This window comes from Panthera leo, chromosome E3 (assembly GCF_018350215.1).
Source record: "Panthera leo isolate Ple1 chromosome E3, P.leo_Ple1_pat1.1, whole genome shotgun sequence".
NCBI lineage: Eukaryota > Metazoa > Chordata > Mammalia > Carnivora > Felidae > Panthera > Panthera leo.
Window position 1 is genome coordinate 26,101,585 of NC_056694.1, and position 144,179 is coordinate 26,245,763.

Here is a 144,179-nt window from a genome sequence, read left to right on the forward strand (position 1 = left end):
CGCCCCGGTGACCTTTTCACCGCCTGCAAAGTACAGTTTGTGCAAAACTCGGATGCTGGACGAAGCACTGGTATAGGTTACACCCTAAATGGTGGGATATACCTTTCGTGGGGCTTTTAATGATTAAAAAAAAGATCATGTTACGGATTGTTTTGGCCAGATACTTTTCAGCAGCCATCAACGGTCCTTCCATTGGTAAATAAAGAAGATCAAACTACATTTCTTTTAAGATGACAAGTTTATTTTGCCTTCTGCCTAGAAGCAAAACTAGTGAAAATTAAAGTATAAAAATAAATACAATTTACATTAATGGGCATTCCACTCAAAGTAAAAGTAACAAAAATAATGTATATAAATTAAAAATCCATCAAAAGCACAAAACGATGTCTGGCACTTTTATGAGGAAAAGCTGTGAACATTAAAATATGTGTAAAACACACAGGCTTTTATCTTTAAAAAAAACAACACTCAAGTTTGTCAACCTTAATCTAAAGCTAGTTTTAACTTTCTTCAAAACAAACTATTTTTTTTTTAGCTAATTTGCATTAGTGTACACAAAATTTGGAAATATCTGTCTTTCTGGAAAGACCCACAATGATATGAGTAAGCTGTATCCTGAGTTTTCAGAATGATAAAGCACAATTTATCATATTAAGATATTTTGCTATACTTTATAAAGAATATATCAGTAACTCAGACATTTTTGACCGCCTTCTGATTTCCTGGCTCACTCACTCAACAAATGATACATCTCAATAAAGAAAATCAAGTTTACACCCTGGGTAGGTTATTACGGTCTACAGCTGGATGTAATAGCCAACTTTTAAATAGGGCCGAAAACTGGAGAAAACAATCTTTATCTCCACCTTCTTCAAAGGATATTAAGAATATATACAGTCTGCACTTTCAAAATACCGGTATCATTTTAAAATTCAAGTTAGAAAGAGTAAATGTACACAGTCCCGATTTTATGTGAGAAGCACAAAGCCCTTTTTGGAAATGGTATGATAAATTAACAGTGGCATTCACTTTCATCAAATCATGTTCCCTTGGTAACATTTTTTGGTTTATATTTTAAATGAATATGTCAGTGATGAAAACCTTAAAAACGACAGTGCCTCCTCAGTAATGCGTAACTTCAGCTTGACAATATTCCTGTTCCATCTGCAAATCTGAACTTGTTGTTATATAGCCCTTTAGTCTCTCCTAAATCAAGCAAGCTACAAAGAGCAGACCATGAAGAAAGACAAGACGCAGACACCAAGAAAACAGAAGCGCATGCAGCGTTACTCTATTTTACAGAAATGGATGCACTGATTCACCCCTAGGTGCTACTACATTCCAGAAGATTGTGCTATCTCCCCTAATTTTTTACCCTCCATAGAAAGATTTTATGATTTAGGAGAAGTGTTTCCAAGAGTACTGGGGTAACATACATTAAACCTAACATATCTGCACAAGACAACTAGCTGTTAAGAGGAATGTACTTTTGATCAAAGCAGTGGCCCCCAACCACTTCTATGGTAAATTTGGGGGGGACCACAATCAGCAGGCGAGTGTTTTCTCCTATGTGGTTATCCCGTAAATCCAAGAATATGAAGACTGAGAGATTAATCAGTTTTTAAAGTTACATAAACCAGGAGAAAAACATCCTTCTGCAGTAATTTCCCCTCAAATACAACAGTATCTAACTTATCAAATTTAGCAATCAGTATGCAGAGATGAATGAAATTTATATTTGAGAACTTAATTTGTAATTTATCACACCTTTTTGACATTTTATAGAAATAAATCCAAATGCCCTTTAAGTTTACAAAAACGTTCTCTGCAGACATCTGGCTACAGAAAACAAACTTAGGTTTGTACAGGTTAAGCAAAGAGATGGTCAATTACTAAATACTAATGTGCCTTCACCCAAACCTAACATTAAGAGGAAAATGACGGTGTAGGGAAGGAATTAACCAGACTGATCAAGTTGCCCAGATAATTGCTCAGCCCTTTGATGTCACTTTGCCTGTGTAAACAGTCCAGGCTTAAATAAAAAGTCCTGGGCAGGGAAAACCGTATGCATGAACCCTCCCATCCACCCCTTGGTTATCCTAACGAATGTTGTCTTCTTAAATTGTCGCAACATTTGGCCGCTTTCTTTGGGTTTTTCCTGCATATGCTCCTAAAAATAGAGCAAAACTAATATTATTTCTCAATGTCAGTTTTTTATAATATCGTTTAATGAGTGTTTACTATATAATGCCAAGCACTGAGCTAGGCAATGTACATTATTATATTTAATCCTTACATAACATAATCCCAAGGTAGAAACTTACTATTTTAATAATAATACAGCCTAGACATGGGAGAGGAAGTCACTTGCCTAAGTAACAGATACTCTGAGAACCCAGTTACACCTGATTTGCTGTTTGACCCAATAACCACTGTGCCATACTGCTTCCGACTCTGCTTTAATTAGTGGTTTCTGAATTTCACTATAAACTCCTGAGTCAAGCACCAGACATCAAATGAGCCAAACAGGTCTTAAAACATACGATCAGTGATTGCAATTGAGTTTGTAAGAACTATAAACTTTAAGTGCTCTGCAGCAAGCTGTAAGCCCTTGGCATTCTACTCCAATCTTAGAGTATGAAAGTCTGTCATCACAAAAAAAACTAGCTTTCTATCAATTGCTTAATAAACATTCATTCTCCATGCGGATCAAACTAAAGCATAAGTTTCAAGTTTGTTTGTAACACAATCCAAGCCACTAAGAATCTAAGCAGGAAAGAAAAATCTTTTCAACTGCAACTATGGGTCCCTGGGTTGAGATTCATACTTAGAATCTTAATCAGTCATACCGTAATTTTTCAATTACATACAATGATAAAATCGTTAGTCTTTTTCAATTGTCTAGGCACTCAGGTATAAATAAATCTTTAGAAAAATAGGAAAGAAATTTTGTACTTTTTTGGATACATAGTAATTGTACATGTTCATTTAAGAGTTAAGTTCATTTGTATTTATAATTATGTTGCAATGCAATTAAACCACAATAGTTCTAAACATTGAACTTGAGGACATGACTAACTGCACTACTCCGTTCCTAATGTGACTTCCTATTCATCCTTCATACTGTTGAGTATTACTTGGCTCTTTTTCTTACAAATTCACAAGGGACAAACAGTGGAGATGAAATGCATGAGACAAGAACATGGAGAGTAGTCACTGTGGCAATAAATAATATCACACAAAACAGTACTAACTCCTCGATCAATTGCCAGCTGGCCAGAATTTATCACAATATGTGACTCTAATATGGGAAAAAATTGAAAATGTCTTGAAATCCCACATAACTTCACAAGCAGCAGATCTGGTGTTTGCTTGGAGTTCTCCTAGTTACCTTTCAAACCAGGTGATTCTGACCACCTCTGGAGGAAGCAGAATCCTCAACTACATAACCCCCTTTAAAACACCTCCATTGACTGTCACTCACAGTGGCTTCCAAAAGATGACCTTTTACATTATCCTCTACAAGTGCAACATTATAAATTAAATTCACTACATACATGCAAAAAGTCAGCAATCATTTCAAAGCTATGTTCAGTATCTTGTTCCCTCTTTGAACTTATGTGAACAAATGGCAATAACAAAAAAATTTCTTATGTTGTTCATTCCCTCCTAATTTGGAGGAAATCAGTTAGTAATAAAAGCTCTAAATATGCCTAATTGTATATTAATGGGAAGATTAGAATTGATTAAATAACTCATTGCCTAGTAATTAATTGTATATTAATGGGAAGATTAAAATGATTAACTCATTGCCTAGTGATTAATTTTTGGTTTCTTTTAAATGTTTAGAAAGAAGTGTAGTTAAAGCAAAGCATTTTGAAAGTATGTTTAATGGATCACATAATTTTTGGTGAGCTTATCAAAGTATCTTAACAAAGACCCCTACCAAATATTAAAACATTAGCTTAAAAGTTTGGCATGAGTTTCATATTAAATTTGTCTTCTTGCCACCATAAACAGAATTTAAAATCCACAAAATAACAGAAACAAAACTTACCCCCTCCCGCCTGGCATATTCACATGTGATCTTGTGGCCAGAGGGAGAAATTTTTCATCACTTTATGTGCAGATACAAATATTCCTGGGTGATACACTTCCCCAAAGCTCAACAAACATGCACAGATTTAGGCATCAGATTATTATACTTTACTCATTTATAAAAAGGTTTTCTCAATTAGGCACATACAATTCTACAGATTTTTCAGATTAAAAAAATGTATAGCGTTTCCACGGGATTATTACAGAAGCCAAGATTGGACGCACAGTTTTACCAAGGTCTCCTGACCGCCACAAAATACTAACACGGTGGTCATTAGCAGGAATGACTGTGAATATGCCCAAATTATGGTGGCAAGGAAAGACAAGACATTGCACTCGTATGGCCTGCATCGTGGGGCAGCTCGTGCACGTCCTTCTATTGAATGGGCTTGAAGAACTCATTTGCTACACACCTGAAACAGGCGCTCTGTTAGGCACTCTGCTCTGTGAAGACTTCTGTCTATTTTGCACAACCCCCTTCACTGATGTCTTAGGGGTTCTAATTGAATATAAAAGAATTAATAAGTCACTCGCATCAAGATCTAAATGTTCAACATTCAAAGAAAGCAACCATACTGCAACAGTTCAAAGTGCAAATATGCTTGGAAAGAACTTAAGTCTCACGAATGCGCACAGCAAGGAAGCTACGCTTTCCTTCATCGGGAGACTAGAACCAAGGCTTATACTTTGTTGGAAGGATCACTTTGGTGATGCTGAACTTACTATATGGATGCTTACAATACTTAATGAGCAAAATGGTATGAAATGAAAAGTAAAAGCATGCCAACATAAGATGGTAATTAAGATATAATACACAACAGTACACCAAAGGATTATCTTGGAGCACAAAACTTAAAAGATCTTTGCAATGCTATAAAACAAATCACACTTGTAAAATAGATATCCTTTATGTAAAGATACTAAATTATTTTTCCCTCTCAAAGCTCATCTTGCTTTAGATGTTTTTAAATACCCACGGGTGGCATTCTTACCCTTGTCTACTAAGTAGCCTATGAACTGGTGCATTCTGTCCTTGGTTTGGCTGAAGGACTCTGTTAACAAAGTAAGTAAAAAATTAATTCAGAAGAGACTGACATAAATTCAGTTATCCCCCCCCCCCCCATTTTTTAAATAGGTGAAAGATGATTAACAGTGAGGTGACACTGGTCATCTATGCAGATATACCAATGTAATACCACGGAGCAAATCACAATGACTGAAGCATATTAATAGGGTACTTATATTTTTTTCACCAAGAGCCCAAATCTTAGGTTTTTGTCTGGATGTCTCAAGTGTTTAATTCTTGTGTGTTAGATAGTTTATTTATATGCTTCACAAAAACCAACTTTTCCTTTCAAACATCCAAGAGAAGTAACATCACTCTTGTAAAAGTAGAAAACAGGTCTGAAATATTAAGCTAGATTTCTAAGGTTTTTAAGTAATTATCCTAAATAAGTCCTAGACTGTGAGCTGAACTCAGGACATCGGGGGCTCAAATTTCTACCCAAGACAGCATGTCCTATAGAAAGCTCCTGAGACATGTGGTCTGTCATATAGTCAGCTACATGACCTAGGGTTAATATGGATCTTGGCCATTCTTCAGTCCTCCAATCAGCTGGGAGTGTTCTGCTGATGTCAAGTTAGAAATAACTCAACAAAGAGCAAGCTTGGCATTTACAAAGAAAATCTTTTTTTTTAAATAAATAAATAGCTTCTCACGGAGATGAAGTAATTTTTCTCACCTTGTTTCAGAAAGATTTTGTTTAACCAGAAATTTCTTATTTGGCATTCCCATTTCAGCAGCTCTAACACAACATAAAAATAAGGACACACAATGTATTTAGAAAGGGAGAGAAAACCCTTACAGATGTGATACATGATGACAGAAACAAATCATTTACAAGTTTTGTACTACTCAGCTGTACTAAGCACACCAGAGACTACTTTCCAGAAAGAAGCAGCTTGCAACGATAGTCACTTTGCATTAGGTTTCCCTCCCGTGAAGTCTTTCGCATATTAGAAAAAGACTACAGGGTTGCCTGGGTGGCTCAGTCAGTTGAGCATCCGACTTGGGCTCAGGTCACGATCTCACAATTTGTGAGTTCAAGACCCGCATCAGGCTCACTGCTGTCAGCATGAAGCCTGCTTGGGATCCTGCTTCAGATCCTCTGTCCCCCTCTCTCTCTGCCCCTCCTCTGCTGGCACTATCTCAAAAATAAATATTAAAAAAAAAAAAAAGAATATATCCAAAAGAAGTAAAATTGACAGTGAATATAAAGATTAACTATTTTTAAGGCTGAATGGCTATCGATTACACAAGTTGAACACTGTCAAATTTAGTAGTTTATATGTTTTACCTAAAGATGAAATCAGATTTTATCACCTGAGTAATAAAACTATTTATATAAAAAGAGATTTCTGAGCTCAGCTGTCAAAACGTGAACTGTTCTTTTTTCTAATTTGAATACACAAAGAGACCAATAGATGACTAAAATTAATTGGTTTGGTAATAACTGGATTAATGTGATGTGACAGGAAGTACACTTACTTCATGTACTTCTTCCTATCGAGAGACTTCTGTGTTGCAGCTGACAGGGCCACTCGTGGGCTTTTCATTCTGTCCTTTAAAATACAAAACAAAAAGCTTTAATGGTCCCAGTAATACCACTAAAATAATATAAGATGATCTCAAACTGCACAGAAAATCTTCTCCTACTAGCATTCTGAATTTTAGTCTGTCTTTAGAACTGAAACAGTCCAATTTGTTAATAATTACAATGATTTTTCCCAATGAAGTAATAAACTTGGCTTTTCTTTTGGCTACCACATGAAGACCAATGACTCAAACCACACTCCTCCAACACCCTGATATATTTCAAATAACTCTGGTTTCCAAAAAAGGCAAAATCTACATGATAGTTTCAAGGAAACTCAATGCGGAGCCAGTGATAGTTTATAAGCCATCCAAACAACAGTCAAAGCTTCAACTCCAAAATCCAATCACAAAACAATATGCAATTCTTTTAAATCTGTCATCAGAGTTGCATGTTGCTGGTAATCCTGGGGATTATCTGTGCTTAAGAATTGCAGGGAAGCTGCTGAAGTCAAAATAGGGAATGAGGGGCACCTGGGTGGCTCAGTCAGGTTAAGTGTCAGACTCTGGATTTCGGCTCAGGTCACGATATCATGGTTCGTGGAATTGAGGCCTGCGTAGGGCACTGCACTGACAGCCCAGAGCCTACTTGGGATTCTCTCTCTCTCCTTCTCTCTCTGCCCCTCCCCACTCTCTGTCTCTCAAAATAAACTTAAAAAAAAAAAAAAAAAAGAGAGAGAATGAGATTTAGTATCAGTTACCCCAAACCCAGAAGAACCTCATTGTGAAATAAGAAATATATTGGTCTCTGCCCCTAGTTCCTGCTAATATTTGATCTTTGACACCTGTTCCTAACACAGAGCTCCCAAAACCCTTGCAAATCTGAGAGTGAAAGAGTAGAAACATTTTTTTTTTTTTAAATAAGTTTACTTATTTATTTTGGGAGAGAAAGAGGAGAAAGAAAGAGTCCCAAGGAGGCTACACTCTGTCAGTGCAGAGCCCAATGCAGGGCTCAATCCCATGAACCTTGAGATCAAGGCCAGAGCTGAAATCAACAGTCAGACAGTCAGTTAACTGACTGAGCCACCCAGGTGCCCTGGTAGAAGCATCTTTTGTTCTAATATTTGGTTTTTTACCTCAGTTCCTGACACACAGCTCCAATCCCTTGTCATTTTCTGGGTGACAGGAGGATCTTTTGTTCTAATGGAACAACTTTTTGGGGGGCCCCCAGGTGCAGACTATTCATCAGAAAGACCAAGCCTGAGTAGAAGCTTGGAACATTCAGCCTTAGCTTCTTATCTTGCAGAGACAAGAGAAGGGCTGGAGATTGAGTTAATCACTGATCATGCCTGTATGAGAAAGCCTCCATAAAAACACCTAAAATACGGAGTTCAGAGAGCTTCCAGGCAGTGAACACATCCATGTGCCAGGAAGATGTCCTCTATGCAGACAGAAGCTCATGCCCTCAAGACCCTTCCAGTCCTTGCCCTATCTATCTCTTCATCTGGTGGTTCATCTATATCCTTAATTATGCCCTTTATTATATAATAAACCAGTAAATTCCCTGAGTATTGTAGGCCACTCTAGAAAATTATCAAACCCAAAGACAGGGTTGTGGGAACCCTGTTTTAAAGCTGGTCGGTCAGAAGTATAAGTGACAACCTGAGACTTTGGATGGGGGAATCTTAACTGCCTCCTTACCTTGTAGTATATCTAACTCTTAACTCCAAGTAGAGAGAATCAGAATTGAATTGTAGGACACCCTGCTGGAGTGGGGGAAAACCTCACACATTTGGTATCAGAAGTGTCTTGCGAGCATAGAAGAAATAGAGTTTTTCTTTTTCACTCATTCATTAAAAAATCAGGTAACATACCATTTGCCTGAGCATTTTCTCTTTGCGAACTTCTCGGTCATGATGGAGAATAGACATTCTCTCAGCTGCATCCATTACAAAGAATATGTCATGAATACCATACAGGGCAGCTCGCAACTAGGTTCAAAAGAAGAAAATATTGTGCCCATTTAAAAAGATGAGATTAGAATTTAGTAATATTCTATGCACTTTCACTTAGAGAAAAAGGTTAAAGTTTTAATGGAAACCTATTTTCAGTGGTGAAATAAAGGGAGAGATATAAATGTCCATTCCCTAAAAGCCTACAGGATGTGGGCATTTACCTGAGCTAACACTCTTTCCTGAAGAGAAGCATCTTGTGCTGAGACAACTCCTCTCTTTAATGGTGCCTCTGACTGAAAGCTTCTTATGAATTCCATAGTGTCCTGGAAGAAGAAATGCTCCTTCAAAAACCACTCTTCTAGAAAGATTGATGATCACTGGAATTTTCTTTTGATTTTTTCTCAGCCAATTCAAAATCAGTGAGAACATAAAACTATTACTTATTAGAAGGCAAACAGCACTCTCTAAAGCAAGACAAAAATACCCAAACTACTTCATTTAAATATTTAAAAAAATTATCAGACTGAGATTAGTCAGATTTCTGTAACTGCCTCTATTGCAGTGACTAAAAAAATGTTGGATCTGCATAAGTTCTGAACGAATTGGTCAACTCCAGCTAGTGACTAGCTATCACTGAACTGGGAGACTGAGACAGAAGTGAAATACAAACAATGGACAAGCTTCTTACTTTTACGGTTTGGCGAAGTTGTTTTAGCTTATCTGTCTGCATAAGCCTACGAGTTAGAAATCCTTTTGCCACTGCAGTTACTTTGTTAAATTTTGTTTGTACTTCTGGACTGAAAACCTGGAAGAAATAAGACAGATACAATTATTTGAGGATCTGAGCATTATACTCAAGATGTTTTCCCAATCTATTACAATAAGCTAAATTCTTCTACATATGTGTGCTCTGTGTAGTTTCATCTCTGACAAAAGCTAAGCTATTTGATGTATGGCAAAAATATCTGTCCCCATTTGTACAACCTAAGATAATGTACCTCTTTAAAAAATATAGCTAGACAGACAGATACACAAATATCATGAAGTATGCCCACCTGAGACCATTTAGTTTTGGCCCTTCCAAAAGCCCTTGTTACTGAGAGTTTGGTGAAGCCACTAGTTGATGATCCCCAGAGGTAGAAGGGTGCTTCATTTGCAGAACCAAAGCTATGCTGTAGGGCAGAGTTCGTGAAACCTGGAAAAATAAATATACATAGAGTATTATACTTGATATTATATAATCAGAATATGCAGAATGTCCAAATAAACACTTATGACTCACTAAGAAGAACAACCGCCCCTGAAACTAATCCATGTGCAGACTTAAAATATTTATGGACTTTAAGCTTATGCACCAGATGGAGCTTCTCAACACAAACAGCATCTCTGGATAATTGAAGATGTGAAGATATGCTCTTGCTGGGTCTGAAGAATTAGATGTAATTCAAGATCACTCAGGAGATGGCAAACTGTGTTTTCAGTTAAAGCACATCACCTGCTGCATGAATAAACAAAGCCTGGGCTCTGAGTCAAATTTCCTGGTATTTTCCTCGCTGAGGTGGCTTTTCTCATGAACACCTGCTCACTAGTCTTTGATCTGCCATCATTTCATTTTTCACTAGTTACTGGTAAATAGAATTACTTGAAGACCTACAGTTTGGGGGCACCTGGGTGCCTCAGTCAGTTAAGTGTCTGACTTTGGCTCAAGTCACGATTTCATGGTTCAGGAGTTTGAGCCCCACATCAGGCTCTCTGCTGTCAGCTCAAAGCTGGCGTCAGCTACTCTGTCTCCTCTGTCTGCCCCTCCCCTGCGTGCATATGCGTGCATTCTCTCTCTCTCAAAAATGAACATTAAAAAAAAAAAAAGAACAGAGCTATAAAGTGTGCCAAATAAAATACCTTGCTGTGGGATAACTTTCCCAAATGGAAGAGAATTTTAAAAACATTTACCAGAACTATTTGAATTTGAAGTATGGAATGAGTCCACTTGAGACAGCATTGTTTCCAGCAAACCAGAGTCACTCACTTTTCTCCATTCTAAGTCCACTGCACTGTGAATGCCCAATTCAGAGGCTTCAGCTGCCTTCTTCTCTTTTAACATTTTCTCCTGTTCTTCTATTTCCTGTAGATTAACCATGTATTATAACCTGCTATATCTTTTAATTATATCCCAAAATACCACCATTTTAGGCTTAGCTAAAAGTAATGGGGAATTATCAGCAAATGATTAATTTCAAGTTTTCCTACCTCAAGTGAAATCTTAAAACAAGTATTCTTCCCCTTCAATACACTCATGCAGAATGCATATTTCAGCATCTATGTATAAAATACCTTTGAAAAATATTAAACGTTTTGAGTCAAGGAATCAGAAGTCTCCTTTGATAAATTATGCATTTATTTTTAGATAAGCTAAATATCAAACCTCACAATTCGGCAATATCCATGTATCAAAATCAATCACCCCCTTAGATTAAGATATACAGGGGAAAAAACTACAAGTATCCTATACATAACGTGTGACCAAAACTCACACATATCCTGGGCTAACTTCCACTTACCAGCCCCATGTCCTTACATTTTAATTCCTCACCTTTTGCAATCTTTCCTGTTCCCTTTCCTGCTCAGCTATGAGTAGTGATAACTGCTGGGCATGCTGTTCTTCTAGTCTCTTCCGCATTTCTTCAAAAGCTAACATCTTGCTTTTTAATATCTCCTCGCCTTCTGAAAAGAAACACATACCCTCAAATTTAGAAAATTTACTAATATCTGATACACAATTTAAATTATGCTTCTGACCAAAGAGCATTCCGACATTCTGACATGACACAATCAAGGCACAGCCAGGTCCCCACTGTGAACCACATCCTCGGCCCCTCCCCTCACTGCATGCTACCAAATAAAGGCCTGTGTGTCACCACCATCCACGCTCAACATATCGCATCACGATCTGAACTGATGGAGCCAAGACCATGTGTTCAGTCTGGATTCTCCTCACTCAAATTAACCTCAAGATGTGATTCTCAGCTGTTTACTCTTCTGACTCTCGTTCTTCCCCAGGATCTCTGGTATTGTGGCTTGTAGTTTTGTTTTGGTTTGGTTTTTTAAATAAATGTTCCTTTGATAGTGCAAAGCTTCTCAGCTTCAGGTTCCAAAACACATCGGAAATTAAAATTACATATATCACAATTACTAACTAAAAAATGTATTAAATCATTACAACTATACAACTTACTGAATAGAAAGGGGTAAGCCACTCTGAAATGTTGAAATACCAAGTATTACACAGACATAGCACATATTCATGGATCCATCACGATTCAACAAAATTCAAAGAATTATTCTTTCCGAATATACAGTCAATGATTTTCACTGAAGATAAGCATACTGTCTATCTTCTATGGTACCCCCATAATTTGTTCCTAAATACATTGTATTCATTTACAACAGTTTGCATTTGTTCATGTGCAATTTTTCATAGGCAAAAGGGACTAGAAAAGCAGGGCTAGAATTACAACTTTTAGCAAAAAAGGAAAAAGCTCCTTAGCCCAATCACACAACCAATAGCGAGAGATCATTCAGCTCTACCTTAAGAATTTCATCAATGAGCACTGTCCGGGGGCTCATCTGACAGCAAGCCGGCTACCTCCATGACTGGCCTCGCTCCTATTAAAGCACTGCCAGAACTGCCCCATGGTTGGCTTTGTGGGTGTCTGCTACTCATGGGGACAGCCTCCAGCCATGCTGTACTGTCAGTCTGGATTATCCAGGTTGGCTCCCCAGGTATCGACTGATGTTTATTTATTAAAGTTCTTATAAAGTTACACAGGCCTTAAAACTCTATTTGTCCTATAAACCCTGTCATAGTGTGCAACTTTACAGAATGTGAGGTTTTTTTAGGAAGATATTTATCACATTAGAACTGAAATGTTTATGTCCAAGAACTTCATTTACTTGACTCGGATCTTCTGTATCAGTAATGAAGAATGATGAACCATGACAACAAAATAAGGATTAATGAAGAAGGCATGTTTTAACAAGTTGCTGTTAATATAACACTAGATGAGAAAGAAATTTGAAATATTTTTTATCAATAAAGATGCCATTCTTGAAACGCTACTCACAGAGACTTATTTGTGATTTTTCTCTAATAATTTGATGTTCAGGTGTTCCCTGAAGGACCAATTACATGAGGAGCTCATTACAAATGAAAGGACTGATGGAAATATTAGAAACCACAGTCCAAAAGGAAAATATCATAGTAATACACTAGATTAAAACTGTGAGTGATGTTTCATGCAAGAACTTTTTCCTCCAGTCATTAACAATATTCTCTGTGATACAAAGTGAACTGTGAAAGATTCACATTTTAAATAAGAAAATCCTTGAAGAGGGGTGCCTGCGTGGCTCAGTCCATTAAGCTTCTGACTCTTGATTTCAGCTCAGGTCATGATCTCAGTCATGGGATCGAGCCCTGTGTCAGCCAGAGCTGGGTATGGAGGCTGCTTAAGATTCTCTCTCCCTCCTCTGACCCTCCCCTGCTTGTGTGCTTGCTTGCTCTCTCTCTCTCTCTCAAAAAAAGAAAATCCTTTAAGAAAGCCTATCAAATGGCAATAAACTATAGCTAACGATATGTTCTCTGACAAGAGAAATGAAATTAAATATCCCGATGAACAAATGAAGACAATTATTGTTTTTCAAAATGTCAATTAAAAGTATTAAATACAGGGGCCATCTGCTGGGAGGGTATCAAACACTTCAGAGTTTCCTTACCTTTGGAACTACTTTCTAACATTTTATTCTTGTTGATGTAGACAGATCCCTTAGGGTATCTTTTTTCTGGCAAATGTTGCCTTTCCTGTTCAGTTATTCCGGTTGTTAAGACAAAAGGGCAGTTTTCTTTTTGCAAACTATCAATATCTAAATCAAGTCTGCGTTTCACTTTCTCAAAACTGTTATCCAAAAATTGTTCATTTCCACAGGACACTGTAGGGGTGTCCATCTGCTGTCTGGTATTCTGGTTTTGCATCAGTAAAGGAGATGGGTTTTTTACATCATAAGACTTATTCAGTTCCATCTGTAAATTGCAGTTTTTCTCTAACACATTGGCTGACTTGAGTGCACTCATGGGTCCAAAGTTTTGACTCACTACACACTGACCGGTGGCATACGGCTCATGCGATCTTGGCATCGCAGTACACGTACTATCCATTTTGTGTGGTCCTCTCCCATCACATGTTAAGTGACCTTCCATGACATCAAGTCCATGAATAACCTTATTTTCTAGGTGATTTCCTGAAGACTGACATACCTGATTTGATTTACCTAAAACCACTTCCTGTATGGCTTCAGATGTATTTTTGGTGACATAAACCTTGCTTGAACAAACTCCTAAATCAACTGGTAACTTTGGCACAGTTTCAGGTATTTGTGTTTTTTCCTCAGTATCTTGAACAACTAAGTCTATCGTCTGTTCTTTTCCTTTAGGACTTAACTCACAGGCGTTTATTGGGTTATTTATAAGTATATGACATGCTGATGATGGTCTAGAATGCCTTCGATGCATTTTAGGACTCAGGCTTGGCTCTGGAGTAGGTAATTTGGCATATGAACCAGTAAGACTTTTGATAACATTATTTTCGGTAACAAAAGTGGGAATGACTTTAAAATCAGAATCAGGATCTAAAATAGTGTGATGGCCAGTTCGTACAGGTATGTCCACTTTAGAAAAGCTACCTAAAACTGATGTATTCATGCTGCTTGCTTGAGCGGAAGCACCTTGGAGAAGAACATTTGATTTATTAAGGCTTGGTTTGTCAGGAATAACTGAACCACAGTGTTTGCCAGTCAACTGTGCCTTTTCCTTTCCATAGTCAGTCACTTTACCAGCATCATTCTCTTTATCTGAATGACTCTCGTTAACACTCCTCTTTGCACTACTTCTCAGACTGCGTCTAGACTGTTCTCTTTCTATATATTCCTTTGACTTTTTCATCAGGTTCTGAAGACTCATTATGTAGGGATCTGGAGTAACTTCCGAAAGTGATGGATCCGGTTCTTCATGTGTTGGCAAGAGACCATCAGACGTAAGAGTCTCCTGTGGGGTTGCTGAGGGGGTTTTTACAGAAGCTTCGTTCTCCGCAGGGCTAATATCTGAAATATCACACTGCTTCAGAGAATTAAATTCTTCTGAGTCCCTAGCTAAGTCTATCCCATTAAATTTAAATCGGTCCTCATTATTCAGTGGCAAAATTCCAGTTATCTTTTCAGACTTTCCTGAAGTAGAGTGTTCAGTAGGGCTTGGCAAGATATTTGGAAACATAGCAGGGACATTCAGGTTTCTCTCTTCTGAATTAGAGTAAACGGTTTCAGTCTCCCATGGATCAAAATCACCGGCATTAGGTGCTTTTCTAACCTGAAAAAGGAAATTTAAAAATTAATATTCCCTTACTATACAAAAAAAGCCTTTGATTTGTTTTCTAAAATAAAATTGAAATAGAAAATTCAGAGTTCTAATATTTGAAAACACAAACAAACAAAAACTAAGATAACCTTTTTCTATTGTGTCCTATATCACAGGGAGCACAAATTACTATAAAAAATATCCATTGGTCATTCTGGCCTGTTTATTTAAAGATTAAAAGAAAAAAAAGGAGATTATCTAATCTGATACAATATGTATGTATGTGTATGGGTATACACGTATATTCATATATCCATGTGCAATTTAATCTTGGAATAGAAGGAGTCTCATTAACTTTCTTTTGGTTTACATGTTATTAATGTCACCAGTTGTTCCTCCTATGAAAGCTGTCATCGAAGCATACCAAGGTATGAGTTAAAATAGCAAATAAATTTCTTACATAGATGACTCCTTCTTTAACAAAGACTAACATATTTTGTAGTAACTAAAACTAAACATTGTAACTAAAATCCTTCTATATGATGAGGCAAATTTGTAGTAAATGAAAGCTCAGCCATGTAGCTTAAGTTACTTAGAAATAAAATTTTCAACTTAAAATCCAAATCATCAAAGCAAACTTCAATTTGATTCACCGATGGCCATTTTTAATTTTTTTTTTTTTTCAACGTTTTTTATTTATTTTTGGGACAGAGAGAGACAGAGCATGAACGGGGGAGGGGCAGAGAGAGAGGGAGACACAGAATCGGAAACAGGCTCCAGGCTCCGAGCCGTCAGCCCAGAGCCCGATGCGGGGCTCGAACCCACGGACCGTGAGATCGTGACCTGGCTGAAGTCGGACGCTTAACCGACTGCGCCACCCAGGCGCCCCCGGATGGCCATTTTTAAACAGCAACCTGTTAATGAGTTTTGCAACAAGCAAAAGTAAAAAAAATTCTGAATTAAGGGGCACCTGGGTGGCTCAGTCAGTTAAGTGTCCAACTTGAGCTCAGGTCATGATCTTGCAGTTTGTGAGTTCAAGCCCCACATCGGGCTCTCTGGTGTCAGATGGGAGCCTTGCTTTGGATCCTCTACCTTCCCCCGCCCCTCCCCTGCTCACACGCACTCTCTCTCTCTCTCTCTCAAAAATAAATAAACATTTAAAATTTTTTTCCAGGGGCACCTGGGTGGCTCAGTTGGTTAAGTGTCTGACTTCAGCTCAGGTCATGATCTCATGGTTCGTGGGTTTGAGCCCCGGGTTGGGCTCTGTGCTGACAGAGCCTGCAGCCTGTTTCAGATTCTGTCTCTGGCTCTCACTGCCCCTCCCCCACTTGTGCTCTGTCTCCAAAATAAATAAACATTAAAAAAAAAAAAATCCAAATTAAGAGAACAATTGATACACAAGAGATCCAACAGAAAAAATTAAAATTACACTTTCTATCTAAATCATTTGACTTTGCAAAAGAATAAAAAGTGAACTAGGGGGTGCCTGGGTGGCTTGTCGGTTAAGTGCCCAACTCTGGATTTCAGCTCAGGTCATAATCTCACAATTTGTGAGTTTGAACCCTGCATCAGGTTCTGCACTGAAAGTGCAAAGCCTGCTTGGGATTCTCTATCTCTGTCCCTCTCTCTCTATCCCTTCCCCATGCACACAGCTCACCACCCCCCAAAATAAATAAATAAACGTTAAAAAAAAGAATAAAAAGTGAACTAGGATGGTTTTTAAAGATTATACAAGTATATGTTAAGCTGACAGAAATTATCATATTATCAATACAGACTCCAGAATCCTGAATATTAAAAGATTTTTAGGGGCGCCTGGGTGGCTCAGTCGGTTAAGCGTCCGACTTCGGCTCAGGTCATGATCTCATGGTCCGTGAGTTCGAGCCCCGCATCAGGCTCTGTGCTGACACCTCAGAGCCTGGAGCCTGCTTTGGATTCTGTGTTTCCCTCTCTCTCTGACTCTCCCCCGTTTATGCTCTGTCTCTGTCTCAAAAATAAATAAACATTAAAAAAAAAATTTTTTTTTAAGATTTTTAGGTCGTTGTGTATGTGTTTTTTCCCTAGACCATATGGCACTCCTGTTTTACCTTACAAATCCCAAGACATATAATGGTTTCCAGGTACTATGCAATAAACAGTACAACAAAGTATACTTAGTCACAACCTCAGGATCAAAATAAAACAAAAGTGATACATACTCACCAAACCCAGGAACATATTCATAGGTTTAAGTAAAATAAAATGTTTTCTTAAAATACCTCACGTTTCACATTTGTGTATACAGCAACTATGATTTTGTACACTACTAAAATGAGCCTTGAACTTAATATGGACAGTAATTATAATCTGCAAATTAAATTATTACCCACGGAGAAATGAAGGTAGCAGTTGGTGGGAAATAGTCTCAGGTTCATTATACATGTGTCATCTAGTATGAATTATACAGACTGCAAACCCTTAAGATTATGAAGAAAATTTTAAATGTAGCCTGCAGAACAGTGCTATGTATGGTAGACATAATTTGTTCAACATAATTCATTTGGGTTTGTTTTAGTACGATCCAGACCTTAAATTGTTTATACAAATTTAAATTCAGCTAAATAAAAATAATTGCAAACGGCATGAATGTATTGTTTAAATGGTTTCTATTTGGATCTAAGATGAATGTAGACAATTCTACTTATCTAATCTAAATTGCATTTGTGTATTTAAGAGGGTAATTTTCACCAAAAAAAATTGGGGGCAGTTATTTACTTTAGCAGAGAATGAGAATAAGGTCATTGAGTCAATAGTCTGATTAGTTCAGAGGTAAACCACAATGGTCGATTCTATCATTTTGTCACTGAGAATTCCATGTTTTTAGAGTCATAAGACACAGACAATAAGCAATTATATTCAGGGTAGGGCTCCATTGTCTAAGTACCCTCTGATTCAAGTACTAGGCATCACTAACAAGCAAGTGAGTGTTCTTTGGAGTAACTGAAATGGAATATTACAAACTACAAAGCTTCTCAAACATTATAGTGAAATATATTGGTAACTAACTAGTAAGTGCAAACATATTTCTGAAAAATTATCATCAATGCTTACCTCATGATTTCTTAATTATAATTTTTAAAAGCCTACATTACACACCTGAACATTTTCAAGAATCTCCTGGACACGAGCCAGTAAATCTTTCTTCTTATTTACATGCTTTCTTGTTTCTACATCAAGTGCTTTCTGCTTTTCTTGTTGCATTTCCTTCCTTCTCTCAATGGTAAGCTGCAAAACATCATAAATACATAATTATTTCTCATAAATATAAAAATATCATAAAATCAGAAAGCTCTGAATCAGAATGATTAAAACATGGAACAGATAAAACCACAGGGAAAGGTATCTGAGCAGTAGTGAGGGGTAATGAGGAGGATGGGGCATGGGAGATCTTTCTGTGGGTACAAGAATGTTCTGTGTAGGTGTGAGTTACACAGACATACGCCATATATGAAAACTCATGGAACATTAGAACTTGAGATCTGTGCATTCTACTGCATGTAAATTATTCTCAACTGAATAAAAAAGTTAAAAAGAAAGAAAAAAACCTGTTCACTTACCCAATGCTCTAAAATGAGAAATAAAATAAGCCCTTTTGGGGGCTCCTGGGTAACTCAGTTAAGGGTCTGACTCTTGATTTTGGCTCAGGTCATGATCTCACAATTCATGAGATTGAGCCCCACGTCGGGCTCTGTGATGACAGTGCAGAGCCTGCTTGGGATTCTCTCTCTCTCTCCTCTCTCTCACTCTCTCAAAATAAATAAATCAACTTAAAAAAAAAAAAAAAAAAAAAAACACAATAAGCAAATGGTATTTTTGAACTCTGACTGGACCCAGATTAGGAAAAAAAATAGTATAACAGACATTTTGAACACAAATGGAGAAATCTAAATATGAATAGAATATTAGATGCTATTAAAATTATTACTAATCTTCTTAGGATGTGATGATGGTATTGGGGATTTTATGTAGGAGGATATCTTATTTTTAGAATATTTATACCAAAACATTTAAGAGAAAATTGTTATACAGCTTCAATTTTCAAATGGCTCCGCAAAAAAAAAAAAAAAAAAAAAAAAAAAAAAAAAAAAAAAAAAAAAAAAAAAAAAAAAAAAAAAAAAAAAAAAAAAAAGCACGTATGTGTATATACACATCTACATATATATAAAATCACAAACACCATAAAGCAAAGATGGCAAAAGTGTTAAAAATTATTAAATCTAGATGGCATACATGTGGGGAGTCACTGCACTACCCTTTCTATTTTTCTGTATGTTTGAAAATGTCATTACAAAAAGTTGGCAGAAAATATTGATCTTTTACCTCCTGTTATATAAAAAAAAAATTTCATGCAACTTCTTTCAATTATATTAATTTTCTGGTTTGAAATAAAGTCACACACATTTTAAAAACATTCAATCAGTATGAAAGAGTTTACAATGAAAAGTGTGTCTTCCTTCTCATCCTGTATTCCTTTATCATTCCTAAGAAAAAGAATCTTATATAAAAACCCAAATAGTTGACATATATTGAGTACCTCCTATGATCCAAGTAGTGTTCTAAGCATTTTACATGTATTAGATCATTTAATTCTCCAAAGAGTCCTATTAAAGTAGACACTATTTTTATTCTCATTTCAAAAATAAAGAAAATGCGGGTGGCCTGAGTGGTTCAGTCAGTTAAGAATCTGACTCTTGATTTAGGCTCAGGTCATGATCTCATGGTTTGTGAGTTCAAGTCCTATATGGGGCTCCGCACTAACATTGCAGAGCGTGCTTGGGATTATCTCTCTCTTCTGCTCTCTCTGCCCTCCCATGCTCATGCTCTCTCTTTCAAAATAACTAAACAAACAGGGAAGGGGAGGGCAGAGAGAGAGGGAGAGAGGGAGGGGGAGAGAGAGGGAGAGAGAGGGAGAGAGAGGGAGAGAGGGGGAGAGAGGGGGAGAGAGGGGGAGAGAGGGGGAGAGAGACAGAGAGACAGAGAGAAAGAGAGCAAGGGAGCGAGAGAAAGAGAGAGAGGGAGAAAGAAAGAAAAAAGGAAAGAAGTACAAGAAAAGAAAATGGACCTGCAAGTTCACACAGCAGGTAGGTGGCAGAGCAGTGATTTAAACCAAGGACAGCAGGCTCCAGAGCCAGGCTTGTAAGCACTATTTTACCCTGCTCCAGAGAGCACGATGTGTGCAGTGATTTACAATAGACTGTGGAGATCCTTCCATGCCTGCACATGTGGGTCTATTGTACTCATTTCAATGGCATGTATGAGATTTCTATAAAATGGACCACAGTCTTTAAACTAGTCCACTACTGGACATTTACGTTGTTTGTTAATCTTTTGATATTTCAAACAATGCTACCATAACCTGTACGTATTTCTTCGGGCACAAAGAGCAGTATAAGTGTAAGATATTCCCAAAAATGGAATTGCTAAATCAAAGGTTACATATACTTTCAAATTCTGATACACACTACCAAAATGATCTCCAAAAAATAAAATCAGCTGATTCTCTCAGAAAAAAATGTAGGATAAGTGCTTTTTCCCCACAACCTAAGGAACGGTAGGTCTTAGCAGATTTTTGCCAATCTAGTAGATGAAAAAACGCTAACTCTTTTATATTTAATTATGAATACGAAGCATTTTTTCAATGTTTATAACCCTTTTTTGCTTTTCTGTAAACTTACCTTAGTGACTCACTATAGAAAAAAAGATTTTTTAAAAATCATAGAATGTTTACCAGTGGAGAAAGCACAGCCACTCCATGGAAGCGGATAAGTGAGATGCTTTCAGATGGGACAGGTAGAAAGCTCTCCGTGGCCAGTGATGCCTGCTGGACTCTGGCAAGACTATTCTCACAGAACTTCTCATACTCCTCCATCTTCCCACAATTACACTGTCAGAGAGAAAAATGTCACTTGCAATGTGCTGAGAAAAACAGATCTTCATGATTTGGCAAATTTTATAGAGCACTTAAATATTTCTAGCATTGACAATTCCTAGAACTGGCCCCCAGAATTTTTTTTTTCACTGATGAACAGCGAATTCTTAAGTAGAGGTAAGCACCTCAAGATCCTACCCAGTGAAGCCTTGCTTCCTATATTAAATATTTCCAAGCATATGTATATACATCAATCTTTAAATATGATTTGTTTAGAAAAGTACTAAGAACTCACCAGGGAAAAATTCTTAAAGGAACAAAAGTTCTACACCACTTTACTCACTTCAGATTATAAACTAGAATATTGTATTTTCCTTAGCAGGACTTATCTACACAAGAAAAACTAAATCATACAAAGGTAAAAATGCCAAAAGAAAAAAAAAGACAAAAAGGCTATTTACATAAAAGAGGATATTTACCTTTTAAAATTCTTCTGTTATCATGAAGTTCAAAGTCTATTAGTACTTTCACATCTTGAAAATATATCTGGTCTCCACAGTCACCAGACAAATCAGTCACAGGTGGAAACCAGAGTATCTACTGGCTCTCTTAATAATACCATCTTATTGTTGAAAATTCTAAGCACCACCAAACTACTTAAAACAATCTGCCCAGTAATTTCACAACTTCTGGAAAAGTGTGATGATGGCTATGAAAATGCAAGGTAATCAGGAAGCATTAGCCAGCATGTTCATTCATTTAGCTAATGTTAAATATTTGATTGCCTGTTTCCATAGCTTTATGTCTGGCATCGTTTCCTTTAAATAAGAGAAAATGAAAAGAGAGACATCAGACTCATAACCAGCAAGGGTATGAACTGTGAAAACAGAAAAATACAATAATGTTCCCTTAGGTGTTCATTTTAAAACAATTAACCAAAAAAGGCGGGGGGTGGAAAATTTAATTGATGATATGGGATACGCAGCAATGAAATAAGATAGAATATGATACTGTCTTAAGCATTAAGGTACTTAAAAATGTAGTACACTAAAAAGTCAGGGACACATTATAGCATAATTAGAAATGAAGAAAAAGCATATTATGATTTGATTATGAAAAATAAGATATATTGCTAATTTTGACCAACTGGTAGTCTTCTTATTAATAAAACTTCTTCCTACCATCCCATCAATTCTAATTATTTCTATATTCAACTTATGAAAAGTGTGAGTTTAATTTCAAAGAAAATTATACTGGAGTGTGAATGAGATTATTTTTCAAGCTTGTATTCATAAAACAAGCAAAAGTAAAAAAACAAAACAACAACAACAAAAAAACCACAACACCTTTCTGCATGACATACCAAGGCCTCATTTTTTAGTCTGGATTTCAATCCCCATTATGTTATCTTAACAACCAAAATATGCAGAAGCTAAAATGTAAGAGAAATTCAAACAACTCCATTTCTACTAAAATACTTAAAAATATTTTTTAACACAACCCACGCATTCAGCATTATAGGGCATGTAAATAGATGACTATACAATTATAAGAAATATTTACTTTCTATGTATACACAAGTATGAAATTCTATTTTAAAGTTCTGGGAAATGTAAAGAATGAATAAAATGTTTTTATGGCAAGTTTTATTTTTCTTTCAACAACCTCATACAGATATGCCAATTGCTTTGGAAAGTTAAATTCAAATCTCTTAAACAGCACACGTTTGTCATGCATATTGCAGATGTACCGTGTTAGATTTTTTATTACAGCATAACTAGGGCATATGATAGGGCTTTTAATACCCAAATACAAGTGCTAAATATGGTTGATTATGGAAATTACCAAACGATCCTAGAGCATGAAAGAATTTTTCCTATCCTTCAGCCTCAATGTGAATTTCCCTGACCTCAAAGAGGCCATCCCTGATTATCCCATCTAAATTAATCCTGCGTTTACTCACTATCACATTACCCTGCTATTTCCCAATTTTCATAGCACTTACCACTATCTGAAATTATCTTGTTTATCTCCTTGGGTTTTGTCTGTCTTCCTCCACCAAAATGTAAGCTCCATAAGCACAGGTACCTTTTCAGTCTTGCTCACCACTGAATCCCCATTACATAGAACAGTGTCAGCACACAGTAGGCACTTGATAAAAGTAATGAATAAATGAATTAGGGTAATTGGCTCAAACAATAACGCAAACCAGGAGAGAAGAAAAAAAGGAGAGAGTGGACTAGATAAAAAAAGAAGCTAGCGAGGAAGAATGGAATGTAAAGACTGGTAGTTTCATGGATGATCCTATTCTCCAAAGGCACTGGTAACCCTCAACTGCAAAGGCAATCATTTAAAAAATGAGCATTGTATCCTATATGATTAGCAAGAAGGCACTTCATTTCTCACACAATTACCTGTCAGCAAAGTTTTTTTTGAACAGAGCCTTGACTACAATGCCACTCCAACCACAAGTCTACCGACCCACAGTTTACCAGCAGGCATTACCAGTCCACTTGAATTAACAATTTTCAGCTGCATCAAGTTCAGACATGCCTTGTCTTCTCCGTTTATACCATGACCCTTCTCCAAATGAGTCTCTTTGCAAACCCCATAGACGGGTGCTCCTCACCAGTGTTCTACCAGCAATGTCACTAAAGGGGATAGTGCAAGTAACAGAACAGATCTTGCTGTGTTTTCGGAAGCTAGCTGCTCGTTTACCCCCTAGTCCTCCCAAAGACCAACTTTTTGTATAGGCAATAAAGAGGAAAGTTTCTTATTCAGGGACACATTAGCTGTGTGTTCTTGGCAATTTACTTACCATCTCTATGCCTCAATTTCCTCATCTGTAATGCAGGGATAATCAGAGTATCTGTCTCAATAATTCAATGAACTAAAACGTGTGTGGCAATTAGCATAATGCAGGACACGCTGAAAGGACCAGTATAGGGGACTGCTTTTATTATTAAGAGGATGATGATTATGATGGTTTTTGTCACTAGGTTATGAATATCGGGAGGGTAGCGACGGTGCTTTGTTCCTCGTAGGATTCACATGTAACTTTAAAACACAGAAAGGGGGACAACACCGTCCTCATTTCGTTGTTTCCAGACCCCTGTCCATCAAATCAATCTCTGGGAGCCTGTCACTTGCCTAAACTGGGGGGTAGGGAACCGGGATTATAACCCTGCAGAATAGGAATCACCTAGCAGTATCAGGGGCAATCAAGAGAAGTTGCTTTATTAGCCTCAAGCTTATTCCCCGGGGTCGCAAAGGCAGAGTAAACAGCACTCCTAGGGCCTTTGGTTGTGGTAACCGGCTTTCAGAATGTCCAGTGCACACCCTGAGGACGCTCCCTCGCCAGTATCTTGGGAGAAGAAAAACGGTCCAGTTTTATCAACGTGAGGCGATTTCTGGCTCTGTCTCGAGTTTATTTGCTAGGGACCCTCTGCCTTGACCCCAGCGCCCCACGCCCACCTCCCCCAGCTCCTTTGATGGGGCTCCATCCCGAGGGCCCAGGCAGCACCAGCATCCGAGCATCACCTCCGCGCCGAGTGTCGCTGGTCCCCGGGCACCTGTCTCCTCACATTCGGCGCTTTTCTAAAAACTCGAAGCTCAGGGGTCCACCACCTGCATGCGGGTTCGGCACAGAGTTCACCCGCAGCTCTCAGGGCGCCAATTCCGCCTCCCCCGGTGACCTAAAAGCCGGGACCCGCTGAGGATCTAGTTCCCTCCTTAAGCACACACCTGATCTCCCACGGCCTCGTCAGCTTTTTTTTTTCCCCTCGCCACGGGCCTTGTCAGGAAGCAAACGGCTCAATTGGTACTGACAGAGCGCAGCTCGGTCCGCCGCCGCCTTCTCCTTCTCCTCCCCGCCATATTACTGGTCTCAGGCGGCAACGCGGGATCCTGGCAACCGCCACTGCCGCCGCCACCGCCCGGACTCCACCTCTTTGGGCCGGCACTTCCGGGGGCTGCTTCCGGGGCCGTTGGAACGGTTGGGCCGGCAAAAAACTACAATCCCCAAGGTGCATTGCGCTCCGCGGTACGCGCCCTGTCCTAGTGATGGAAGGCGTAGTACTTGCGGGCGGCGCAGTGCACGCTGGGAAACGTAGTCTTCACTGCAAGCTAGGGCCTGTAAAATTTTAATGTATTACTATAAGAACGCCCCTCAGGTCTGAACCCCCTGAAGCGTTCCTTGTAATTGCTACTTTTTACTTATCTGTAAAGAGATAACCTCTTTATTTGTGGTCGTTGGAAAACATACAACACTTACCAAATTTTTTTTCCCATAAATAAAAAATTGCTGAATCCCAGATATCAACTCTAAGCCTCAAGACATCCCTACACTTTTGCAAATCAGTGGGAAAACACGTCCAAGAACAAAAAGTAACAGGTTCAAGATGGCCCAAAAAGCCCTGAATGTTTTACCAAAATCTTCTATCTAAACATATTACCAGCTTTCCCCAAAATATGAGGTAGTTAGTTGCCCCTTTCCATTTCCTAACTCTGTTTTACCTTCTGCCTTTCTTGCTGAAAATTCTTCCCGTGCCTATTTTTGCACATGTAAAATGAGTTTTAAGAGTGCCTATCACACACACACACACACACACACACACACACACACCGCCTATCACAAGGGTAGTTGTGAAGAACAAATGAGATCCATTTCTTACGCAGTGCCTGGTACAAAATTCTCACTATTAGCCCTCAGTAGAAGAAGTAAGATCAGGAGGAGGAGGAGTGGAAGGGCCACAGGATTAAAACTGGGATGGCTTGATGTCAGTCTTGACTGTCATTAATTGCGCAATTCATTTCACCGCTCCTGGCCTCGATTTCTTTATCTCTAAAATGGAAGAATCATTAAAATCCCCTCCACCTTTATAATTCGATTGTGCGTCTTCTGCTATGCTCTTTCATTCCCTCAGAATCTGAAAAATCCTTCTAAAGTCGATTGAATTCAATCTCTTGAGATAATACTTATCGACGAAGATTTATTGTGAGAATAAATGAGATAATGCATAAGACAAACGTTTGCTGGCACAGAACCTGGAACATGGTAAGCGCTCTACAAATGTGAGCTGTACTCCCTAAGCACTATTATCCACCCCCGCCCGTCCCCCAACGAGAATGTAAACCCCAGGAGAGCAGAGACCCTGTTGGTCCTGTTCACTCTTGTATCCTGGGCGCCTGGACTGTTGTTTGCACATCCTGAATTGAATAAATAAATAGTCTAAGTGTCCTGCCCCTGCAAGGCTCCCTGGGCAGTTTCCTCAAGGGCAGAATGAAGAGTCACTAAGATCCCTTCCAGCTGTACAACCATGAGACCGCTTTTGTGTCCCACCCGCTTCTGGAGTCTGAAAACCTTGGTTGAGGTCTCAACCCCAGAATAATCCAAAGCTATTTTGGAACGTGAGCCTAGCGCCTGGGTCCACCTTCGTTGCCATGGCAGCGGTTCCGCCCCCCCGAGCTCTGCAGATCCCCCACCCTGATTGGCTGAACAGCTGCCTCCCTCTCCGGATGGGGCCGCCGCCGCCATTGTGCGGCGCTGGTCCCCTAAGAGGGTTCCCTCTGCGGCGAGTGTCTTGGGCTTTCGGCCTCGCTTCTCGCTTTTATCCGGGAGCCCGGCGGGTCCGGGACTCCTGTCCGTGCCGGTGCGGGCGCCGGCATGTGGCTGTGGGAGGAACAGGGGGGCCTCCTGGGCCCCTTCTCCTTCCTGCTACTGCTGCTCCTGCTGGTAACGCGTAGTCCCTTCAATGCCTGCCTCTTCACCGGCAGCCTCTACCTCTTGCTGTGCCTGTTCAGCTTTGAGCCTGTGCCCTCCCGCAGAGCCCTGCAGGTGCTCAAGCCGCGGGACCGCGTTTCCGCCATCGCTCACCGCGGCGGCAGCCACGACGCGCCCGAGAACACGCTGGCGGCCATTCGGCTGGTGAGTCCCCCACGCCTCGCGCCCCCCACCACCGCCCCTCCTGGGAGGTTGTACTTCTGCTTGACCTTCCGAAGGTTCTCCAGTATTCTCATGATACCCTTCGTACACAGGGAATATATCCCAGTGGCCGTCTATTCCTCTGAAGTCAGAAATCTCCCAACTTATTTATATAACACAGCAAATACCTACATATTTGCTATATGCCAGGCACTGAGGACACACTCCTAAACAAGACAGAAAGGGCCTCGGCTTTCACAGAGCTTGCGCTGGGATGGGGGAAATCCGCCTTAAACAATACACAAGTGAGATACTTTAAGAGAGTGAAAAGTGTAATAAAGAAATAGGGTAGCGGGATAAGGAATGACTGGGAAGAGGACTTGGGCTATTTTGGATAGAGTAATCAGAAAAATCCTCTCAGAAGACATGTCTTGAGCTGAAACTGGGATTGTGAAAGGAGCCAGTCTTAGATCTGGGAGAAATGTGTTCCAGGAAAGGAGAAGAGCGAGTTGAAAAGCCGGGAGGTGGGGATGATGTTGGAACGTTCAGGTAAGAGACTATACACTATGTGATCTGACTTCAAGGAACAAGAACAAAGACTGGCAAATGAAGCAGGAAATGTGGCCAGATTAAGTACAGTCTCTGGCAGTAGTTGAGTTTATTCTAAATGGATCACATTCACAGGAGCTGTGTTTGCTTGTGCTCCAAATTATCTCTCTCCTTATCACCTTCTTCTCCAAACACACAGTTTATGCCAGACAGCCCCAGCAGCTGGACTCCTGATCCAATTTCTGCCTCTTGTTCACAAGCTCTCCTGAGACTCTTGCTCCCTCCAAGCTCCTGGCAGTCCCCCTCCTGACTTCATAATGATAGTTTGAGTAGTAAGAGAGATTTACATTTATACAGGCGCTTTTGCATCTGTGGAAGTACATCTCTTCCTCACATTTCTTTGAGAGATTATTTTAACACTGAATGGGTAGGAAAACTGACTCAAATACATGCAGCTCCTTCTAGAATTCAGCCTTCTGGTTCCAAGCCCCAGTGCTTTTCTTTGTCAGAGATTAGACCGTGTTCCGGGATGTAAAAACTTAGACTCGCTATCTAGCTAGGGACAGACAGTATTACATAACGAGCAAGTTAAAGCTTTTGTGTCCCAATAGGGTCTCCAGTAGGGTGTGGAAACAAGACACCATCAGGGCACCTTTCTTCACTCTACCCTCCCCCCCTGACTTCAGTTTCCCTATCTGTAAAATGGGAGTGATATTGGTATCCACCTAATAGGCTATATAATTCAGTGAGGTAGTCCGCAGAAAGTGCTTGGCCCATGATAACCTCCACAAATGTAAGCTTTTTAGGCCAATAATCTAAAGATGGCCTTCATTTTCAAAATCAGCTCAGTGGGGCGCCTGGGTGGCTCAGTCGGTTAAGTGTCCGACTTCAGCTCAGGTCATGATCTCGCAGTCCTGAGTTCGAGCCCCGCATTGGGCTCTGTGCTGACAGCTCAGAGCCTGGAGCCTGCTTCAGATTCTGTGTCTCCCTCTCTCTCTGACCCTCCCCCATTCATGCTCTGTCTCTCTCTGTCTCAAAAATAAATAAACATTAAAAAAAATTTAAAAAAAAATCAGCTCAGTGTAAATGTAAAAAATTTAAAGTTTGAAGAAGGAAGGGGGTCAGGAAGGCAGCTTTTAATTTAGTGGAGGACACCTGACTCTATGTTAGTAAACCAAGTTAGACTTCTCTTATGCTTCTTTCCCCTTGGTTCTTTGTGGGGCTTTTCTTTGTTTTTGTTTTTTTTAGTAATCTCTACACCCAACGTGGGGCTCAAGCTCACAACCCCGAGATCAAGTAGCATGCTCTACCGACAGAGTCATCCAGGCGATTTAATATCTTTCTATTTATTTTTAAATAGAAAGCTAGAAAAGGTGCTCTGTCTCCCTTCCATCACAAAGAACCAAGGGAAGGGGCGCTTAGCTGGCTCATTTGGAAGAGCATGTGACTCTTGATCTCAAGGTTGTGAGTTCCAGCCCCGTGCTGGGTGTAGAGATTACTTAAAAATAAAATACTGGGATGCCTGGGTGGCTCAGTTAGTTAAGCGTCCGACTTTGGCTCAGGTCATGATCTCACAGTTGGTGAGTTTGAGCCCCGCATCGGGCTCTGTGCTGACACCTCAGAGTCTAGAGCCTGGAGCCTACTTCAAATTCTGTGTCTCCCTCTCTCTTTGCCCCTCCCCTTCTCATGCTCTTTCTCTCTCCCTCAAATATAAATAAACATTAAAATAAATAAATAAAATCCTTAAAAATAAATAAATATAAAGATATTGAAGAATGTATTTTACGTTCTGTCTTACACTGAAATAGGTCAGGTGAAGTAACATAGCTATACAGGAGAATTGTCATGAAAAGAAAGATAATTATAAGGAAAAAAGTACATAATTGCCATTGGCTTCCATTTCAACTAACCTTTATGTAAGTTGCCTTAAAGTGTAACTCAGTGTTAATTGAACACAGAAGGCATTCCTAAGTATTTATCAATGATGTAGTGGTTTGGCCAGGAACACATTTGAATATTAATCATATTAAACGAGGAAGTATGTATGTGAAATACACATACACATATAGTGTTTCATATCCTGTTGTGTTCTAAGGGAATTATAGTAATTTCCATTCATGTTTGGGTTGTGCATATCTTTAATATGTGTAATAAACATTGTGCCAAGTTGATTCCTGGTCTTAAGAGGAAATGAATTGTGTTAGTTCAACTTGTTTGAATATCGATGAACTTTTTATCTATAACAAAATTTAGCTGCTGAATACAGACTGCAGAAGATAAAGTCGAATCCTCTCTCAGCTTCGAAAGGCACATGTAGTTTATTTCCATCAAAGTTTGTTTTTTGTCCCGTTCTTCCTCCCTTTGTATGTTTGCAGCTCATAATTTATATTCTAAAGCATCTTACTATGTAAAACATCAGGAAAGACATTCTGAGAATGGTAGAATTTCTGGTAGATTATAAAATTGATATAGAAGGAAAAACTTGAGAGAAGTTAAATAAGTGTATTCCAAAAACAGATACATGATTATAAACAGTGACTGAGGAATTTAATTATACCCACAGTCCATTCTCTGCACAGGAGCCAGAGTGCAGCTTTAAAAGTATAAATCAGATTATGCCCAGCTCTTATTTACAATCCTCCAGTGGTTCTCTACTGGGATTAAATAAAATTTGAACACCTTCTATCTTATATCTTTTTCAAAGCCCCTGTTCTCTGTTCCAGCCACCCTGGGTGCTTATTAGGATGCTTTTGGCTTCATGTAATAGAGACTCTAACTTCAAACACCTCAAACAATAAGAGGACTTAGTATCTCACATAACAAGAATATGTGGGAGAGGGGACTTCTAGGATGGTTTGTTCAGCTGTTCAATTTATGTTTTTTGAAAAAACTTTTTAATGTTTATTTATTTTGAGAGAGACAGAGTGAGAGTGGTGGAGGGGCAGAAAGAGGAGACACAGAATCTGAAGCAGCTGTCAGCACAGCAGCGGGGCTCAAACTCACAAACTGCTAGATCATGACCTGAACCGAAGTCAGACACTCAACCAACTGAGCCACCCAGATGCCCCTCAGCTATTCAATTTGTAATCATGGGACTCAGGTTGTGTCGATCTGTCTGCTCTGCCATCTGCAGCATATTTACTAGTCTTCCTCATTGCAGCCCCATTCTTACACATTACACCATCCACTCTCAATCCCTCTTTCCCAGAAGCCTCCATCCTACACACACACACACACACACACACACACACACACACACACACACACACACACAGAGGGTTTGGAATTAGTTCACTTACTCCAAACACAAGAGAAAGCTGAAAAATGGGGCAAGAATAGGTCTCTACGAGCAGGGAAGAAGGGGAATAGATTTGGGTACACAGTCAACACTTTGTGACTCCATCCTACATTGTGGTCTTTCTATTATACTTGCTATTTCTTTTACTTGGAAACTCTTTGTATGGTTTTTCTCCCTTTGATCATTAAGGCCTCAGCTCAGATGTCATATATATTTTTTTTTTTTTAATGTTTATTTTTGACAGAGAGACAGCACGAGTAGGGGAGGGGGCGAAAGAGAGGGAGACACAGAATCCAAAGCAGGCTCCAGGCTCTGAGCTGTCAGCACAGAGCCCGATGCGGGGCTCGAACTCACAGACCGTGAGATCATGATCCTAAGCTGAAGTCGGACGCTCAACCGACTGAGCCACCCAGGCGCCCCTCAGATGTCATATTCTTAGGCCTTCCTTGGCGGCCTTGTCTAGTGACCCTCACCTGCCTTAACCTTCACATTACTCTCTGTTTTCTTTTTCAAAACATTTGTCACCATCATAATTTACATGTAACATGTTTGTAATCTGTTTCTCCCTACTGAAATATAAGATCCATAATCCTTTTCTTTCTTGTTCACCACTGTCTCCTCACTTCTTAAAACAGTACCTCCTATCTCATAGGCACTCAGTAAGTATTTGTTGGTAGGACTGTGATGTATTAATACCCAATAAATCCATAAGGATAGATACTCAACATTATCAGCCATCAGGAAAATAGAAATCAAAGCCACAATGAAATACCTATTAGGGTGGCTATAACAGACAGACAATAACAAGTTTCGACAAGGTTGTGGAGGAATTGGAACCTTCATACACTACCAGTGGGGCAAACAGTCTGGCAGTTCCTTAAAAGGTTAAACATAGAGTTATCATCTTAAAACATACATCATGCAAAAACTTGTTCGTAGATTCAAACAACAGAAATATCCATCAGCTGGTGAATGGATAAATAAAATGTGATATGTCCATACAATGGAATAGTATTTGGCAAGAAAAAAGAATGATGTCCTGATACATATTACTACATGAATGAACCTTAGAAACATACTAAGTGAGGGGTGCTTGGGTGGCTCAGTCAGTTAAGCTTCTGACTTCGTCCGACTTCTGCTCAGGTCATCATCTCCCGATTTGTCAGTTCAAGCCCCACATCCAGCCCTGTGCTGACAGCTCGGAGCCTGGAACCTGCTTTAGGTTCTGTCTCTCTCTCTCTCTTCCCTTCCCCTGCTGGTGGCGCTCTGTCTCTCTCTCAAAAATAAACATTAAAAAAAAAAGAAACAGGGGCGCCTGGGTGGCGCAGTCGGTTAAGCGTCCGACTTCAGCCAGGTCACGATCTCGCGGTCCGTGAGTTCGAGCCCCGCGTCAGGCTCTGGGCTGATGGCTCGGAGCCTGGAGCGTGTTTCTGATTCTGTGTCTCCCTCTCTCTCTGCCCCTCCCCCGTTCATGCTCTGTCTCTCTCTGTCCCAAAAAAAAAAAAAAAAAAAAAAAAAAGTTGAAAAAAATAAAAAAAAAAAGAAACATGCTAAGTGAAAAAAGCCAGTCACAGAAGACTGCATATTATATAATTGTATTAAATAAAATGTTTAGGGGTGCCTGGGTGGCTCATCCTGTTTAGCATTTGACCCTTGATTTGGGCTCATGGTTTGTGAGATCGAGTCTTGCATCAGGCTTTGTGCTGACAGAACACGGAACCTGCTTGGGATTCTCTCTCCCTCTTTCTCTACCCTTCCCCTGCTCATGTGCTCACTGTCTCTCTCTCTCTCTCGCCCTCTCTCTCTCTTTCTCTCTTTCTATCCCAAAATAAGTAAGTAAACCTTTAAAAAATAATAAAAATAAATAAATAAAGTGTCTAGAAGGGGCAAATCCATAGAGATAGAGGGACTTAGAGGGGCCAGGGAATGTGGATTGCTAATGGACACACAGTTTCTTTTTGAGGTGATGAAAATGTTCTAAAATTGTGGTGATGGTTGCACAGCTCTGTGAATATAATAAAAACCACTGAATTGTACATGGATGAATTATACACCAAAAAACACTGCCGTTCCGTGTTTTAGTAGTGGAATCTGTGGTTTTCATTATCAGTCAACACAAATGAAGTTCTTTAAGTGAAGTTACAGTATAGTGATGGATATTTAAAACGTACTTTTCAATGAAACAGTTAAAAAGTCATGTAAGTATAATGAATTTGTTAAAGCAAATAGTTTTAAAACCAACTTTATCAAAGTATAATTTACATTAATAAAAGAGACATTTTCATTGTACAGTTTGATTAGTTTTGATAAATACATACACCTGGGTAACCACTATCTTAATCTATATCCATCACCCCAGAAAGTTCCTTTGTGCTCTCTTTGGAGTTAATCCCCCACTCACCCCTCTGCCCCAAGGCAACTATTGATCTGATTGCTATTACTGTACTACACTGTGCTATTCTATTACTTAAACTATTAGTATAATTTTAAAATAAATTATTTCATTTTATTTTTTTTAAGATTTTTTTTTTTTAATGTCTATTCATTTTTGAGAGAGAGGGCGAGAGAGAGCATGAGCAGGGGAGGGCAGAGAGAGAGGGGGACACAGAATCCAAAGCAGACTCCAGGCTCTGAGCTGTCAGCACAGAGCCCAACGCGGGGCTTGAATTCATGGACCGTGAGATCATGACCTGAGCCGAAGTCGGACGCTCAACCGACTGAGCCACCCAGGCGCCCCTAAATTATTTCATTTTAAATAAAATAAATTTTATTTTAATTTTTTAAAATAAATACATTTAACATAAAATAAAGTTTTAATAAAATTGCAATGTTTTTATAAACTTGTTTATGTGAAATTTAATGTTTTTGTGTGAAATTTTATGTGAATGTTTTATGTGAAATTTTGTATGTATAGAAGAAAAGATACTATTATAAGGAATTGTTATAAATGAAAAGATGAGTACGAATTATATACTGATACATGAATTAGAATCAGGAGCTTACCTTTTTGCCTCTGTATCTGGAATAACATAAAAGTCCTGGTAAAGAAAGTTGAATGCAGCCATTAGAAGATCTGGTCTGAGAAACTCTAATATGGTGATTTCTTTTATAAAGCTTTTGTTTGGGCCTTCATAAACTACTTAGAAAAGACAAATAAATGAACTCATTAGTTCTAGTAATCTTGCTAAGATACAGTGTCTCCCCATTGTTATTTCTTGTATTGCAACCAAATAAAGATGGCCCTAATGAATACAGATATAATTGAACCTAATTATAGTGCCCGCCTCAAGGACTAAGGAGAACATTTGTGTCACAGTGAGACAGTTGCACTGTGAATACTGAAAATGTCATCTTGTTTTATGTCATAAATGATATAATCCATATTGATTTCCCAATGTACTATTGTCTTTAGTTTAGAAAAGATATCTTTTAATCTTATAAAACGATAAACTTTTTAACCAGTATAAGATGTAATCATTATTGTAATGGCTTTTTCTCTGAGATGTGTTTTCTGAATCAAAACTTATGTTGAGAGCCAACCTCGAGCCAGGCACCAAGCTTGGTAATTTACATGCATTCTTTCTAAATCTTCACAACTCTTAAGATCATTAGAAAAGTTTCATCTTAAAAAGGATGAAACTGAGCTTAGAGTATGATAAGTAAATAGATGACACAGCCAGTGAGTGATAGAATTGGGATTTTTAGATGGGGAAAATCTTGGTCATAATGTGGACGTCAAACTTGGAAGCTTAGAAGAAAATATAGTTGTGTTATATCTTTATAAATAGAGGTAGGAAAGGATTTAAATAAGGTAGAATAATCAATGCCCATAAAGGACATGACTGATAAATTCAACCATGTTACAATTAAAAATGTGTTAAAAAGAACACAATAAATAGCAACGGCTAACATTTATTGAATGTCTACTGTGCACTGGTACAGAGTTGTACACCATTTCCAGGTAGTTAATTGTAATTATGTATGTAGCAAATACATAAAGACCTGTAAGGGAATGGCACAGGAATGATGCACATCAACTTGAAGATGGAGAAGAAGGGGGAGAAATTTCACTCTATCTGTAGGGTCAGTAGTAAACATCTAGTGGTTAAGAGTACAGCCTCTACTGTGTCCTAGTTTGTACAACCCAGAGCAAGTTTCTTAATCTCTGTTTCCTCATCTGAAAATGAGAATATCAATAGTACCTACCCAAATATGGCAAGAATCAAATGAGTTAATACATTTAAAGCACTTAGAATAGTGCCTGACTATATAGAAAAGGCTTATTAAATAGTAACTATTACTGTGTTTTAGGGCAGCAAGAGATAGAAGGAAATACGGCAAAATATTAACATCTGTGAAGTCTTTTTTGCTGTATACTGCTCTGGGTGTTTGCATAATTAATTTTTTTTTTTTAATTTAAAATCTTGATCGTGGTGAGCATTTCATGTCTTCATTGTGACAAGCCAGGGAACCAAATGTGGGCTAGCGTGTCTCAGAGGAGCGTGCTCAGGTTCTCTTTTTATATATTCTAATGTTCACGTTCTCTTTGTAGATAAATTCTAGTGTACCTTACCGTGCTTACCAGCTTGTTGGCCAACGGCCAGTGCTGCTCACATAAACAAATGTAATGTCCCCTAGAAGCAGGCCTGGTGTTTCTGATACAGAAGGTAGAGTTAAACCAACAAAACCCTGGCTCATCCTGTTTATGCCGAAGTAGTGCAATATACAGCTAATCAACAAACACAGGGTAATCAGAGATGCTGTACCAAACAGAGTGTAGGTAAACATGGAATTTGTCTAAATATTTGTAATTGTGAGCCATTAATGGCCCAAAGAGTTAAAGCAACCAAAGAAAACTTAGTTCCAGGAAACCTCTCCATCTACTACCATGGGTAGGGAATTTGAAGCGTTTGAGGAATCCCTAAGTGTGCAGGTTGAAGGAAGGTTATATCATCTGGAAAAGTAGAAACTGGAACTGGATGGGTTGCTATTTGTTACAGGAAGGGGAAGGAATCGGTAAGAGAAGCTGTCTCCTTAGCTAGCCCTGTTGGTTGTCTGGAGCATTTAGATTGTAAAGTGACCTTGGCCACTTGCCATTAATATTGTTGATGTTTTTGTTAAGGCAGCTAAGAATGGAGCAACAGGTGTGGAGTTGGACATTGAGTTTACTTCCGACGGGATTCCTGTCTTAATGCATGATAACACAGTTGATAGGACGACCGATGGTACTGGTCGATTGTGTGACTTGACGTTTGAACAAATTAGGAAGCTTAATCCTGCAGCAAATCACAGGTTAAGGTAAGTGGTTCATTGTCACTTAAATGTACCTTTCAGCTTTGTTGGAGATCACAGAAAGACACTGGCACCTTCTAATCACATCTTCTCCAGGAAAATTGTTTTGTTGTGTTTTGTTTTGAACTGTATACAGGTTTCCCAAGTAATGAGCACGGTGCCAGAAACAACAGAAATAAGGCATGGATGTTTTTCATCTTTTCCCACTGAGGCCAAATTTGGCTTTGGAATTATTCTCAAGACAATACTCTATCTAGTCACTAACATTACTAACATTAGACAATTACTCTGTACTGTCATATAAATTTTATATATATAAAATATACATATATATACAAAAAATTATATATCTATTTATATATGTATAAATATATATACATATATATATACACATATATATATATATATATATATATATATATATATGTATATATATATATCAGAACTAGTCCTGTAAGATATTCCACAAGAAAAAGGTTCTGTGATTAACTCAGATCAAGCACTATATTCTAGATGTTCCCCTTGGGGACAAACAGTCCACATCAACAATTCTTACCTTCAATTTAATGTTTCCCAAAAGTGAACGATCACAGAACCCACACCATTCCCACCATTAACAGCTATAAACACATTGGAATTAGTATACTGGGTAATAAACTTTGGAATGTGGTTATTTAAATCCCTCCCAAAATGTGTGCTCATTGTTACTCATCTTGTATCAGTTCTCTGGACAATGATCAATACTCCTTGAGTATTCAACCCAGTGATTATGTTATAGTCCTCCATAAAAGATTTAGACTTTATTTTCCTAGGATCTGAAAGAAATTACAAATAGGGGCGCCAGAGTGGCTCAGTCGGTTGAGCATCCAACTTCGGCTCAGGTTATGATCTCACAGTTTGTGAGTTCGAACCTCACATCAGGCTCTGTGCTAACAGCTAGGAGCCCGGAACCTGCTTCTGATTCTGTGTCTCCCTCTCTTTCTGCCCCTCCCCTGTCTGCGCTCGCTCGCTCGCTCTCTCTCTCTCTCTCTCTCTCTCAAAAATAAATAAACATTAAAAAAAAAAAAAGTCAAACAAAGGAAATTATACCTTAATCAAGAAAGAATATTGTTAATGGTTGAAAGTTCTAAGTGCAGGCTCTGGAATTGCTCTTTATTTCATTGTTCCGCTATATGCAAGAGAAAGGCAGGTTTTAATACTGCAGTGACATCGTAGCTAATAAGATGTTGGCTTCAAAGTCAACAATTAAAGGAAAATATGCTTAGGGTCATCATCACCTTTAAAATCCTTTAAGGAGGTATGATATTGTGGATAGATCATCAAGGCAGAAAATCAACAAGGAAACAGTCTTTGAACAACATGTTAGGTCAGATGGATATAACAGATACATGCAGAACATAACATCCAAAACAACAGAATATACATTCTTTCAAGTGCCCATGGAGCCCTCTCTAGGATAGATCACACGTTAGACCACAAAACAAGCCTCGGTAAATTTAAGAAGATCATATCATGCATTTAAGAATTCATATCACGCATCTTTTCTGACCATAATGGTATAAAACTAGAAATCAGTCACAAGAAAAAATTGGGAAATACACAGACATGTAGAGGCTAAATGATATGCTACTGAACAACTAATGAGTCAACAAAGAAATCAAGGAAGAAATTTAAAAATATATGGAGACAGATGAAAACACAACAGTCCAAAATCTTTGGGACACAACAAAAGCAGTTCTAAGAGGGAAATTTATAGCAATACAGGTCTATCTCAAGAAAAAGAAAAATATCAAACAATCAAGCCTTACACTTAAAGGAACTAGCAAAAGAAGAACAAAGCCCAAGGTGAGTAGAAGGAAGGAAATAATTAACATCAGAGCAGAAACAAATGAACTAGAGACCAAAAAAACAAATAGAAAAGATCAATGAAACCAAAAGAGGATTCTTTGAAAAGATAAACAAAATTGATAAACTTTCAGCCAGAGTCATCAAAAATTACCTGTAATGATTCTGGAAATCCATAGAGGCGAGAAACCACTGTTTGAAAATGTTGGAGTCTATCATGTAAGCTGCTACCCTTAAATAAAATCCAAATTCTGGATTCTAGAGAATGTCTGTAATTACAAGGGGCTAAATGTAGGGCGACAAGTTTAGTAAAAAAAAAAAAAAAAGACCAATGGCTAAATTCTTCATGATCATATTCCATAATTCTGTAAACTTTCCAAGTTAGAGAAGTTGAATGATTTGGCAGAGGGAGAGGGGATGGCAGGGAGGAACCTTAGAAAAGTTTTACAATCCCCTTTAAGGCATTGCTCTAAGTCTTGATTTGCTAATTGACTTTCTGTATGTTAATAGGCTTGACTGTATTAATATACACATTAAATAATATATTAATTTGTTTTAGTGCTTTCATTTAATGGAACTACAACAGAACATGTGTAGAAAACTATTCATTCATTAACGTGCCTAAAAAACGTTCACTTTTCCTTATACTCCAGTGCGTTCTAAAGAAAGGAATATGTGAAAAATTTTTAACTCACAAAAAACCTCTAGACAGAGAAGGAAGATCAAATGAGAAATATCCTCTGGGTAACCATCCCCCATTACTGTATTACACTACATCACTGTACATAGTTGGGTTTTTTTTTGTTTTTTGGGTTTTTTTTTCTAATCTGTAATGAAAAACAGACACTAAGAACTAATGAAACACCTTTCTAACTTCAGGGGAAAAAAGGTATGCGCTTGGAGTCAGTATACCATCTCAATGTCTTTAACTCAGCCAGTCTGTCCTACAGTTGGAACTTGTTGCATTTTCTTTGTTTGAACACCAAATGAAGTAATAGGCTTGTGTTTAGGGACCATGTTGTAGGAAAAATAGGTATTTTCTCTAGAACTATCCTCAATGCTGTGAGAGGCTCATCATGAGAAGGGGCATGGAAACTAAGACTGGCCAAAGGAATAGCAAATTCATGTCTCTTCTGTCACTCCCATGGAATAGGCATTGAGTAGAATGGCTGGCAGAATTGCCTATACTCTTTAAATTATCTTTTTTTTTTTTTTTTAGCCAAAATACTACAGTTGAAATGATACGGTCGAATAAACAGAAGTTAAATCGTGCAGAATGAAATTTCATTATCTGAGAAAAGCAGATTTCTTACATATCAGGCACTTAACTTTCTTTTATCAGAAAATTATGTATAGAAGATTATTTTAAACAGTTGCACATAAGTGTACAATACAGTGAACAGATTTATATATTCGTGGGAATTTCTCCTGCATAAGGTTCTATTAGGGCAATTACAGTCTTAAATTTAAGTTTCAAGTTCTCCTGAGGTGGCATTATATTCTGCCCTTCTGTGAGTAGAGTTACTAATTATATCATAAACTAGTAATTTCATAAAAATTAAATGATTTTTGTTCTTGTTGCTCTTCTTTGGTCAAGAATATCTAATCTGGTTTAAGGACTTAAAGCAAAGTATCCTTAGACTTCGGTATGGTTAAAGAAAGGAAGTCAGGGAAAACACACTTTCCTGTTGGTTGGGAGACATTTGTCAAATGTCTGTTTCACTAAACTTTTATCTTTGTCTTTTTCCTGCAATACACTATTCCTTTTCCCTCTCTTATAGGAATGATTTCCCTGATGAAAAGATCCCTACCCTGAGAGAAGCTGTTGCAGAGTGCCTAAACTATAACCTCACAATCTTCTTTGATGTCAAGGGCCATGCAAATATGGTACAGTTTATACCATAGACTTCACAATTTAATCGCTAGTCACTTCCAAAATTAACTATATATTTTGTTACTTATCCTTCTTATGTTATTTTTATAAATTATATTTGCTTATTGGAAGTTTGCAATGCACAGCTCCACATCTTTAGGGAAATAGTAAATTATGGAACTTTTAACCTTTGATGGAACCTTTTAACAACTCCAATATTCTACAACTAACACAAAATAGGTTTCTTTTCCTTGCATAAAGCATTTACAAAAGATAAACCATAAAGAGGCACTTCGTGAACAAACCATTCGGCTAACCTCGTAAGAAAGAATTCAGGAGTCAGACACAAGACCAGTTGCATCTGGCTGATAAGTTAACGGTTTTAGATGGATAACTATCAACTGAATTTCAAGAGAACTCCTATACATAAAGTTTCTGATAGCTAATAGGATATTTATCTTTTACTTAGAGTTATCCTTCTTGTATGATTTCTGTTCTTATGTATAGTTTTGTTATTTTATGATTTGAGTAGATGAACTTTTATGATAAAATTATTATAATTTCTTCAAATATGTATGACATTCCTAAGTAAAATTTTGCTTATATTATATAACATATACTTTTATTCATAAAAATATATTATTGCAATGGAAAATCAATGGGAAAATATGATTTAGATTACATTTGTTCACTTACAACCAGCTTTTCAAATACAAATGCTTTTTTTCTGCGTTTGGACAACTTACAGGTATTTTCCTTCCTTGAAAGCTATAATCAGTAATGGCCACCATTCTGATGATGTCATTTTTTTTTTTTTTTTTTTAATTTCAGCCTATAGTTGAAACATTGAAACCAGAAATAAGAGCCCAAGTATATATCCTTACTGTAGCACAGTAGACTCTCATTTTTGAAGAAAGGAAAATGGTGCTCTGGCTCATTTATTATTATGTTACTGATAGTTGTATGCATGTAAGTGTCCCAGTCAGCCCACATCTGAATCACCAAGAATACCTATTAAAAATACTAATTGCTGGGCCATATCACCTAGAGAAGAAATTCTGAAAATGTCTGGGGTCGTGGGTCAAGGAACATGTATTTTTAATGAGCATCTCAGGTTTTGTTGATGATATTGCCCACATTGGGATCCCTGATAGGTCCTACATTTCACCACGGTGTACTGGCCTTCATGCTTATTCTCTTAAAACAAGGGGGGGTGGGGAGAAGAAAACATATATTTTTTAAATTCAGCTATTTGAGATTTGGTGCTCACAGGTGGTTTGGCAACAATGGATAGAACATAGTGATCTAATTCACAAAATGGGAGTATAAAGGAACAGGTGTAGTAAATTAGAGATAGTAGAGCCCAGGAGCCAAGATTATGGGCTTTGGAGTCCAATAGACCATGATTAAACTCTGTCACTTACTAAAATGTAACCTTAACCTTGATATGCTTCAGTTTCCTCATGGATAAAATGGGAATAATAAAAGAAACAACTACATAGGGTTGTTATGAGAATTAAATAAATGTTGGTGAAGCGTTACACATAAAGCAGACATTAGTTCAGACAACAAGAGAACTTTGGCTGGATAACTCACACTGTCACATTAGTGAAGGCAAAACATGACATGAATAGTTTCTATCTTCTTTTTTCTTTTCTGGAATGCATTTTATTACTTATATTTAGTTATAGGTATGTGTGACTTGCCAGAACTTAGTGGTATTTCAAGAATTATGATATAGCAACATTACACTCCACCTAGTCACCTCTGTTGTTAGTTGCTATTAATGCCAGTGGCCAAATCTATTAATTCACTAGAGGTTACAAAGTATGAGTGTTTTAGCTCCATCATTTCTTCTTCATTTACTCATCTGGCAACTACAAAAAGAAACTTCTGCTCATCTTGGGAAGAATTGGAAGACTTTCAGCTCTTCCCAGTTCCTTCCTTGTCCCATTGTTTCTGCCTCCATGTTGGTGATGAATGCCATTTCCTCTCAGTCCCCTGGACTGAGCAAATGTACTCTTAGTAGTTCCCAGGCTGGTTGGCTCATGCTTAGGCTAGGAAAGGCAGAGGATGATAGAGTTATGGGTATAAAAGGACTCTTCGTAGTGCCTAAACTAGGTTATAAAGGAAAGGTTTAAAATTTTGCTTTCAGCCTCCACTGCCATACCTTCCAAAAGCATGACCAAAGGGGTGAGCTTCTCAACAAATAATAAAGCAGCAGTACCTCAGTTTCCCCTCTGTCTGCTGTAGGTGTGAGTTTAAGATGTTTCCCAATGGATAATGGAATCTACCCATACTCCTTTCAACATCCCCATATATTAGTAAAGTTCTAATTTATTCAGTAGGGTTGTACTTCATAGGTAATAGTTATTAGCTGAGACTGTTGCATTTAAGTAAATTTAAAATACATGAATTTCTCTGCTTTACAGGCTACTGATGCTCTAAAGAAAATATATATGGAGTTTCCTCAACTATACAATAATAGTATCGTCTGCTCTTTCTTGCCAGAAGTCATCTATAAGGTAAATTCAGGATTTTTATTGTACATAATACTATGTTAGTTGATGGTGATCATAGAAGTGGCCCAAGTAAGCATAAGCTAGATGCCTGCGAAATTGAACTGAATTTCAGTTAAGAAACTCCTCTTTTAACAAGAGAAATTCAGAAAGGGGAACGAACTCCTACCCTATTTTAAGACACCATGATTCCTCTTTAAGTTCCTTCTTTTATGTTGTTCATAGGCTCATTCAGATTACTTTAGTAAGTGCTCTCAGAACGAGGAGTTATGTACCTCTTCATCTCGCTAAGTAACAGCAGAATAAACTTTTTAAAAAACTCTTAATGATGGAGAATTTAAAATATGCACAAAAGTAGATGGTAGTATAACGAGCCCCCCTTTAACCTTGACCCAGCTTGTTTCATCCATACCCCCGTTTATGTACCCCAGCATTATTTCGAAGTAAATTCCACACATCATTTCACCCATAAAAATTACATTAAATATCTTTAAAAAGTTATTCCCCTTTTTAAAAAATACAGCCACAATACAACCATTATCCTATCTGAAACCATTTAGCCCTTAAGATCAGGAAATATCTAGTGAATATATAATTTTTCATTTGTCTTAAAAAATATTATAAATGGCTTTTGTTGTTTATAATTGTTAATTTGAATCAGGACCCAAATAAAGACTACATTCTGTAATATAAAATCTTAGAACCTGTAAGTTCTCCTTTTCCCTGCATGTATTTATTGAAGAATCCAGGTTGTTTTGTAGAGTTTACCCAAGTCCAGATTTTGCTCCTTACGCCATGATACAGTTTAACACATTCCTCCCCTGTATATATTTCCTATAAATTGGTAGTGAGAGCAAAAGACTTGATCAGTGGAGGTTCAATTATTCTTGGCAAGAGAATCTCAAAGGTGAGGGTAGTTTTTTCATCAGGAGGCACAAAATATCTGATTGACTCTTTTGTTGTTGTTTACAGCTGCTATTGATGCCAGCAGCCAGCTCTCAATTTACTGGCAAAATCTTATTATTTTAGTCTATCACTTCTTCACATATTAGCTAGAATACTTCTATAAAAATTCTCGTCTACTATTTAGTTATGCAATTGGCAATTAAATGCTTAATCCTTAACTTCACTTACCAGTTTCCAAGATATTGAGTTGGTTCTGTAGCCTTGTTCACAGTGACCAACAGAGCATGCATTTAAAGTTTTACAGGAAGAGTGGAACCTATCCAGATACAAACTATCATTGAGATGAATAGCGTCATGGGGCTTTCAAACATTTGGGTCAGTGTTTCCCAATCTTACTTGACTACAGAGGACTTCACAATGTAAGCTACATTGTCCAGAGGAGCACAGAACACAGACAGAAAGAATTACATCCGCATCTCCCCATTTCTCCTTGTCCGTCCCCAACCCCCACCCCTACTTCTCTCTCTGTTCTCCCTTCTCACTTCCTTCTCACCCCACTTCCCCACCCCCACAACTCTTTCTCAGCCATTTTCTCTAGAAAGAATCAAAAGCTAACCAACTCATCTGGAAATGATCATGGTTCTATCCTCACTAAGTTCTAATTACTTATCTCTGGCCAGAATTTAAATTGATAACCAACAGAAAGTTTATTCTTGTGACATGAAAATTTGACCCTGAGATTGTAATTTACTCATTTGAAAGGTATAGATTGTGAAGGAAGTGTTCTTATTTATACTGTATAGTAAATGCTTTACATCCCTTACATTATTTACTCAAAAGGTTTATATCTATTTAGTAGACATGGGGGCCGTTATGGCCACCTCATCAGAAAGAGTAGATTGGCTAAATCCAAAGAAAAATGAGAGGTATTAAATTTTAGATATGATGCTTATTTTAATTTCCAAAATTCCTTTTCAGATGAGACAAACAGATCAGAATGTAGTGACAGCTTTAACTCATAGGCCTTGGAGCCTTAGCCATACAGGAGATGGGAAACCACGCTATGATACTTACTGGAAACAGTCCATGTTTGTGGTAATGGACATTTTGCTCGATTGGAGCATGCATAATATCTTGTGGTACCTGTGTGGAATTTCAGCTTTCCTCATACAAAAGGATTTTGTATCCCCGTAAGTTGAAAGGTTTTTTTTTTTTTTTTATCTTCTTCTGACAAATTTCCTGGAATGCTCTTCTTGGAAAGGAAGGATTAACAGTGGACAGCCTGAATTGGGTTTCACCCGCAAAGCCCGCCATGCCTTTATATTTATTTTTTTAGAGAGAGGGGGTGAGCAGGGCGGAGGGGCAGAGGAAGGGAGGGAGGGAGGGAGGGAGGAAGAGAGGGGGAGAGAGGGGGGGAGAGAGAGAGAGAGAGAGAAGAGGAGAGAATCTTAAGCCGGTTCCACACAGTGCAGAGCCTTAATCAGGGCTCAATCCCATGACCCGGGGATCATGACCTGAGCCTAAATCAACAGTTGGACACTTAACCCACTGAGCCACCCAGGCTCCCGCCCACCATAGCTTTATTAAGTTGGAATGCCACTGGCTTCTTAGGTGGGAAGAGTTCAGACATACTTCACTGTTTCCAAAATAAGTTGATCAAATATTCTCAGTTTTTAGTTTTAAAGAAAAACCTAATAAAAAATAAACCTGCCAAACTATGATGAGAGAGAGATTATAAGTCCTTGTGATTGGCTCCCTTTGGAAAGCAACACAGATGCAGGGCAGAGCCCCAGTGAAGACATCCTGTGAGCACCTACCTTACCCCTCCCACTTTCCTTCCTGCTCTGCTCTACATTATAGGCTCTGCTCCAATGCTTCCCAGAAAACTTTCCATTCTCTAACCTACTAGCAGTCTCTGACCTTTATTGTGGTAATCTTATAGCTGTGTATTTCAGCTGATTAGAGTTGTTAGTTTTGGGTTATTTCAGGTATGTGTGCATTCAAGTCAGTCAATATTTGACGTAGGCCTACAGATTTGCAAGGTATTACTAAGAAGCTGAAGATGCTGTGGTAAAGAAAGCCATGATGTGCCTTCATGGAATTTATAGTTAAGTAAAAGAGAAGTTGCTAATCAAATCAAATGCAATAAATATAAAATTACAATTAAGATAAATGCTATGTAGGAGAGAACAGTGTCCATTTACTGTGTAATTTGACCTAATCATGGGAAAACATCCCCCAGGGAGGTGACAACTAAGCTAAGATCAGAAGGGTGAGTAGGGGGCGCCTGGGTGGCTCAGTCCATTAAGTGTCCGACCCTTGGTTTTGGCTCAGGTCACACCCTCACAGTCTACGAAATCGAGCCCCACATCAGGCTCTGCACCGACAGCACCGAGCCTGCTTGGGATTCTCTCTCCCTCTCTCTCTGCCCCCCTCTCTCTCTTCAAATAAATAAATACACATTTTAAAAACAAAAAGGGTGAGTAGGAATGGGAGTGTGGAGATCCAAGTCACAGGGGAAAACACATGCAAAAACGTGCTACAGCAGGAAGGAGCCTAGTTCTTTCAAGGACTTGAAAGAAAATCCATATTCTGCGACACCAAAAGGAAAGGGGGAGGGGGGAGCATGGTGTAAGATGAGGCCAAGGAGATGGGTGGGGGCAAGCCAGTATGGCCTCCAGTATGACTTCTGTTTTGGTGTAGGGTGTCTTTAGTAAGTCACTGAAGTGTAAGCTGGAACAACGTGGAGGAGGTTCTGGTGCTGGGTTTTGAAACACTCCCTCTGATTCCACACACAGACCAGTTACGAGGCTCTTTTTGGGCACTGTTAGTACTCAGTGAATACCAGGAACAGTTGGTCCTTGTTCTGACAGGATTGGTTTGTCCTCTTTCTCCAGGGACTACCTGAAGAAGTGGTCGGCTAAAGGCATTCAGGTTGTGGCTTGGACTGTTAATACCTTTGATGAAAAAAGTTACTACGAATCACATCTTGGTTCCAGTTATATCACTGACAGCATGTTGGAAGACTGTGCATCTCAGTTCTAGAATTTTACCCCAGGGAGGAAATCCGGGTATAGAAACTGCCTGCTGGCCTCAAGCAGGGATATCAAAATACCCTTTGTGCTAGCCCAAGCCCTGGGGGATCAGGTGGCTCACACAAGCAATAGTCGGTATTTGCATTTTTACCTGAACCAAAGCAAAACCTGGTTTTGCCACCTTGTTCCATGGAATGCCTGAGTTCAACACTCTTGCTCTTGAAAATCTGGGTCTGCAAAAAAGGCACAACAGTTCCTGCCCCAACCTAGCTGATGGGTACACCAAAACCCAGTGAGGATAAGCACAGATTGAGTTGTGGAGTTTGGGGTTGCAGATGCAAATGCATGGGAAATGCATGATCACTCAAAAGTTGACATTTTAAAATTTGACACACTTACGTAATTTACTTATTTAAAATATTTGTATTCAGCTACATTATCAATGTACTATAGACAGCAAACTTGTGACCATACTAATAAAATCATTAAAAGGAGCACTAAGGGAAAACTGTGTACCAAGCATAATGTCCTAAGACATTAGGAATTCAGGGAAGCTGCTCTCTGCAATCCAGTGACCAGTGACCAGAGGCAACAGCCCCTGCTGAGCCTTCATTGCATAGCAAAGAAAACCGTAGGTAAGTCTTGATACCAGTCCGAGGGATTGTTTATGGTATCTTGAAATAAGAGCTATGAGCCACTAGGGGGCTGAGTTACACTCGTTCGGGCTGTTGTACAACATGACACTAGAACTGCAAGAACCATCTAAGAACATCTAGACTTACCCTCATTTGGCAAATGAGAAAACTCAAACCTGTAGAAGGAAAAGGTCTTCCTCAGAAATGACCCAGCTGGTGACATAGCAGAGCCTGATCTCCTAAAACTAAAATTTCTTAACTATTTGCCACAAACTTTTTAATGGTTTAATATGTCTATCTCAAAACCCAGAAGAATCCTACAGGGGTATTTTCCTTTTATGGATGAGGAAACCAAGGCAATGCAAACTTAAAGTCACCTACCCAAGCTGTCCCAAGTCTTCAGTGCAGTTGAGATTCAAATCCAAGTGAATCTAACTCCAGAGCCACTGCTCTTAACCATTTGCCCTGTCTGCCTTTACATTGTAGAGCCCTTCATTCCCAGCTCTGTGCTCCTCCACGTAAGCTTCTAGCGGTCTTAACTGTGAACTTAAATGGCAATATTTAAGACGATATGCAGTCTTTAAAAAATTGCAAAGCCATCTGTCTCCCATAGCTGCGTGTTCCCACCTTCCAGCCCCATCTGCAGTCTTGACCACAGGCCCTGAGCTTAGTCATGACTTCCTCCTGAGCCCCAGTGGGTCACCAGCCTCACACTCAGCAGCCAGACCACCAGTCCACACAGCTAGATGGCAAAGAGAAGCACACCGAGTTTTGCTACGATTGGTGTTGGCAAAAGCATGATAGATGGGGCTGGGGACGTTTTCATCAATATTTACAAAGACATTTTCTCGAATCTAAAGATCAACAACAGGACAAAGATTTATCCAATGAATGGAACAAATGCATGTCCTTTCATGTCACATCGTGACTAGAATGTCAAGAGGAGGAGGTGACCAAAGAAAACGTCTGCAGACTGAATCCCCACTTTGGCAAACAGACTGCACAGCAACCAACAAGGGAGGAATTCTCTTGGAGGCAGCACAGCATTAACCTCCCTTCTGTTGTGGGAAGACCTCTTGAGAGCCTCTTGACCTTTGTCCCAAATCCATTTTGCCCTTGACTTGGGCCCAATTAAGGATTTCCATCCAGTGCTAAGATCCTTGAAGATTGGAGAATTTGGATGAAGAAAGAAAGTGTTAGTACTACCATTAAGCACTTGGATGGCTTAGTATAGGGCTTAAAAACATAGTATTTGGGATCAGAGAAAACTAAATCCAATTTTATGTTTAGCAACCTAATAAGTGACCTTGGGCAAGTTATTTGATTCATTTGTACAATAGGGGCAGTATTGGTACCACCCTAGGGAGTGGATGATTAAATGGCAGGGTGCATGTAAAAGGCTTATTACATAACTAACATTTACGGACTCCCTAACATACACTAGACACTGTTTGAAATGCTTTCCATGTGTTTGCTCTGCAACACCACCATAAGGTTGCTACCATCACAATCCCACATTATAGTGAAGGAGACCAAGGCACAGGGAAGTTAAGTAACTTGCCCAAAGTCACACAACAGTAATAGTGTAAGGATTTGGTCCTGGTGATATAGTTCCAGAGCTCACACTTCATACCTCTGCCTATCCTCATGTCCAGCCCATAGCAAGGACTCCCTAATGAGGAACAATCATTCCCTACCCTATAATGGTGCCTGTCACATAATGGATGCTCAATAAGTGTTTGTTGGAGGAATGAATTATGGGATAGCCAAGTGGAAACTTCTTGAGGAAACTGGAGGTGCAGACCTAGTGTGCAGTGGGAGTTGTAGATAAATGATTCAGAATTCAGCAGATCGAGGGGTCATCTAAAGTCACGATAGATGGCATTCTTTCCAAGAAAGTCAATACAAATGAAAATTACATCCTCCGCTGTTCATTCAACTGCCCCTCTGTCCTCAGGCTGCCCCAGACAGGTAATACGGAAAGACTACCTCCAAAGACTTAAGAAATCCACTGCTGATTTAACAATGCTCGTTTTCTTATTTGGAGATCAGTGTCTGCAATCCTGTTTGATAAGAATTTCACCAAAACAAATACTCTATTTTTTTTAGATTCAAATTCTAAATAAAATACCTACCATTTCCTACAGTGGGAATAGTCCTTCAATGGGACAATAAACCACGGCTCTCAGGACAAATGAGGGTATGAATTAATGAAGTTGCAAACATGCAGGCAAACCTTTAGCATGGAGTGATGGTTACCATAGTACAAGGTTATTTGGTTTCTTTAACCAAAACTACTAAGGGTTGATAACCTTGTATGTTCTCTTATCAAGCTAAATTATGCCTAAAATCTCACAATCTGATCAGCAGAGTATTACCGTATTACCAAGTATTACAAAGAGGTTGGATATCAGCTAGGCACAATGGTCCTCAAAGGACGCTGTCCTTTGAGACCTGTGTTTAGTATCAGCCTAAGGAGGACCTTGTTAGAAATGCAAATCTCGGGGCGCCTGGGTGGCTTGGTCGGTTAAGCGTCTGACTTCAGCTCAGGTCATGATCTCACGGTCCGTGAGTTCGAGCCCCGCGTCGGGCTCTGTGCTGACAGCTCAGAGCCTGGAGCCTGTTTCAGATTCTGTGTCTCCCTCTCTCTCTGCTCCTCCCCTGTTCATGCTCTGTCTCAAAAATAAATAAACGTTAATAAAAGAAAAGAAAAGAAAAGAAATGCAAATCTCAAAGCCCATCCCAGAACTACTGAAGCTGAAACTCTGGGCTGGCTGTTTCAGCAAGTCCTCCAGGTGGTTCTGTTACTTGCTCAAGTCTGAGAACACCTGAGCCAGAGAAAAATCCAAACGTCCTCAATCCTACCACTAACTAGCTATGAGACGGACAAATCACTTAACCTAGGTGTGCCCAACTTTTCATCTGTCAAATGGAGACCATATTTGCACCAATTGTCTCATAGCAATAGTGTTAAGAGGTTCAAATGAAGGGGAAGATATGGAAGTGATTTGAAAAATGTGTGAACAGTGTAGCATATAAAAAAATGTGGAGGCGCTCGAACACCAAACTACTCAGGGTGTGGTGCTCAGACCCAGGAGCTCTAGACAGAAAGGCAGAGTCTCAGCCCCGATCCCTGAACCTCACAAATTAGAAACTGCTTCGTATCAAGAGCCCAGGTGGTTAAGGTGAAGAAAGATCTACACAGGTGTAAGGCATTACTTGTATGGGACAGGTGCAGTAATGAGCCAAGCAGAGGGGCCCCCTTGCTCCACACCTGAGCTCCTCCATCTCATGCTATCTCATGGTGGATCAGATATGTAAATGTTCTGAAAAGTTCCAACTTTGAGAATTTAGGAAGGTATTTGTGAAGTGCTACCGTACTGAGACAATCCATATTATTAATGAGCTGACTTCTTGCCACCTGACCTCAATTCAAAGATTATAAAAACGTATTATCAGTCATGTGCTATTTTAGTCACTCCTTTTGTAATTGAACTTCACACAAAATCATCTCATTGCCTCAAAAATGAACTGAGCCATTCACCGCAGCCACATAAAGGATCCGATCCTGCAGAAATTTCAGAACGGCTACCTATTTTTTATACTTAAAACTATAGGGGTTATCCGGCTTTCAAGTAACTGTTGGAAAGCATATGTTCCTTTTATCATTTTGGACTAATTAAAATTAGAGTTGAAGAGGAGGATGGGGAATATTCCCGGAATATTCTGATGCTCCCCATTGGCACGCTCTGATGCCTTTTATGGTCAGGCAAGTTTGGGAAGAACTACAGCAGTGGTCCCTGATCCCCAGGCAGACACCTGAAACCATGAATAGTACTGAACCTTATACAGACCATGTGTTTCCTATCATACACACCTGTGACAAAGCTTACTTTAGAAGTCAAGCACAGTAAGAGATTCACAACAATAATATACTGTAATACACGTTATGGGAATGTAATCTCTCTCTTAAAATATTGTCCCATACTCACCTTCTTGTGACGACGTGAGACGATAAAATGCCTACGTGACAAGATGAAGTGGGATGAGTGATGTAGGCGCTGTGACCTAGCGCTAGGCTGCTTCTGACCTCCTGACAAGGTCACAAGGAGGGTCATCTGCTTCCTGACTGCAGTTGACTGTGGGTCACTGAAACTTCGAAGAGCGAAACCATGGATAAGGTTCTCTAGATCCTGGCTCGGATCTCAGCCTGGCTTTCCACCGAGACCATTTGGGGAGCTCTAAAGAAAAAGTGCAGGAGCCTGATTTAGTTGGTCTAGACCGGGGCCTGGGCCTGGCTGTTGTCCATCAGCTCCCCCCGGTGATTCTGAGCATAGCCAGCATTGACCCGGAAGCCTAACGGGAGGCCCTGAGAGGACTGGAGGAGAGTTGTCCTCTATTATAGGGCTGAACTGTATTGACCCAAAATTTATATGCTGGAAATCTGAACCCCCGAAACCTCATAATGTAACCATATTTGGATATATGGCCTTTAATTAGGTGAGTTATATTACAGCCATTAGGGTGGGGCCTAATCAAATCTGCCCGGTGTCCTTATCAAGTAGAGGAAATTTGGACGTGTAAAGGTACATACAGAGCAAAGACCAGGTGAAGACACAGTGAGAAGGTGACCATCTGCAAGCCAAGGAGGCGTCAGAATGAAACCAAAACTGTGGACCCTGACAAGGACCATGACCTTGGACTTCCAGCCTCCAGAACTGTGGAAAAATGCATTTGTGTTGTTTAAGCTAGCCAGTCCGTGGTATTTGGTTATGGCAACACTTGGCAGGCCAATACATCCCCTATCTCAAGCCCAAGTTTTTTGTTTTGGGGGCCTTTTTTTAGTTTATTTATTTTGAGAGACAGTTGAGTGGGGGAGTGGCAGAGGGAGAGAGAGGAAGAGAGAGAAAGAATCCCAAGCAGGCTCTGTGCCGTCAGCACATATGGGGCTTGAACTCATGAAAACATGAGATCATGACCGGAGCTAAAGTCAGATGCTTAACTGACTGAACCACCCAGGCCCAAGCCCAAGTTTTAAAAGCATCCTCATATCCGAATGCATGTGAAACCTACAGAGTAGATCTTTCTCCTTTGTTTATACCTCCAGTAGAAACAGGAGTTAACACAAGCAATGGAGGTTCATGGAGACACATTCCAGATAGAGGCTCTTAGCATATGGTAAGTGAGCAAAAATGTTGCTCTCGGAGCGAGTCCATATTTCAGTGCAGAAGCCAAAGAAGCACAAAACAGCTTTAAGATGACACTGAGAGGGAAAAAAAATTACTTCAAACATCAGTTCAATGGACTGCCTTCACTAACCCCACAGATATGTCTCCCGTAGTGTCCTGGGCTTCTCCTTCACAGCACCTGTCACAATTACATTTAATTACTGTTCAATAGTAATTAAATTACTGTCTAAATTAATCTGCTAGAAACGAAGCACATGAGGGCAGAGTGTGTCTTGACTTGCTCAACATCTTATTTATAACCACTTGGCACATATTTGTTGAATGAATGAATGAATGAATGAATGAATGAATACTGCCACCAACTGCTAGCAGGGATGATACCAAAAAATTTTAACTCATTTGATGACATTTTGTTGATGAAATGAATTAACGAATAAATAAGTGAATGAAAAAGTGAATCAGTGACTGAGCACTGATTGGATGCTTGTGTTTCAAATGTATGTTAAATGTTTGCAAAATTCAGTTCCAATTAGATTTCACAGTAGTGATTACTCAAGAGGGGATGTCTCCCCTGAGTAATTTGGTAAATTGCACCTTTCTGCTGGATGCTTCAGTTCTAAGTTCCGTCACATGCCTTGTGAATCATTTGGCAAATCTGCAAAAAAATGCCATATATTGGGGCATCTTGCTGGCCCAGTCAGAAGAGCATGCCATTCTTGATCTTGGAGTTGTGAGTTCAAGCCCCACATGGAGTGTAGAGATTACTTAAATAAAATAATTTAAAAAAAAAAAAAAAAGACTGCTAGGAATGCCTGGGTTGCTCAGTCAAGTTAAGCATCTGACTCTTGATTTCAGCTCAGGTCATGATTTTGCAGTTTGTAACATCGAGCCCCGAGTTGGGCTCTGCACTGACAATACAGAACCCACTTGGGATTCTCTCTCTCTCTCTCTCTCTCTCTCTCTCTCTCTCTGCCCTTCCTCTGCTCATGCACTCTCTTTCTCTCTCAACATAAACATTTTTTTAAAAAGAATGCTATATATACTGCGTGTGTGTGTGTGTGTATATATACACACACACACATATGTGCACACATGTACATTACACACACACACATACACACACACATATGTTCCACACATCACTGGATTCATGTTTGATTCAACAAGACTTAGATGTTGACTTATGTGTCAACCTCACAGGGGCTAAGTCCCAGTCCACACCCACCCCCACCCCAGTCCAACCGCAAAGACTTGTACTTGATACGCAATAAAGTTTGTAGACAAGGCCTCTCGTTGTATTTTACCTTTGGGTAACATGGAATGGTTTTGTTCAAAACCATGAACAAATGCAGGTTCCCCAATTCAGAAACTTCACATTTCTGTTTGAGGATCCCATTTTTATTCAGGCTGGACTATTTGAGCAACAGTTTCCAAACTTTTGTCAGGTCGGGAGCAGAGATTTCTAAGAACCAATACATATGCACATCTCTTGAAGACTAAATGCATAATTCCCAGGCTATCTCTCCCAGGTTTTTGTGAACCAGTTTAAATGTTACAATAGTCTTTATTTTAAAATCCCAAATATTTTATCTTGGGAAATCAGCAATCCAGGTATAAAAAACCAGCAGGAAATGGCCAAATTTACTTCAGCATTTACACTGTGGTCAGTTTCTGCTCCTGGCTAATGATTTAAATTCCCTCCTGGGAAGCTCCAAAAGGCCCAGGGGTCATGTAAGAAGTTGTTCCATCTTGGTATTTTCATTTGACGGGTGTGTGGCTGCCGCAATAAACATTACACCTTTGGATTCTCTTCTTGAACTGATCGCCTAAATCGCAGGTCTGGGTTGGACACAGAAAAGAGTCGTTAGCACAGATGTACGCCCTGCCTCACATCTCCAAAGTTAGACAAAATTCAAAATCACACAGCTTCTCATGCCTCCTGCCTTCTCATGCTAAGTTTCTTCAATTCTCCCCTGGAACATCCATCATTTGGATGCCATCAGTAAATGCAACCCCAAAACGATGAATGGGTTTGTTTGGTTCCTCCCCAGTATTCATTCCCCTCTGGCCTCAGCTCCAGGTTTTCTTTGGGAAGCCCCTCTTCCCCATTCTCAGACCTCATGGTCTGTTAGGTTGTACCACCTCTATTTACAGATCTCTGATCTGGCAAATGAAATCATCACATTTTCATGGCCACAGCAACCGGTTCATGGTGCACATGTCACCCAGTTGGATCCAATGAAACACAGTGAGAATTCTGGGTGTCTCATTCCTTCCCACTAGACTTGAACCTGAGAAGGTACAAGAGGCTGACAAAAGGGTCTTGCAATTGTTCAGAAGAACCTATTTGAGAAAGGAGCTAACGTGGAAAAGAATGGAACAGAAAGAAACCAGGTTCTGGTAACATATTGCATCCCAGCTTCTGGCTGCACCTAAACCAAGAATTATTCTTGGATTTTTGCTGAAGCCAGCTTGGGTGGGCTCTTTTCATTGAACGAGTAACTGATACATGAGCAGTTCTGACCCTCTACCTTGAGATACATCATTTGGTTAAATGAGGTCTTCAGTGCCAACGCCCTTACTCACCATGAGCAGCATTGTGTTCCCTGACATGCAAAGGGCTTGTTTGCTGAAAGAGAAGAAAAGCAGTGGCCTCGTCACTGGAAAAGAATACAGGCCCACCTCCTGTTGCCTCGTTGGTGGGATTTGTGAGCCCCCACCATTTTAAAATTAAGATACGGCAGATGAAGACCAAGGCTCAGCCACAGACACAGCAAAAAGGTTTGGTTTGGTCTTTTAGGGACAGTAATTCCATTAGTTTATCCGTTCATTTACAGACATTTACTGAGCATCGACAATATGCCAGGTAATATATTAGGACCTGGGGCTGTCAGGGTACAGATCAAGACTCTGCCTGCATAAGATTTGCAGTAGGGCCTGTAGATCCCATAACTACCTCATGCTGACAATATCAATGTGCACAGATAGCGAATGGCCTGGCAGTATCTTCCAACAAGGTCCTAACTTCTTAAATCAGTGGCATTTGAATTAAGATGGGTTTATGGTTGGGGTGCCTGGGTGGCTCAGTCGGTTGAGCATCTGGCTCTTGATTTCAGCTCAGGTCATAATCCTGGGGTCATGGGATCGAGGCCCACATCAGGTTCCATGCTGAGTGTGGAGCCTGCTTACGATTTTTCTCTTTCTCTTTCCCTCTGCCCCCTCCCATGCTCATGTGCTCTCTCTCTCTCCCTCTCAAATAAATATATTTTTTTAATTTTTTTAATGCTTCTTTATTTTTGAAGGAGAGAGAGACACAGAGTGTGAGTGGGGGGAAAGCAGAGACAGAGGGAGACACAGAATCTGAAGCAGGCTCCAGGCTCTGAGCTGTCAGCACAGAGCCCGACGCGGGGCTTGAACTCACGAACCGTGAGATCATGACCTGAGCCGAAGTCGGACGCTTAACCGACTGAGCCACCCAGGCGCCCCTCAAATAAATATTTTTAAAAAGATGGGTTTACTGTTTATTCATATTTTCCAGGACACCAAGGATGCCAGCAAGGGCTTTGGAATTAGAACAGGAATGAAACTGGTAAAATCTTTTTAAGAGCATGATATGGCAATTATCTATTTACATCATTATGTGCACGCCCTTTGGCAAAAATACATAAAAATAATTGAAACAAAAATATTTCACTACACAGTTTTTAGTATTTAAAAAAAACTGAAAACAACCCAAATGTCCATATATGTACAGACCGAAACAATGTCCGAAATACAGTACTAAGTGATGACGGACAGGATTATGATACTATGTGTATAGTAAAGCCCCAGTTTTCTAATAAACAAAAAATGTTAGTAGATGCATGTATGTTTGTGGATGCCCAGGGGAAAAGATCTGGAAGAATATACACTGAATCATTCACACAGTGGGGTGAGGGCATTTTCCTTCTCGGTGGGATATACTTCTGTATGATTGGATTATAGAAAAGATGCGTGCAAACTCCGTGAGGGCCTTCACCATGACAGGTTGAACGAATGAGTATTATTTGTTAAATAAAAAATAGAGAAATGTTTAAACATAAAAAGTGAAGTGCCCCATGTCATTCTAGTTTCCTGATGCGCTTTTCCCAAGGAGGCAAGTCTGTGTCACAGGGATCCAGAGGCGACCTTCACTCTCACCTCTACATCCCTCCTTTCCATGCTGAACGAGCTGGTGTTTGCTCTCTTCTCCATATCCTGCAGCTTGGCCAACTTTTCTATCAGGAACATTTTATCTTTGCCCTCCTGCCAAGAAGGAAAGCAAAAACAAGAACAAAAACACGGAGGTTGGTGTGAGCAAATGATGGAAAGAAGGTTGATTTTTTTTTTTTTTTTTTTTAGGGAGGTAGGGTTCCAGACACAGGATAGAGACTGCCACCATGTTTTCTCTTGATGAAAGAGTAGAAACATTTCACAGCAAAGCCAAATTAACCCATACCTTCCTGAACTGGCACATTCTCCACTAAAGCAATTCCAGCAGGCTCAAGTAGCAGCCTTCTCTATCCCGCAGCTAGAAGCAAATTACACGCCCAGGACTGTCTGAAGGCCCAGGACAAATGGTGTATAGCAGCCCCTTCTTGGCATATGCCCTCCGTCTCAGAACTCTGTCTGGGCACCCAGCACTGCCTGGGCTGGCCCTGTCTTCCCATTGAGAATGTCAAAGCTTATATAGCTCTGCATCGAGGGACATCAAACATATTTCACCTGGCAAAGTTATCAGTGTTAATGGAGTAGACCAGATAAACACCTCCCAAACTGGGAAGAGGAACAAAGGAAAGGGCTATGTCCTTCCCAGGAGCATGACTCACTTCCCTGTGAATCTTTTGCAGATGAGAGGGCGGTATAATCCACCAGTGTTGAAGTGGGCTAGCAAGCACCATTGATGGGCTGTCCAGTCTAGATCAATCCCATTTCTCACGCCCTTGTTTCTCCTTCAACTTTCAATCACTGATTTTAGCAATTAGCTATTATTATTATTTAGCATCCAACAATTATTGCTGTGATATTTGCTTCATAATAATTTTCTATTTCCCTCATTCTTTCTACTTTTATTCACTGGAATTCTGCAAAGAAGAGATGTCCTTGGGAAATGGCATTTTAAACAACTCCGCAAGGGGCGCCTGGGTGGCTCATGTTGGTTAAGCGTCTAACTTCACCTCAGGTCACGATCTCACAGTTTGTGGGTTTGAGCTCTGTGTCAGGCTCTGTGCTGACAGCTCAGAGCCTGGAGCCCGCTTCAGATTCTGTGTCTCCCTCTCTCTCTCTCTCTCTCTCTCTGCCCCTTTCCTGCTTGTGTTCTCTCTCTCAAAAATAAAATAAACTTTTTTTTTTTAATTTTTTTTTTCAACGTTTTTTATTTATTTTTGGGACAGAGAGAGACAGAGCATGAACGGGGGAGGGGCAGAGAGAGAGGGAGACACAGAACCGGAAGCAGACTCCAGGCTCCGAGCCATCAGCCCAGAGCCTGACGCGGGGCTCGAACTCATGGACCGCGAGATCGTAACCTGGCTGAAGTTGGACGCTTAACCGACTGCGCCACCCAGGGGCCCCTAAACTTTTTTTTTTTAAAGCAAGTCTGCTAGCAGTCTTGGATATAGCCAACCTGTTTGTAAATTGCTGGTCTGTAACAGCTGTTTCCATACTTTCGTGCCAATTAGAATTACCTGGAGAGCCTGCATAAACGCAAACTCAGGATTTATCCAACTCATCTTGACTCGGGGAGATAAACCTGCATTTTAGTTAAAAGCACAAACTTTGGGGTTAGCTGGTTCAAATCCCACCATTTACTAGCCCTATGACTTTGGGCAGCTCACTTCGCTCTGTAAACCTTAGAATCCTTAATTTTAAAATAGGGATTAAAGATGTATATGTCCCAGTGCGAGTAATAAAAATTAAATCAGAATTTTTGTTCATTATTTAGCACATGTCAGGCATCATGTAAGTGCTCAACAAATGTTATCTGTTGCCACTACTGGTTAGAGGAGATCAGGGTAATTGGAATTTGCATTTTTAATAAGCATCCAAGAGTTACTGATGCAGGTGATCACACTTTGAGAAGGACTGTTATTAGCCTGTTCCCAGCCCCTTAGCCTGGGTTCCTCTGGAGACAATGTCCCTGTCTTTGTGGCGCATCCTCTGGACAAGATTCCCAAGCATGCAGGCCTGCAGTGATGCCTCTGGTGCCTCCCTGAAATGATGCCATCTAAATTCCTCCCCAGTTTACCTGGTACTGCCCTTACAATAGAAGGCTTTAGAAACAAATCTCTCCCCTGGTAAGATCTCCGTAAGACTTGCCCAAAACAATTCAAAGTGCTACATCAGAAAAATACAGGTGATGCTTCTGGAGACGAGCAGGGGAGATCATAAGTAAACCATGCCCTTTCTTTACACCATCTAAAAGACCAACTCGAATGATCTGAAACCCAAAGGTTCAAGCAGCTAGAACCGTGAGGAATCTTGGGCACCTGGGTGGCTCAGTTGGTTAAGCGTTGGACTCTTTATTTTGGCTCAGGTCATGACCTCATGGTCATGAGATTGAGCCCCAAATCAGGCTCCGTCTGCATTGGGCATGGAACCTGCGTGGGATTCTCTCTCTCCCTCTCTCTCTCTCTCTGTCCCTCTCCTGCTCACTCACATATGCACTTGGCGCAGTCTCTTTCACTCCTTCAAAATAAATAAATAAATAAACATTTAAAAAACAAAAGAACCCTGAGGAATCCTGCTTCTTCCCCAAGTTCTTAGATGTAAGTGTTCATGTCACAATTACGCTGCTATTTAGAAGAAGAGGGGCGCCTGGGTGGCTCAGTTGGTAAAGCATCCAACTTCGGCTCAGGTCATGATCTCACAGTTCGTGAGTTCGAGCCCCGCATCGGGCTCTGTGCTGACAGCTCAGAGCCTGGAGCCTGCTTCACATTCTGTGTCTCCCTCTCTCTCTGCCCCTTCCCTGCTCATGCTGTGTCTCTCTCTATCTCAAAAATAAATAAACATTAAAAAAAATTAAAAAGAAAAATAGAAGAAGAGAGAACGAGCCCAGTATCAATGAGCATCCATATTCCCAGACTGTGGTCTCTAAATACCATCTCACCAGGACTCCTTGAATAAATGTCTGACTGGTGTTCTGGGACAGGAAATAAACAAGAAGAGCCTGGAACATCTTGTCCTTTCAGAGAGCAAGAAAACTATCGAAGACTTTCTGGGGTCATGTCAAAAGAACCCGGGAACTAATTCAAAAGGAATTTGATTAGCAACGAATCAACGAGGCTATTTAAGCATAAAAAAATTATTACAATTGAAAGAAGCAAAGTATACTTAAATCTATGAATTCATAATGATAATTTAAAAATCCTCACTGGCCACATTTTGGGGTTGCTAGGAGTAGTTGGTTGAATAGTGTCTCCTTTGTAAAAATATTTGTCCAAGTTAAAACAACCCCAGTACCTGCGAATATGGCCTTGTTGGAAATAAGGTCTTTGTAGACATAATTAAAGATTGTCGGATGAGATCATTCTGAATGAGGATGAACCCTAAATTCAATGACAAGTCCTTAGAAGAGAAGGAGAAACAGGCACACAGAGAAAAAGAACTTGTGAAGATGGAGGTAGGAATGGGAGTTATGAAGCCCTAAGCCAAGGAACAGCCAGGTTAGCCAGTGGCCACCAGAATAAGCTAGGAGAGGCATGGAACAGATTCTCAGAGCTCCAGAAGGTACCAACCTTCCTGACACCTTCACTTTGGACTTTTGGCCTCCAGAACTATGAGGTAACAATTTTCTGTTATTTTAAGCCACCAAGTTCGGGGTTATTTGCCATGGCAGGCCCTAGGAAATGAATACCCTAGGGTATCAACTCAGCATTTCAAAAACTGGTCAATGAAGGGGGAAAAATCATGCATTTCTCTTTCCTCTATAAACTATATTTCAAGGTAATCAAATAGTTGATAAGCAAAAATTATTTTTTTCATAGAAAAATTCTAGCTAATAAATGCAAAAGAAATTGTAGGATTAGAGTACTACTGTTCTGTCATTTCTAACGAAATCAGTGGGTCTTCTAGGCAATACTCCTCAAAGGCTGCAAAATCCATCAGGTGAAAGGAGAGTGGGGAGCTTTCTGTTGGATGGGGCAGGCTAACAAAGCATGGACCCACTGATCACTTTTCACATCACACAAAAAGAGACATGTAGACATTTTATGTCTCAAGGGGATACCATAAGAAGTGCATAGCATCATCTATGAAGTGTTCTGGCTAAAACACTGAAATGGATTTAGTCGGGTTTTTAAATCTCATTGCCAGGGTACAGGCAATAAAAAGAAGCATACTAAATACCACCACAAGGCTGCAAATCAGATATATCCAGAATGTGAGAACTACTACAAGACAAAGGACCTGTTTTCTTCAACGATAAATGGCAAAGAAGAAGGGAGGGGTGAACAATTATAGATTAAAGGAAACAACAGACATATGGACCAAATGCAACATGTGGCACTTTCCCAGACCCTGATTCGAACAACTCAACTGTAAAAAGACACTTCATGGGACCAATGGGGCAATTTCACCTTTGATTGCATGTGAGACGATAATAAGGAATTATCAAGTTTTCTTTTAGGTATGATGAGGGTATTATGGTTATGTTTTTTTTTAATCTCTCTCAGACACATAGAAATTTTTACAGATAAAATGATATAAAGTCTAGGATTTGCTTTAAAACAATCCAGATATTTGCAGTGAAGGGTTAGTGTAGATAAAATAAGAATATACAAAAAAAATTTTAAGCTTATTTATTTATTTTTGAGAGAGAGAGAGTGTGTGCATGAGCAGGAGGGGGACAGAGAGAGGGAGAGAGAGACAGAGAGAATCCTAAGCAGGCTCTGTGCTGTCAGTGCAAAGCCCAACTTGGGGCTCAATCTCTCAAACTGTGAGATCATGAACTGAACTGAAATCAAAAGTCAGACTCTCAACCGACTGAGCCACCCAGGCGCCCCCAAGAGTATACAAATGTTGACGGTAGTTGGTGCTGGGTGGGGGGGCAGATATAAGTTCGTTGTACTATTCTCTTTTGGAGTATAACTGCAAGTTTGCATTATAAAATGTTTACAGAAAAGTGGGAGGATGGGGCGCCCGGGTGGCTCAGTTGGTTGAGCGTCCAACTTCGGCTCAGGTCACGATCTCACGGTTTGTGAGTTCGAGCCCCGCGTCGGGCTCTGTACTGATGGCTCAGAGCCTGGAGCCTGCTTCGGATTCTGTGTCTCCCCCTCTCTCTCTCTGCCCCTTCCCCGCGCACAGCTTTGTCTCTCTCTGTCTCTGAAAACTGAATAAACCTTAAAAATATATATATATAAAAAAAAAGAAAAGTGGGAGGAGGATACCAGAGGAGCTAACGGAACTTACATTAATAATCTGTTCATGGAGCAATCTGATCATAATCTTCCTTCCCTCTGTGATCTGCCAGTAAAGATAGGTGATGATTCTGGAGAAGAAAAGAAAGAATGACAGACACTTGTGCCAATATTTTGCAGGCCCCAAATTCCAACTGGTCTCAAAGGAACTGAGATATTCTCTTGCAAGTGGATTTTGTCCCAACAGTTTTCCTGAAAAGTTGTGTCTGGATGAATTACAGGTTCAATACATCCGAGCAACCTGGCTGCGCATGGAATCACATGAAAGATGGAAAAAAGACTCATTCCATGGCCTGTCCTCAGATTAATTAACTAGCATCTCTGGGCATAGGGCCAGACAATAGTATTTTTTTTTATGTTTATGTTTTTATTTTGAGAGAGAGAGAACACTTGGAGGAGGGGCAGAGAGAGAGAATCCCAAGCAGGCTCCACATGTCCGTGCCGAGCCCAATGCCGGCCCCATCCCACAACCCTGGGATCATGACCTGAGCTGAAATCAAGAGCCAGACGTTCAACCGACTGAGCCATCCACGCACCCCTATTTTCTTTCTATTTAATATGGAGCACTCCATTGGTAGTATAACCACAACCAGACCTGTCTTCAAAAATTAAATTCCAGGGGCGCCTGGGTGGCCCAGTTGGTTAAACGTCCGACTTCGGCTCAGGTCATGATCTTGCAGTTTGTGAGTTCGAGCCCTGTGTCGGGCTCTGTGCTGACAGCTCAGAGCCTGGAGGCTGCTTTGGATTCTGTGTCTCTCCATCTCTTGGCCCTTCCCCTGCTCATGCTCTGTGTCTCTCTGTCTCTCAATAATAAATAAACCTTAACAAAAAAATTTTTTAATAAAAAAAACACAAAAATTAAATTCCAGGAACAGATGATGATCAAGAATCATTCAAGTATTGCCAAATATAAATGTAAAATAAAACTTGGCTGTAATATAACCATCTCACAGACTTCTAAATCAATCTCCCATGTATTTTAAGTTTACAAAATAAATTCCCACAAGAATACAGAATGAATATAGCATAAATTCTCATATGGAATATACTTACCTCCAGAAACTATATCAGTTAAATTGGATAATAAAGGCTTGGAATAAAAAATTTCATAAAAGGAAAAAGAGATGTGCCCAGTGGGTAATATGAAACTCGAAGTATCTTCTTAAAATAGGATGGTTTAGGGGTGCCTGGGTGGCTCAGTCAGTTAAGCATCTGACTTCAACTCAGGTCATGATCTCGAGGCTCCTGAGTTTGAGCCCCACGTCGGGCCCTGTGCTGACAGCTCAGAGCCTGGAGCCTGCTTCAGACTGTCTCCCTCTCTGCCCCTCCCTGACTCATACTCTGTTTCTCTCCCAAAAATAAACATTAAAAAAAAAAAAAGAAAAAGAAAAGTGAATGGTAATTTCAATTCCTGTTCCAGTATATCCAGCACATCTACCTTTAACTCGAGCCTGCTGAGAACCACATCTCTACCCCATACTGAAACCTGTGGATCTGATGGCTTTAAATTCTTGATGTAGCAATTCACATAGCTCATCAAAATTAGAGTCACATGTATGACTCCAGCATCTTTTCAGGTGCAGAGGAGTAAAAGACAGAAAGCCAAAGAGTACCGTGGAGTCCCCTCCACCTCAGGTATCTGGCACCCACCCCTAGCGGTGGGGCCAGAAATAATTGTTTTTATTTGAAAACAAAAGAACGCTATCACACATATGAACAATGCCCAACCCATTTGAACATAATGCCAATCTTAGAAAGCATCACACATATAATTTTCCTAAGCATTCTCAAATCCAAATTTTCATTTTGTTTTCATGCTATTTCTTAAAAGGGGACACAGCAGGTATTGCTTTCTTCATAAAACAGGCAAAAAAAAAAAAAAAAAGCTCACAAAAAACAAAAAATGAAAACACCCGGGACAAGATGATAGTAAGCAACTCTTAAAAACTCAAGGGCATGGCTCAGTCAGTTGAGCGTCTGACTTCGGCTCAGGTCATGATCTTGCGGTCTGTGAGTTCGAGCCCCGCGTCAGGCTCTGTGCTGACGGCTCAGAGCCTGGAGCCTGTTTCGGATTCTGTGTGTCTCTCTCTCTCTCTGACCCTCCCCCGTTCATGCTCTGTCTCTCTCTGTCTCAAAAATAAAAACGTTAAAAAAAATTAAAAAAAAAAAATTCAAGGGCAAAGTCAGGAGCATCCAGAACACTGAGCTACACTGTAGCCGTTTGCTCTCCTGGGAAACATTCCCCAGACTATCCACATGTCTTGTTAATGACACGTTTTCTCCACCAGTTTCCCAAAGCACTCCACTTACAACACAATGAGGGTGAGGATGAAAAAGAAGTGCACGCTTCCGATGAGGTTCTGGTAGATCCAAACAACCCACAGGTAGCCGGACCTTTTACTCAGGGTATCGATCCAGCTGTAGATGGAGTGAATGAAGAAGGGCAGACCTCGAAATGGGCCACAATCAGCTGAAGGTTTCAATCTGGTAAAACGGGAGACAGGAAAACATCTGTAGCGTGAGACTCTGGTATAGCTTGTTCTAAAACCAAACTGTCCTTTCTGGGTTCTGGACCTGGAACCAGCAATGCCTGCCTAATGTACCCATACCCTCCCTCCCAAGGAAGCTCTCTCCCTCACGGCCTCAACAGGTATGTTTTGCCCGTGTGACCCCACTGAGGCTCAGCTCCCAGACAGGGTTATATCAAATGATCTAATGGTAGCCGATCCCAAAAGTGGCAGTGAACTTTGTGGTATCCTGGCTTGAAGAAATGAACTGGGTGATCAGATTCTTTTTCTTGGGAACTTGAAGTAAGACATATGAAGAAGGGACCCTGCAATCTATGGAAGGTGAGGTTGTGGCAATGAGGGCCACATGCAGTCAGTTGTTATGAATTAGCAGAAACTAGCAGGAAACTAAGAACTGGTTAGGAAGAGAGAGAAAAGAGAGAAGCAAAGACATCATAAAACAGAGTAGCCTGCCCTGAAGCCGCTTGAGTTCCTGATGGTTCTAGTTCCATCTGTATCCTAAAAATCAACTCCTGGGGCACCTGCGTGGTTCAGTCGGTTAAGTGTCCAACTTTGGCTCATGTCATGATCTCGCGGTTCGTGAGTTCAAACCCCACATCAGGCTTTGCACTGACAGTCTGCCTGGGATTCTCTCTCTCTCTCTCTCTCTCTCTCTGACCTTCCCCCCACTTGCTCTCTCTCAAAATAAATAAACTTAAAAAAATCAACTCTTTTGTTTGTTTGCTTCATCCATTCATTCTATAAAAGCTTATTTCACCTGTTCCAAGTGCTGTGCTAGATACTAAGCCCTTGGGGATTCCATAGCAACAAGACAGACATGGTCTCTGTCCTCCCAGGTTTACATTTTAGTAAGAAAAATGGACAACTAATGAGCTAATGATTAAACAAAGATTCAAGCGAAGGCATTTCTGACTGTGAACGGTGGAGTGAAGAAAAGAAAGTGCCCCTAGAGGGAGAAGAGGTGGGAAAGACAGTAGGCAAGCATGGTCATGAAGGTTAGATCTTGAGGATGACTTCTGAGCTGAGACCCAGAGTGGGGGACAGAAGGCCACCAGGCAGAGGAAGTGGGGAGAACACACACACACAGGACTCCACCTTGTGTTGGGAGAGGCTCACAGGGTCCCAGGAATGGAGCAAGAGTCATGAGGATGAAGGAAGGGTGGAGCCAACGTGGGGTGAGGTTGGAGAGCGAGGAGGGAACCAGCTCAGACAGGGCATTTCGGTTCATTTAGTGCAAGTTTAGTCCCCATTCTGGGAAACTGCAGGCCTCTAGGAAGTGAGGAAGCCCTGCCATCACCTGGTGGGTGATGACCAAACTAAGACACATTCGCTCCTTTGGCTGTTATGTCTGCTGGTTACCAAGGGGACTTGGGTTCAATACTGTATTAAGCACATCTTCTTACCGTGATGTTTTGACATCTGGGGCCTTACAGACCCTGGAGAGATAGCCCCTCCCAGGAGCTCCCCTACATGGTATGTCTTTTCCATGCAAAACAACCAACCCAGAGCCCACACCCCACCCTCCACCTCCTCCATCAGGCTCTCACACTTAGAGTCACTCTCCCCCTGCCCTGATCCCCACAGGGCCAGGTAACCAGATAAATCCAGACAGCCCCCAAAGCCACTGAAATTGTTCAAATGAGACAATCCTAAACCTGCCTATCCTCCCTCGCCCTTTCCTTCCCTGGGAAACCACAATAAAGGTTCTTTTTTTTTTTTAATTATTTTTTTAGTGTTTATTTATTATTGAGAGACAGAGCATGAGCATGGGAGGGGCAGAGAGAGGAGGAGTCACAGAATCCGAAGAAGGCTCCAGGCTCTGAGCTGTCAGCACAGAGCCCCACGCGGGGCTCAAACTCACAAACTGAGAGATCATGACCTGAGCTGAAGTCAGACGCTTAACCGAAGGAGCCATCCAGGTGCCCCAACCACAATAAAGGTTCTTGCCCACACTTTCTCCTCACTCCCGCTGTGTCCTGACCAACCCTGGGATTCCCTCATGTGGCCCCCTGTGGTGTGGCATCCCCACCCCCACTACCACTTCTACTGGGATCTGAGTAAAATAAATCATCTTTCCAATGACATTCATCTCCTGATCTGCTGGCCTCACCAAACCTTAATAATAATAAAACCTACAATTTACTTATTTATTTTAAAGTAGGCTACACACCCAATGTGGGTCTTGAACTCATGACCCTGAGATCAAGAGTCTGATGTTCTACCGACTGAGCCACCCAGATGTCCCAAAACCTACATTTTAAAACACTCACTCACCCCATCTCTAAGACCTCTCCACAAGCCACGGTTTCCTACCTCCAGATGGTGATGGCCAGGGTGCACAGGACCCCGGTGAAGGATGGGAAAAAGAGCAAGAAGATGAAGAAAGTCATCATCTGTGAGGCTCGCCAGGCTTTGCTCGGAGGCTGGAAATTCATCATCAGGCTGATCTGAAGAGAGAGAAGCAGACACCTCCCATCTGTGGCCAGAGGGACAGGCCAGAGGGACCCCAGCCAGGCAATGGCTTCCTGATAACCCTTCCCAGCACCCCTCCCCACTGCCCCCCAACTCAGTTCCAACCACGGGGCCACATGGGACTGGGAGAAGCTAATTGGTTCCACCTTCAGGCTGACTCACGTTTTTGACATAAAACATGATGAAAAGAGTAATCATTTGGATAAAGGGCAGCAGAGGGCAGAAGAAGGTTCCAATCCTATGAGGGAAAAAGGATGAGTGTCAAAAGTCAGGGGAAACATGAAGACGGAGAATGTGGTGGGGGGAGGGCAGGTACGGGGGGTGTGGAGGGAAGGGAAAGAGCGTGTTACTGGCTGAACTGTGCTTCTCCAAAACGCGTATGTTGGAGTCCTAGTGCCCCTAGTACCGCAGAATGTGACTATTTGGAGAAGGGGCCTTTAAAGAGGTAATTAAAGTAAAAGGAGGTCCCTAGGGTGGGCCCTAATGCAATATAACTGGTGTCCTTAAAAGAAGAGATTAGGACCCAGATACACACAGAGGGACCATGTGAAGACTGTGGAAGCAGGTGCCATCCCACAGGCCGAGGACAGAGGTCTCAGAAGAAACCAACTACGAACACCTTGATCTCGGACCTCTAGCCGCCAGAACTGTGAGAAAATAAATTTCTGTCGTTTCAGCCACCCAGTCTGTGGTATTTGTTACGGTCGCTCTAGCAGACTAATACAGAGGGAGTGTGCTCTATGGCTGTAGACCAGGAGCATTCCCACCACACCCAGTATACCCGGCTGCTCCCTTCCCAGCTTTGGAAAAGAGAGTTTGCAGAAAGCACCACCCACACACCACCAAATGGCCTTCAGCAAGCCCTAACCTAGGTGTCCCAAATGCGGGACATGTCCCCCTGCTTCCTCCATGGCATTCAAGAAGGTCTGAGGTCCCGCAGGGACAGGCATTAAACTGCACTGAGTTACAGATGGGAAGGGCATTCTCTCTCAATTCTCCCCACTGCTTCTGAGTGCCGAGAGAAGAAAATCTCACTTTTGTGGTCCTAACACTTGCCAACCTCCCTTTGTTCCCAAAAGAAAGGTGGGAGGGGGGAGGTAAAGCTTTAAACTGAGAGCCTTGGCAGACGGGAGCATCCAGCTAGAATTTAATGACTGTTGGTGATTGGCTTGGTTTTATTTTATTTTATTTTTCTTATTTTTTTAAAGTTTATTTATTTATTTTGAGAGAGACAGAGACAGCTTGAGTGGGGAAGGGACAGAGAGAGAGAGAGAATCCCCAGCAGGCTCCATGATATGCTGCCAGAGCAAAGCCCCATGTGGGACTGGACCCTTGGAACCATGAGATCACGACCTAAGCTGAAACCAAGAGTCAGAGGCTCCACCAACTGAGCCACCCAGGCGCCCCGTATTTTATTTTTCTAAAGTGACTGACATTTTTCTTTTTTTTTTAACAATTTTTTTTTTATGTTTTTTATTTATTTTTGAGACAGAGAGAGAGCATGAACAGGGGAAGGGCAGAGAGAGAGGGAGACACAGAATCCAAAGCGGCTCCAGGCTCTGAGCTGTCAGCACAGAGCCTGATGCAGGGCTCGAACTCATGAGCAGAGCTCGGACTCATGAACTGCAAGACCATGACCTGAGCCGAAGTCAGACGCTTAACCAACTGAGCCACCCAGGCGCCCCAACATTTTTCTTTAAGTAATCTCTACACCCAAGATGGGCCTCAAACTCACGACCCCAAGATCAAGAAAGATCAAGAGTCAGATGCTCTACCAACTGAGCCACCCAGGTGCCCTGGGTTTTGTTTTATTTTTTGAGTTACTTGCAGTTTCTCTCAAATAACTCTGATTTTCCATTCTGGTGGTAAAATAAAGACTCCTTTAAAAATGTATTTAGGGGCACCTGGGTGGCTCGGTCAGTTAAGCATCTAACTCTAAATTTCAGCTCAGGTTATGATCGCACGGTTTATGGGTTCGGGCCCCACACCAGGCTCTGTGCCGACAGCGTGGAGCTTGCGTGGGATTCTTCCTCTCTCTCCGCTCCTCCCCTGTGTGCTCTCTACCTCTCTCCCTCAAAAATAAATAAATAACCATTAAAAAAATAAAAATAAAAAATAAAACATTTTTAAAAAGGCAAACTATATAAAAGATAATACTAAGTAAAAATCAGTACCGGTGATATGTAGATAAGCCAAAAAATAGGCAGGCTGTTGTGCAAAAGGCTGAAGGTTGGGACACACTTACCTCACCTCATCTCTACCATTGTCCCTAACATACATTGCCTTTCTGTCACCCTGTTATCTTCTTTTATTTTTAAAAAAATTTTTTTAACGTTTTATTTATTTTTGAGACAGGGAGAGACAGAGCATGAACAGGGAAGGGTCAGAGAGAGGGAGACACAGAATCTGAAACAGGCTCTGAGCTGTCAGCACAGAGCCGACGCAGGGCTCGAACTCACAGACCGTGAGATCATGACCTGAGCAGAAGTCGGCCGCCCAACCGACTGAGCCACCCAGGCGCCCCTGTTATCTTCTTTTAAAGCTCATCATCAAAGGCAACATTCTCCTAAAACCCACAGAGGTTAAATCTATAATTTCCATGGAGAAAAGAAAAGATACATGTGTTTTGAATTGTGCTTATTTGCAATTTATTAACACAAACCATAAAGACCCATTATTACAATGGCCATCTCTGATTGCAACTTCTTCCCCCTTGCTGCTAACATTTCCCTTTGGAACCTTCATTAATGGTCAATAGTATGAGGGCTTGGTTTCTAGGGCTCAAAAACCTGGCCAAAGTAAGCACTCAATAAATGGAGCCGTATTGTTATTACCACATCAGCTGATTTATGCACATCATTTATTAAAAAACAAAAAACTTAAGAGTGCTCATAAGTACAATATAATCCAGCAATTCTACTTCTGGGTATATATCCAAAAGAACTGAGGGGCGCCTGGGTGGCTCAGTCAGTTAAACATCTGACTTTGGCTTAGGTCATGATCTTGTGGTTTACGAGTTCGAGCCCCACGTTGGGATCTGTGCTGACAGCTCACAGCCTGGAGCCTGCTTTGGATTCTGTGTCTCCCTCTCTCTCTGCCCCTTCCCCACTGGCACTCTGTCTCTGTCTCTAAAAAATAAGCGTAAAAAAAAAAGAATTGAAAGCAGGGTCTCAGAGAGATATTTGCACACCCATAATCATAGCTGCATTATTCACAATAACCAAGAGGTAGAAGCAACCCAAATGTCCACCCATGGGTGAATGGATAAACATGTGGTATATCCATACAGCAGAATATTATTCAGCCTTACAAAGGAAGGAAGTGCTGATACATGCTACAATATGCATGAACCTGAAGAACATTATGCTAAATGAAATAAGCCAATCACAAAAAGATAAATTGTGTGTGATTCCACTTACATAAAGTATCTAGAGTAGTCAAACTCCGAAAGACAGAAAATGGAATGCTGGTTGCTAGCGGGGTAGGGGAAGGAGGAAATGGGGAGTTCTTGTTTAATGGGTATGGCGTTTCAGTTTTGCAAGATGAAAAGAGTTCTGGAGACCTGTGGCACAGCTATGTGAATGTATTCAACACTACTGAACCATACATTTAAAAATAGTTAAGATGATAAATATTATATTATGTATATTCCTACCACAATTTTTAAAAGGTGCTCATAAGGGTGACAAACAGCCACAATATCCCCACTTAGAAAATATTTCTGAGTCAGTCTGAAGATTCTCAAAACTTACCACACCAGAGTTTGTGCATAGATCAGTTCTAGGACGTTCCTGGCGATGTCAAACTCCTGTAAACCAAGGCTCGTTGGAAACTGCATTCCAATGAGTCTGTGAAAACATCGCTGAGTTTAGTGCCCCAACCATCAACCCTCTCCTTCAGAAGATTCCCCACAATCAACAAAGTAGAGCATCACCAGTTTGGAATAAAGTCATAAGTTCTTTTGCAAATTTTTGAAAAGTTCCAAGTGTAAGTGTATTTTTGAAGAAAGAATTGAAGGAATGGAGGGAAAATGGAACTATCACAATGCATTCGAGCAGAGGTACTGCTGAAGTGGTTTACAAAATTCTAGGGCCGCCTGGGTGGCTCAGTTGGTTGAACGTTTGACTCTTGATTTCGGCTCACATCATGATCTCACAGTTCGTGAGTAAGAGCCTGGTGTCGATGTCTGTGCTGACAGTGCAGAGCCTGCTTGGGATTCTCATTCTCATTCTCTCATTCTCTCATTCTCTCATTCTCTCTCTCTCTCTCTCTCTCTCTCTCTCCCTGCCCCTTCCCTGGTTGCGTGCGGACTCTCTCTCCCAAAATAAATAAATATTTTTTTAAAAATTCTAGAGACCATTATTTAAGTTATCCCATATATTATTTAAATAGATAGTTAACTATAAGTTAACAATAGATATTATATAAATGAGATAATTATTAAAATTATCCTACCTATTATCACTCTTTGCTTGTTAAACCTGTTTTTTCAGGACCAGGTAACTCAGCATTTCCTAACCCCCCTAAATGGAAAAGTTTTCCATGTTTGGTTACTGCTATCAGATTAATAGGGTTTCCCCATTTTCTAAATCCACAAGAGGAAACCAAGATCTCCATTTATCCTGAGGAAACTTGAGACAGAGAGGATGCTAATAATAAAAAGAAAAAAATGCCGTCAAAGATACAAAAACAAAACAAAAAACCTCCTAACCTCTACATCTAGACCTTGGACAGAGGCTGTAATAAAAGTGAGTTTGGGCAGACTGAGTGTAGAAATAGGGCACGCAACCTACCCCCTGAGGAAAGAATCATTATTGTGTTATGCTATCTTATCACTGGGGCAGCTTACAGAAATATGTACATGTCTATAAGGAATGAGATGCTCATCATATTATTAACACATAAATGAACAGATCAATAGAAGAGGACTATACATGGGCCAATGACAACACTGCCTCAGTTCTGTACACCTGGTGTCTAAAATCACAATTAGCACATGAATCAAAGTCAATTAAATGGATCATGAGATAAATCTATAGGTGTTGTCATAGAAAGATGCCACAGCATAATGTTAAAAAGAATAAGGGCAAAGTCCACAATGATTTTCAGCATGACCCAATTTTTATCTTTTAAACTATATAATACAGTCACACACACAAAGCAATATGTGCACAGAAAAATCTGAAAGAATATACACTACAATTAAAATGATCTGTGGTGGAAAGTTCTCAAAGACTTTCACTTTCTATGTTTGCATCCAGTAATGTCTTTATCTCAAGAGAAGTTTGTAAAGGGTTAGCTGAATGAACTTGCACAACAGGACTGTCAGATCAAAGTGAAATTTTGGTTAATTTCAGAAGCAAGCAACGTCCCAAAGAACAACAGGCAGACTTGTCACAGTGCATACTTGAAATAAATAAGGGATGCTTATGTGCTAACTATAGTAAGCGTAAGGGATACCCATACTTCTGGCTCAGCCAAGACTCTGGCTCTGGTTCCAACATCAGGTACTAATGACTCAAGGCTGATAAATATTTACCTCCTCAGGAATTCCCCCAGTAAGGAATCAGCTAAAGAGAATACAAAATCCATCAGAAGGAGCCGGTAGATTTCCTGGCCAATGAGAGTTTCCCAACACTGTAAGGTAAACAAGAGTCAGGATGTGGGAAGGGGCTGTTGGTTCTGCCCAGTGCCCTTCTGGCACCCTACACTCATTAGGACATGGTTGCTGGCCAATGTGACTGGGTCCTTGTACATCCAGAAAACCAGACCCACTCTGGGCAGTGACACACCATTAATTTGTTGAGTTTGGTTTCAAGGGTGTTTATTCCCTTTCTGTGTTGCTTTTCCCCCATTAAGGCTTGCCCTCCACGTGCACCCCAAACTTTCCCTTCTCACTATCTCTCCTCTTAAAACTTTTCATCCCTGTCCTATGCCCTCTGGATGCCATTTCTCAGCCAGGGCTAGCAGAAGGCATCAATGGCAACAATACCTTTACTCTTTGTTTATTAACCTTATGAAAATCCGTTAATACTTATTTGACTAAGAAAGTAGCCTAGAGGTTTAGCAGGCTGGCACAAATTGGAAGGCTGACTTAGTTCATGAAACTGGTGATCAATTACCTCTGCAGGAAGTCAGTGCTATGAACTGATGGACCGGGAGCTTTTAGATTTGGTTGAACGAGGAGAGGGATGTTTTGAGTGCACAGCCCAAGGATGGATGGATGGATGGATGGATGGATGGATGGATGGATGGATGGATGGGTGGATGGATGGGTGGATGGATGGGTGGATGGATGGAAGGAAGAATATTATATCAACTCTAAGATCATGAGTAGAAATTCTGAGAAACCAGAGAAATTCACTTCCTCCCTGTATTCAAAGGTTAAGAAAAAAACTCAAGGCAGAACAGCACAGAAATCTCACCTCTTCACCAGCCTGGGCCACAATGTTGAGCCAATAGTAACAAAGAATTCCAATGATTGATATTTTCAGAAAGATGTTTCTAAATAACAGAAGAGAAAACAACTATTGTTACCTTCCATGACAGTCATTAGTACTGTTTGCTAATAATTCCTTTTGGTCACATGGTAGGACTGAAATTCCCGCTCCCGTGTGGTTTGACTGGGGCCAATATGGCTAGTTCTGGCAAGTAATTTGTGAGCAGAAGTGATGTGTGTCACTTTGCATCATTCTAGGCTGGAGCACTGAAATGCCAGCGAGGCTCTCCGGAATTCACTGTCTTCCGTCTGGAATGGCCATCAGCAATATTTGAGATGGTTGCTGCTGTCAGCCTGGATCCCTGCACGAATGACATGACCAAAACCACCTGCCATCCACAATGGACACATAATATGAACAAGAACTAAATCTTTGTGTTCGAAGCCACTGAGATTAGGGAGATAGGGGATGTTTGTTACTGCAGCAAAACCTAACTTATTTCAACTGATATACCCTCTTTCAGTGCATTCCAAACTATCTGATTTCGCTTCTCATTGTAATAATAATAAATGTACTTACTTTTAATTGGGTGCTGAGCATGGGCAGTACATTGTGCTAAGAACCTCACTAAATCACCTTAATCTTCACAGCTTAATGTTTACAATTTTGCTGCCATTCTTACTTTCTACAACTCTGTCATCAGGTAGATAGAATTTTTATGTCTATCTTACTGATGAGGACACTGAAGTTCAGCGATGACACAATGTGTCCAAGGGCACACAGCTTGTGAGGGCCATGACAAAGACTGAAACTGAGGACCATCTCTTAAACCTAGTCACTTTGCCAAAGTCAATAGCTGCTGGTTTTAATAGGGCTTCAGCCCTGGTGTGCCAAGAACTGTGTGCCACTAGACCAGGGGTTCTCAAAGTGTGTCCTCTGAACCAGCAGCATCAGCCTCGTCCGCAAACCTGCTAGAAAGGCAAATTTTCAGGCCCCACCCTAGACCCACTGAATCAGAAACCCTGGAGACAGGACCAAGAAATCCTTTCAGGTAATTCTGATGTATGCTGAAGGTTGAGAACCTTTGTGTTAGACTCTGATGTTCCATGAAGGAAGGGCACTAGATCTTTCACAGTGCCAGATCCCCAATCTCTTGCCTAGTGCCTAGCCTGTGATACACCCTCACTGTCTACTGGATTAACACATCAGGAGACCTTTATTGCAGTGTAGCTTCAAGTTAAACTTGAAAACACACTCTTCTACGCTGAGAAAAATCTCATCTCAGATCAAAAAGAACCGTGTATTTCTGAGAGTTCCCATTTTCTCTTCATGCAAAGATTTTGAATATTTTGTTGAAGCTGTACAAAGGGCTGATGTATATTAAAAGACAACTAAACTCTTAAATGATCAGAAAAACACAAAGAGCAAATTTATTGGTTCAAAATGGCCCACTGAGCATACATGTCTAACCACCTCTTCATCCAAATTCTCCAGATGAAGTTGGAGAGCTGGCCAGGAGCCAGATCTCCCAGGCCATAGAAGGCAAGGGCTCTGGAACTGATCAGTAAAGAAACTCAGTCTACATTGTACTGACCTGTTGTCATAAACACCATAAACAGGAACTGATCAGGGAACCAGCCAGGAAGGAGCAAGGACAAAATTTGGGTTGTTTTATGCTTTGTTTATCGAAACCTTGGGGTCACCTCTAGCACAAAAAGGCACCCCCTCCCAGCCAACTAATTGCCAGAAGCACCTCCTCTACCTCCATTTGGGTGCCTGAATTACAAAAATGCATCTCTTGGGGCTCCTGGGTGGCTTAGTCGGTTAAGCGTCCAAGTTCGACTCAGGTCATGATCTAGTGGTTCACAAGTTCAAGCCCCGTGTTGGGCTCTGTGCTGACAGCTCAGAGCCTGGAGGCTACTTCAGATTCAGTGTGTCCCTCTCCCTCTGCCCCTCCCTACTTGTGCTCTCTCTCTCTCTACCTCAAAAATAAGTAAACATTAAAAAAAAATTTTTTTAATGCACCTCTTTCTCCCAGCTGAGGCAGTGGCTACCAAGGCTCACAGCTTGACTAATGCAAACGCTAGATGAATTTCAGTCCCTACACAACTCATCAGCCAGGCACCCTTCTGCAGTATACAACATGAACATCTGTACATCTCATAACTGAGAAAAACTATGAAAATCCTCAGGCCGATAGCAATTTGGAAAGGTAAGCTATTACTCTGAGCAAAAGACTGATGTACTTAATTGTATACCTGAGAGCGTTTTGGATTTTATGGCTATTAACCCACCCCATACAAACATACTTTATTCTTGAAATCCTTTCTGGAAAACAGAACTCTGGTACTTGAGCATAACCCTCTGTAGCTCCCACCTCACTTCCCTCCCTGGAAATACAGGCTGGTGGTGGGCGTGGCAGACACACCTACCGGATGAGGAGGATGTAGACTTCGCGCCTCGGCGTCTCATACCTCTCCACCAGCCTGAACAGGGAGTAGAGGCGTGGCGTTGCCAGGTTGATGCAGGACACGAGGAAAGGCAGTAACAGCACTGCTCCAGGGTTCTGGTGGTTCTTCAGGAACTACAGGGGATGCAGGGAGAGAATCGAGATGCCAAGCATGCACGGAACTCCTCTCTGCCTCACGCAGAAGACCCCACACAATGGGGAAACCCCAGTGGTAGTCCCTCTGGGGTTAGCTCGTACACTACGGGTTATTGAGCACTTACCCTGCGCCCAGCATTACCCACGTGATCACGTGATCACGTTTAATTCTCACTACAGCCCAGCAGGTGGGTATTAATTGACTGGCAAATGGAGGCTCAGAGAGGTAAAAATGCTTGCCTGGGGTCACCGAGGCAGATTTGAACTGGGTCCATCTGACTCAGGGGCCTGAACTCAAAACAGCCATTCTGTGACTTTACTGTCCTTAGCAAGAGGTCTGCAGCAATGAGAATGTGTTTCCTGGCTGTTGGAGCAAAAGCTTGAATCCGCGGAAGCTATAGTACAAGGGTATTGAGCGCTGCAGACTTTCTCCGCCTGTCTCCTGCGTGGCCCTATTCATTTTCACCAGGCTTTTCTTGAGTGCTGAACCAGGGGAAAGGGAGCCTCTGTTAGCCCATGGCACACCTTCCTATGAGGTCCAAAGAGGCACCCCCTTCCTTCATGTGGATGCAACACCCTGGCACTTGGTTTGGAGTGGGGTGAAGGCTGCCCTCAGCCAGGAATCCTTGGAGTCAGGGATTCCAGTGGATTTATCTTCTGTCTCACACTACCTCCTTCCCACCCCTAGGCCTGACCCTGCCTCCCTTTATCTCTGGGTGGTTTCAAAAGCCCCACTTGCACTTTTGGAAGTATTTTTGTAGCCAAGGTAACCTGGGTTCAAATGTTGTCCCCTCTCCCATGCTTATGAGCTATAAGGTCTGAAGCCAGATGCATAGCTTCCCTGGACCTCTTTTCCTGTCTGTGTGATGGGGAGATTATCATGTGACCCACAGAGTCATTGCAAGAATTAAATGAGGGGCGCCTGGGTAGCTCAGTCGATTAAGCTTCTGACTCGATTTTGGCTCAGGTCATCATCTCATGGTTCATAAGAATGAGATCAAGCTCAGAGTCGGGCTCTGCACTGACAGCGTGAAGCCTGCCTGGGATTCTCTCTCCCCCTCTCTTTTTTCCTCTCCCCTATTCATGCACACATAAGTGCATGTTCTTTCTCTCTCTTTCTGTTTCTCTCTCAGTTGATGCCCTAATTAAAAACAATAAAAGAATTGGGGCGCCTGGGTGGCTCAGTCAGTTGAGCGGCAGACTTCAGCTCAGGTCATGATCTCCTGTTTCCGAGTTCGAGCCCCACGTCGGGCTTGCTGCTGTCAGCCTGTTAGCGCAGAGCCCACTTCAGATCCTCTGTCCCCCTCTCTCTGCCCCTCCCCCGCTTGTGCTCTCTCAAAAATAAATGAACATTAAAGTAAATAAATAAAAATAAAAGAATTGAATGAAACCAAATAAGGCCAGGTCTGGCCCCTCAACAACATAGGTGAGACATCATTCACAGAAGATTGTAGCTGCCCATGAATGTGACCCCTAGAGTTGTACAAAGGGTTGCTCCTGCCTGGCATTGAGCAGATGTTCAAACAATAGGCTCCACTTCTGCCTCTTCACCTCCTTAGCTGCCCTCCTTCACTTCAGGTGGGTGTGGAGAAAACCTTCCAGGTGAGGAAGAAACTCAGAAGGATTCTTTATGCCTACAGCTGCCTGGTCACAGTTTCTACCCTGGGTAGGCATTGCCAGGCCCTTAAGCACTGAGACTTAATTTCCCCTATTTGAGGGCACATCTCAACATGGTTAATGGCAAACTCTTAGTGTTATAATCCCACACCCATTTTCTTGCTGGCTTCTCCTTCACTTGTTCATCCATTTGGTTGTGCACCTACTATGTGTCAAATATTGGGCCTAGAGCCCAGCTACTATCTTTTGAAGATACGTAAAGATACCTGCATAAACAGGCATTTTCAATACCACACATGACAAGAGCACAGGGAAAGCTTGCAGAGTCAGGAGCGCCCAACACAGTCTAGTGAGGGTGGTGGGGGTGAGAGAAAATTTGCTGAGGAAACAGCACCATGCTGAGGTCTGGAGGAGGAGGAGGAGGAGGAGGAGGAGGAGGAGGAGGAGGAGGAGGAGGATGAGGAGGAGGAGGAGGAGGCGGAGGAGGGGGAGGGGGAGGAGGAGGAGGAATTTGCCCAATGAGGGAATTAGGGCAGGTTGGGTAGAGAATGAACTGCATGTTTTCCTACCGAGAGAAAAGGAAAAACATGGTGTGCTCAGGGAACTGTGGACACACCATTTAGTGTTGCTAGTGTAGGATATGGGTAGTTGTGGGGTGTTGAAGCTAGAGATGTGGGCAGGGGTCAGATCATACAAGACCTGTCGATCATGCCATGGAGGATAAATTTATATCGAGGGTAAAAATAGGAAGTCATTAAAGAAAGTGAAATAATCCGACCAACCTGTACCACAATTCTAGAGGTCGGCAAACTGGCTACAATTAGTTCTATTTCCAGGGGAAAAGCTTAAACCTACAGAAAAACAGTACTTTGCCCAGACCATCCAGCAAATTAGTCTCAGAGTTTATATCATTTGCAAAAAAAAAAAAAAAAAAAAAGGTAATATTCCTTTATTAGTCACAATACTGGGCACAGAGTAGACTCTTCACAAAACTTTTTTCTAGTCCTGACCTCACACCTACAAAGCCAGGTACGATCATTCCTGGTTTGCAAGTGAGGAATCCAGAGCTCAGAAAGGTTAAATGGCTCACCAGAGTCCATCGGATCACAACACTTGGGAGTGTCTACTCAGTGCCAGGGGCAGTGGGAGGTGTTAGGAATATAATAATAAAGGAAGAAACCAAAACTTAATCCCACGTCTGCTGCCCAAAGTTCCCATCTCTCCACGGACCCAGAGCTTCTTACTCTGAAGCGTGCATACACATCACCAGGGGGCATTGTCAGGATACAGATTCTGAGGCTGTGAGCCCAGGCAGGGACACAAGATTCTGCATTTTTTCACAAGCTTCCGGCTGATGCCAGTGCCGCCCACCACAGAGTCTGAGTTCAGTAGCAGCTCCATACCGCCTCCCTCCAGTATCTCATCCCTTCACCTGGTTTTGTGCTCTGGCCCCCAGTGTCCCTGCCCCTCTGGTTACCTCTGAGTTGTTCTCAGCCAGGTAATAAACAGCTACGCAGCAGGCAATGGCCACTCCAGTAGAGACGACCCAGGCTGCCAGGTGGGCCGACACGTGGATCAGCTGCTGATTGAGCGTTAACTTGACGTTCTCCTGACGGATTTCTGACAGGTTTTCCTATACACACAAGGAAGTCAGGTCAGCCCACAGTACCCTATCACCTGTTAGCAAAGACTCAGCAGGTGAATCTCAGCCACTCTGAGACACAACCCACCCCAGATCCACAGGAGAGAGAAAGGGGGAAGTTCATGATGGACGTGGACTATGAGAGACCCATGGGGAAATCTCAAATGGACCAAGAACCTCTATCACTGTGCCAAACACCTTTTCCATCTTAGAGAAACAGGCCCAACAGAGTGGGACTGTGCTCTTGAGGAAAGCACTTTGAGGTGTCAAGAAAATCTTTTTTGAAGAACAAGGCTGGGTATCTACACCAATGAATTTAACATCTTCAAACCTCTTGTCAAAGCCTCTTTGCTTACAAATTATTCTCCCTCTTTTTTTTTTCCTATTATGTACCCCTCCACCCACGTCCCCTCTAGCAACATCCAGTTTGTCCTCTGTATTTAAGAGTCTGGGGTTGGGGGGCGCCTGGGTGGCTCAGTCAGTTAAGCGGCCGACTTCGGCTCAGGTCACGATCTAGCAGTCCGTGAGTTCGAGCCCCGCGTCAGGCTCTGGGCTGACAGCTCAGAGCCTGGAGACTGTTTCAGATTCTGTGTCTCCCTGTCTCTGACCCTCCTCCGTTCATGCTCTGTCTCTCTCTGTCTCAAAAATAAATAAACGTTAAAAAAAAAAAAAATTAAAAAAAAAAAAGAGTCTGGGGTTGGGTATATTTGTTTCTGGTTTTTTTTTCTCTCTCTCTCTCTTCTTTCTTTTTAGTAAGTTTTTTCCTATAGACCAGGGTTTCTCACCCTTGGCATTATTAACATTTTCAGCCAGTAATTCTGTATTGTGACAACTCTCCTGTGCACAGCAGAATGTTTAGCAACATCCAGTAGCACCCTCCCCCTAACTGTGACAATCGAAAAAGTCTAGATATGGGGTGCCTGGGTGGCTCCGTCAGTTAGGCGTCTGACTTCAGCTGAGGTCATGACCTTGTAGTTTGTGGGTTCAAGCCTCACATCAAGCTCTGTGCTGACAGCTCAGAGCCTGGAGCCTGCTGCAGATTCCGTGTCTCCCTCTCTGCCTCTCCCCCGCTCATAGTCTGTGCGTCTCTCTCTCAAAAATAAATAAACATTAAAAAAAATAAAAAGTCTCTAGACTCAGCTGGTTAAGCATCCAACTTCAGCTCAGGTCATGATCACATGGTTCATGGGTTCAAGTCCCGCATCAGGCTGTCTGCTGTCTGTACACAGCCCATTTCAGATCCTCTGTCTCCCTCTCTCTGTCTTTCCCCAGCTCGCATGTATGCTCTCTCTTTCATAAATTACATTTTTTAATTAAAAAAAAAAAAGAAAAGTTACACACATAGTAAAGGAACTTAGCTGTGGGAAGGTGTTGTGTAAAGCAAGCCTGCCTTACCCTTATCTCCGTGCTAAGATTCTTCTGTTTCAACTTGACAGCTCTTTCATGAGTGATGGTGAAGTCCCAGCAGAAAATAAGTTTAGTGATGCCTCTGGAGTAGATGTGAGGGTTAATAAAGTTGTTCCGGAAATTCCTGGCCATGCTAGGGAAGGCAGAAACCAAAATACTCAAGCGTTATTGAAACAGGCATTGGGGAGTGCAGGAATTAAACAAAGGGGAGTCCTACCATTAACAGTGACAGGCACTGTGGAACAGTCAACCTCAGGTTCTACTGGAACAGTGTGATCACAAACATAATGGTTAAGAGCACTGGCTTCAAGATCTCATAGGTCTGTCTTATAATCCTGGATTGCCAGCTGGGAGATCTTTGTTATTTTAACTGTAATGAGCCTCAGTTTCCACATCTATATAACGGGGATAATAATAGTACCCACCCACAGAGCTTATATGAGAGTTGTATTAGTTTCCTCTAGCTGCTGTACCAAACTGTCCCAAACTTACGTGGCTTAAAACAACACATGTCTACTTATTCTCTTACTGGAAGTCAGAAATCGGAAAATGTTTCTAAAATCAAGGTGTCAGCAGAGCTGTGTTCCTTCCTATCCTTTAGCAGGAAATGTGTTTCCCTGCCTCTTCCAGCTTCTAGAGGCTGCCTGCATTCCTTGGCTGATGGTCCCTCCTGTCTTCAAAGCCAGGAGAGCTGCAGCTTCCATTCTGTCTGACCTTGACCTTCCTGCCTCCCACTTACAAGGACCCTTATGATTAACTGGCCCATTTTAAGATCCTTAACTCAGTCTCATCTACAAAGTCCCTTTTGCCAGGTAAAGTAAGATATTCACGGGTTCTGGGGATTAGGACTTGGACATCTTTGGGAGGCGGGGGAATTGTTCAGCCAGCCACAAGAATCAATGTAGTGGTTATAACAGTAAGCACTTGATAAAGGCAGATGCTAATATCATGGAGACGTCAGCAGGACTCAGTGAAATCAGCCGAGGAAGCACTCAGCACTGAGCCTGGCATGTAAAAAGTGCTGAGTCAATACCTTTCCAAAATTTGCCACCACTAACAGTAGCTTTAAAAACTTTTCCTGGTTTGATAGGACAAAACGAAATCTCATTTTACTCTGAATTGTGTGCTGGCAGTGAGGTTGTTATAGGCTGAACTATACACCCTAAAAACTCCTATGCTGAGAGCCTAACCCCTAACCTTCAGAAAGCAACCGTATTTGCAGATAAGATCTTTATAGAGGCAATTACGTTAAAATGAGGTCATCAAGGCGGGCCCTCATCCAATATGACTGGTGTCTTTATAAGAAGAGAAGATTAGGACTCAGACATGCACTGAGAAAGACCCTGTTAGGTCACGGTGAGAAGGCAGGCATCTATAAGCCACAGGGAGGCCTCGGAAGAAACCAACCCTGCCAGGACCTTGATCTTACACTTCTAGCCTCCAGAACTTGAGAAGATATATTTCTGTTGTTTAAGCAACCCCGTCTGTGGTACGTTGTTATGGAAGACCGAGGAAAGGTCCTAGGAAGACCTAGGAAAACGAATACAAAGGTTGAACATCTGTACCTCCTCTTTGACAGTTGTCAAGGGACAATTGCCTATCCATGCCCTTCCTTCCATATAACTAGTGGGGTCACTGCATCCCTATTTTCAGACTGACCAATTTCCCTGAAAGCACACAAAAACCTCTCTTCTTTATCCAAACTTACAGTTTGTGTTACAAAACGGGAATGCTCAGACAGCAATAGAAAGTCAAAATTGGAGAGAAACTGTTTCCTGGGAAACTTTTGAGTCTCTTGAATTTTACCTAAATCCAAAATGAGCTGAGGATCGAGAAATGCAGATACTCCATACCTAAATAGCAAACTGAAAAAACAGACAATCAAACATGCTCCGGTTGTGAAGATGTAGGCCAGCTGCATGTTGTAGGGTGCCCCACTGCTCCCGTGTTGGACCGTAGAGTTGGTGTAAAAGCCATAGTACATCACCGTGTCCTGAAAATAACCCTGAAAGAGGCAAGAAGCCAGAGGTCAGGTGGGTCTCTTGAGAAAACAATGACAATGGTCAGCACCCTTCACCTTTTCCATCTGCAAGAAACTTGCATCAGTCAGTTTCGACATTTTGTTGGCAGGGCACCCAAGGTCACTGAGAACATAGATGTTTGGGGGCACCTGGGTAGCTCAGTCAGTTAAGAGTCTGACTTCGGCTCCGGTCATGATCTCACAGCTCATGGGTTCGAGCCCAGCATCGGGCTCTGTGCTGACAGCTCAGAGCCTGGAGCCTGTTTCGGATTCTGTGTCTCCCTCTCTCTCTGCCCCTCCCCCACTCACGCTCTGTCTCCCTCTGTCTCCCTCTGTCTCAAAAATAAATAAACATTTAAAAAAAAAATAGTCGTTTTATCACTAGGCTCTTTGTTTTTTTGTTTTTGTTTTTGTTTTTTTATTTATTTTTGTGACAGAGAGAGACAGAGCATGAACGGGGGAGGGTCACAGAGAGAGGGAGACACAGAATCTGAAACAGGCTCCAGACTCTGAGCTGTCAGCACAGAGCCCGACGCGGGGCTCGAACTCACGGATTGTGAGATCATGACCTGAGCCGAAGTCGGACACTCAACCGACCAAGCCACCCAGGCGCCCCTATCACTAGGCTCTTTGAGTTGGGAAAGGACTCTCAAACCCTCCTTACAGTGGAGGGACCCAGCTGTCACCACCTGAACCCAGTGACCAAGCAAAGCATGACTAAAACCAGGACAGCCAACCATGATGGGCCTCTGTCATCTTAACATGACCATGTTAAGTATTATAGTCAAACATGTTTGATATGAAACAAATCAAGCTGTTAGGTCTAAATTGCAATTTACAGGAAACACGGGCCAGAGGAACAAGTCAGAGAGACTATAAGGAAACAATTGATTCCACAAGGTAGGATGTTGGAGTTTGTATAACAACTGGCCTAGTTTCTGCAACAAGCCAATGTCAAGAAAAGAGAGGGCTGTGTCTGGAGAGATCATTCTTTTTTTCTTATTTTTTATTAAAAAAAAATTTTTTTTAATGTTTTTATTTATTTTTGAGACAGAGAGAGACAGAGCATGAGCAGGGGAGGGGCAGAGACAGAGGGAGACACAGAACCTGAAGCAGGCTCCAGGCTCCGAGCTGTCAGCACAGAGCCTGATGCGGGGCTCAAACTCATGGACTGTAAGATCATGACCTGAGCTGAAGTTGGCTGCTTAACTGATTGAGCCACCCAGGCGCCCCTGGAGAGATCATTCTAGATTAATTGCGAATTCAGAGAAAAAGTAACTGAATGCAAACTGGGGCTTTAATTGGATCCTGGTCTGAACAAACAAGCTATGAAAGACATTTTGGGGACCACTGGGAAGATTTGAATATAGTCTGGATTTTGAATGATATTTTTAATTTTGCTAGGTGTGATAACTGCAGAAAGTGTCCTTATTTCGCAAAGATGCATGTTGAAGAAATTTGGAGTAAAATGTCCTAATGTCTGTAATTTACTGTGAAATGCTTACAAAAAATAGTAAGATAAAACAATGTGGTTAAACTTTAACAATTTAGAAACCTGCATAGTAGGCATATGAGTGTTCATTTACTACTCTTTATTTCCTGTATGTTTGAATTTTTTCATAATAAAATGTTAAATATATACAAATATAAAAATATAGATCAGGGTGCCTGGGGGGCTCAGTTAAGCATCCAACTCTTGATCTCAGCTCAGGTCATGATCTCACGGTTCATGGGTTCGAGCCCTGCATCCAGCTCTGTGTTGACAGCATGGAGCCTTGCTTGGGATTCTCTCTCTCTCTGCCCCTCACCTGTTTGTACTTCATCTCAAAATAAGTAAATAATCTTTAAAAAATAAAGCCCTAGGGGCACCTGGATGGCTCAGTCGGTTAAGCGTCCGATTTCGGCTCAGGTCATGATCTTGCAGTTTTTGAGTTCGAGCCCCGCATCAGGTTTTGTGCTGACAGCTCAGAGCCTGGAGCCTGCTTCAGATTCTGTGTCTAGCTCTCTCTCTGCCCCTCCCCTGCTCATGCTCTGTGTCTCTCTGTCTCTCAATTATAAGTAAATGTTAAAAAAATTTTTTTTAAATAAAAATAAAAACAAAGCCCTAAAAAATAAGTTAATTAAATTAAAAATATACATCACAACAAGGAGAATGAAAGTAAATGAGGAAGAAATTTACATAATAATAATTCTCACTTAATGCACTTAACACAAGGGAGAATTTTTAACAGAAAAAGAAATTTAAAAAGATAAATGGGAGAACTTGATTTTGAACATTCTACTTCAAGAGTTGGCAAATTTTTTCTGTGAAGAGCTAGATAATAAATATCTGGCTTGGTAGCTATAGCAACAACTCCACTCGGCCACCGTAGCAGGAAGGCATCACAGACACCTAAACAAATGGATGTGACCAAGTTCCAGAAGGAGTTTATTTATGGACACAAATTTGAATTTCACGTATAATTTTCATGTTTCACAAAATGTCATCCCTGTTTTGATTTTTTTTCAACCATTTAAAAATGTAGAAACCAATCTTAGTTCATTGGCTGTACAACACTAGGCGGCAGGCCAGATTTGGCCCCAGCTATAGTTTGTCAGTCCCTGGTCTACAGAATGCTAGTGGCAGAAATCTCTTCTAGAAGGTAAACTCACAAGGCAGGGGCTATAAGTGTCAATAGGGAGATGGGTAAACAAATTATAGCTGCTGTTAAAAAGAATACTATGGACTGGGACGCCTGGGTGGCTCAGTCGGTTAAGTGTCTGACTTTCACTCAGGTCATGATCTCACAATTAGTGAGTTCGAGCCCTGACTCCAACTCTGCGCTGACAGCTCAGAGCCTGGAGCCTGCTCCGGATTCTGTGTTTCGCTCTCTTCTACCCCTCCCCCACTCATGCTCTCTCTTTCAAAAACAAATAAATATTGAAAAAAAAAAAAAAAAGAGTACTGTGGATCTATATAGATGCTCAAGATACATAGTAAAACAAAAAAATGTTGCAAAAACCTGTAGTATCCTGTTTTCTTTAGGAAAGAAGAAGGAAGAAAAACAGTGGACAAAGATAGGCTCTAAGCTAGGCCATTAGACAAGGGAAGAAGACTAATGTGGACCTTCACCTAATTTTCTCTCTTTTACAGTAGCAACTTTCCCCCCCTCTGTCTCTGCCCCTCCCCTGCTCTCTCTGTCTCTCAAAAATAAATAAACATTTTTCAAAAAATTTACAGTAGGAACTTTAAAAGGAGCATTGTATTTTGTACAAAGAAAAAGAAAAAAGAAAAAAAAGGTAGCTCTACAAACACCAATATGACATATCCACCACAAAGCAGATGAAAGAAAGTGAGTCATAGGTGGTATATGTGAATGATTCATCTTTTGTTAAAAAACAAAAGAAAGTGGAAACAGAAGAAAGGGATGTATATGTACACATATACATGTGTCCGTGTGTGCACAGAAAAGGAGACAGTGAACAACACAAACTATTAATATGATTACCTCTAGAGACAGAAAGTCTCCTGTGTTGTGTATATGTTACTTTTAGGGAAAAAAAGAAACACATTTCAAAGTCCCACTTTCCCTATCAGTTGACTCCCAGGCAAAACGAGGGGTCTGGAAGGTACATCTGGGGGTTTCTGAGGTGGTGGATTTCCAGGTGGGGGGAAATGGGAGAACTTACCGCCCCGGTGAAAAATTCCAATCCGGTGAATTGGAGGGTGTTCTTTTCAGGCACAGTAAACTGAGGGATGATGATGAAGCTGAAGGTCACGATGAACGAGAAAATGTTGAACTTCAAAAGCCACCTCAGAAAGTTAAAATAAGAGAGGACGCTCGTTCCAAACTTGCCTCCAATGACCTTGAACGTCTTCTGCCATAGGCTGATGTAACTGAGCAGTTCTGACAGGCTGTTCTTAGATCTACGGTAAGCCTGGGGTAGGGGCACAAAGCATGTGGTAGACAGTCACTCAACAAACACCTATGAGCAGGTCCCATCCTAGCAAAAACGGCCACTATTTTCAGAGTGTTATAACGTGCCAGGCATGCGCTCAGCGTGTTTGCAAACGTTATCTCATTTAATCTGACAGGCCACTCTTCCAGGTGAGTGCTATTATTCTCCTATTATTATTCTCCTATATTATTCTCCTATATCCCAGGTTTGCTGTTGAAGGTGACGTTCACAATAGCTATGCTGTCCAAATAACTCAGCAACCTCTTATACACCTTGGCATGCCCACCTGGTTTCTCTGCACCTAGACCAACCCAATTTCTATGGCTTTCAATGAAACAGCCCTGAATTTTGGTTCCTCTTCCCCTTGGGTACCTTTCGTCCCACTCTGCAAGGGGTACCTTTTTACCCCTTATCATGCCCATTTTGTTGACTGCAATAAAGGCCTCTTACCTGTGAAATGGAGTTCAGACACTGAGCACAGCAGTTGAGCTCAAGGATACGGTGGGATTGCTTACTTTTCTCTTTGTCAACCATTTTCCTGTGGGGAATGCCAGAAGAAAGGGAGAGATACCAATGCCGTAATTGTTGCATTCCCCAAATATTTACTGAGTGTCTATGGTGTACTAGGCACAACCCAGGTAGTGAGACAAAGAGAATGATTTCCCTGCCTCATGGAGAAGATATCCTAGTTGGAAGGGAAAGACAATAAAGAAACGGTGATTTATACTATGGAAAGAAAAAGGGAAATAGAACAGGATAAGGCGATGGGAAATACTGGGATGGGGACTGTGTTATAATTTGAAATAGCATGATATTTGAGCAAAATCTTGAAGGAGGGCAGGGGTTAGTTGTATGGATAAGGGACTGCTCCGTGGCAGAGGGAAGAGCCAACATGAGACCCCCAAGGAGGCCAGGATGGCTGGAATGGAAAGAGCAGGGGGAAGGGCAGAGGGTATGAGTGATAACTGTTGCAGGGGGAGGCGGAAGGGTCCTATAAGTCATCACCCTTGAGTGGTTCTCAACCTAGGGAGATTTTGCCCCCCAAGGAACAATTTGGCAAAGTCTGGAGACATTTTTGATTGTCAAAAACCTAGGGGAGAGAGGTTTGCTACTGACCTCTAGTGGGTAGAGACCAGAGATGTGCTAAACCCCCTACAATAAACTGGACAGTCCCCCACAACAGAGAATGATCCATCCTCCAATATCAGGCATACTGGGGTTGAAAAATCCTGCTGTAAAGTCTTTGGGGCCCTCACAAGACCCTTATTCCATGACAGAGGCAGGCATGCAGAGTTTGAAATGGAAGACTGTAGGGGCGCCTGGGTGGCTCAGTCAGTTAAGAATCTGACTTCGGCTCAGGTCAAGACCTCAAGGTTGGTGAGTTCAAGCCCCGTGCTAGGCTCTCTGCTGTCAGTGCAGAGCCTCCATTGGATCCTCGGTCTCCCTCTCTCTCTGCCCCTCCCCTGCTTGTGTGTGCACACATGCACACTCTCTCTCTCAAAAATAAAATAAAAACATTAGAAATGGAGGAGTGTTTTTAAAAGATCCAGCCACAGTTGGCATCTTTACCTTTCCATGAATTCATCGCAGCTACTTTGCTCTGGTCCTTTCCTGGTTTTCTTTATCCACCCAAATGCCCATCCCCACATCATCATCTCCACAGCCTGGTCCACATGGCCTCCTGCTTTGCCCAGGCAGCCTGTATCACTCCAGCTAGTCCTGTCACTGGATTCTCCTCTACCTTGACTTGGCCTGATTTCCTCTTTCTCATGTGTACATTTCTTGTTGACAAATTCATCTCCGCTGTCAGACTTTGCAAGTTATCTTTGCAACCCCAGAACAAATGCATTATTGATTTATTTATAGCAATTGTTGCATCCACTCTCCTAGTTTCTGCCAAGATGACAAGTTGCAAAAGAAAAAGGCCGTGGGGCACCTGGGTGGCTCAGTCGGTTAAGCATGCGACATCAGCTCAGGTCACAAACGTGAGTTTGAGCCCCACATTGGGCTCTGTGCTGACTGCGCAGAGCCTGCTTCCGATCCTCTGTCTCCCTCTCTCTCTCTCTCTGCCCCTCTCCGGCTCACATACTCTTTCTCTCTCTCAAAAATAAACATAAAAAAAAAGAAAAAGGCTGAAGAACAGTAAATGTGAAGTAGTCTGAAGCCTAAAACAGCCCTCACTCTTTCACTCTTGTTTTTTTTTTTAATTCTTAGCCTTAGGAAGCTTTTGAGGTCTCCTCCTCCTCCTCCTCCTTCTTTTTGTAAACTTTGAATTTTAGAGTAATTCAAGATTTGTAGAAAAGTTGAAAAAACTACAGAAAATTCCTATACGCTACTCACCATTTTCTCCTATTAACATCTTACATTTCCGTCATAGTTTGTCAAAATTAGAAACCAATGTTAGCATACTACAATTACCTAAACTTCACACGATTCTGATTTCACTCATTCTTCCATGAATGCTGTGTTCTATTCCAGGATCCCATGCCACATTGCATTTAGTTGTCATGTCTCTTTAGGATCCTCTAGTCTGCTTGATTTGGCTCAGGTCATGATCCCAGGATCGTGGGATCAAACCCCAAGTCAGGCTCCATGCTGAGCGTGGAGCCTGCTGAAGATTCTCTCTCTCTCCTTCTACCCCTCCCCCACTCATGCTCACTCTCTCTAAAATAAAAAAATAAAAAAATGTTTTAAATTAAAAAAAAGAATCCTCTAGTCTCTGACAATTTTTCAGACTTTTTTTTTTAAGTTTACTTATTTACTTTGAGAGACAAAGAGAGATGGGGAAGGGCAGAGAGAGAGAATTCCAAGCAGACTTCACACAGTGTGGAGCCCGATGCAGGGGCTCAGACTCATGAACCATGAGATCATGACCTGAGTCGAAATCTAGAGTCAGATGCTTAATTGACTGAGCCACCGGGGTGCCCCAGACTTCCCTTATTTTTAATGACCTTGACAATTTTGAGGCGTACTGGTCAGGTATTTTGCAGAATGTCCCTCTATTAGGGGTTGCCTGATTTTTTCCTCTGGTGACACTGGGGTTACAGTCTTTAGGAGAGAATACCACAGAGGGAATGTGCTCTTCTGACCACATATCTCTGGCAATGCTAACCTTGATCGCCTGGCTGAAGGGGAGTGTAAACTAGACCTCATCACTGGAACGTTTCTCTTCCTTGCTTTTCATACTCCACCTTTTCAAAGCACATCACTAAGCATAGCCTGCTCTCCTGCTGAGAGGACAGAGGAGTATCTATACAGATTATTTGGAATTCTTCTGTAGCAAGACTGTCCTTTCTCTTGAATTTATTTCTTATCTTATCTTTCTGAGATGGGGCAAAAGTAGAAGACTGAGGTTCACATGAAATCTGGGAAAGAAGAAAAGCTTTGGGTCCATACTTAAGGTTCCTTTTCTCTTCCATGGTTCTTGGCTGATTCCTGATGGCTTTAATTCTGTCTCTAGAGGTCATTGGTATCAAAGATGCGATTAACTTTTGTCCTGTGGAGGAAAATAAATGGAGTTTCAGTCTGTTTCTTTCACAGAATACCAGCATTTCAAAAGATAGCACTGAACTTAGAGCATGTTGTTATAAGGGCATAAGGAAAGAATATATGGACTCAATGATCTCAAAAGCCAGAAATGAAAACAAAATGGCAACATGGCGTATTTCTCAAAGTCAAAGCAAATGATAATGTTTGCATGCAACATTTGATATTTTCCTTTTTTTCAATGACAAATATCCAGTGAAGCCAACAAGCCCCTACACATCTGGCCAGGCTCACTGTCCTCCCTCACTTGATTGCCTGCACCATTTTCTCTTGACCCCTGTACTCTAGGCCCAGGCATCTTATTTACATTAAAAAAATTTTTTTTAATGTTTTTTCATTTTTGAGAGAGAGAGAGCACAAGAGCAGGGAGAGGGGCAGAGAGAGAGAGAGAGAGAGAGAGGGAGGGAGACACAGAATGTGAAGCAGGCTCCAGGCTCCGAGCTGTCAGCACAGAGCCCGATGCGGGGCCCAGGCTCATGGACCTCAAGATCATGACCTGAGCCAGAGTCAGACACTTAATGGACTGAGCATTATCTTCTTTACATTTCTTGACTGTTGTCATATATGCTCTCTTGCCCCCTTGGAACGAGTCCCCCATCTTCTCAGTATCAACAGATACTGCTGGCCATCTACCCAAGTTATCTCTCCTTTTTAAAAGAATACTGATTTTGTTTGGGAATCTACCCCCTCTGTCCCAAGGCCCTGAGCTTCTGCAGGGTGGGACCCATCTTCAGGCACAGGGCGTGAGTCCCATGAGTCCACACTGATTGTTGCAGGTGACTGATTTAGGCATGAGCATGTAACAAGATGTTGGCCAATGTTCTGCGATGCATGGTCTGCTGAGGAGTTTCTTGGAAAAGGCTTCTTCCTTCTCAAAAAAGAAAAAACAAAAACAAGAAAAAGACAGATTCTTCTTCCTCTGGATGTTGTCGTGGCCACATGTGAAGCCTGGAACTGCTGTCACCATCTTGTAACAATGAGGAAGCCAGTTGGGGGACTACCACTGGGGTAACAACAGAATGGTATGGCTCCCTGGTTGAGTTATAGAGCTGGAACTCCACAATTGACCTAGTTGGGGTGAAAAGGAAATCCCCAAAAGAGGGCCACCAACTCACTCTGCTGAAGACAAGGAATTTGTGTCTCTCCTGAGAGGGACGGGGGGCTAGACAGAGAGGAAGAAAGGACTAGGAGGAGGAGGAAAGAACACAGTGATGTGGGGAGACAGCAGCATGAGAGGAGACACCCCAATCTTCAATAAAGGGGCTAAACCCACAAAATGCTTTAGTGAGAATGGATTTTTTCCCCTCTTAGAAATCACTGACAATGCCTGGACTTCATGACTGGAGCATTATGAGATGAAACAGACACAAGCAGCTGAGAAACCACTATTTGGCCTCAGGAGCAGAAAGGCAGGGAGGCAGTATCAGCTAAGACCTGGTGTCATGGCAGACTTGGCAATAAGGGCCATCCTATGTTGCCAAATCCAGGGTGGGGAGAAAATGGACTAAAGCAGGACAGCAGTTAAGGCATCAGGCCAGACAGACCTGTATTTGGGCCCTGGTTCTGCCAGGTCATTTAATTGCTCATCAAGCAAATGGAAGCGACAAATGTGCCAGCCTCAAAGTGTGGGGAATAAGTAAAACTAAATTCGATGGAAAAAAGAGGAAGTGCTTGGCAGACTGCCAGGCACAGAAGTGAGCTTGGGGGGCGGGGGAGGTGCCTGAGTGGCTCAGTCAGTTGAGCATCTGACTTCAGCTTATGCCATGGTCTTGCAGTTCTTGAGTTCGAGTCCCACATTGGGCTTGTTGCTGTCTGCACGAAGCCAGCTTCGGATCCTCTGTTCCCCTCTCTCTCCTTCTCCCCCACTTGTGCTCTCTCAAAAATAAGTAAACTTTAAAAAAATAAGAAGAAAGAAAATGAGCTTGGTCATGGTAAACTCCTTTTTAGGTGTTAGGTGCTCCCAAAGTGACCCCTTCCTGGGTCCATCTGTAGCGTGCTTAGATCATCCACCAAACTTCAACCTATTTCATGTCTTAAAAGTAAAAAACCTTGTGGACAGCTTGGAGGCCTTCCTCATGCCCTTCCTAACTCCTTTCCCCCAGTGTCTCACCACCTTGAATATTTTCATGTGAAGTGTCTATGCCCACACTTCCTGGGCTACGATGCAGGGTCTGAAGAAATGATTCATTCAAAGATGTGGAAAACCTCAACAACTGCTTGCTCTTTTTGTCATCTGGGTTGCCAAAACTCTGAGAGTCTGTCACATCGATGTCAGAAATGGATGAGACCATACTGAAGCTTGAGTTCACTGGTGTCTTTTCTGGAACAACCCGAGATGGAACATTCTCTGCCTCGACGATGATTTCATTCAGTTGGTCATCAGAAAGCATCTCTTGCCTCCTCCAAGGCTTGTTCTCCCCTGGAGTGGCCTTCCAAAGACCTCATAGAGCAGTCACACTGACATCGTCAGGAGCCACCAGGAAATATGATGACGATCACAGAGGGATGCCCCATTCACACTTTTTAAAAGACAAGGATGAGATTGCCAAAGCCAGTCCTACACAAATCATAACATAACTCCCTACATCTGTACAGAGGGGTCTCCTCATGCAGAGGTGTGTTTTCCTGTAGGACTTCTGTCTTGGTAGCTAGGTAAGAAATTGGAAACAGAATCCTTCATTAAAGACAATAGAGTTCTAGAAACAGAAGGCAGAGATTCTTCTAAGCGACTCATAATCAAAGGGCAAGATTTTCCTTTTTTAATTTGGTGCCCCTGGCCTAAAACTTGTATTTTATATGTATATAATTTTTCCTGCCTGTATACATCCAGACAGTTTTACAGTAATACAATTAATGGGGCACCTGGGTGGCTCAGTCATTTGAGTGTCTGACTCTTGATTTCTGATCAGGTTGTGGAATTGAGCCCTGTGTGGGGCTCTGTGCTGAGCATGGAGCCTGCTTGGGATTCTCTCTTTCTCTCTCTCTGCCCATCTCCCCTGCTCATGCATGCACTCTCTCTCAAAAAAAAATTTATATTAATATAATTATTATCTCCTGACTGCCTTGGGTCATGCCCTGCCATTTGTCTGCCTCCTCATATCCGCCCTCCATTTTTCCCATACCCCCAGAAGCCACCTTTCCTGTGTAGGCACTGTGCTCAGTTAAAATTCTCCTGGCTTCCTTTGTGGTTAAAGATAGACTTGTAACCCCATTCTGGCCAGTGAGACATAGAGCTCCAGGAATGCTTTTCAAAAGGTGACAGTCTGCCTAGTTTCACCTTTTACCTTTCACCATTTTTCCTTCTTCCTCACCAGAGGCCACCATTTTGAAAACAAGAGGACAAATGCTCACCTGAGAAGGATGGTGGAGAAAGAAGGTATAGAAAGAGCTCAGTCCTTGAGAGCATCCTGACAGAGCTGCCACACAAACTGTGAACCCCTTCCCTCCACACTTCTTGTTACATGAAAAAAAAAATTGCTAAGCCATCCTATGTCAGAACAAGGCACTTGAACACGATTTCTATCCAATAGACCTGATTTGGAAATCACCTCGGCCAAGTTGTTTATTTAATAGTTGGGGAAACTGAGGTGCACAGAAATGAGTTGACCCCCCACCCTGACTGCCGTCTTCATCACACTTTCATTAAATGACAGAATTGGACCGGAACTCTATTCCTCCTCCCCACCAATGATAATTAACAGTAAGAATACCTGCCATTACTGCAGGCCCAGTACTTAAAATAGAGTATATAATTTAATTTTCATAATCACCCTATGCAGTATATACAACGATAAACCCCTTTTATAGCTAAGAAAACTGAAGCCCAAAGATGTAATTTGCCTAAGGTTACAAAACAAGCAAGTAGTAGAACTGAAGGTCAAACCCAGGTCCATCTAGACCCAAAGCAGGGCGTCTTAATCACTTAGCCCTGGCCCCTTCCTGTAACAAGATGCTGATGTATCATTTATTCATTTATAAATAAATGAACATTTGTGAGTACCTACCACATGCTGGGTGCTTCCTGGGTGCAAAGCATAACCCATCAAAGTAATGTTTTATCAGGAGGCTGTCCACCAACTAATTGTATGTGGTTTGAGAATCCAAACCAATGCAAAGCAAAATGATGAAGAAAACCAGATTCATCTTTGGGTCCTCTATTTCTTTAATTCTCTTTGCCTTCTGAGACTCTTCTTTTACCAGAGGCCCCAACCTCAGGCTGGCTAGAAAGAGCAGGCCAGTGAAGTTAGAAGCTATTCCTTTTCCCCAGTAGTTAAAGTCATTTTCTGCTCTAGTGGGAACCAAATGGAGAGTGTGATTGTCTATACCTCCATGGTTTTCCTCCCAAGTAGCCATACTTAATCCTCAAAGATATACCCCTCCTTGAGAAGGCTCCTAAAGAATGACGCTAAATGCTGCCATATAGGATAGGGTGCCAGAAGGTGAGACATGGTTTTAGGTCATGAGGTCCCTGAATTCACATTATTGTACAGAGGATCCCATCAGTCTGTTTACTCCTTGTTGTTCATAGATTTGCCTCGTAGCATTCCCTGGCATCTCTCCTCTTTTGTTTCCTTTTAGTTTCTCAGTCTCTGCCTCTGATCAGGCCTTCATCACTGCACACAGTGATCCTTACAGAGCTTCCTAACTGATTTCATAGCATTCTGTCTTTCCCCAGTCCTACTGCTCCTACACTCTAGCATCATATATAATTATATGATTATTCAGAAAAATTTTGATCAATGCAGACTCAGAGGCCCTGTTCCTGTAACTCATTCACCAATTAACTCGACAAATAGCTCTGAGCGTTTACTATACACCAAGCTCTATACTAGGTCCTGGAAGGTAATTCTACCTTCAATTCTTTGTTTCTTCCCTGTCCTTCCCACCACACAAGCCGGTACATACACTTTGGGCCCATGTGAGTTGGGTTTCTGTCACATGAAACCAGACGAGTCCTGATGAAGGTACCTTGATATCCAGGAGAGAAAAAAGTCTGCATATCTAAAAGGAAACCCTGTTATAGTAAATTAAGCAAATACTGCATCAGTTGCCACACCAGCAGCCAAAAGGAAATGGCAATGTCTGTAGTGCCTTGAACACACTCTTCTCTAAGGTTGATTTTTTTGGTTACTATTCACTTAAGCCTTACCTTGGGGTGACTTGTGCCAGTCACATCCAGACAATGGTGGGTTTCCATAAACTGGGCGGGGGTTACTTTCACCCACAGAAGCAGGGTTCACTGGAATGAAGGGGCAGGAGACATCACCAATTAATCCCACCACACTAGATATTACTGAGTAGGATGGTCAGTAAGACCTCAACCTTGACCTCGAGATCCTGACAGACTAATGATTGAGTGCTTGGGTGGAAAATAGGACATAAATATGGAAGCGATGCTGTTAAGTACAAACAGCTTCGATCAGTGGTTCTCATTTAAGTACAAGCCATGGTTAAAAATACTTGTTACAATGGAATATTATTCAGCCATAAAAATGAATGAAATCTTGTTATTTGCAACAACATAGATGGATCTAGAGGGTATAAAGCTAAGTGAAATAAGTCAGGCAGAGAAAGACAAATACTGTATGATTCTACTCATATGCAGAATGAATTTAAGAAAGAAACAAACAAGTAAAGGAAAATAAGAGAGGGAGAGAGACAAATGAAAAAAGAGACTCTTAACTTTACAGAACAAACTGATGGTTACCAGGAGCGGGGGGGCAGGGGGCAGGTGAAACAGGTGATGGGGATTAAGAGTACAACTATCACAATGAGCACTGAGTCATGTATAGAATTGCTGAATCACTGTATTATACACCTGAAACTAATAATAACACTATATGTTAACTATAGTGAAATTAAAATTTTAAACTTGATAAAACTTAAAAATTATTACGCTAAGATCCAAGACATACCTACACATATATGACCGAAAAATAAGTTTCACTAAACAATACTTTGTTGGACTACATAAAAGGCTCTCCAGTACATTCTCATTCCAGTCCATTCTTTTTCATTTCATTTTTCAGGATTAACTTCACAACTTGTTAATGGGTTACAACTCAAGAGTTTGAAAAGTACTTGTCTAGGGGGTTGGGACAAATGGACAGAGCAGAGGGTGTTTAGGGCACTGAAATTATTCTATATGATACTGTAATGGTGACATGTGTCATTATACATTTGTCCAAACTCATAATTTACAGTGCCAAGAGTGAACTCTGATATAAACTGTGGACTCGAGGAGATAATGATGTGTCATAGGTTCATCAGTTTTAAGACATGTACCACTCTGGTGGCAGATGTTGATAATGGGTGAAGTCTATGCACGTCAGGGAAAGCAGTTGTATGGGAAATCTCTGTACCTTACCCTCAATCTTACTGTGAACCTAAAACTGCTCTAAGAAAAATTAAGACACAAAAATGAAATAAACAAACTTGTCCAGATAATCACAGAAGTTCTTTCTATTTCTAGCATTTTATGAAGAGGCATGAACAGATTTGAAATATGACATGATTTTCTTTTTATTTTTTTTTTAATTTTTATTTACTTATTTTGAGAGAGACACTGAGCAGGAGGAGGGGCAGAGAGAGAGGAAGAGAGAGAGAATCCAAGCAGGCTCTGTGCTGTCAGCACAGAGCCCCATGCGGGGCTCGAACCCACAAATCATGAGACCGTGACCTGAGACAAAATCAAGAGTTAGATGCTTAACCGACTGAGCCACCCAGGCATCCCTATGGCATGATTTTCTTAGGGACCAAGTCTACTCTCAGCATCTACACGACAGTGTCATATTTCAGGATACTTTTGTTCAACCCACAGTAAACATTACAAGATAAACTCAACAGAGAAAATGGAACACATTTTGATGTGAACAATGCACAAAATTACATTTCAGGAAGTTCTGAACTTCCTCCTGGGGATCAATGCCCAGCTTTGTTTCCAGTTGATGCCCTCAGGCATGTTACCTAACCTCTCTGAGCTTCAATATCATGGTCTTTAAAACAGGAATAATGATGGGCCCTTCACATAGCATTGTTGAGGGAATTGAATCAGTTAACATATGTAATGTGCTTAAAGTAACCCTGAGACATACCAAACTATACGTGTGTGTGTATGCATGTATATATATAGTAACTGTTGTAGTAGATCAACTGTTGTTCAGCAAATATTACACCACCACCACCCCTGGACAACACCATTGAAGTCGGGCTTGGTCATGTGAATTTTATCTATGGAACAGGGTAGAAATGAAGGTGTGCCAGTTCCAACTGAAAACCTTGGAGATGTTGTGTTGTCTTTGCTCACCACTTTGAGCACTTCCAGCTTGTGCCATGGGACAACAGTGCCCCCAGGTGGCTCCCTAGTCCAAGAAGGGCACTAGGTTGTAGATACAGAATCCATGACCTGGAGTCAAGCACAGCCTAGTTCAATCAAACTCGAAGCAAACCCGCAGATGTGTGAGCAAGAAATATTTGTTTCTTTATTGTACAACACTGTTTTTTTTTTTCAGGTGTTTGTTATGCAGCATTACTGTGGCAATAGCTAACTGATACATCCCTTACCATTACTGCTACTATTAATTCAGTTTGCACTGCTTAAGCACCTACTGTGACCAGGCAACGTGACACTAGGAAAATCACCTAGAGCCTTAAAGAATACATAGATGAAGATCCTGAGTCTATCAGGATGGCACAGTACAGGGCAGGTGATTGCCAAGGGCTACAATCTTGGTCCTACAAAGGAGTTCAGAAAAAGAAGTCACACTTGACTACTTTTAAAATTTTTTTTTAAACCTGAGTGGTCAGGAATCTTTTCACATTTGCCTCGATCCTAACCAGTAGTAATATAGGATAAGTAAGAGTCAGGTTTTGGATTAGAGAGACTGGCTCTTTCGATTTAGCAGCTGGGTGATCTTGCATTGAGCCTCTGAACCTGTTTTCCCTCTTCGCTCAGTTTTCCCATCTATAAACAGGGAGATCAGTAGTGGCTATGTGAAATTTGGTTGTTCAGATTTAAACAAGACAATGAAAGTAAAGTGCTTCGCAGAGTCTTCAGGACATAGAAAACATTCAAAATCTGCTTGTTGTTATTAACTCCACTTGCTTTGGGGTAGGGCTGTGTTTCTCAATCTTTTTCATGATTGGTCCCCTAAGACTCCCTAAGGAGTCTATTTGGACATCTCTTCCCCCATTGCCCTGCCCCATGAAATTTTAATACTACAGATATACTGTGTATCTGCTTATATATGTGTATCGGTGCTTTATACATAAAAAGAGGAAGACTTTTCTGGCCTTTCAAGAATAAATTTTACCCCCCTGGGATTTATATCGTCTTCCTCCACCCCATTGAGAACGCATGGCATTCTGCATGGCATAAAGGTTTGGAATAGCCCAAATGAATGTTTTCTATGCAAACGTGTAACAGTCCAAGTTTCTCACCAATGCATGACAATGCATCCCATCCCCTCCTCTCTGCCAGCTTCAAACTCTTCCCCATCCACCCTCTCAGGTGTAAGCAATTCTCCATCTGCGCCAACCAGCACTTGGGCCCCTTATTCTGTTCTTGGCTGAACACTCCTTCCCTTTTCAGGCCCCCATAGGCTCTAGATTTCTATAACATTGACTCTCGTGTAATGACCTTGCTTCCTTCACAAGACAGCAAGTCCCTATTCCTCCTGGAAGATAAGAAATTTAGAGTTTCCTTTGCTTCCCAGAGCTATACCTTTACACATAGCAGATTCTGAGGGTTTGCATAGTCTGCTTGCTAATTTTGTGTGTGTGTGTAGTCTTGACAGGATGGTGTCACCCACCCACTTATGCTTTAAGTAACTTGAGGACAGAGCTGCCTCTTCATCCCTTTGCCCCCCAGTAGGTTCTGAATACCCAAGTGATGACTGTCTGAATAGTTTAGGATGTGCTAAACTAAAGCTGGCCAGTGACAGCCACATAAACTAAATCTAGCCCACAAGTGATTTTGTTTGCCCAGTTCATTGCTTTAATTTTTTTTTTTTAATTTTTTGGAGCATGTAAAAATTGGCAGGTTTCACATAAAAATGCAGATTTCTTGGTGTGCTTGGGTAGCTCAGCTGGTTAAGCGTCTGACTCTTGGTGTTCATGTCATGATCTCATGATTCGTGAGATCAAGCCCCATGTTGGGCTCTGTGCTGACAGCATGGAGACTGCTTAGGACTCTTTCTCCATCTCTCTCTCTGCCCCTCCCCTGCTTGCACTATCTCTATCTCTCTCAAAATAAGTAAATAAACATTTTTTTTTAAAAAAACAGATTTCTTCCCTCTTTAGAAATATCTGAGGATTGGGGCGCCTGGGCAGCTCAGTCAGTTGAGTATGTGACTTCGGCTCAGGTCATGATCTCATGGTTCGGTAGTTTGAGGCCCGCATCGGGCTCTGTGCTGACAGCTCACAGCCTGGAGCCTGCTTCAGATGGTGCCTCCCTCTCTCTCAGCCACTCCTCCACTTGTGCTGTCTCTGTCTCTGTTTCTCAAAAACAAACATTAAAAATTTTTTAAAAAGAAACATCAATAACTAAAAAAAAAAAAAAAAAAGAAACATCTGAGGATTTAGCCATACTGAGCCTGCATTCCTGCATAACCCCAATGGGCCAAATCTGAACATCAGTCACCTCATGTAGGCACAGGGTGTACACACCCCCATTTTTCATAACCTCTAACCAGCCTGCTTTGACAAGTGATGATACTGCTGGTCTTCTCTAGACCCTTAGTGTCCAACCTTTGTATGGTGGGTGTTTGAAGGCAGGGGAGGGAGAAACCAATTCTTCTCTTCCTGGAACTCTTTAATGACTGCTCCCTTAAGTCCACTGATTTTATTTTCTTCTCAGGACATGATCTTCATCTCAACAAATGCTTACCACAGCCACTGCCAGGAGCCCCGGGCACAGAGTCATATGGATTTGCCGTCTCCATGGATTTCATTGCAATGCTTTCAGGGTAATCATCATTCTTTCTCCCAAGGATGCCCGAGGGGCTATCACCCCTACGACGAAATGAGGGCTGGATTGAAGATGTTCTACTGAATACCCTGAAATCCCAAAATGATGGATCAATATTCATCTAGTAGCATAGTAAGGATAGTCCTCCATTCATCATCCATCCACCCATTCATTCATTCCATAAATGCTTACTGAATGCCAACCATGTGTTAGGCATGGTCTAGGGAGTGAGAACACAAAGATAAAAACATGGGCTGTCTACCCTCAAGGAACTCTCAGTCTAATCTGGTAGAGCTTCTTAGATACAGCTAAGCAATTATAATACAAGTAGTAACTGGTGAGTACCAGAAGACAGGCCCAGGGAGTTCAGAGGAAAGAGAAAAGAACACTGGCTGGCAGTTCGGAGGGATATCTACGAGGAAAGAAACATCCCAGGTAGGACTAGAAGGATAAATTCATACATAAAGAATTAGAAGGAGGGAATTCCAAGGATGAAGAACAGCATAGATAAAAGTGGGAGACGATAAACAAAAGTGTTGAATATATACAGGGAACACTACAAAAATTCATTAATCTGGAACAATGTTCTCAATGTTATGCACATGCCACTTCCCAGGCCCCAGCCCAGACAATGACATCAGAAGGTCTGAAGGTTGGACCCAGGCATCTGTATTATTTTTAAAGTTCCCCAGGTAATAGGGTGATTCTAAGGTTCAGTCCAGGTCAAGAACCACTGTACTAGAGGTAGGGAGGGGTTAGGGGAGGTGGGGAGATGGGAGGAAGTCAGTCAGGCAGGTCTTTGGCTGGCACATTAGACCAGTGCATCCTCCTTCTTAAAAGTCTGCATAAGCAAAGCAATGTGGCCTTTCTCCCAAAGCTTATGGAGAACATGAAAGAGCAGAAACAAAGGAGTCAAAGTATCAGAGGTATATTTTGGAATGATGAATCAGGCAGTGGCGGGGATAAGACCAAGGAGGCCATTTTGGGTTTTGTTTTTTAAATGTTTTATTTATTTGTGAGTGAGACAGCATGAGCGGGGGAGGGGCAGAGAGAGGGGGACAGAGATCGGAAGCCGGCTCTGCGCTAACACCAGTGAGCTGGATGTGGGGCGCAAACTCACTTCACCAGCCGAGAGAGAGATCATGACCCGAGCTGAAGTCGGAAGCTCAACCGACTGAGCCTCCCAGGTGCTACCAAGAAGCCCCTTTTGATCTGGTTCTATTAATCGTCCTATTTACATCTTGAAGACATTGTGACCCTGCTGAGCACCCAAATCTTATATCCTTATTCTTCAAGATAAATACAAGCATTAGTTTTTGTTGTATTTATAAACATTACTAGTAGAACTAGTACATGCCAAATTAGACTCCTAAGGGTTAAATTTTCACAGGGTAAAAATTTTTAGAGTAAAAATAACCTGATTATACAATCACATCTTGTTGGCAACAGGAACTTAACCCAGAAAAAAAGTCAGATTTGGTAGAACTAAGTCATCCAAACTAACACTGTCAATGTCCAGAGCTGTACCTAATAAAATTTGTCAATGACCAAAAATTGCTAGAAGATTAAAACGATTTTTGACAAAATTTAAATCTACAGAACCTGAGCCAGGAAAAATGGGACTTAGTGTTTTAGAACGAGCTTAAAGAAATACCAACAATGGGGAGAAACTGTGATTGATAAAATCTGATGAAAACAACACCAATGCAGAAGATCAATATGCCAAATCTGCCATAAACATAAAAAATGATCAAACAATAATTTTAGAGTAAAATAAAAATGAAAGTAGAAAAAAAATCAGGAGTGGCCGAACCAACTTGAATTAAAAAAAAAACAACAACATACAATTGAGGAAGTAAATTGACTTTGTGGAGTTAGATCTTCAAAAGATTTTCTTGGTTAAAATGCATTCCTATGCATATAATTCTGGTTAAAATGTTTGGGTTTGTAACTATCGAGTTTTAACCCTAACTTTATTGGCAAAGTAGCAGAGTCAAAACAGTGAGAATCTAAATATCCTGTAGGGATTAGATGGGAAGAGGGAGAAGACTGGAGAGGGTGTTATCCAAGCAAAAGGTGATGAAAGATTATGTTCAGGTGAGGGGTTGAAACCTCAGGCTGAAAGTCCATGCGCTGGTGAAAGTCCACGGCCTTGGTGAAAGTTCATGGCCCTATCTACAGATAGGTATGAAAATTTCACCACAACTTCAGGTCACAGAAACCATCTTAATTGTCCCTAACCCAAACAATAGCAACCAGGTTCCATTAGCCTGATGGTCTAGCATGCAGCTCCAACCCCAATGGAGGGAGATGCTTGTACTTACTCTCTAGTCGTTTCTGAAGTCTCAGAAGAGCCATAATCATGACCATCCTCAGCAGCTGGGTAATCAGGCTTCCCCCAAAAGTTTGGAGAGTTCTGATAATCCTCAGTCCTGGGATAGTCTGGTTCCCCAAAAAAGTTTGGAGAATTAGGTTGATTCTCAGCACCCGGATAATCAGGCTCTCCTAGAGTGTCTATGTATGGATTGATTCTGGAACCAGCAAATTCTGGATTCCTTCTAGAGCCTGGATGGTTGGACATGGCTCTGGAGCCAGGGTAGTCAGAGTTTCCCTGAACTCCAGGGTAGTCTGGTTCTCCCAAAGAGTCCAGATAATCAGGATTTGTTCTGGAGCCTGCATAGTTTCTACTGCTTCTGGAACCTGCAAAATCAGAATTTTGTTGGGATTTAGAGTAGTCTGGCTCTCTGAATGAGACTGGATGGTATGGTTCATTCAAAGATCCAATGTAATCTGGCTCTGCCAGAAATTTGGGATAATCTGAACTTCTTCTGGAGCCTGCAGAGTATGGATTGTTCCTGGTGCCAGGGTAGCCTGGATTACTCTGAGATCCAGGATAATCTGGCTCTGCCAGAGACCCAGGATACTCTGAACTTCGTCTGGAACCAGTAGAGAATGGAGTGCTTCTGGTGCCAGGCTGATCTGGATTACTCCAAGATCTAGGATAATCTGGGTCTGCTAGAGACCTGGGATAGTCTGACGTTGTTCTGGAGTCTTCAGAGTATGGGTTGTTCCTGATGCCAGGGTAGTCTGAGTTGTTCAGAACACCTGGAGAATCTGGAGAATCCTGAGTTTTCAAATCCCCCCATGTCCAGTTCTGAGATCCTGAATATTCAGGGTAATCTGGATCTTCCTCATAGCCATAGTTCCTGTAGTAGGCAGACATGCTGGTAAAGCTTCTTTACCGTGGAATGTTAAAATGTTCCTGCATTTGTAGTTACTCAGGGATCTTTTTTTTTTTTTTTTTTACCTGAAAAACAAGCAAAAAAAAAAGAAGGTCAGATTTTTTTTTTCTTCCCTGTAGAGATTGCTGGTTATCTTCCATTATTATCTATTCTCCTTTCTTTCATGGTTGGGTACACAGCTGCCCAGAATCAGAACTATGTATCCCAGCCTCCTGTGCCCCAAGATGTGACCATGACAGTGGTCAGTGGGATGTGAACAGAAGCAATATATATAAGTCCCAGGGTTGTGCTGTTTAAGGCAAGGGGCACTCCTCCCTTTGTCAGTCTTCTTACCTCCCATAGGCTGGAAGGCGGAAATGATGGTGTGCCATCTTGGGCCATGTACACGAAGATGGCACCCACCCCAGGCATAGCAGCATGAAAGATGGAAGAAGCCTGGGTTGCTGATGACATCACAGATTAGTGCCAGCATATCAGCAAGGGCTTTTATATAAAAGAAATAAGCCTTTGTCTCCTGTAAACCACAGTTTTTGGGGGGTCTCTGACACATGTGGCCAAACTTCCATCCTAACCACTATATTCCCTTGGTTGTGGGGGGAGCAGAACAATAAACCAAAAGACTGGAAGAAACAAGGACCTTGTGAACATTTCGATTGCACTTGTGGTTGTAGGGTTTAAAGCATAAATTAGTATTAGTGCACAAGAGAAGAACACTTAATGGTAACTAGAGGACTTGGGTAGGAAGACAATTGCTACCATCCCTTCCAGTCTGAAACTGTGTTTTTGTGAGTTCTCTGAGTGCTAATCTATAGACAGGGTATACTTTCAAATCAGAAATAATGGGATTTTAATTTCTGAGTGTGCTGGATATCTGTTGTTTTTACTTGCCTATTACTCCTTTTCCCTTCTTTTGGCACCAATGCCCTGGTTTTCATCTGGGCACCTGCCCCTCCCCATTCCTGACTCCAAGGACAGTTACACGACCTAGGCTTAGCCAATCAGGAATGGGTATATAACCCAGGATTTGGTTCAGGAATGGGTATATAACCCAGATCCGTCCTCCAGGAGCTTGACTGGACTAACTGGGAAAGATGACCTCTTATTTCACTAAGTTGCCAAGGTGATGGAATGTAAGCCTAGAACCAATGGTGTCATGTCTATAGGAACAGAGAAGAAAATAAGTACAGGAGAAAATTTAAAGGAAAAATCAGTAGGATTTGTGGACTAACCAGATACGGGAATGGTGAAGGGTAAGGAAATGAAAAGACAAAAACAGCTCCATGGTTTCAAGCCACCGTGATTAGATAAGTAGTGATGTCTTTGAAAGAAGGAAGTAAGACCATTTTTAAAGTTCAGCCAATGTTTACAAGTTTATCTCTATACAAACGAAAAAGGTTAGACTCTGTTGAGTAATCAGAGCTGAAGAATTAATCTTCTGCCATTACCTGTAGTCTTAGAATATGCACTCACCAACTCAATTCCATATCCCTCAGCATAGTGGAAGTCAATTATTCATTATTTTGTCCCTGCCTAGCACCCATTTCTCTCTTTTATGATAACATTTTCCCTTGAGTAATACCTCTTCCCCCTCTTAGTCCATGTGGGCCAGGTGCGGACTTATGACCCAGTCAGAATTCTCTTCTTTCTGGCCACAGACATTGGGTCAGGGAACATAATCCCATCAAAGTCAATGAGATTCAATTCTGGGAGTTTTGTCAGAAATGCTGGGAAGAGAGAGGCTCTCTCTTTTGGCTGGATATGGAGTTAGGAAGCTATAAGACTGAGGCTGCCAGGGGTCATCAGTGGAGGAGGCCTGTCTGAGAGTGATGTCGACAGGGAAGAGTGAAGAGCCAAGAGATAAACAAAAGAAAGATCAAATGTGGACGACAGTGTTTCAGCACCTGAATCCAGCCATGCCTGATTCATACTGGGTACTTGAATAATTACATTCCCTTTATTTTTTTTTTTTTTTAGTTTATTTATTTATTTTGAGAGAGAGCATGTGCACGTGCATGTGCACAAGCAGGGGAGGGGCAGAGAGGGAGAGAGAGAATCCCAAGCAGGCTCCATGCTATCAGAGCAGAGCCCAAGGCTGGGTTCAATCTCACAAACTGTGAGATCATGATGTGAGCTGAAATCAAGGGTGAGAGGCTTAACCGACTGAGCCACCCTGGTGCCCCTCATTACATTCCCTTTAGACTTAAGTTGGTCTAAGTTGGGTTTCTGTAATTTGCAAACGAAAGAGAAAAGTTTTGACTAATATGTCTAGTTTTGCAAACAGAAACATCTACACTTGTGAGGGCAATGAAAACTAAACGCTATATGATAATGCAAATTATTTCTCATAACATGGAAAATGAACCCATTCATTTGCTTATATGTAAGAGCACGAGGAAATATATTTATGATCTAGGATTTCCACAGCCTACCAAAACCCCAGCTCTTACATCTAACAAGCTAACTGATGCCTTCTAAATTCAAGAAAATGAAAACTGATACAATGCCACCTGAAGAGAAATGAGTGTGTCCGCCAAAAGTCAGAGTGTTCACAGCTGCTTCTTGTCCATAAATGCCAGAAATCGAAACAACCAAACATCATTCAACAGCAAGAGAAGTCAATAAACTGTAGCATATTCATACAATGAAATACGACACAGAAGTAACAGGACTGAACTTCTCTACTACAAAGACATAGTTGTAGCTAACAAACATAAGGATGACTAGAAGGCTCAAACACAAAAAAAGGACAGACTGCGTGACACTTATCCAAAGCCCAGGAACAGGCAAACTAGTAAATGATGACAGAAGTCAGAACACTGATTACCCTGGGGAAGGGAGGAGATGGGAAATGACATGAGGGGGCCTCTGGGTGCTGGAATGTTCCATATGTTGATCTGGGTGATGGTTACATGTGTGTGATGGTGTGATGTGTGTGTGTGTGTGTGAAAATTCATCAAAGACACTTAAGAATTGTGCACATCTCTCGGCCCTGGGTGGCTCAGTCAGTTAAGTGTCCGACTCCGGATTTCAGCTCAGGTCACGATGTCACGGTTTGCGAGTTTGAGCCCCGTGTCCGGCTCCAGGCCGATAGTGTGAAACCTGCTTGGGATTCTCTCTCTCTTTCTCTCTCTGCCCCTCCCCCACTCACGCTTGCACTCTCTCTCAAAATAAGTAAATAAATAAACATTAAAAAAAGGAACTGTGCACATCTCTGTAAATGTATTTGTCCTTAATTTTAAAAAGGAAAATGAAAAAGACCTAAACCAGAAGCCATAACACAAAACCCTCTGTTTTCCCACAGGGTTATAAAGCAGTTGGGGGAAAGGAAAAAAATAAAAAAAGAATAATCTGGCTCACAAACATTTCCAATTTTCTTGTATGTATATACCACAGAAAATCTGAATTAATGAAAATGAAAGCTAGGTAAGGACAGGACACACTATCTGGATTGAATCATCTATCTACGTACTGCTATAAAATGAAAGTGGTCAGGAACCCAGCCCTTGACATCAGATATAACTGTATTTAGTTGCCATCTGCTGGCTGTGCAGAATTGGGCAAGCCATTCAACCTCTCTGAGTCTGTATCCTCAGCCACCCAATCCTGACAAGAATATCTCATAAGGCTATTATAAAGAATGAACGAGATAAGTCACATAAAGCCGTTGGCACCAAGGAAGCATGCACTGAAAAGAAGCTATTATCTACCATTATTTGTGTTTATGTGTAATATAAACCTTGGCAACTTCCAACAGAGAGGGGAGTTGGTGGACAATTAAAGTCACACACTCAACCAGGATCTGACTAAAAAAATAGACCATGTTTTATAACAAAGTACAGGGAGGAGAACTCTGCGTAATTCCTGGGCTGATGTAGTGACTCTAATGAACTAGATTTTGCTGTGAGCTTCTTATTAGCCCAGACTGAAAGGGGATCATGACAGGCTAGCTAATATTTACTACTTGTGAAAAAGAGGAAGTATACCAGTTTTTCAAGAGGGCCACACTTCTCTCCCAGGATGAATTTCTGAAAAGAATGTGTCATAAGAATGTTTCCAAAGGGATCAGATAACCACATAATAAAGCCAGGGTTCACGGTCACCAGCAAAGAGCTCAGAAGCTCTAGCGAATACACGCTGAGTTGCGGGGGGTGTGGAGGGAGGTCACCGTGAGGCGATCAGTGGCCCCTTGCAGAAAGGCAACAGCACACAGCTATTTTTAGGCAATGGGTTGTGAACAAAAGTGACTGTGCCACTTCCAAGCCAAGGCATTTAATAACCAAAACACAGCTTTCTAGCTCCATTTTTCCTGCAATGGCACTATCATTTCACATGGGGACCCCATCCATCAGCCTGGGTTCCTGCATGACTACGCAGGGCACCGCCCACATCCACCAACCCACAATAGCTCTTATGGAAGCTTTTTTTTTAAGTTTATTTGTTTATGAGAGAGAGAGACAGAGACAGACACAGACACAGAGAGACAGAGCATGAGCAGGGGAGGGGCTGAGAGAGAGGGAGACACAGAATCCGAAGCAGTCTCCTGGCTCTGAGCTGTCAGCACAGAGCCTGCCGCGGGGCTCAAACCCACAAACTGCGAGATCATGACCTGAGCTGAAGTCAGATGTTTAACCAGCTGAGCCACCCAAGCGCCTCCCCCCCCCCACAACGGTTCTTCATGAGCAAGAAATAAATTTTATGAGTTAAACAACATATTATATGTTCATATAAGATAGGTAGGTAGGTAGGTAGATGACAGGTAGGTAGATACATAGATTTTATATGTGATCAGCCACCAATTAGTTCCAAGTTTGTTGGTACAGTTCTATGTTCCACTAATATCACCTGACAAGAGCTTACTTACTCCACATGTTTTTCACAGCCCAGGCACAAATGGTGCTCTAACCACTACCACCTGTACCCAGACAAATTCCTAAACAAAAGGCTAAGCCCACAGATAAGGACTGGAAAGGAGGTGGGGGGAAGAAATAACCACAAGGAAATAGTCTTGTATTGATTGTCAAATGAAGTGGGAGTTAATCTTCTGAGAACCTTACTTATGGTTTCCTGTTACCTCTTAGAGAAACAACGAACCTGTCCTTTCAAAATAATAATTTTGCTTTGTGCCTTGGGACAGCACTAAGATACTTTTCCCCCCTCCAAATTGTATTGCTCTCCTAACTTTCCAATAAAGGCTATTGAACTATCTGTTCTGAGTCCTCCTTTTGACATCCCATTGACATCCATTTCATCCTTGACATCATCCCATGGGGTTTCCCACTTTACTGTTCCAACGGTTTTCAATCACATCCCCAAGCAAAGCAGATGCCTTCTAAATCTGTTAGGCACTGGACTCCCTGTTTGATCTTGCAAGGCTCCTGGTTTGAACGGGAGACCCTAACAATCCTGCATTTGTCATTCAGCTAGTCCACAAATGTTGGGGGATGAATTACGTCCTACAGTCTTGATGAGGTCTCATTCAGGCTGTTTATCTGCATCTCGGCTGCCTCTTGGCCTTTCTACACTTAAGACACTATAAGCCAAGGCAAGCTGCCCATAAGCTTGGTTCTGCAGCCACCACGTGGCCCTCAAATCATAGGGACATAGAGCCATTAGTATTGTCAGGCCAAATTTGGAGTGTGATGACAAAAAACTGGAAACAATCCAGAAACCATGAAGAGAGGATGGGCCAAGTCAGTAACAGCGCATCTGCACAATGGAATATCATGGAGCTATAGAAAAGAATGTTGAGATCTACACGAAGCAGCAGAAGATAGCTTAGTATGTATGGCTCCTCTCTCTAATCTCCTTTTTCTGTGTCCTGCCCCAGGCTAGAATTGTAGCCATGCAGAAGTGAATCACTGTGCAAAGGTTAATTTTGCTGATTGAGGTCAGTTATTACCTGAAAGAAAAGGAAAGAGAAGCCAGGGCCTTGTAAAACAGCAGATGTGACCACCACCAAATGCAGAACATCACCCCATAAGAGGCAAAGCCAGACCAAGAATTCTAATTTCAGCTGTACATTTTACCTTTTATTTATTTATTTATTTATTTATTTATTTATTTATTTATTAACTTGGCTTCACACCCAGTGCCAGGCTCAATGCCCCTAACGCGGAGGGTAAACTCTGACCGTGAGATCAAGACTTGAGCTGAGGTCAAGAGTCAGATGCTTAACCAACGGAGTCAGCAAGGTGTTCCACAGCTGTATGTTTTATCTTTTTTTAAAAAATATTTTTAAGTTTATTTTTTGAGAGAGGGAGAGCAAGCAGGCAGGGAAGGGGCAGAGAGAGAGGAAGAGAGAGAATCCCAAACTGCCTCTGCACTGTCAGCACAGAACCCGATGTGGGGCTGAAACTCATGAGCTGTGGAATCATACGCTGAGCCAAAATTGAGTTGGGTGCTCAAATGAACAAGCCATCCAGGTGCCCCACATTTTATCTTTTTAAAGAGATGAACTTTGTCATGACAACAAGTGACAGGGTAAACCTTTTAACCTAAATGAAATCAATATTGCCTATGTTAGCTACATTCCAATAAATGATGTAACATACATGTATATTAAGAGCCACAGTCAAAATTACCAAAGTAATCCTTTAGAACTTCTTTCATTTTTTTTAATTTTATATTTAAAAAAATTTCTTTAACGTTTATTCAGTTTTGAAAGACAGAGAGCATGAGTGGGGGTGGGGGCAGAGAGAGGGGAAACACAGAATCTGAAGCAGACTCCAGGCTCTGAGCTGTCGGCACAGAGCCCTATGAGGGGCTCGAACCCACAGACCGCAAGATCATGACCTGAGCTGAAGTCAGATGCTTAACCAACTGAGCCACCCAGGTGCACCAATTCTGTGGAAATTCTTTTTTTTTTCACGTTTCTTTTTTTTTTTTTTTTAACGTTTATTTATTATTGAGAGAGACACAGAGCACGAGCAGAGGATGGGTAGAGACAGGGGGAGACACAGAATCTGAAGTAGGCTCCAGGCTCTGAGCTGTCAGCACAGAGCCGGATGCGGGGCTCGAACTCACAAACTGCAAGATCATGACCTGAGCCGAAGTCGGTCACGTAACCAACTGAGCCACCCAGGTGCCCCTTTTTTATTCTTTTTTTTTTTTTTACGTTTCTTTTTTTTTTTTTTTTTTTTTTTTTTAAATTCTTAAATAGTTCTAAAGAGCCACCAACCATTTGGCTTGAGTGTTTTGAATTTCACTGGTGACAGTCCCCAAATAGTTGCACTAATTTCCAACAACTGTGGGTAGGTAGCCTTTTCACCTGCACACTGTCACACGAGATGGAACACTGGGAATATTCCCCAAACTGACCTTTCTTCCTTTTCCCTGTATTACACCCAGTCTGACCATATGCAGCTTGCAAAAAGTCAAGTGCAAGATGTGAAGATAGAAAAACAAGAACGGTAGGATTAGCCTCAGTTAAACTAGGTTTTTTCAATCTTCGCTCTATTCCTACCGGAGGCTAGAAAATTCTTCATTGTTGGGCACCTGTCCTGTGCATCCTAAGGTGTTAAGCAGGATCCCTGACCTCTACCCACTAGATGCCAGTAGCACCTCCCCCAGCTGTGACAACCAGAAGTGTCTCAGGCATTGCCAAATCTCCTCTGGGGACAAATCACTACTCCCACCACCCCACCCCTGCATTTGAGAATGGCTGGGTTAAACTGATATTAATGTGGGAATATCTAAAAAGGCTTTTCCAATTCTTTAAATCACTGATGTGAAGAAAAGATTATAGGGGGGAAAAAAGGATGCAAAACAAAGAGAGACTTTGTCATTCAAGAGAAAGAAGTGGGGGCAGCTGGGTGGCTCAGTCAGTTAAGTGTCTGACTTCAGCTTAGGTCATGATCTCACAGTTCATGGGTTCAAGCCCCATGTCAGGTGCTGATAGCTCAGAGCCTAGAGCCTGCATCAGATTCCGTGTCTCCCTCTCTGTCTGCCCCTCCCCCACCTCACTCTGTCTCTCAAAAATAAATAAACATTAGCAAAACCTTTAATCATCATTCAATTCAGCATGGGGACTCTCCCTGTTCCTATTTAAAGATGAGGAAATTGAGGCTCAGAAGGACTTGGTAACTTCTCTGAGTTTTCACAGATAGTAAGTGGGGACGAGGATTTGAATACATGTTCCTTTACTACACTTGACCACTTCCTACATACACGGGCTTTGTCACTTTTTAATTTACTTATTTAATTGTTTACATATTCAGAGGGGCGTCTGGACAGCTCAGTCAGTTAAGCACCTGACTCTTGATTTTGGCTCAGGTCATGATCTCACAGTTTGTGAAATTAAGCCCCACATTGGGCTCTGCACTAATGGCACAGAGCCTGCTTGGGATTCGCTCTCTCCTCTCTCTGCTTCTCTCCCACTCGTGTTCTCTCTGTCTCTCCCAAAATAAATAAATAAACTTAAAAAAATTACTTACATATTTGCAACAATCAAGGAAGATTGTTGAAGCAAAGGGAAATAGAGGCACAGTTTCTCCCCCTATTAAAGATAGAAAATAAAAACAACTCGATTCTGATCCAGGTGAAAAGAAGCCTTCTTTGCAGAAAGGAAAATAGTAAACAAGTTCAATAAAAGGAGGCAAGAATTGGCATAAAGTCAGACATACAGACCAATGGAACAGAATGGAAAGCAGAGGAAATATATAAGGTCATATGCATATAAGGTCAAATGATTTTTGACCAGGGTACCAAAATCACTCAATGAGGAAAGGACATTCTTTTCAAAAAATGGTGTTATTTTAAGTAGGCTTCAAGCCCCGTGCAGAGCCCAATATGGGGCTTGAACTCATGACTCTAAGATCATGACCTGAGCTGAGATCCAGAGTTGGACGCTTAACCAACTGTGCCACCCAAATGCCCCATCAACAAGTGGTGTTTGAGAAACTGGATAGCCACATGCAAAAGAATAAAGTTGAACCCTTACCTTATACCATATAAAAATTAGCTCAGAATGTATCAATGACCCAAAAGTAGGACCTAAGACTATAAGACTCTTAGAAGAAAGCATAGGAGAAAAGCTTCATGTCATGGGGCTTGGCAAGGATTTCTTGGATGTGATACCAAAAGCACAGGCAACAAAAATTAAAATAGATCAACTGGCCTACATCAAAACAAAAAACTTCTGTGCATCCAAAGACACAACCCAAAGAGTGAAAAGGCACCCACGGAATGGGAGAGAGTATTTACAAATCATATCTCTGACAAAGGGTTAATGGCCAGAAGATATAAAAAACTACCACGATTCAACAACAAAGAACTAGACTTTAAAAATAAGCAAAGGGCTTAAGCAGACATCTCTCCAAAAACATATACAAAATAGCCCATGAGCACATGAAAAGATGTTCAACATCAGTAGTCACAGGAGAAATGAAAATCAAAACCACAGGGCGACATCACCTCTTTTCCATTAGGATGGCCACTATTAAAAAACAAACAAATAAACAAACAAAAGCCCAGAAAATAGCAAGTGGTGATGAGAATGTGAAGAAACTGCAACCCTTGTGCACTGCTGGTGGGAATGTAAAATGATGCAGCCATTATAGAAGACAGTATGGCAGGGGCACCTGGGGGGCTCAGTCAGTTAAGCGTCCGACTCTTGATTTCGGCTTGATTTCGACTCTTACTATCGGATTGAGGTCATGATCTCACAGTTCGTGAGTTTGAGCCCTGTATCAGGTTAAGCACTGACAGTGTGGAGCCTACTTGGGATTCCCGCCTTCTCTCCTCTGCCCCTCCCCCACTCTATCTCTCTATCTCTCTCTAAGTAAATAAATAAACTTAAAAAAAAGAATTTAAAGAAGACAGTATGGCAGTTCCTTACAAAATTAAAAACAAAATTACCATCTGATCCAGTAATTCTACTGCTGGGCATATATCCAAAAGAATTGAAAGCAGGGTCTCAAAAATAGGCAGATAGATAGATAGATACACCCATATTCACAGCAGCATTATTCACAAAAGTGAAAAGGTGGAAGCAATCTGTATCCAGCAATGGATGAAGGGATAAACAAAATTTGATGTATCCATGCACTGGAATTGGAATATTATTCTGCTGTAAAAAGCAAGGAAATTCTGACACATGCTATAACATGGATGGACCTCGGGGCGCCTGGGTGGCTCAGTCGGTTAAGTGTCTGACTCTTTGTTTTTAATGTTTATTTATTGTTAAGAGAGAGAGAGAGAGAGAGAGAGCACATGAGCAGGGGAGGGGCAGAGAGAGAGGGGGACAGAGGATCTAAAGCAGGCTGTGTGCTGACAGCAGAGAGCCCAATGTGAGGTTTGAACTCACAAACTGTGAGACCATGACCTGAGCCAAAGTCGGGTGTTTAATGGACTGAGTGCCCCAGGCACCCCAGCATTCAATTCTTGATTTCGGCTCAGGTCATAAAATCCAGCCCTGCATCGGGCTCCATGCTGAGTATGGACCCTTCTTGGGAGTCTCTCTCTCTCTCTCTCTCTCTCTCTCTCTCTCTCTGCCCTCCTGTCCCTCCCCCCCCCCCCCCAACCTCTCTCCCTCAAAATAAAAAAAAAAAAAAAACCACAAAACATTAAAAAAACAAACATGGATGGGGCCGCCTGGGTGGCTCAGTTGGTTAAGCGTCGGGCTCTTGGTTTCGGCTCAGGTCATGATCTCATGGTTCATGGGTTCCAGCCCTGTGTTGGGCTCTGCTCTGACAGTGTGCAGCCTGCTTGGGATTCTCTCTCTCTCTCTCTCTCTCTCTCTCTCTCTCTCTGCCCTTCCCCTGCTTGTTCTCTCTCTCTCTCTCTCTCTCTCAAAATAAATAAATAAATTTTAAAAAATGGATGGGCCTTGAGCAATCATGCTAAGTAAACCAAGCCAGTCACAAAAAGACAAATATTGTATGTGACTCCAGTTATGAGAGTATCTAGAATAGTCAAACTCACAGAAACAGAAATAGGCAGCAGAATAGTGGTTGCCAGGGGCTGGGAGGAGAAGGAAATGGGGGAATTATAATTTGCTGTGTTATGGGTATGGAGTTTCAGTCTTGCAAGATGAAAAGTTCTGGATGGGGTGCACAGCAATGTGAATGCATTTAGCACTACTGACCTGGATACTTTAAAAATGGTTAAGATGATATGGGGCGCCTGGGTGGCTCAGTCAGTTAAGTGTCTGACTTCAGCTCGGGTCATGATCTCACAGTCCGTGGGTTGGAGCCCTGTGCCGGGCTCTGTGCTGATAGCTCAGAGCCTGGAGCCTGTTTTGGATTCTGTGTCTCCCTCTCTCTCTGCCCCTCCCCTGCTCATGCTCTGTCTCTCTCACTGTCAAAAATGAGTAAATGTTAATAAATAAATAAATAATGGTTAAGATGATAAATTTAATATTGTATGTATTTTGTCATAATTTAAGAAAAAGAATAATAAAGACCAAAAAAAAAAAAAAAAGGAAGCAAGAATTTCTCCAAATCACAGTCATTTCAAAACAAAAATCCATTTTCTTTTTTTTTTTTTTTAATTTTTTTTTTTAACGTTTATTTATTTTTGAGACAGAGAGAGACAGAGCATGAACGGGGGGAGGGTCAGAGAGAGGGAGACACAGAATCTGAAACAGGCTCCAGGCTCTGAGTGGTCAGCACAGAGCCCGACGCGGGGCTCGAACTCACGGACCGCAAGATCATGACCTGAGCCGAAGTCGGCCGCTTAACCGACTAAGCCACCCAGGCGACCCCAAAAATCCATTTTCTAAAAAAAAGTAAAACACTGAAGTTCTGTGTCCAGGAGAAAACAGGAGAGAAATTACTGGAATAAGCTGACTGCGTGAAGACTCTTTCCCCCCAGTTTCCAAATAAGCCACAGAAGCTTTAAAATAAATCAAAATCGGGCACCTGGTGGCTCAGTCGGTTAAGTGTCTGACTTCAGCTCAGGTCACGATCTCGCGGTCTGTGAGTTCAAGCCCCGCGTCGGGCTCTGGGCTGACGGCTCAGAGCCTGGAGGCTGCTTCGGGTTCTGTGTCTCCCTTTCTCTCTGCCCCTCCCCTGTTCATGCTCTGTCTCTCTCTGTCTCAAAAATAAATAAACGTTAAAAAAAATTTAAAAATAAATTAAAAAATAAAATAAATCAAAATCAGCCACAATCAATGCATATTGAGGTTTTGATCTGGGCCACTGACTTCAAGCCTCAAAATAAGCACAATAAAATCGTCACTGAAGGGTTGAACACAGCATTCATCACAGCAATACAAGGAAATTGAAAAGCCAACAATCCTGAACACATTTGCAGTCCCACTTGCACTTGACAGCTGACAAACGTGACACTCTCAGGAGCAGAGAAGAAAAGCCTGGGGGTGCACAGAACAGTGGGGGGATTCCCTCACTTATATAGAGGAAGGCGCTTTCCCAGAGCTCCAGAAAAACTAGACCACAAGACAAAGTTAATACAACACAGAAAGAGAGGAGAGCCTGCGTGGATCAGTTAGTTAAGCTTCTGATTCTCAGTTTCAGCTCAGGTCATGAGCTCCTGGTTCGTGGAGCTCCAAGCTGGACTCTGCACTGAGGGTGCAGAGCCCGCTTGGGATTCTCTCTTTCTCTTTCTCTTTCTGCCCCACCCGTGCAAACGATCTCTCTTTCTCTTTCTCAAAAACGAATAAATAAACTAAAAGAGAGAGAGAGACTCTCAATATTTCCCCCACCTCCATGCCAACCCTGCTCAATAGCTTTTCACTGAATGGAGAATAACATCTAAACTCCTTACTATGGCGTGAAAAGTATCCATGAGCTGGCCCCTGCCCACCTCTCCCCTGTTTTTCATCGTCTAAATCAAGGGTTGACACACTTCCTCTGTAGAGAACCAGATAGGAAATATTTTAAGTTTTGTGGATCATAAAAACTCTGTAGCAACTGCTCAACTCTGTCACAAAGTCAGCCCTAGACAATATATAATTGAAGAGGTGTGACTGTGTTCCAATTTATGGACACCAAAATTTGAATGTCATATAATTTTTATATGCCATGAATAATTCTTTTGATTTTTTTCAGCAATTTGAAAATATAAAAACCATCCTTAGTTGACAGGCTGTATCTGAACTGAGGGGCATAGTTTGCCAAGCACTGGACTAAACACACTGGCCCGTTTTTCTGGGTTATGGTCTTTGCACATGCTGTTCCTTCTGCCTAGAAAGCTTGTCCCTCTACTCTTGGCCAGGCTAACCCTTCATCCTTAAGGTATCAGCTGAAATGTTGCTTTTGCAGAGAGGTCTCCTTTATTCCTCCACATGCAAATAGTTCCCCATGAGCCTCTATCACAGCATCCCACCTTTCTGCCCATGGAACTTACCAGTTTGCAATTATATAATAATTCTGTGTCTTATATTGTTCAATATTTGTCTTCCACTGGACTGAAACTCTATGATGGCAGAGGTTATACTATTTTGCTCACTATATCCCCAGCATCTAGCACCATGCCTGGAACTCAATTAGTATTTGTTGACTGGGTGCACCAGTGGGGCTCAGTAGGTTGAGCATCTGACCCTTGATTTCAGCTCAGGTCATGATCCCAGGGTCATGGGATCAAGCCCCGTGTCAGGCTCTGCACTGAGCATGGCGCCTGCTTAAGATTCTCTCTCCCTCTCCCCTCTCCCTTGCTTGTGTGCTCTCTCTCTCTCATATAAAAAAAAAAGATGTTGAATAAATGAATATTGTCCTACAAAGTTCTCATTCATCTCATCTGTCACCTGGAGTCCATCATGGTGATGACCACCCTCAACCAGTGGGAGGTAAAACAAACCTATATTGGGATCAGCCAGACTACTCTGGGGCCGGGGAGGGGAGGGTCCATACAGACTAGCATTTCTCACGCCTGGGTCCATTTTTGGCACAAATATATCCCATTTATAAATTTAGAGTTTTGGAGCAGTTCAGGGATTCTTGAAAGGATCACCTCCCCTGTGGAAAATAATAAGGAATCTCCTGGCGACCATTCCTTCCTTCTTAATTCCCATTCAATATTTCTAACTAACAAGTAGGTAAAGTCTCTATTGATGCTAGTAAGTCTTTAACACCTGTCTGAATTTACCATAGTCTCTTTTTCAACAAAGACAGAGCAAAGCTCTAAGCTCACAACCTTCATGATTAGACTTTACTTCTGCAGTTAGCATACAATAAAACATCTTTGGTATATAGGTCTGTAAGTTTGAACACATGCATAACCACCACCACCATCAGGATACAGACCAGTTCTGCCACCCCAAACTCCCTTGTGCCACCCCTCTGTAATCAACCCCTCCTACCACCCTCTGCCCACCACTGGTCTATTCTCTGTCCCTCTAGCTTTGCCCTTCCCAAAATGTCATATAAATAGAATCACACAGAATGCAGCCCTTTGAGACGGACTGCTTTTACTCAGCATAATCTAGCTAGTAATAACACGATTTGGTTTTGTATATGTATATACACATGTATGTATGTACATATATAAATATATAGTCATCTATATTTACAAGCAAGTGATAGAAATTTTCCATTTACAATAATGACATGTTTCCTTCTAAAATAAATCTGTTAAGTAAAAAGAATAGGTAAATATTTGTATGCGTGGTAAGAAAAGGGGAAAAATCATGAAGGTGGGACACAAATGCCTAAATTCTGGGATATAACAGACATTAGATATATAATGATATAATTGCATCCTACCCTCTTACCCCCTACTCACACACCCAAAATACCAGTCTGTAATTCTATGAATTCCTGAAAGGGAAGGAAAAAGAATTTTAAGAGAAGAAACAGTCTATTCCCAGGCATCTCATTCCAACCAGGCTTTCCTGAGTGCAGTTCTAGAAGCTTTGATTCCTTCCTCAGGCACCTGATCGTGGAAAGACAATTCCAGCACAAAGAGCAAGGGCCACAAGAGGTAGATTTCTTTTGTTTGCAAACTCTTCTTTGTTGCCATGTTAGTTTAATGATTACTGTGGCTGTCATCATCCACACTACTACAAACAAATGCCTTAGAATCTTTTGTCTGTGGTGTGTAACGTTCAGAACACGGAAACAAAGGCAACTTAAATAGTGTGTTATAAGCGTGTGAGGGTAAAACCTTCAATCACCCATTTAACAAAAAGCCTCCTCCTGTCACTAGGCATGTTAGTTCATGCCCTACAGGACTTTTCAGAGACTGTTTCCGCCTTTGACCCAGGTGCAGTCGTAGCCAAACATTTGGATCCTTCACAAAATAAGGTCTGTGCTTGCAAAAGAGCAATATCGAAGCTATGAACAGGAGGGGAAAATTTAAATAGAACTAAGTGGGTACATCTTTCTGTTCTTTATGTTTCCTCTCCAAAAAATTTGCTTCATTTTTAAGACATTTATTTAGTTCCTAAGGAAAGGTAATTATATTTTATGAATGGAAAAAGAATATAAGGTTTCTAGCTTGCTGAATATGTAAGAAAGAGTTAGAGGCTGGAAAATGAACATGAACTTTAATCTCACGAAGGAAAATCACCTAGAAAAATCCATCCAGAGAATGGTCTAACGTGCTACACTTACCACTGAGATAGTAAATGCTTTTTAAAATGCCAAATTAAGATGATGCTAACATATTTTTTTAAATACTTTGGGAAACTTGGGATGATAGAGCTGGCAAATGTCACCAATTAATCTTCAGAGGAAAATTCAAGAAAAAGCAAGGATGGGATAAATCTTTTATTCACATGGATGTTTTGAAGCCCCTCAAATTTCATTACACTGGCTAAAATACTTCCTTTTTTACCACAATCCATTAAAAAAAAATTTTAATGTTTATTTATTTTTCAGAGAGAGACAGACAGACAGAGAGACAGAACATGAGCAGCTGAGGGGCAGAGAGAGAGGGAGACACAGAATCCAAAGTAGGCTCCAGGCTCTGAGATGTCAGCACAGAGCCCGACACAGGGCTCAAACCCGAGAACTGCAAGATCGTGATCTGAGCCGAAGTTGGACATTCAACCGACTGAGCCACCCAGAAGCCCCCCCCCCAAATTTTGTAATGTTTATTTGTTTTTGAAAGAGAGAGAGAGACAGAGAGCAGGAGCGGGGGAGGGACAGAGAGAGAAAGACAGAGGATCCAAAGCAGACTGTGTGCTGACTGCAAAGAGCCCAATGCGGGCTAGAACCCAGGAACATGAGATCATGACCTGAGCTGAAGTTGGACATTTAACCCACTGAGCCACCTAGGCGCCCCCTATAGTCCATTCTTGATGAGCAGTCTCTAGACTTTCCCAGAACCCTGCAAATTCTTTCCAGTAGTCTCACTCTTACTATAACCAGAACCCCTCTCCATGCACGTGACATTCTGTAACAAGACTTTCACGTATGTAAGACTGTTACCGAAGTAGGTGAAGCCCATAGGCTTTAGATGAAAAGCAGACCCATGCAAGGGCAAGTGCAAGATGGCGTGTGCATTCAGGTGCCAGTGCTCTATTTGAAGTACAGGGTGTATGGTTGGATTTTCTTCTTTTAGAAAGACATGGGTGGAAGGACACATAGATGGCTCAGTCAGTTAAGCATCTGACTTTTTTTTTTTTAATATTTATTAATTCATTTTGAGAGAGAGAGAGACAGAGCGCGCACACAAGCAGGGGAGAGGCAGAGAAAGAGGAAGAGAATCCCAAACAGGGTTCACGCTCACAGCACAGAGCCCAATTCAGGGTTTGATCTCACAAAGTGTGAGATCATGACCTGAGCCGAAATCAAGAGTTGGTTGCTTAACCGACTGAGCCATCCAGGCATCCCAAGCATCTGACGCTTGATTTCGGGTTTCAGGCCCGTGTCGGGTTCTGCTCTGCCTCTCTCTACCCCTCCCCCACTTGTGCTCTTGCTCTCTCAAAAATAAATAAACTTACAAAAAAGAAAAGAAAAAGAAAGTGATTGGTGGAAGCTATACGTCTAGGGCAGTGATTCTCCATCAGTGTAATTTTGCCCCCAGATAACACATTTCACAGCATCTGGAAGCCTTTTTTGTTGTCACAAGTTGGGGTCTGATATTGGCATCTAGTAGGTAGAGACTAGAGAACTGCTGAACATCAGTCTCCCAAAACAGAGAATTATCTGACCCAAAATGTTAATAGTGATGAAGTTGAGAAGCCCCATTCTAAATTTTTTTTTAACGTTTATTCATTTTTGAGAGACAGAGACAGCGGGGGGGAGGGGCAGAGAGAGAGGCACACACACACAGAATTCAAAGGAGGGTCCTGGCTCTGAGCTGTCAGCAGCCCGACTCGGGGCTCAAACTCACGAATCGCGAGATCATGACCTGAGCTGAAGTCAGACAGTTAATCGACTGAGCCACCCAGGTGCCCTGAGAAACTCCATTCTAGAGGAGATCGTCTAGGGCAATACTGTCCAACAGAAATTTCTCTGATGATGGAATCATTCTATACTATGCTGTCCAATACAGCAGCCACTAGCCACATGTATATACTGAGTACTTAAAATGTGGCTAGTGCAAGTGAGGAACTGAATTTTTAATTTTGTTTGCTTTTAATTAATTTTAATGTAAATAGCTGTAAGTGGCTATGGGGCTGCCATATTTGCAGGGCAAGTCTAGAGAAGAATAAAGCCTAAAGAAAATTCCAATATTTAAAGCTTTGCTGATCACAGCACATCAAAAAGGATCAAACTGGGGGAGCCCATGAGACTCACTTGGGAGCTTGCTGGAGATGGATGCCTGTGATCATTAGGTGGCCAACTAGTCCCAGTTTGCCCAGAACTTTCTTTTTTTTAAAGAAATTTTATGTTTTAATGTTTATTCACTTTCGAGAGACAGAGACCGAACACGAGCAGGGGAGAGGCAGAGACAGGGGGACACAGAATCTGAAACAGGCTCCAGGATCTAGGCTCTGAGCTGTCAGCACAGAGCCCGACGTGGGGCTCAAACTCACCAACTGTGAGATCATGACCTGAGCGGAAGTCGGATGCTCAACCGACTGAGCCACCCAGGCGCCCCACCCAGAACTTTCTTGGTTTTAGCACTGGAAGTTCCATATCCTGGGAGACCTCCAGTCCTGGGAAAACTACTTTAGCTTGGGTCCCACTTTCAGAAGTTTTCATTCAGTGGGTCTGGGGTGGGACCTGGTAATTGGCCTTTTTATCAGATTTCCCAGGAGATTCTTCTGTGTAGCAAGGTTCAAGAATCAACGGCAGAGTGGCCAGTTAATGGAGGCTGCCAAAAGCAGGCAGAGGGAGGCGGGAGGGGAAGGGTGCTGGGTTGTTTGTGCCTTGGCAGCTCAGTGATTTCTTGCATGGCTGAACTACTCCAGCCTGTCCCAGAAGAACAAGGGCCCCTCTCCGGGAGAGCCAGAGACAATGCAAGACACATATAACAGCTCACGCACCCACTGACACCTGCTAGAAGGAGTAGACTCCTCTGTGACCCAACGAAGATCTCACTTCCTGGAGACCTATAGGCTATGGAAGCCCCTCCTCATCCCCTTTGCCACCATATGTGTTGCTCAGAATCCTAGCAGGAGCAGTGGAACATGATAGACCTTAATGTCCCCTGTGGCTAGTACCCTCTAACGCTTTTTCGACCACTGAGGCTCAGAAAGGCAGGAGACAGTAAAGCCAGGTTAGGCTTTATCCATACCCTGTGATTCTAGGTCTGTAGCAAGCCTCTCTCTTTGAGAGGAAAATGAACCCCTTTCGGGTTCCGTCTCTGAGACTAGAAGTTTAGTTCTTTTTATTTTTTATGTTTTTTAAGTTTACATATATGTTCATTTAATGTTCATTTATTTTTTTTAAAAATTTAAAAATTTTATTTATTTATTTATTTATTTATTACATTTATTTATTTTTGAGAGACAGAGCACAAGTTGGGGAGGGGCAGAGAGCGAAGGAGACACAGAGTCTGAAGCAGGCTCCAGGCTCTGAGCTGTCAACATAGAGCCCGATGTGGGGCTTGAACTCACGATCTATGAGATCATGACCTGAGCCAAAGTCAGATGCTTAACCGACTGAGCCACCCAGGCGCCCCAATGTTCATTTATTTTTGAGAGAGAAAGAGAGAGAGCACGCGTGTGAGGCGGGGAGAGGCAGAGGGGGAGGGAGACAACAGAATCTGAAGCAGGCTCCGGGCTCTGAGCTGTCAGCATAGCGCTCGAACCCACTGACCACGAGATGATGACCTGAGCTGAAGTCAGACGCTTAACTGACTGAGGCACCCAGGTGCCCCTATATATTTATTTTGACAGCGAGAGAGAGAGACACCAGGGGACAGACAGACAGAGAGAGAGAGGGAGAGAGACAATCACAAACAGGCTCCACGCTGTCAGCGCAGAGCCCTATGCGGAGCTCGAACTCATGAACTGTGAGATCATGACCTGAGCTGAAATCAAGAGTCAGATGCTTAACTGACAAGCCACCCAAGCACCCCTAGAAGCTTAGTTCTTAACCAGACTAATTCAGATCCTTATAATAATCCTTATAATGCCTATTTTTTTTTATTTTTTTTAACATTTATTTATTTTTGAGACAGAGAGAGACAGAGCATGAACGGGGGAGGGGCAGAGAGAGAGGGAGGCACAGAATCTGAAGCAGGCTCCAGGCTCTGAGCCATCAGCCCAGAGCCTGACGCGGGGCTCGAACTCACGGACCGCGAGACCGTGACCTGAGCCGAAGTCAGACGCTCAACCGACTGAACCACCCAGGCGCCCCTATAATGCCTATTTAAACAAACATTATATAATAGAACATCATAAGTATTGTGGTTCCAGATCTGCATAAAGAAAAACAGAAGCAGAAACCAATAACAAAACAATGAATATGTATGTGCCAGACACTGTTATGAGAACTTGACGGGTATTAACTCATTAGATTCTTACCACAGTCTTATCGATGGGTGCTGTTATTATCCTCATTTTACTTAGGGAGATACTGAGGCACAGAGAGGTTCAGTAACCTGGCCAGGGAACACAGCCAGGAAGGAGTGGAATACAGCATCATAAATGCCCTTTCCTTTCAAGGAAGCAAATTTTCCCTTTTTCAACTCATTTGCTTAACATTCACATCTTGAGATCAGCCATCTTTTTGCCCATGCTGGGTAGGCATGATGTTAAGCTTGGGAAGTTTCTAGATTCAGTGCTGTTTGTAGCATGGCCAAGAGCAGGGTGAAGTGAAGAGTTTGCCTGGACACAGATTTAAGGGAGAGTACCCCAAATCCCAGTAACCTAGATAAATAATATCTTAGTGTAATATTTTTAAAAACAGGAAATACATGGTGAACAAAATATCAACATTTTCAATAAAGACAGGCTCAGGATTACTGATTTGTATCTTTTGTTCCAATTTGACTTGGCTCCACAGAGACTGGCAGGCAGGACCCTGCAATGCACGCATTTCATGAACCACCCCAGGAATGACAGTTCTGGGGGCAACTTAAACCATCTTCCTGGGATTTCCGTCTACCTCCTCATGTTAAGGGCTTCCCTCTGATTGTATAATTTATAAGTCAAGTGTCTGCCACAGGAAAAATGTCCACCTCTCATTTGGAGAGCCATGATTTTTCATTTATTGGCGGGGGGGAGGGGGGTGCTAACAGATGAAACATTAGGAACCGCAACTCTGGACCTCCAATTTTTCTTGTTTCTCCTATTTTCAGAAATAGGGCTTTCTGCTCTTCTATTTAAATGATACCCACCCTGAATCAAATGCCATAGAATATGGAACTTGTTTGTCTGGCATTTGTAAAAATACAGAAGTCTTACCCAGCCCTTACTCCTTTTCCTATGAATAAGGAGTGTTCTTTCTAGAAATGACCCTATTAATGACTAGCATTGCATCAGCCTGGGTTTATCTCTGGGGACATTGAACCTGAGGTGGCTAGAAATAACCTTAAGCAGCAATATAATCCAATCTCCTGACACTCCATTCTGGGAACTCTTGGCAAATACAAACCACGGAGTGATTCACAGAACTTCTAGAAAAAAGTCTGCACCTTCAACCTGACCCTTCCTCCTGGGAAAAGGACCCTTCCTGGAAAAGCATGATTATAAACCCCATTTCCTTGTCATCCAGATCCACGGAGCTCCTTTTTGCCTCTCCAGTGTAGAAGGAGCCTTGTCAGACAACAATATCGGCAAGCATGACGATAACACCATTTACTGAGCACCTACTTCAGCGCCAGGCACTATGCTACGCCCCTCACTGCATCAGCAACTGTATCCTCCAACAACTTTATGGAGAGGTATTATTATCCTCACTTTACGATGATTACACTGAGGCCCAGAGAGAGTTAAGTAACTTGCCCAAGGTCACACAGCTGAACAGAGGCAGATGGGATTCTAAGCTGTGCCTCTCTGACTGAACTTGGATCACATTTATCATCGTTATCAGAGGAAGAAAGGGAGTTGGAGATAATATTTATGGAGTGGCTTCCAGTGCACCATATTTTCTTTTTTTTTTTTTTAATTTTTAAAAAATGTTTGCTTATTTACTTTTGAGAGAGAGAGAGAGAGAGAGTGCACAAGTGGGAGAGGGACATAGAGAGAGAGGGAGACACAGAATCCAAAGCTGGCTCCAGGCTCTGAGCTGTTAGCACAAAGCCTGACATGGGGCTTGAAACTCAAAACCATGAGATCATGACCTGAGCCGAAGCCTAACCGACTGAGCCAACCAGGCGCCCCACCATATTTTCTTATTAGCCTTGATATCCACCGGGGGAGCTAAGAGCTCTTAGCATACCACCCATTCTATAGACAAGCAAACTGAACCTTGAAAGGTACAATAACTCACCCACAGTGGCACGGTAGGACCGGGAGAAGCCAGATTTTGATTCAGGCAGACAGCTTTAGAGCTTCCTGAGCTGATATGCTCCCTGACTTCCCCATAGTCTTTCTTTCCTCTAACAAGAACTTATCGTGCACTTATTCTGTGCCTGGCATCTGGCAAGAAGCAACAGGACAGCCCGTTTCTACCTCCTCCCATGACACATTCTCCAGGGTTCCCTACCATTTATGTGACCCCCGCACCACCTTTAAAACACCCTTTCTTACCTGCCCTCCGTCCTGGCGTTTCCTCTCCACCCTGCGGAGACAGCGGGTCCTCTCTCTCGCTCTCTCTTCTTTTTTTTTTTAAACACTAACCCATAAGGCCCTTCGTCTTCTGCCTTAGACACAGCCCCACTTGCTCTCTTAGTCACACTGCTGGGCCTGGCCACCCAGCTTCCAGACAGCAGCTATTTACCAGCCTATGGCAGAAGAAGCCCCAACTCGGAGCCCAAACTGTGTATTTCTTTCTTCCTGAACCCCAACCCTGCCCTCTCAACAATACTCTTGGCATCAGTGCACTAAAAAGACCAAAGTCCTTTCTAGAGGTTATTTTATCTCTTGGACACAATAAGGAAGTAACAAGGTTGATTTTTTTTTTTTTAATCCCAGGAGGGAGGTGCAATGGAAAGAGACTATCTTTTCATTTATTCAACAAAGCATTCTCCCACACATCATGCTCCACTAGATACCCTCAGGCACTGGCCACTTTGTTTTGCAGGTGTAGCCCCTGAAGCAACAGGCAGACATTACAAGTTAACTCAGTAATTATGATGGCATGTCCCTTCCAGAGATAAAGGACAGGCCTCGTTTCATGGCCAGCTAACTTGAATCAAACCCTGGCTCCAGTGCTCTACCCCTCTGAGGCTCCACGACTCTATCCTTTTGAACCTCAACTTTCCCCGCCCTCATCTGCAAAATGGGGACAATATACTCTCCTCCAATGGGTTTCTTAGCCCTCAGAACTGTCATCTCTGGGGTGACTCATGGGACACCTGGATTGTAGGATCCTGCTTGCCAGTTAGTATGGAGCTGAGCCAAACTGGAATTGAAAGCAAAAGGACAAATTAGTAACTTTCTTGTAGGTGTAAGTCAGGGTTTCTCGACCTCAGCACTTCTGGCATCTGGAGTCAGATGTTCTCAGTCGTGGGGGCTGTCTTAAGTATTAGAGGATGTTGAGCCACATCCCCAGCTTCCATCCATTAGATGTCAGTAGGACACTCCCCATTACCAACCCCACAAGCTGTGGACAACTGGAAATATCTCCAGGAACGGACAAGTATCTTCTGGGAGGCAAAAGCACCCCCAGTCAAGAGCCACTGCTATGAATGACAGAATGTTCCACAAACTTGGGATAGTATCTCCCCATTCCCTTTGAAAAGGCAAGGACATTAGCACCTCAGCATTTTCCTCTAGGAAAGTTTTTCTTCCCCCCATTTCCCCACTTTTAGAAACTATACCATATTTTTACATGTTGTGCCCATTCTGCAGATCAGGGAACTGAAGCTCAGAAAGCAACTTGTTGAAGTCCCAGAGCTGGAAATTACTCAAAGACAATATTTGAACCCAGGTCTAGCAGGAAAAACTACTATGTAACTGTCCTTGCCACCTGAAATCCTCCTCCCAAAGCCTCATCAGCTGCATTGGGTAAGGCACTGAAGCAGAGGAACTCGGACCCTCTTTGCGATAACAAAAGGCTCCCGGTGACAGCCTCCTTGTACACTAGATGGGGAGACTAGGATACAAGGGGGACACACCTCCCTCTGCCCTGAAAATAGGGGGCTTCTTAGGAATGTTCCAGATAGCAAACAGTGGCCTGGCTCTGTGGACAGGAAGCAAGAAAGCTCCTCAGGCACCTCCTCCCCTCCCCTCCCACCTCCTGCCTCCCCTAAATAAACATTCTTTCTGTACCATCGTCTCCACTCTGTAGTAGAAACGCATAGCATTCACTGTAGCCAAAGTGTCGGCTAAGTGCCAGGCACAGTTCAGAGTGCTTTATGTTTACGTAAACCAGAAGAACACCATATGGGGTAGTTACCATCGTTGTCCCCATTTTACAGATAAGGAAACTGAGACCCAGAAGGGCGATAACCTGCCACATTCTCCTTACTAGGAGGATGTCAAGAACATGCAGACTTTATGACCAACAGACCTGGTTCAAATGTTGATTCCTCTACCAGCCTCCTGTGTAACATCCGGCAAGTTAGCTAAATTCCCTGAACCTCAGTCTCATCAGTAGCATGGGACTAGCAGGGATTGTTGTAAGAATAAAAATTAACATTCTTATCCATTCAACAAGTGTTTACTGAGCATCTACAGGGTCCAAGCACTGGGGATGTATCTGCAAACAGAACAGCAAAAGGATCCTACCCTAGCGGCATGCACACCCTAGTAGGGACGCGCTTTTATGTGTTAGGTCGGTTAATCCTCATGATAATCATAGACTATTTACTATTACATTATTGTACCCATTTCACAGATGGGGAGAAGGGGCCTCAGAAGCAGTTTTCCCCCATCTCCCTTCAACCTTCTAGGAAATAGTGGGACCTGGATTAGACATTAATGCCCAGTCTCCAGAGCTCAACTTCTTGGATTCAAATCCTGCTGTTTCCATCTAATTGCTATGGGCACGTTACTGAACCTGAGCCCAAATCTCTTCGTGGGGCAAAATGGAACGAGGAGGCCCTATTTCAAGAGAGTGTCAAACGTCTAACATTTAGGAAGTGCTTCTTGGGTCCCCAGCATACGAGGCTCACAGAAACCCTAGGAGAGATGTCTTATTCTGGGTCCCTTTTCACGGAGGTGGACACAGGAGCCCAGAGAGGGTAAGTAACTTGCCCAATGGCGCAGAGCGCTTAAACAGTGCGATTGCAAAGTCGGAGCTCTGAATCACAACAGCAGGGAGGCACGCAGAGACAGACTCACGGGGTCGAGTACCCCTGGAGAGAGTGCCAGCAACTGGGTGCGATTATTCTTTCCCTTCTGCAGCTGTGCAGTGGGCGAGTCAAGGTGGCCAGGCCGGCAGATTGTGCTCGCTCTTCAGAGGCTTTCCTAACTCCAAGGCCCAGCGCGCTGCCGCCCAGAGCTGGAGCCACCGCCTGGATCTTTCCCTTCCGCGATGTTTGCCCACCCGGGGTGCTTCTTTCCCTGTGTCTCGTACCCTGTCCCTGCTCGCTCCTCTCTCCCTCGCCAAAGCTGTCATCCCTGGCCATCCCGCAGCTGCCCCGCGTTGGGGACACGCCCCCGATAGGGGGCCCGGTTCTTCCCGTCGATCCCGTCTCAGAACCAGGGAGGGGGCTCCGCCAAAGCCGCTGAGTCTCGGTGGCTACCTGGGAAGACAGTCCCCGAGCTGGCCCCGAGACTGGAGAATCCGCCTCACCTCCCTTAGGCTTTTGCGTCTCCTGCGCCTGACGCTCCGGCCGCTGCCGCGTCTGCTTGGCCGCGTGGCACACAGGCGACCCTGGTCCCGGGCAGCGGGTTGCGAGGCTGCGCGCGTCTTGGCACCGGAGCCGGACTTCCTGCCCGGAGGGATGATCGCTTTCTTGGAATCCAGCCAAGTTCCTGCAAGTGCTGGATTAGTACACCTGTTGGCGTCAGAGACCTCTATTCACTGTCCCGGGAGGGTCTGCATTCATTGTTTCTTTCCATCTGGCAAACCTTACCAAGTGCCCACCGGCTGCAGGGCGCCGGGACCCAGAGGAGCCAGAGGGCGCACAGGCTAGGGTTGTGGTCTCCAAAACGTTGGCCACTAGCCACATGTCGTTATGCAGCATTTGAAATTGTGGCTCCAATGAACTGAGATGTTTCTAAGACAAAGGATTAACACACACACACACACACACACACACACACACACACACACCCCAAAAAAACCACACACACATTTTTAAAATGTTTATTTATTTTTGAGAGAGACAGAGCAGGAGCAGAAGAGGGACACAGAGAGGGAGATACAGAATTGGAGGCAGGCTCCAGGCTCTGAGCTTTCAGCACAGAGCCCCAGGTGGGGATCCAACTCACAAACTGTGAGATCATGACCTGAGAACAAGTCAGAGGCTTAACCGACAGAACCAACCAGGTGCCCTTACATACACATTTTTTAAACTCATTAAGAAGTTTTAAATTGATTGCATGTTAAAATGATAACATTTAGCAGACTGTTAAATAAAATATATCATTAAAATTATTTTCTCCTGTTTCTCCTTTTCTGAAATGCAGCTATTAGACACTTTAAAATTATAGGTCTCCTATTATCCTTCTATTGGATAGTGCTTGTCTTGGGCAGGAACCCACAGGATGTTTCCCAAATACCTCTCCAGTTCTCTGTCCTACAATTTATTCAGCCCTTCCTTATTTCCTTCAGGAAACATTTGAGGAAGACCTGTTATGAACCAGGCATGAATCTGAGCGTCAGATGTAATCTGAAACTGGCCCTGTATGCAGAGGGCAAAGCAAGACCCAAGAAAGAGGCAGATCACTCCAGACTGATAGGTGACAGGTTTAATAATCAAAGGAACTTACATACAAGACTTGTCTTGGGCAGCTGCAACACAAGTAGATCTCTGCACCCCTCTCCCAGAACCTTAAAAGGTTATACAGAGGACTTCATGGGGTTCAGTCATGTATCAAGCCCAGATATTTTCTTTTTTTTTTAATTTTTTTTAACGTTTATTTATTTTTGAGACAGAGAGAGACAGAGCATGAACGGGGGGAGGGTCAGAGAGAGGGAGACACAGAATCTGAAACAGGCTCCAGGCTCCGAGCTGTCAGCACAGAGCCCGATGCGGGGCTAGAACCCACAGACCGCAAGATCATGACCTGAGCCGAAGTCGGCTGCTTAACCGACTGAGCCACCCAGGTGCCCCAAGTCCAGATATTTTCAACAGCACCTTACTCTTTCAAGTTTTCATTCTTGAAACCAGTTCCTACTGTGGGAAAGGTGGGCAGAATGTTATACCAAGGACGGGAGGGGGTGAGGAGCCTGTGATTGCCCAGGGCCAGCTGCAGAGCCAAATAGTGGTCACATCTCCCCATGACATCCTCCAACAGCTAGACGCTGGGGGAACAGAGTGGCAAGCAAAACTCAGAGCTGGCAGTCAGGTCAGGTGAGAGAGGTCTATTTTATTTTTTTTTGTTTTTTTTTTTCAACGTTTTTTATTTATTTTTGGGACAGAGAGAGACAGACCATGAACGGGGGAGGGGCAGAGAGAGAGGGAGACACAGAATCGGAAGCAGGCTCCAGGCTCCGAGCCATCAGCCCAGAGCCTGACGCGGGGCTCGAACTCACGGACCGCGAGATCGTGACCTGGCTGAAGTCGGACGCTTAACCGACTGCGCCACCCAGGCGCCCCGAGAGAGGTCTATTTTAAAAATGTGCAATGATGGGGTGCCTGGGTGGCTCAGTCGGTTGGGTGTCCGACTGGCTCGGGTCATGTTCTCATGGTTCATGGTTCGAGCCCCGCGTCGGGCTCTGTACTGACAGCTCAGGGCCTGGAGCCTACTTCCGATTCTGTGTCTTCCTCTCTCTGGCCCTCCCCTGCTCATTCTCTGTCTCACTCTCTCTCACAAAAATAAATAAACGGGGCGCCTGGGTGGCTTGGTCGGTTAAGCGTCCGACTTCGGCTCAGGTCATGATCTCACAGTCCGTGAGTTCGAGCCCCGCGTCGGGCTCTGTGCTGACAGCTCAGAGCCTGGAGCCTGCTTCCGATTCTGTGTCTCCCTCTCTCTCTGACCCTCCCCCATTCATGCTCTGTCTCTCTCTGTCTCAAAAATAAATAAACATTAAAAAAAAATTTTTTTTTAAATAAATAAACATTAAAAATTTTTTTAAATGTGCAATGAGTAGAAAAGGCAACTTAAGGAATGGGGGAAATATTTGCAAACTATATATCTGATGAAGAGTTAATATCCACAATATATGAAGAATTTCTACAACTCAACAATAACAAACAACAAAAATAACTAGATTTATTTTTCACATACTAAGAATACGAAAATTTGGGGCGCCTGGGTGGCTCAGTCGGTGAAGCATCTGACTTCAGCTCAGGTCACAATCTCACGGCTTGAGAGTTTGAGCCCCATGAGTTCGAGCCCCATGTCGGGCTCTGTCTGTGCTGACAGCTCAGAGTCATGGGCCTCCTTCAGATTCCATCTCTGTCTCTCTGCCCTTCCCCCTGCTCGCTCACTGTCTCTCTCTCTCCCTCTCAAATATAAATAAACATTAAAATAATTTAAATATAACTAAATAAAAAATAAATAAAATGGGCAAAGGACTTGAATGTCCTTCTCCAAAGAAGACATACAGATAGATGGCCAACAAGTACATGAAAGGCTGCTCAACATCATTAATCATATGAGAAATGCAAATCAAAACCACAATGAGATAACACCTCATATCCATTAAGATTGCTACAATGAAAACCACAGAAAATAGCAAGTGTTGATCAGGATTTAGAGGAACTGAAACCTTTGCGCACTGTTACTGGGGTTGTAAATTGGTGTAACCATTATGGAAAACAGTGTGCAAGCTCCTTAAATAATTCAAAACAGAACTACTATCGGATCCAGCAAATCCACTTCTGGGTATACATTCAAAGGAACTCAAAGCATCTATCTCTATCTCAAAGAGATATTGCACACCCATGTTCATTGCACCATTATTCACAATAGCCAAGAGATAGAAGCAACCCAAATGTCCATCAACAAATGAATGGATACAGTAAGGGTGATATATACATCCACTGGACTGCTATGCAACCTTAAGAAAGAAGGAAATTTGACACGCTACAACAAGCATGAATCTCGAGGACCCTACGCTAAGTGAAATAAGCCAGTCACAAAAGGGCAAATAGTGTATCATTCCACTCATATGAAATATCTAAAGTAGTCAAAATCATAGAAACAGAAAAGGTAGGCGGAAGGAGAGCAGGAATTAATGTTTTATTGGTATAGAGTTTCAATTTTGCAAGATGAAAAAGTTTAGAGATCTGTTGCACAATGTGGATATACTTAATACTACTGAACTGTACACTTAAAAATCACTACGATGGGGGGCATCTGGGTGGCTCGGTTGGTTTGGGCGTCTGACTCTCCATTTCCGCTCAGGTCGTGATCTCACAGTACGTGAGTTCAAGCCCCATGTTGGGCTCTGCACCAGCTTGGAGCCTGCTTGGGATTCTGTCTCCTCTTTCTGCTCTTCCTCAACTAATGCACATGCACACGCGCTCACTGTCTCTCTTTCAAAATAAATAAATGGGGGCACCTGGGTGGCTCAGTTGGTTAAGCGTCCAACTGAGGCTCAGGTCATGATCTCACAGTCCAAGGGTTCGATCCCCACATCGGGTTCTGTGCTAATAGCTCAGAGCCTGGAGTCTGTTTCAGATTCGATGTCTCCCCCTCTCTCTCTGCCCCTTCCTCTCTTGTGTTCTCTCTCTCTCTCAAAAATATATAAATAAACTTAAAAAATAAACTTAAAAAAAAGATTAAGATGGTAAATTTAATGTTATGTGTTTTTTTTTTTTACCACAATTCAAAAAACCATTCAGTAATGTAAATACAGTCGTGATTATTGCAACCAAGGGGGGTACAAAATGCTCTCAGAATTTATAACTAACTGGGGGGTTTACTGGGTGCGAGGCAAGGCTTCCATTAGGAAGTAATGCTTCAGCTAACTTTGGAATCACACAGGAGAGAAGCAAGGGCCGCAGATGCTGAGGCAGCAGCCCAGCACAGATGCCAGGACAACAGGTCACGTGATGAGTCTGAATTTATTTTATATACCACAGTTGTCTCCAACCTTCCTGCTTCAGGAGTAGAATCAATGACAATAATGACAGTAACAGCCAACATGGGCCGGAAATTAATTCACTTAGTTAATTATGTACTTAATGTAAATATCAAGTGCAGGGATTCTGAACCAGGGTACTTGGGGTTACATTCCAGCTCTACCATAACTTTACTAGCTTCATAATCTTGGGCAAGTTACTGAATCTCTGTGCCTTGGTTTCCCTTATCTGGAAAATGAAGACAGTAACGGGGCCTACACACAGGGTTGTTGTGAGGACAAATAAGGTAGCTTACACTGAGTTATATCACGTATACAGTGCCTGCCACAGAGCAGGGGCTATTAGTACTTAGTAAATAAAATTTAATTACATGGAAGCTGGGGTGCCTGGGTGGCTCAGTCGGTTAAGCGTCCGACTTCAACTCAGGTCACGATCTCACGGTCCGTGAGTTCGAGCCCCGCGTAGGGCTCCGAGCTGATGGCTCGGAGCCTGGAGCCTGCTTCCGATTCTGTGTCTCCCTCTCTCTCCGCCCCTCCCCCATTCATGCTCGATCTCTCTCTGTCTCAAAAATAAATAAACGTTAAAAAAAATTTTTTTTTTTAAATTACATGGAAGCCATTGTGCTAACCACTTCACATGCTGTGATATGTTGCACACTGGGCACAAATTCCTCCCATCCCTAGAAAGAAGCATGACCTTTCGCGATGTGACCGGCAGAACCAGGATCCATCTTCCCACGTAAAAGTAGACTGCATCCCAAACCCAGCAAGGCTACGCTTGATCCCTAAGGGCCCTTCTTCCACCCTGTCTCTCCCACCGTCTCCGAACATGACAGCTCCGTTTTTGCAAATGGTTGTTCAGCAACCCCAGAAACTTTACAGCAACTATAGCTGGCTTTCCTATTTTTACTCCTCACATCCGCCAGCAGAACAGTGAGGTCCTGGTGCTCCGATCTCTATGTCCAGAATCCGACCACCTCTCACTGATCCCACGCTGCCACCTGCTGGTCCAGCCCATCATCTCTTGATGACTGCACGGGCCTCTTCACAGCCTCCCTGCTCCAGTCCTTGTGCCTCTGCGGTGTATTCTCAAGCAGGCAGTCAGAGCCATCCTGCAGAGGCACCTCAGATCCCCCGCCCCAATCCCTCTAGTGGCTCCTGCCTGACCCAGGATAAAAGCCCAAATCCCTATGGTGGCCGGTGAGGCCCTCCGTGTTCCGTCCCATTACCCTGTGCTCTGACCTCATCTACCACAGATCCCCCGCCTGGCTCACTCAGCTCCACCACTCTGGCCTTTCTAGTTCCAGAGCACTAGCACTCCAGTACCACTTGCTGCCCCAGGGCACTAGCACTGTTCCATCTGCCTGAACCAACATTCCCTCGGAAATGCACGTAACCCACTTCCTCATCCCTTTCACACGGACTCCTGTAGTGATCTTCCTCAACACTCCAGTTCCCTCTGCACCTTGTCCCCAGCCCGGGTTTTCTCCTTACCCTTTCCTGCTTGTTTTTGTCCCAAAGCACTCACCCCCTGACACATTACAGGTGCATGTGTGTCTTGTCTGTCTCCCTCCACTAGAATGGGAGCTTTGTGAGGGCAGAGACTTGTGCCTGCACTGTTGTCTGATTGTTAAATCCCCAGTGCCCACGACAGAGCATGGCATATAGCAGGCACTCAGTATTTGTTAAAGGAATACAGTCATGGGACTAAGTAAGACAGGAGAAGAAAGTAGGGGTACCTGGGTGGCTCAGTCGGTTAAGCGTCCGACTCTTGGTTTCGGCTCAGGTCATGATCTCACAATTCATGAGTTTAAGCCCCGCATTGGGCTCTGTGCTGACAGCACGGAGTCTGCTCGGGATCCTCTGTTGCCCTCTCTCTCTGCCCCTCCCCCACACACACATGCACGTGCACTCTCTCTCTCTCAAAATGAATAAACTTTTTAAAAAAGTAAACCAATCCACAAATGCAACGAGGACCCTGCCGCCCTGATTGCTTCTTCCTATCATCAGCATGCCTCTTCTGTGTGTGTACCTCGCCTTACAGTTTGCAAAGCACATTCACACCCGTGTCACATTTGACACCTACACAACCCCATGAGAGAGGGATGTTAGTGGAGTGAAGTCATAACTCTTCCCAGACCCAAAGTTTTCATGGAGAAAGAGAAAAAAACTATTGAGACTTGCCTATGACTCAGCAAATTGACTTGCAAATTGACTCAGCAGTGAAAGAACTATGATTCACCCATGACTTCTGACCCTGAGTCCAGGAGTCTTCACCTCAAGCAAAAAGGCTGTGTGTGCAGTGGTTAGACCCACCAGCTGTGGAGTTTGAACAAACAAGACCATGAAACTTACCTCTACTACTCCCTAGCTGTGACATTGGGAAAGTTGCTAGCCCTCTGTGTGACTCCCATTTTCTCAATCATCAAGCAGGGATAATAATATCCTCCTCATACGTTGTCCTGAGGGTTGAACGAGGTAAGATTAGGTCTGTCATGATTAGCCAGTTAAAAAAAAAAAATACTTTGAAAAAATAGGAGCATGTTATTTCGTGGTCATTCACTTTTTTCAGTGGCCCCGGCTCTGCCCTTTGCTCCAGCTAACCTGATGGGGAGAGACTGGAAAGTATGATGCCATCTATCTTAAAGGTGGTGAAACTAAGGCTTTTTGGTCCCAAAAGGGATTTGACTCAGTGCTTTTGGGAAGAGAACGGCTGTGAAAATTCCATAGCAACCAGAAGGCAGGCTACCCAGAGGCAGAGCAGAGCTGTTGCCACCCCCCGGGGCACTCATTATATTCACGACACAATCTCATTCAGCCACCTCCGGAGAGGACAGGACCGTGTTTACACATACTCCAGGGATGTTTGCAATGTTGTGGCCGCTGAACCGCTGTAGCCCCCACGGCGGCGCTCAAAGGGCTGCAAGGCACTCACGCCCGCTCACTTGCGCCCTCTTGTGGGAAGTTCCGCAGTCCGTCCAAAGGGTGCGGTGACAGGAAACGCAGCTAACCTACACTGAGTAATTCAGGCTGGGAGTCTGCCTGACACTTGACATCACGGATGACCTCACTTAATATCTCCATGAGGTGGCTTTACAAATATGGAGACTGAAGGAGAGAGACTGATACAAAGAGAAGCAAACCTTGCCCAGAGTCATCCTGCTAGTAAGCATCAGAGCCAACATTCAAATCCAGACTTGCCTTGACTCCAAAGCTCACAGACTTTCCCCAATATTTGCATTACAGATTTGAAATAGAATCAAGCCTACCGACCTATCTGGGGATCAAACTTTGTCATGACTCCATTATTCCATTCCACGTCGTGGAATGGTAAATTATGAAAATATGCCCCTACCCCCTAGGAAAAAAAAAAATCTCTCAATGGTCAGTCCCTGGGGAGTAGGGTGGGACTGGAGACCGTCACACAAATGCACAGACATAACATACATGATTCCCAAGATAAACCATTCAACCAATTTCTAAGTCACCCACCCATACATACACTAGAATCCCATTTATTTAACACTAGTATAATATATCTATAAATTAGGATAAAGTGATCAGAAGAATATAAACTTAAAAGTAGTTACTCCCAGGGAGGGAAACAAGCATATATTATACATACTTCTGTAAGGTTGAACAAGCATTGTTATTTTCATAAATTTTAAAACCACTTAAAATTGTTTTTAAAAGTATATATTTTTTTAAAGTTTATTTATTTACTTATTTATTTAGTGGGAGAGAGAGAGTGAGCACATGCTCATGTGAGCAGAAATGGAACAGAGAAGCAGAGAGGGAGAGAGAAAATCCCAAGCAGCCTCCATGCTCAACTCAGAGCTTGATCCCATGAACCCGTGAGTTCACAGCCGGAACTGAAATCAAGAGACCAACGCTTAACTGACTGAGCCACCCAGGCACCCATATTTATTTATTTTGATTGATGGAGGGGGAGGGGCAAGGGGGGAATCCCAAGCAAGCTCCGAGCTGTCAGTGCAGAGCCCAACAGGGGCTCCACCTCAGGAACCATGAGTTCATAACCTGAGCCGAAATCAAGAGTCAGACTCCCAGGGCACCTGGGTGGCTCAGCCAGTTAAGCGACCGACTTCTACTCAGGTCATGATCTCATGATTTGTAAGTTCGAGCCCCATGTCAGGCTCTGTGCTGATAGCTCAGAGCCTGGAGCCTGCTTTAGATTCTGTGTCTCCCTCTCTCTGCCTCTCCCCCATTCACACTCTGTCTCTCTCTCAAAATCAAAATTAAAAAAAAAAATAAATAAATAAATAAATAAATAAATAAAAGAGAGTCAGATTCCCAACCAACTGAGCTACCCAGGTACTCCTAAAAAGTAGTATTAAACTGAAAAATCCCACAGGTGATTTTGAGGAGTGCCCTAGGTTAAGATAGGTTAAGAGTGAAAGATTATTGCCTTAAAATTTGTGACAGTGATATATAGTTAAAGAAAAGCAAACTGCTACCCTGTGGGCCAATAATACCAAAAGCTAACATTGATAAGAACCTACTGTATGAAGAGCATTGGTCTGGAATCCTTTCCATTTATTAATGCATTTCATTCCTTCCACAACCCCATGAGGTAGGTACTTGTGGTAGGCAGCCTGTAATATGGCAGTCAGGGACCCTCATCCCATGGTGTTCACACCCCTGTGTACTCTCTTCCCACACTAAATAGTATTGACCTGTGTAACCAATAGGATAATGTGGAAATGATAGTATGTGACTTCCAGGACCAGGTCATAAAAGATACTAGTGCTTCTGCCTTTCACTCTCTTGAATCACTGGCTCTGGGCGAAGACAGCTGCCATGTCGAAGACAGCTGCCATGTCGTAAGGATGCTCAAGCTAGCTGCCCTGGGGAGAGGCCCGAAGGATCATGAATGGCATTTAGCTTCATGCCTCTTTATCCTTCTTTAATCTCCTTTTCCTTGAATTTTAATTTGTCTCATCTTTTTTTTTTTTTTTTTTTCTCTCGTAAGACATTGGCATTGCTGAAACACCCTGGCCAGTTGCCTCTCAGGAGCATCCCACAATTTGCATTTGCCTCTTTCTTCCTGAATAGCTCCAGTTAACAGGTGAGGTTGTGTCAGAGGAAGAGGTTCATCCCACCGGTGTGGTTGACCTGATCTCTTCTTTAATCAGGTGCTTACAAGTTTCTCTAATGCACAGATATTGTTTGTTTCTTGCTGATGATCACAAATCACTCTGGTATTTGACTTTTTTTTTTTAATTGCAAAGATGTGATTGACCCAAATCTTGACCCTGAGAAAGGACCCTAAAGAAAAATTATAAATGTTAACAAAAGGAATATAATTTACAGATATAACTATAAGCAGAAAGAGTTGGGGGGGGTCCCCAGAAAAAGAAAGATGAGATATAACTTTTGTGGCACAGCAGAAGTCATTTTAAACCCCCAGCTATCTTCTGTGATCTACAGTTCACCAGCACTACTTGCCCTGGCAACACTTCTTACAGAACTCTTCCTAAGAGGTGTAAGAACTAAGAAATACAAAAACCTCAGTAGTTAAAGATCTTAAGGGAACAAAAGGGAATGCAAAACCCAATGGTCTCTACCAAGCCAGAAAATAGCCTAAACATATCAGACACAGTAAATCAATTGTAACACTCCCAGCACTGTTCAAAAATAAAGATTGACCTACTGCAGGATTGAAACTGTGCCCCACAGGATTAATGAGGTTAAAACTGTCACCAGCAAGTCCCCTACTCATCCCCCTTCTTGACAGAAACATTAACCTTATCTTTTTAATTTTTAACATTATTTTTGAGAGAGAGAGAGAGAAACAGAGCGTGAGCAGGGGAGAAGACAGAGAGGGAGACACAGAATCAGAAGAGCTATCAGCACAAAGCCAGATGCAGGGCTCAAACCCATGAACCACGAGATAATGACCTGAGCTGAAGTCTGATGCTTAACTGACTGAGCCACCCAGGCAACCCAACCTTGTCTTTTAGAGGCAAACAAGAGCTCCCGCCAGCCTAGACCAGTTTGAGCTCAAACACCGACTCACACCTGCTGACAGCGAGCTCTATCTCATTCTAATGTTAAAATCTCCATCCAAGGGGCACCTGGATGGCTTCCTTGGTTGAGCATCTGACTCCTGATTTCAGTTCAGGTCATGATCTCAGGTTCATGAGTTCCAGCCCCATATCAGGCTCTGTGATGACAGCACAGAGCCTGCTTGAGATGTTCTGTCTGCCCCTCCCCTGCTGACGTGTTCTCTCTCTCTCTTTCTTTCAAAATAAATAAATAAACATGAAAAAAAAAATTAAATCCCCACCCACGGAGGAACGCAGGTTTATTAACACAACATGGGATACATGCATAGGCATGTTTTCAAAGTATGCCTGGGCAACCTTACGCCCAACTTTACATGCAGTGACAAGATTCCCTTTTCTGAATATTCATTCTAACCCTAAAGAACAGCAACCCACTCACCTCCACTTGAAGAGTTACCACTTTGCAAGTTATTCCTCCTGATCTCCTTATTTGCTACAAATAAAGTTTCCCTTGTGACACAACTCCGCCTAGAGTGGTCTCTGCCTGTAACTCACCAAAGAGCAAACGTGTCACCAGCTAGACCCCAGGACCTGACCTTTACCGCCCACCTGCATGTACTCACTAGCCTTTGTCTTACGTTTTTCCTTAAGCGCTTTTTTCCGGCTTTCCTCTTAACTCTGGCAAACGAAACCCAAAACTACCTCAGGGGTGGGATGGCGACTGCCCTGACCACACCCACAAGCTAGACCGTTTGGCCCTGCGCAGATGGACTGTGGAGTGACCCCTAGAACGACCCAACATAACCTTTACCTCATTATACTACTAAAATCCCCTCCCCAGGAGGAGCACAAGCCTCATTTGCATAACACACAACGTTGTCTAGGCACGTTTCCTTATGGCGCATGCGCAATTTTATGCCTGCCTCTCGTCCAATGACAGAGATCTCCTATCTAAATATTCATCCTAATCCTAAAGATAACCATTCATCCTCTTTTGGGGAGTCAGGGCTTTGGAGGCCATTCCCGTGACCTCACTTATTTGCTGCAAATAAAGTTTTCCTTGTGCCACAACCCACCTGGTGAAGTTTCTGTGACTGATCGAGAATCGCACTCACGTTGGTTTGGTTACATACCTGGAATGTTTGCAAGTCAAAGTGGTCCTAACTTGGCGCTTTAAAATTCCCAAATGCGAGAACTTAAGAAAACAGTTCCATCTGCAATTGCCCCTAAAAGAATAAAATGCCGAGGAATAAATTTAACCAAGGAAGTAAAATTTCCAAACCTAGCATCTCAACAAAGCCAACATCCATCATCAACCAGTGTCAGTGGGACAATTTGACATCATATGCCTCCTGGTGTGGTGACTGAAATGTACAAAACAGTAACATTTCTCGAATAAACTTTGGGAGCAAACCCAGGGTTACCAGTCTTTTTTTCCACATGACCAACACCGGGCAAAATTATATAAAAAGAAGAGAAAACGAGGGGCACCTGGGTCGGTCAGTCGGTTAAGCGTCGGACTTCAACCCAGGTCGTGATCTCACGGTTTGTGGGTTTGAGCTCCCCGTGGTGCTCTCCGTGCTGAGGGCTCAGCGCCTGGAGCCTGCTTCAGATTCTCTGTCTCCCTCTCTCTCTGCCCCTCCCCGACTCACACTCTGTCTCTCAAAAATGAATAAACATTAAAAACAATTAAAAGAAGAAAAAAGGGGCGCCTGGGTGGCTCAGTCGGTTGAGTGTCCGCGTTCGGCTCAGGTCATGATCTCACAGTTTGTGAGTTCAAGCCCCGCGTGGGTCTCTGCACTGACAGCTCCGAACCTGGAGCCTGCTTCTGATTCTGTGTCTCCCTCTCTCTCTGCCCCTCCCCCACGTTTGCTCTGTCTCTCTCTGTCTCTGTCTCTCAAAAATAAATGTAAAAAAATTTTTTTAATAAAAAATAAATTTAAAAAAGAAGAAAAAACAGTATTAGCATTTAGTAATATAAACCTTTAATAAAAAATGTTTAGTTCATTTAACAAACATTTATATAGCAATTATATAAATGCTATAGCAATTTATAGCAATTATATAGCAATTATATAAATGCTATAGCAATTCTGGACCAGGCACTGTTCTAAGTGCCTTAGAGAACTGATCTCCTTATGTCATTCTGATGTGGAGAACAAAGACAAAAGAAACGTAGATAAATTAAATTTCCTTATAACCTGCAGCCCCTTGACAAATACTGGAGATAGGCAGAATATGACATTCCTCCAGCAACTTCTGTCTTAAAGTCAGTGCTTTGCTAGAGGGGAAAACAATGTTAGCTAGGCCTCCAGGATCCTGTAAATCTTCTTTAACATAAGAGAATCCTTTTTGAAGCTTCCGTTGCCTTTACCTCCCTCAACTCCAAAGTATATAACCAGTCACTCCTCACAACCTCAGTGCAGCTCTTTCTGCCCACAGGTCCTGTCCCTGTGCTTTATTTAATAAAGCCACCTTTTTGCACCAAAAACATCTAAGAATTCTTTCTTGGCCTTTGGCTCTCAGACTCTACTTTAAGCCACATCAATTCCAACAATCTTAAGAGCTCGGCTGGGACTAGGGTTGGGGGAAGAAGAAGAGGGTGGAGGAGGGAGATACTCTCAGGTGCTAACCCTGCACTTGCAAAACGCTGGGTGTCTCTATAAATGTTGCCCCCAGGACCCCTGCCTGCCTTACAGCCCTGTGTTGGTGGTAGATGATGTTGATGGGGTTTTGAGGTGGTGGGGGTCCGGAGCTGCCCAAGAAAGAATTCTTGAGACGTCTTTGGTGCAAAAAAGGTAATTTTATTGGAGCAAAAAAAAAAAAAAAAAAAAAAAAAAGGTGATTTTATTAAAACACGGGGACAGGACCCGTGGGCAGAAGAGCTTCCCGGGGGGTTGTGGAGAATGACTGGTTATATACTATGGAGTTGAGGAGATAAAGGCGGAAGGGAGGCCTCCAGAAGGACTTTCGTATGCTAAAGAGGACTCCTAAAATACTTGAGGCCTTGCTATTGTCAAGCTAAGGTGGTTTTCCCTCTAGTAAGGCATTACCATTAGGACAGTAGGGGGTTCTGGAGGAATGTTATACTTTGTATTTGCCTCAAGTATTTGTCAATGGGCTGCAGGTTATAAAGAAATTTCATTTTACCAGCCATTTCCTTCTTGTCTTTGTTTCCCACATCACTATGGAGGGGAGGGTGATGTTGGGGCTCTAGGAAACTGAGTCTATAGGTTCCTGGAGATTAGGCTATTGATAAGATTGCCGTTTTCTTGTAATTTACCAAGACATACGTAAACTGATGGAGACCCCTGTCCTGCATGACTGTGATCTGAGTTAACCATTTGTTTCCTTTCCTTTCCTTGGTTCTTGGGTAGCCATGAGTGCCTAAGGAATGTCACACACTTCCCACCTGGGGGAGGGGTGTTTGCGGGGTGTCAGCTTGCCTTATGCTCCCTCATCACTGCCATTAGAATCCTTTGATGAGAAATCAGGAGCACAGAGAGGCTTAGCAACTGGCCTCAGACCACACAGCTATTGAGTGGCAGAGCCCCCTGTGGAACCCAGGCTGTCTGGCTCCACAGCCCATGCTCTCAGCCACCTCTCTCTGCAAATGGACATTTTCACATGAAAAAGGATAACAACAGAATAAAACAGTCCTTCTGAGAAAGAAGGCTTTGCAACCTGACCCACTCAGAGGCACAGGTGAACCTAGGCGTTTACAATAAAAATTTAATGTGGCAATTGTCCTGTGCCCCACAGCTTGGAGGTGTGTGCAAAACAAGCTGAGGGGACAATTTTTTCTCCCCTGTCACCCAAGTGGACACGGTCGGCTCTAACAGCTGTGTTTTAGGCTTGTGAGCAGGCTATGGGAATACTCTCGGCTTTTGTTGGGATTCAGCTCTTGAAGGGAGGGGATTAAAACTGAATCCTCCTGGGGGGAGGGGGATGGTCTGTGCTTTGTGGGAAGGCAAGGGAGTGGTTTAAGGCTGCAGTCCAAGTGGGGACTGAGAGTCAGGAAGGAAGCGATTTCCAGATGGGCCCTTGGTCCATCTCTGAGCGCCCTGGGAAGGGACAGGCCAGTGTGGAAGTGCATGGAGGCCTGACTGTAAACACTTAGGTCTTTAAAATAGCAGCTGAGCTCTCTCCAGCAGGGAGGGGTCCTTTGCTAAGAGCCCTTTCTTTGCTGACAGCCAAGAGCCTGGAAAACTCAAAACGGGCTGAGCCTCTCCTGACCTCAGAGGTGTTTGACCATTTCTGAATGACCTTGCAATTTGCCTTAAGATTAGTTTTCATGACTCCAAATAAAGAAGATTTGTATTTAAACATCCTGGGACAATTCATACCAGGAAGAGAGAGTCCCCCCTCCCACACCCCATTATTTTTCCCATTTTCACAGAAAATTTCATCAGGAGCTGACTCAGAGTTTGGATCCCCTTTTATAATCCTAAATGAACAAACCCAATTTATGCAATCAGCTGGAATTGTTGAGCGCCTCCTGTGTGCTAGACAATTGAGACAAGGGGAATCTGTCAGTGACCACTGACACCAGGATCCCTGCCCTTGTGGGATTTTCATTTTAGTGAGGGAGACACACAATACACATAAAACAGTCAAATGTGTATGTGTATTTGTTATGTTCGTGTTTTGAGAGAGAGAGAGAGTGTGAGCAGGGGAGGGGCAGAGAGAGAGAGAGAGAGAGAGAGAGAGACAGAATCTAAGGCAGGTTCCAGGTTCTGAGCTGTCAGCACAGAGCCCAACGCGAACTCACAAACTGTGAGGTCATGACTTGAGCCGAAGTGGAACCCTTAACCCACTGAGCCACCCACGTGCCCCCAGTCAAATGTATATTTCGTTAGAATGTGATGACTGCCAGGAAAAAAAATCATACAGAGTAGCAATGAGGGAGCATGGGGCAAGCTGAGGGCAAAGTACAGGCTAGCAGCAACCCCCCTCCTCCAAGGTGAGGTATGTGTGATATTCCTGACACTCTTGGCTGCCCAAGGACAAGGGAAAGGAAAGAAAGCATTGGTTGCCTGATAGAGATCAGAGTCATACAGGAGTCTCCTTCAGACAACTCAGTAAACTGCAAGAAAAAAGGCAAACTTGGGGCGCCTGGGTGGCTCAGTCGGTTAAGCGTCCGACTTCGGCTCAGGTCACGATCTCGCGGTCCGTGAGTTCGAGCCCCGTGTCGGGCTCTGGGCTGATGGCTCAGAGCCTGGAGCCTGCTTCTGATTCTGTGTCTCCCACTCTCTCTGACCCTCCCCCGTTCATGCTCTGTCTCTCTCTGTCTCAAAAATAAATAAACTTAAAAAAAAAAAAAATTTTTTTTTTAATAATAAAAAAAAAAAGAAAAAAGGCAAGCTTATCTATAGCCTAATCTCCAGAAACCTATAGACCCCATGTCCTGGAGCCCTAATATCACCTTCATCAAGATGTAAGGGGGTTTAAGTGCTTGCCACGGTGATGTGGGAAACAAAGGCAAATGAAAAATTAAATTCCCTTACTGCCTTACTCTGCCATCTTTTTTTACCCCACTTATTCCACCATCACCCCAAAACCCCATGAGTAGGTTACAGTGTTATAGACAGTTTGTGGAATTTATGTGGTTTGAAGTGTTGGGGTTCAGAGCCTATGGCTAAGAAAGAATTCTTGAGACATCTTTGGTGCAAAAAGGTGGTTTTATTAAAGCACAGGGACAGGACCCATGAGCAGGAAAAGCTGCACTGGGGTTGT

General features: G+C 42.3%; 3 protein-coding genes and 1 long non-coding RNA gene across 13 annotated transcripts in view; 1 reads left to right on the forward strand and 3 right to left on the reverse strand.

The window, feature by feature from the left end:
• Positions 1-219: 219 nt before the first annotated feature.
• Positions 220-24,897, reverse strand: CCP110 (centriolar coiled-coil protein 110). Of its 6 annotated transcripts, none has more exons than XM_042922487.1 (16): positions 24,699-24,897; positions 22,960-23,105; positions 20,814-20,969; positions 18,182-18,310; positions 13,417-15,058; positions 11,237-11,364; positions 10,597-10,768; positions 9,702-9,841; positions 9,335-9,451; positions 8,868-8,969; positions 8,566-8,682; positions 6,647-6,720; positions 5,841-5,903; positions 5,091-5,150; positions 4,512-4,597; positions 220-2,170 (listed from the first exon to the last, which is right to left on the reverse strand). In XM_042922487.1, exons 3-16 carry the CDS (start codon positions 20,952-20,954, stop codon positions 2,118-2,120), a joined length of 3,024 nt encoding a protein of 1,007 aa, XP_042778421.1. In that variant the 5' UTR covers positions 20,955-20,969; positions 22,960-23,105; positions 24,699-24,897; the 3' UTR covers positions 220-2,117. The 6 variants fall into 6 exon arrangements, with proteins under 6 accessions (XP_042778421.1, XP_042778419.1, XP_042778423.1 ...); XM_042922485.1 differs by having other exon boundaries at positions 11,237-11,367; positions 24,699-24,896; XM_042922489.1 differs by lacking the exon at positions 5,841-5,903 and having other exon boundaries at positions 11,237-11,367.
• A 1,567-nt stretch (positions 24,898-26,464) lies between these two features.
• GDE1 (glycerophosphodiester phosphodiesterase 1) lies at positions 26,465-46,702 on the forward strand. 4 transcript variants are annotated; one of them, XM_042921962.1, is made up of 6 exons: positions 26,465-26,880; positions 35,847-36,022; positions 39,643-39,748; positions 42,167-42,259; positions 44,138-44,349; positions 46,057-46,702. In XM_042921962.1, the coding sequence occupies exons 1-6, from the start codon at positions 26,620-26,622 to the stop codon at positions 46,202-46,204; spliced, it is 996 nt and encodes a 331-aa protein (XP_042777896.1). In that variant the 5' UTR covers positions 26,465-26,619; the 3' UTR covers positions 46,205-46,702. The 4 variants fall into 4 exon arrangements, with proteins under 4 accessions (XP_042777896.1, XP_042777897.1, XP_042777898.1 ...); XM_042921963.1 differs by having other exon boundaries at positions 26,798-26,880; positions 35,851-36,022; XM_042921964.1 differs by lacking the exon at positions 26,465-26,880 and adding an exon at positions 32,515-32,556.
• A 6,602-nt stretch (positions 46,703-53,304) lies between these two features.
• Positions 53,305-102,935, reverse strand: TMC5 (transmembrane channel like 5). 2 transcript variants are annotated; one of them, XM_042922304.1, is made up of 20 exons: positions 101,957-102,935; positions 99,552-99,721; positions 94,815-94,904; positions 89,516-89,615; positions 86,570-86,657; positions 85,850-86,098; positions 82,014-82,165; positions 80,149-80,293; positions 78,589-78,744; positions 75,322-75,473; positions 72,875-72,953; positions 71,989-72,086; positions 70,202-70,297; positions 66,612-66,687; positions 66,291-66,424; positions 63,760-63,933; positions 61,442-61,520; positions 56,198-56,302; positions 54,605-54,647; positions 53,305-53,857 (listed from the first exon to the last, which is right to left on the reverse strand). In XM_042922304.1, exons 1-20 carry the CDS (start codon positions 102,853-102,855, stop codon positions 53,811-53,813), a joined length of 3,132 nt encoding a protein of 1,043 aa, XP_042778238.1. In that variant the 5' UTR covers positions 102,856-102,935; the 3' UTR covers positions 53,305-53,810. The 2 variants fall into 2 exon arrangements, with proteins under 2 accessions (XP_042778238.1, XP_042778239.1); XM_042922305.1 differs by lacking the exons at positions 94,815-94,904; positions 99,552-99,721; positions 101,957-102,935 and adding an exon at positions 91,779-92,304.
• A 26,197-nt stretch (positions 102,936-129,132) lies between these two features.
• The window catches only part of LOC122209909, a 19,047-nt gene continuing 4,000 nt past the window's right edge, over positions 129,133-144,179 (reverse strand). The window contains exons 2-5 of the long non-coding RNA XR_006197829.1: positions 139,577-139,669; positions 137,112-137,703; positions 134,773-134,879; positions 129,133-129,216 (exon numbers count right to left, since the gene is read on the reverse strand). This is a non-coding gene — a long non-coding RNA (uncharacterized LOC122209909). The remainder of the gene's footprint in view (positions 129,217-134,772; positions 134,880-137,111; positions 137,704-139,576; positions 139,670-144,179) is intronic.

What these genes read in the sequence shown, in the direction of transcription:
- CCP110 (XM_042922485.1), bottom strand. Translation starts at nt 20,954, where the DNA reads ATGGAGGAGTATGAGAAGTTCTGTGAGAATAGTCTTGCCAGAGTCCAG. An exon ending in CAAAATCTTTCTGAAACAAG is followed by an intron (nt 5,151 to 5,840) that starts GTGAGAAAAATT and finishes CTTTGTTAACAG; the next exon opens with AGTCCTTCAGCCAAACCAAG. An exon ending in AGGCTACTTAGTAGACAAGG is followed by an intron (nt 4,598 to 5,090) that starts GTAAGAATGCCA and finishes ATATTCAATTAG; the next exon opens with AACCCCTAAGACATCAGTGA.
- TMC5 (XM_042922304.1), bottom strand. Translation starts at nt 102,855, where the DNA reads ATGTCTGCCTACTACAGGAACTATGGCTATGAGGAAGATCCAGATTAC. An exon ending in TTTTTCAGTTTGCTATTTAG is followed by an intron (nt 80,294 to 82,013) that starts GTATGGAGTATC and finishes TGCCTTCCCTAG; the next exon opens with CATGGCCAGGAATTTCCGGA. An exon ending in ATCTTAGCACGGAGATAAGG is followed by an intron (nt 78,745 to 80,148) that starts GTAAGGCAGGCT and finishes TTGTGTGTATAG; the next exon opens with GAAAACCTGTCAGAAATCCG.
- GDE1 (XM_042921962.1), top strand. Translation starts at nt 26,620, where the DNA reads ATGTGGCTGTGGGAGGAACAGGGGGGCCTCCTGGGCCCCTTCTCCTTC. An exon ending in CGCTGGCGGCCATTCGGCTG is followed by an intron (nt 26,881 to 35,846) that starts GTGAGTCCCCCA and finishes GTTTTTGTTAAG; the next exon opens with GCAGCTAAGAATGGAGCAAC. An exon ending in TGCCAGAAGTCATCTATAAG is followed by an intron (nt 42,260 to 44,137) that starts GTAAATTCAGGA and finishes ATTCCTTTTCAG; the next exon opens with ATGAGACAAACAGATCAGAA.